Raw genomic sequence first — 121,405 nt, 5'->3', positions numbered from 1 at the left:
CATGTGATGCCACGGCACCCTACCGAGGGCGGTAAAGCGAGACTCTGACTCTACAAAAAAAATAATCTTAGTAAATAGATTACAGCTACACATTAAAAAGATTATACATCACGATTAAGTAGGCTTTATCCCAGGGATGCAAGATTGGTTCAACATGCGTAAATCTATAAATGTAATTTGCCATATAAATAGAAGCAGAACAAAGACCATATGATCCTCTCAATAGATGCAGAAAAAGTATTTGACAAAATTCAGCATCCTTTTCTAACAAGAATACTTAAGAAAATAGGCATAGATGACACATTTCTTTCTTTCTTCTTCTTCTTCTTCTTTTTTTTTGAGACAGTCTCACTTTGTTGCCCGGGGTGGAATGCCATGGTGTCATAGCTCACAGCAACCTCAAACTCTTGGGCTCAAGTGATCCTTTTGCCTCAGCCTCCCAAGTAGTTGGAACTACAGGCTCCTTGCCATAATGCCTGGCTATTTTTAGAGATGGAGTCTTGCTCTTGCTCAGGCTGCTCTCGAACTCCTAATCTCAAGCAATCCTCCCAGAGGACACATTTCTTTTTTTATTAAATTTTTTTTTTTTTTTTTTTTAGTTTTTGGCCAGGGCTGGGTTTGAACCCGCCACCTCCAGCATATGGGGCCGGTGCCCTACTCCTTTGAGCCACATGCGCCACCCAGGGGGAACATTTCTTAAACTGATCGAAGCCATCTATGACAAACGCACAGCCAATATCATACTGAATGGAGTAAAACTAAAAGCTTTTTCCACTTAAAACTAGAACAAGACAAGGATATCCACTATCACTGCTACTTCAGCATAGTTCTGGAAATTCTAGCCACTGCAATGAGGCAAGAAAAGGACATTAAGGGCATTCAAATGGGGGCAGAGGAGGTCAAACTCTCACTCTTTGCCAATGATATGATCTTACACTTAGAAAAACCCTGAGACTCAACCACAAGACTCCTGGAAGTGATCAAGAAATACAGTATTGTCTCAGGGTATAAAATCCATGTCCACGAATCAGTAGCCTTTATATACATCAATAACGGCCAAGTTGAGAAGCAAATAAAGGACAAAATTCCCTTCACAGTAGTTTAAAAGAAAATGAAATACTTAGGAAAATACGTAACAAAAGAGGTGAAGGATCTTTACAAAGATAATTATGAAACCCCAAGAAAATAAATAGCAGAAGATATTAACAAATGGAAGAACATACCATGCTCATGGCTGGGAAGAATCAACATAGTCAAACATCTATACTACCAAAATCAATCTACAGATTCAATGCAATCTCCATTAAAATACCAAAAGCATACTTTAAAGAACTGGAAAAAATAGTTCTTTGTTTTGTATGGAGCCAGAAAAAGAACCCGTATAGCTAAGGCAATTCTTTTTTTTTTGTTGCAGTTTGGCCGTGGCTGGGTTTGAACCCGCCACCCTCGGTATATGGGGCTGGCGCCCTACTCCCTGAGCCACAGGTGCCACCCAGCTAAGGCAATTCTTAGTAATAAAAGCAAACCAGGGCGGCGCCTGTGGCTCAAGGAGTAGGGCACCAGTCCCATATGCCGGAGGTGGCGGGTTCAAATCCAGCCCTGGCCAAAAAAAAAAAGCAAACCATCTCCAAATAGCATGGTATTGTCACAAAAACTAAAGACACAGATACATGGAACAGAATAGAAAACCAAGAGATGAACCAGTCTCTTATCGCCATCTGATCTTCAGTAAACCAAACAACTAGGGAATAGAATCCCTGTTTAATAAATGGTGCTGGGACAACTGGATAACCATATGTAAAAGACTGAAACTAGACCCGTAACTTTCACCACTTACAAAAATTGACTCAAGACGGATAAAAGATTTAAATGTAGGGCGGCACCTGTGGCTCAGTCGGTAAGGCGCCGGCCCCATATACCGAGGGTGGCGGGTTCAAACCCGGCCCCAGCCAAACTGCAACAACAACAAAAAAAATAGCCGGGTGCTGTGGTGGGCACCTGTAGTCCCAGCTACTCGGGAGGCTGAGGCAAGAGAATCGCTTAAGCCCAGGAGTTGGAGGTTGCTGTGAGCTGTGTGAGGCCACGGCACTCTACCAAGGGCCATAAAGTGAGACTCTGTCTCTACAAAAAAAAAAAAAAAAGATTTAAATGTAAAACACGAAATAATGAAAATCCTAGAAGAAAATGTGGGAATAACTCTCAAGGATCTTTGCCAGGGGAAAGGTTTTAGGAAGAAGATTTCAGTGGCAATCACAACAACAAAAATAAACAAATGGGACTTAATTAAGCTGAAAAGCTTCTTCACAGCTAAGGACACAACAATTAAAGCAAATAGACAATGGTCAGAATGGGAAAAGATTTTATTTGCATGTTATGAATCTGACAAAGGGTTGAGGACTAGACTCTACAGAGAACCTAAATTAATCAACAACAAAAAAAGAGTAAACAATCCCATATATCACTGGGCAAGAGACATGAACAGAACTTTCTTTGAAGACAAATGGCTAACAAACATGAAAAAGTACTCATCATCCCTAATAATCAGAACATGCAAATCAAAAGCACCCTGAGATGGCTCGGTGCCAGCCACATACACTGAAGCTGGCAGGCTCAAACCCGGCCTGGGCCAGCTAAACAACAATGACAACTGTAACAAAAAAATAGCTGGGTGTTGTGGCGGGCGCCTATTGTCCCAGCTACTTGGGAGGCTGAGGCAAGAGAATCGCTTAAGCCCAAGAGTTTGAGGTTGCTGTGAGCTGTGATGCCATAGCACTCTATCATGCCCAGGGTGACAGCTTCCGACTCCGTCTCCAAAAGAAAAAAAAAAAATCACCCTGAGATATCACCTAACTCTAGCGAGAACAGCCCACATCACAAAGTCCCAAAGCTGCAGATGCTGGCGCTGACATGGGGAGAAGGGAACACTTTTACGCTGTTGGTGGGACTGCAAACTAATAAAGCCTCTTTGGAAATAAGTATGGAGAACCCTCAAAGAACTCAAATTAGACCTTCTATTTGACCCCACAGTCCCATTACTAGGAATCTACCTAGAAGAAAAAAATTAATAATTTTACCATAAGGACGTTTGTTTATCACAGCTCAATTTACAATCGCCAAGATGTAGAAATAGCACATCAACAGCACGTATTTGTGATGACCTTCTGAAAGCAAGGTAAGTCTCTCCTGATCTGCCCTTAAGTTCAGGGAAATAGCAGTGGTGGCATGTTATTGCTGCTGGCACTTGGTGACACTGGCCAAAACGGAGTCTCACTTCCCTGGCCAGTTGGTGGAGCTGTGTTTGCAAGACACAGTAAAACCAGCCTTGGTGTGTGAAGAAAGAGGAGCTTTGCTGATTGGCACATCCCACATCTGGCTGCCCTGCTACTATCAGGGCCAGTGGCTCCTTGTGATGAGATGTGGCCCTTCCCAGCAGGGCTTAGACTTGAGTTTTGGTTCAACTGGTTTATACTACTGCACTTCTTCTCAGGGAATCAAGAACTTGACGGTTTTATATTCACCTGTTGTGCATGTATCAATTATGGCTGGCTTCCTCATCAAGCCCCATTTGAAATCTTTAGAGAGAGTGTACCTGTTTCTTCAGAAGGCCATCCAAACTCCAGGAACCCAGCCAGCCATCATGCAGTCAGCTGTGCTCTCTGGGATGTGGGACATACAATCTGTTTTCATTCAACTTGAAACTGACACAGAGATTCTGAGCCACCAAAGCCGATACAACTGTCAAGTTATTTAGGCCAGACTGATTACTCAATGTGTTTTTTCCTCCCACTGTCCTTAATGTGAAGGATTGTTTCTATTCTGATTATTGGATCATGCTTTCCTGTAATTTTTCCAAGGTTTAAAAAAGTGCAATTGTCTTTGCCCAATATAACTCCTCTGTGTATTTAATGGCACTAGTTCTTGGTTCCTGCTAATGTTCCTGTTATTTCACTAGTGGTCAGCTCCTTCCTCTTTCCAGTATCTCCTGTATCTTGTTCATAACCTTGGAGAGGGCCCTTGTCCTCTGTTTCAGTGCTCAGCAACTGACCCCTTTACTGTGTTGGGGTCCCCTCCTGTGGCCATCTGGAGAGGCAGAGGCCCAGAGGGGGAAGGTGCCCGTCCTCACACTCCCAAATGGGCCTAGGGTGTGGTGCTGGGGAAGTGGGAAACCCAAACTCTACCAAGAGGTGATTGGTATTCATCCTGGGACTGACCATTGGCAAAGCTGGGACAGTGGCGGTTCTTTTGGAGGTAACTTATCAGCCATGTGGCATCTGCTTACTGGTAATGGTGTGGGATTGTGGGGGAGAGGAACATAGGGGGCTGAGGGAGGGCCCCTGGAGACTCTTCAGTCTTCTGGAAGAGGGTACTCTGACCACCGAGCCTTGGGTGTTGATGATACTCAGGCTTCTCACTGAGATAGGCAGGAGAAAGCTGGGCCTCTGAGCCCTGGAGGGAGAATAGAGGGCTTGCTGCTCTGGACAGTTCCAGGTAGGGGACTTAGAAGTGGGGCCGGCCCTTGAGCCCTGGGACCATTTACCCAGTGCTGTCAAGACTCCTTGCCCTCCTGCCCTTGACCTGTCCGAAGCACTCCACTGCAGAAGCTATACTCAGGTAGTACTTGCTGTCCAGACGATCCCTTGGCCTCCCTTTGCAGATGCCACCCTACCACCCAGGTTCCCTTCCATCCCTTTCCATTCCCCCAATCCCCAGAGACCTTGTTTCGGAGGAGCTGCTAAGCATGGATTGTCCCGCAGCAGCTGTCCCAGCTCCTACCACAGGGGCAGAAGCACCTTAGGGTCCCTAGAGCTCTTAGAGCTCAGCTTGGGACATCTCCTTCCCCTCCCCCTCATGTTCCCTCTAGCAGGGACCTTTTCTGCATGAATCCCTTTGCTACCCCGTGTCCATATGCAGTAGGTCCACCCCTCTTGCTCTGCGTGTCCTCCAGGACCTCCCCGTGGACACTGACTGTTTCAGAGGTCTTTTAAGCAGAGATTTGGCTCAAGGCAGATTTGCAAATTCAGCCTTGACTGAGGCCTTCTCCCCATGGAGAAGATGGGGAATGGTGTGCTGAGGGACAGCAGAGACAAGGGGGCAGAGGTGCTGGACCACTGGGTCCACCAGGGGGAACAGCCCCAAATTATTCCTCCAGGAGACCTCCCTGTGATGTGAACTCGGGACTCCAGACTCTAGCTATATTCCAGTAAATAGGTGGGGGCTGGATTAGGCCCATGGGTCACAGTTGGCCTATCTCTGATCTAGAACAGAGTAAGCCTGCATGGGTCTGGGTTTAGGGCTTATGCCAGAAAAGGGAGGTACCACCTGACCCATCCCAGCTAGGCTCCTCCCAGAGGAAGGGAAAAGGAGTTTCTCAGAGAAGACTAGATTGTCTACTTCTAATTTCTCTGGATCCCAGTTTGGTCTCCACCATAATACTTAGATCTGCTTCTCGCACAACCCCACTCCTCACTCTGTCAGGCACTGCCCTTCACCTGAGCCTGCTGCCTCTCTAAGCCAGGACAGCCTCACTGCGCCTACTCTGGGCAGAGAGCAGAGCTGTCACAGTACAGGGGCGTGGCTGAGGGCAGGAGCTTTCCTCGACCATCACCAGCCTATTCTAGAGCTAAAGTTCTAAAACATTTGGTCTCAGGACCCCTTTCCATTCTAAAAAAGGTGGGCTGGGTGCAGTGGCTCACACCAATAATCCCAGCATTTTGGGAGGCAGAGGAAGGAGGATCACTTGAGGCCGGGAGTTTGAGACCAGCCTGAGCAATATCAAGACCCCATCTCTACAAAAAATACAGGAAAAAAATAGGACCCTGAAGCTATTTTGCTTATGTGCGTTATATCTTTTGGAGGCACCAAAAGAAATTAAAATAGAGAATTAAAAAAAAATTCTAAAATAATCTGAGTTAGCCCCTTCTACATGAACATATATAATGGTTTTATGCAAAATAATTTCCCCAATTGGGAAATATGTAGTGAGAAGGTAGTAGTGCTTTACATTTTTGCAAGTATCTTTAATGTCTGCCACAATATTTGCTTCTACATTCCATCTGTCACAATATCACGTCATTAAGCTTCTGGAAAATTCTACCACATTCTTGAGAGACTAAATGGAAAAACTCAAAGAACTTTCAACATTATGAAAATAGTTTTGGCCACTTAGAGCACTGCAAGGATCTCAGAGACCCCCTACCCAGGGTTCCCAGGCCACACTTTAAATACCTGTAATCTGGAGCAGGGGACAGCAAACTTTGTAAGGGCCCGATAGTAGATATTTTAGGTTTTTCAGTCTTTGTTTCAGCTTTTTAACTCTGCAAGGGTATCAGGAAGGCACCGTAAGTAATACTTAAACAAATGAGTGTGGCTATAATCCAGTAAATAGGTGGGGGGCTGGATTAGGCCCATAGGTCATAGCTGGCCTACCCCTGATCTAGAACAGAGTAAGCCTGCATGGCTCTGGGTTTAGGGCTTATGCCACAAGGGAGGTGCCACCTGACCCATCCCAGCTAGGCTCCTCCCAGAGGAAGGGAAAGGAGTTTCTCAGAGAAGACTAGATTTTCTACTTCTAATTTCTCTGAATCCCAGTTTGGTCTCCACCATAATACTTAGATCTGCTTCTCCCACAGCCCCATCTAAGCCCCTGCCCTTGCTACCCTGGTCACCAGAAAGCACAGACACAGAAGCTCTGTGCAGGGTGGTGGTGGGGAAGACTTCCTCATCATCTGTCTCCAGCCTCACCTTGAGTCTTGGGTAGCTTGGAATGGGGCAGATGGTGCCAGAAAACCAGGGCCAGGCTGGGCATGGTGGCTCATGCCTGTAATCCTAGAACTCTGGGAGGCCGAGGCAGGTGCATTGCTTGAGCTCAGGAGTTCAAGACCAGCCTGAGCAAGAGCGAGACCCTGTCTCTCCTAAAAATGGAAAAACTAGCTGGGTGTTGTGGCAGGTGCCTAAAGTCCCAGGTATTTGGAAGGCTGAGGCAAGAGGATCACTTGAGTTCAAGAGTTTGAGGTTGCTGTGAGCTATGACACCATGGCACTCTACCTGAGGTGACAGAGTAAGACTTAGTCTCAAAAACAAAACAAAACAAAAAAACAAGGCCAGGACACCATCCCTCACTGTCAAGCCAGGATAGGATACCCTAGTGCCATTTGTTGTCCCCATTCTTGTTTCCTTTTGGAGCTTCTTTCCCACAATATCCTTGTTCTGAGGGAATAAAAGCCGATACAGGTTGTGGAACCTGAATCTCAGCTGCTCCCACTGCTCCTGTTTGCCCCATGCTCTCAGCCCTGGAGTAAGAGCCTCCTGGTGAGCAGGTGTTTTTCTTCCTCTGCTTCAGAGACAAAGGGGATTACTCCTGGTTCTGTTTGTTTGTAGATTGGAGTCTCTGATCTGACATGTTTCAAGGGCAGCGTGGTGCTTGCCAGGGAGTGGGGCCCACTCTCTCCTCTGGAGACTCCCATTAGTGGGCCTCCCCTTGGCTACTCCTGACCCCACCAGCCCCTCTTGCTCTCTGGTCTGACTGGCTGGGTGCTGTCCAGCTGGAGGAGATGGCCTCTGGACCCCACAGCAGTGTCCCAGGCACCAAGGAGAACAACTTTGATTGGGAAGAGCCCGAGGCAGCCTGAGAACCTTGTAATGATGGGACCTGCTCTTCCTCGGCTCTCCACCTGCTTCACCCTTCCTGTGCTCTCCTTGTCTTCTCTACCAAGGCGATGCAGTCACCCCAAGAGGTCTGATATCAGCAGGCAAAGGCTTGAGTCTGAGCAGGCAGGGGTAGGGCATGCGGCATACCAGTCATCAGGAGAAGCTCCACACTTTGGGGGATTCCAACACATGCCCAAAGCCGGTTCCCCTTCATCCCCAGAGAAAGACTGTGTACCACCCAGTGGGGAGCAAATTCATCTGCTCTTCTTCCTATCATCCCAGAACACAATCTGGAAGATAGTGCTATTTGGCTTTAAAAATAGAACATTCTAGCTGGACTTTTATGGTGTTGTGAAGAACACTGTGATCGTGCCCTCCCACACCTGGTCTCTGCCCCTGCCTGGCCCTGTCCAGCTGCCCAGAGTAGCTCTGCATAAGCTCACCCCGGTCTCTCAGCAGAGACTTTGTCCCGGGCAGATTTACGAGTTCAGCCTTGGCTGAGGCCTTCACCCTGTGGCTCCCAGCCACAATCCAGCTGTTCTCCCACATGGTGTCAGCTTGGGGCTGGGACGTTCTGTGTCTTCTTTTCTACCTCCACCCCAACACTCCGAGTCACCCCTTTTGCTTTCTTTCCCCTGCTGTCTTGGCTGGCCCTGAATGGGGGTCGTGGGGTCAGAGCCAGAACCCAGCCACACCAGCCAGCCCAGACCTCATTTACATTCCTGATAACAATGGTGGCTTGTGTCTTAGGATAACCCTGTTGTCACTCTAGTCTGCCTCACTCATCTCCTACTCCAAAGCACCAAAATTTAACAAAAAGGTAACTCCTTCCCTGTCTGGACTTCAGGTGCCAGGCTTGAAGTTACACCTGATCTGGAAAGTTACTTTCAGTGAGGGTAGACTCTGTGATTAGTCCCCAAATTATTTCTTTAAGGTCAAAGTTGAATTTAATTAAAGCTGTATCACATTTCTGGCACCCATGGCAGGACTTAGGAAAAGCCTTGGAGGGCGTCCCTCTCTAAAGGGATGAGCTGGCCCTAAGGAGCTAATTTGTGGACAGACTGGAGAAAAATAACTCCAGGGCCAGTGAAGCCTCTGGCAATAAGGAACCCGCTGAATCTAAGGTTTGTTTTTCCTTCAGCTCAGGTCTCTAACATAACGGAAAGAGAAGACAGTGATTATCAGCCTGTGGAAAAGGCTGATACACATTCTTATTTTAAGGTCCTTGGAGGATGTGATGGAGTCTCAGTATCCTTCTTATGTAAGGCCTTGAGTTGCTGCTTGGTTCTCGCAAGGTAGAGCTGCCTTTGGGATAAAATCTCAAACTGGGCAGCTGGGACAATCTGAAAGTTTCTCTGGAAATTGCAGTGTAAGCAATATGAGCTTGATGGCCTAATCTGTAGCTATAACTCATGTGAAGAAAAGAGGGAAGGGTGCAGGAGCTCAGGGAGGGAGAGCATGCAGGGGTGAGGCGCAGCTGAGAAACCCACAGTGCAGAGACAGGAATCCTGAGTTCCTCACTGTCTCTTTGACTTTCAGGTAAATAAAAATAAAAAGAAAGCACATTCCATTCTTCAGTTTCCCCTCTGGCCGTGTGACTCCAGCCACCAAGAGCCTCTCAGGCCTCTGGCCTTCCCATCAGCCCCTGGGACTGGTGCTGTCCTCCCTGCGCGATCTTCTCCACATCTGCAGAGGTTTTGTAGAAACCAGGGGGAGAGAAGCTAAGAGCTGTGTGGTGCTCTAACTCAACTTTGAACCCAATTAACCCCTCCCACTCCCACTTCCTGGTAGCTGCCATAGAAGAACCTGAGGAGACCTGCCCTGGAGGCCAAGAAGGGGATCTCCATCCTGTGTTCTTCTGCACTCTCCACCACAGAAGTGCCCACTGCTTCACTTGGTCTGTGTACTGGACCCTGGAGCAGAGCCTGAGCCAAACCTGATGGCTGAGAGGTAAGACTGAGAAGCAGGTAAGACTGGTAGAAAGTCCAGGTCCCTACGTGTGAGGCGCAGTCTAGGAGAAAAGGGTGAGTGTGATGATCACTTGTCACCAAGAGCTGGCGAGAGTGGCTTGGTGGGAAGGAAAGCATCTGCCTCTCCAGAGACTCGGGGCGCCACCTCTGCATCTCTTGTTCTTTGACCCGATGCAGTGGCTGTGGTGGAGTCAAGGCCAGAACCTCCTAGGCCTCCAGCATAGAGACGAGATCGCATCGGCCATTTCTGCAAGACACAGATGGAATGGGAAGTGAGCGATGCTACTATTGCAGCCCTTATAGCCCAGAATCCTGGACACCCACAGCTTGGCCTTCCCTAGCATCCCTCCCCAGCTGCCAGTGCTCTGATAGCAGGGGTTCGGGGCTCACCAGCACATATGTCCCCATCCAGAGCAGGGCGGAGAGACACAGGAGGAGCCGTGTGAGGAGAGTGAGAGCCTTCAGAGCAGCAGCACTCAGTTAGGAGGGTGAAGGGAAAGGGACAGGAGGTTAGCTGGCCTGGGAAGAGCTGTCAACAGCCAGGAGCTGGGCAGGTGGCCTGGGAAGAGCTGGGAAAACCTTCCTCTAAGCAGGGTCCTGCAAGGCTTGTCCACCCTTTCATCAGAAGCATGGACAGTCCCAGAAATTTCCAAAGTGACTCTGCCCTTCTCTCTGGCAGCCCCCCCAGCTGGGGGCTGAGGGTGGTGGTCTCTAGCTAACTACCTCCCCTCTCCCATCAATCTGCCTGAGTTCTGAGTTCTCATTCATTCATTCCTCAGAGTATTTATGGTCACCTACTGCATGCAAGGGCCTTACCTTTGTTGTCAGTTTACACCTAAGGAAATTACTATTCTAGCCTGGGACTCTGCATTTGGTGTCACCATTAACATTTCAGCATTGCCCCATTTAGTCCCATATTCTTGCATTTTAGGTATATTTGCATGAATGAAGAAAATCTCAAGTTTCAAGATCTATCTTTCTTTCCCTTTTTCTCTGTTTCTTTTCTTTCTTTCTTTTTTTTTTTCCTTCTTTTTTCTCCTGGCATTTTCTTAGTTATTGTGTTAAGACATTTATATTCTACGTTTACTAAGTTTCATATGTACCCTTGTAAGATGCACCGCAGGTGTAATCCCACCAATCACCCTCCCTCCATCAATCCTCCCCCCTCCCTCCCCTCCCTCTTCCCCATAATCTTAGGTTATAACTGGGTTATAGCTTTCATATGAAAGCCATAAATTAGTTTTATAGTAGGGCTGAGTGGGCGGCGCCTGTGGCTCAAGGAGTAGGGCGCTGGTCCCGTATGCCGGAGGTGGCGGGTTCAAACCCAGCCCCGACCAAAAAAAAATAAAAAAAAAAAGTAGGGCTGAGTACATTGGATACTTTTTCTTCCATTCTTGAGATACTTTACTAAGAAGAATATGTTCCAGCTCCATCCATGTAAACATGAAAGAGGTAAAGTCTCTATCTTTCTTTAAGGCTGCATAATATTCCATGGTGTACATATACCACAATTTATTAATCCATTCGTGGGTCGACGGGCACTTGGGCTTTTTCCATGACTTAGCAATTATGAATTGGGCTGCAATAAACATTCTGGTACAAATATCTTTGTTATATTGTGATTTTTGGTCTTCTGGGTATATACCTAGTAGAGGAATTATAGGATTGAATGGCAGATCTATTTTTAGATCTCTAAGTGTTCTCCAAACATCTTTCCAAAAGGAATGTATTAATTTGCATTCCCACCAACAGTGTAGAAGTGTTCCCTTTTCTTCACAGCTTTCTCTGTTTCTTTTACTCTTTCTTTCTTTCTTGATATGTCTAACTATGACATTTAGGGGAAAGAGATGGTGAAAAATATCCTCCATAAAAATAAATTTGACCCCACTACAATGTTATTGTCAGAGTGCACAAGTAAGCCTTTCTTTATAACATAGCACATTCTGCCACCAGTTTCTGGAGGTGCCACCTCTGCAGTCTGCTCAGTGGCCGTGAACATGGGATCTAAAGTCAGACATCCATGGGCTCAAACTTTGTTCAGCCTCTTAACCTCCCTAAGCCTTGGTTTCCTCATCTGTGAAGTAATCTGCTTTTGGTTCTCCCACAGATTAAAAGATAAAAATACTCTACGGCTCTTAAACCCAGCTCCTGGCATATCTTTAGCACACAAATAATGTTAGCTGATAATGCAGTGCTGATTAATGCTAATTATACCTTCCATTTATCATCTCATTTTGTACTCTGGAAGAGAAGTAAAGCTCCTGTTGGCTCCCATTTGATGCATAATAAAACTGAGGTTCAGGAAAGTTGGGGTGCAGTCTGGCAGTGGTGCATGCAGGGACCTCTCAACCTGTCTCCATAGTGCTACCCCTCTGCCCACTGTCTCCAGCCTGGTTGCCTCTAGAGTGATGCTCTCTTAAACCAGTGTCCTACTGGAGGGCAGCTCTCACCTGCAATAGAAGCTCAGAGAACTCTGAGATCGGTGTTGTACAGTGAGGTGAAGCCACACAGAGATCTAGGACTCTCCTAGCTGTGATTGCTTTCCCAGCCCCCAACCCTGGAACCTGCTCCTTTTTATCCCCCTGACGCTAAGAATCCCATGAAGCCATTTCCAGCCACCACCCCATGAGAACCAGGGTCAGCCCAGCCCCAAGAGCCTTTTTCCTTCTGTGATAGCAGAAGCTGGCCCCAATGTCAACTCCCCACCAGGACTGGGGGCCCAAGTCCAGTGTCCACCCATCCTACCCCCTTCCCCAAGGTCCTGGGCATAAGATCCTCACACCCAAGTCCCAGAGTTGTGGCCTACCTTGAGAGGGTGCAAGTAGCGGAGTCCATGCAGGATGGGTGGCCAGGCGGGGCCGGGCAACTCGTGGCCAAGTGTGCGAGTGAGGTGTGCTATGTAGCTGGTGGCCAGCACCAGCACATCCAACTTGGAGAGCTTGGTGTCAGGTGGCACGGCAGGCAGAGTGGCCTGCAAGGCCAGGAAGGCCTGCTGCAGTGTCCTTACCCGGCTCCGCTCACGGGCAGCATTCTCAGGGCTGGACTCGCTCTGAACAGAGGGCCCTGGTGAGTGGATCTGGCCAGGACCCCCACCTGCTCCTGACTTCTATGAACATTCTAGCACAAGATCTCTTGCCAGAGTATACGGTACGAAGAGCAGCCACCAAAAGGCCTCAGTCCACCTTTGCCGTTCTTACTCCTCCCCTTTTTACAGCTGAGGAGGTTGAGGGAAGACCTGCCCTGGAGGCAGATGGCCGCATTACGGCAGAGCTCTGCCTGTGTTCTCTCTGCTACTCCACTAAGGCTGCTCTAAAGTTCTGGCTCTATCCTACACCCAATCCAGACCTGGGCCACCAGAAACTCAAAGCCACACCCTGTTTGGCAGGGCCAGTGACCTTTGACCCAGCTAGGTCCCAGGAGGAAGAGGCTGTTGTGGTAAAGAGGAAAGGACACCAAACCAGGGTCAAAACATGTAGGCCGAAGTCCTGGCCCTGCCCCTGACTACTGCTCCAGGACCTTGGGAAACTCACATCCCTCTTCTGGGCCTCCGTTTCATCAATAGAAGGGAGTTGGGTCTACTCTCTGAGCTGCACTCTCGTTAAGACCAGCTCTGATTTAGCCCATCCACCCCGAGCTCGGTGCCCTGGGATCTAGGGGGCCAGTGTCCCCTCCGTAGGTCAGGCACAGTAATACTGAGTGGGACTCTGCCCTCAGAGGTGGCATCTCGCTGCCCTCCACCCCTACTTTCCCCCTGCACGTCCAGGATTTCCTTACCCTGCCAAGAGTCAGGCCCCTTGCCCTGGCCCCCTGAGGGCCGGGGGCAGCTCGGCTCCATCTTTGGTTGCTCCAGCTTGTCTCTCCCCACAGGTCCCGCCTTGTCCTGCTGAGACGGCTCCTCTTTCTGTCCAGGCCTGGCAGCAACCGTGCTTTGGCCTTAGACCGAATATGCCCCACTGCTGCCATTGCTGATGCCCTTCTGACCTCCCTCTGTGACATGCCACCCCAGGGTACAGACCTGCACCCCACAAGGCAAGAGTACAGTGCCTGAGGGGGCCCGTGGGCTCAGGCTAGCTGAGCAGGCTGGTCATCCAGCCAGCGTGTCTAGGTCTGAGGAGGCTGGCGCCAACTCAGTTCTACTTCACTCCTTGCTCTGGGAAAACCGCCCACCAGGCACAGCCCCCGCGAAAAGCCTCCACCCGCCTCTGAACCCAGTAGGGGGAAGGAGGGTGCTGGATGCTGGGAGTGGCCAAGCTGGGGGAGGAGGCCCATACTGAAGAAGGCTGGAGGACTGAGGGAAAGGAGCTCCTCCTGGGCCACCCCAACCCCGACCATGGTCCTGTGGTGGACCTGAGACTTCAGCATTAGGGCTTGAGCCCAGGGCCAGGTCCTGAACCTCCTTCCTCTGTGCCAAAGGCTACTTGCATACATCCCTGCAAGACCTTTTCTCTCCCTGCTAGTGAGGATAACCTTCCAGCCACAAGGTGCTACTCCCAACCCAAAACACGCCTCCCATTTCCAACCCTCTGCTTTTACACTTCCCTTCCATGCCCCAGAACGCCCTCCTCCAGCTCTGCCAGGGAGGGCCGCTTAGCCTTCAGGGCTACGCCCTTCACTTGTGAGGACTTCCTCAAACCCCACAGAGCCCAGGGCCTGTGTGTCCCTGTTTGACTGGTGCAACCTCAGCCTGGCCAGTTTCCTTCTAGGTCTTTCTTTTTTTGTTTTTTTTTTGGATTTTGGCCGGGGCTAGGTTTGAACCCCCCACCTCTGGCATATGGGACCGGCGCCCTACTCCTTGAGCCACAGGCGCCGCCCGCCTGGCCAGTTTCCTAACCGCTCAGCTTCACAGATCACTGAGTGCCACACACTCTGCTAAGTACTTTATGTATGCTATCTTAGTTGTTTCTCAGAGCAACCTTATAAGAAAAAAGAGACTCATTTTAGACATGGGGAAACTGAGACAGCAAGAGATGAAATAACTTGTCCACTGTCAAACATCTAGTTAGTGGTGAGATGGGATGAAAACCCAGGCTGGACTTGGAAGGCCACGCCTCACCCTATGCTATTCTGCCTCCCGGGAGTCACTCATATGTCTGTCCTCATGCTAGATGAGAGGTCTTTGAAGTCGAGGTCCATGACATCTGTTGAGTTGTATCATATCCTCCAGTAGGTAGTTACAAGACGGGTTGAAGGAACAGTGAATCTGCCACAGTAGTCCCTGATGTCCTCAAGTTGCAGGATTCTGCCTGCAGCAGAATCCAGCATGCACATCCATTGTCCCCCAAGCTTGAACTCCGGTGGAGACAAAATCAGCAAAGAGAAAGCACAAAGGCAGATGTATAGTGAGCAATGTCCAGCCAACAAGAGAAAGGAGAAAAGAAAGGGGTATGTCCATCAGTAGGAAAATAAATACATTTTGGTATATTTATACCATAGAATGATGTGCAGTAACAAAAAGAAAAAGCCAGACTTCCATAGAGTGACATGAAAAAAAGTCTTCAAGATATAGTTAAGTGAAAAAACTTGGTTGTAGATCAATATGTATATTAAGATCTCAGCCAGATAAAAAACGCCAAACAATAAAAGATATTAAGTGCAAAGGTTTATGTGCATATGTGAGTGTATGGAAAGGAAATGGAAAAGATGGACGCCAAGAAATGTTCTACTCAATTACAGAGAATGAAAACATACATCTCAATTAATAGCATATTGGCACCTTTGGTATATGCAGGGCCTCTTGTATACACCTGACAGACTTCCTTCCCTCCCTCCCTCCCTCCCTCCCTCCTCTCCCTCCTTTTTCCTTCCTTTCTCTTTTATCCCTTTCCCATTATTCTCCCCTACCACAGGCAAACATTCCAATAGTATGTGTGCTGGTTTTAAAATATATATATACACACACACAAATAAAATATATACACAAATTCTTTGACACTCTTCTCTTCAAAAGGTGGAAGCTAATCCCCCTCCCTTTGAATGTGGTTCAGATTTAGAGACTTTCTTCTAACACAGAGAATGTGGCAGAAATGTGAGCATGTAACATCTGAAACTAAGTTATAAAGGACATTGGAGCTTCCTCCTGGCTCTCTCTTGGATCATTCACTCTGGGGGAACCCTTGAATCCCTTACCTTATAGTTGTAAGGTATGGCCTCTTTCCTCTGCAGGAACTTACCTATGAAGGTAGGAGGGAGCTCAGGTTTCAATTTTTCTTTTCTTCCTTTCTTTCTTTTGAGACAGAGTTGGCTTTGTTGCTTGGGCTAAAGTGCAATGGTGTCATCATAGCTCATTGCAACCTCAAACTCTTGGGCTCAAGCGATCCTCCTGCCTCAGCCTCCTGCATAGATATACACCACACATCTGGCTAATTTTTTTTAATTATAAGTTTTGTAGAGACAGAGTCTTGCTATGTTGCTCAAGTTGGTGTTGAACTCCTGGCTTCAAGCTATCCTTTTGCGTTAGTCTTCCAAAGTGCTAGGATTACAGGTGTGAGCCATTGCACCTCGCCTCAGCCTTCAACTTTTCTGAGACCAGTAGGAACCACTGCCTCAGCAAGACACTGCATGGGAAGGAATAAAGTATTAAGGGCACACCTGTAGCTACAAAGAATAGAATATCATAGAATAATGTGCAGTAATAAAAAGAAAGAGGGCTCAGAACCTGTAGCTCAGTGGCTAGGGCGCCAGCCATATACACTAGGACTGGTGGGTTGGAACCCCCCTCCAGGCCTGCCAAACAATGACAACTACAACAACAACAAAAATATCCAGGCATTGTGGCGGGCGCCTGTAGTCCCAGCTACTTGGGAGGCTGAGGGAAGCAAGAGAATCGCTTAAGCCCAAGAGTTTGAAGTTGCTGTGAGCTGTGACACCATAGCACTCTATTGAGGGCCAGATAGTGGGACTGTGTCTCAAATTAAATAAATAAATAAATAAGTAAGTAAAATAAAAAGAAAGAGCTTTTCTTATGCACTCCTAAAGTTAGGTGATGTGGACAACCTCAGTGAGCTCCTCTACCATGAGGTCTCAGTCCTTGGAAGGACTGCAGAGTCATAGGTAAACTTGAGACTTCTCAGCCTTTTACATCTCTGTTTGTGGCAGAGATGCCTGAGTAGAAGGAAGGAGGATGGACAAAGAAATTCGAGGCTGCAGATCAAACCACTGCACTCCAGCCTAGGCAACAGAGCAAGATTCTATCTCAAATACACACACACACACACACATACATATATACATATATATGTATATATATAAATAAGAAAGCTCTAAATCAATAACTTAACTTCCTTAGGAAACCAGAAGGAAAAGGAAAAAAACTAAACTCAAAGCAAGTAGGAGGAAGGAAATAATAAAGATTAGAATGGAAAACTTACACAGTGAAAAACAGTGTCTATAGAGCCCCAAATTAAACAAGAGAGGGTGGGACTGATGTATGGGGTGGTTCTTCCCATGCCAAGAGGTACAGGGGCAATTTCTAATGTTCCAACATCTTGTATGAGTTCCCTACAGGAAGCAGAGAAGGCAGACTGGGACTCAGCAAGGTTATCTTGAAGGCTGCTAGGGATCCTCTTCAGGTCATCACACAGGTCCTTGCTGTGACTGCCTCTGCAGGTACAGAACCACCTGGATGCATGAGGGTGGGCAGCTCTGTGAAGTGCTCTTTGAGAAAGTTCTGCCTATAAGAATTTGTCCTGAGCATCATCTCCAGTACCTGGGCTGTGGATTCAGCAGAGCAGGTTCTGTCATGCTGGTCCTGAGTGGGCTTCACAGAGAACACAGGCAGCAGGTCAATGAAGGCACAGCTTCTCTATCACACATCCTCTTCTGAAGCTGGTCAGGATTATCCATCTCATGAGATCATGACACAGGTAGGGTCCCAGGTACAGGTACTTGTCCAGCTCATGGAAGTTGGACCTCATGGCTTCCCCTGTGGCCTCTAGAACTTATGGCAGGATCTCCTCTTCTGGGTTCTTTTTAAGCACGACGACATTGGCTCCCAGTATTGCAAGATAAGGAAGGAGCTTGTATAACTGTCCCATCTGGGTAAGATCAGATGTCCTCAGAGGTGTGAAGACGAAATGATACCACGGATTATTGCAGCATTATTCACAATAGCCAAGATTTGGAATCACCCTAAGTGTTCATCAATGAACAAAGATATAAAGAAATTGTAGTACCTGTACACAATGTAATATTATATAGTCACAAAAAAGAACGAAACCCTGCCATTTGCAATAACATGGATAGAGCTGGAGAACATTTATGTTAAGTGAAATAAGCCAAGCACAGAAAGATAAATCTTGCATGTTTTCTTTCACATGTGGTAGATAAATATTACAAACAATTGATTTCATAGAAAGAAAGTTTGGAAAGATGGTTACCACAGGATGGGAAGGGTAACAGAGAGTAGAGGACAAAGTAGAGATTTTTAATGGGTACAAAAATATAGTTACAGAGTTAAATACAATGAATAATATTTGATAGCACAGAAAAGTGACTATAATCAACAATAAGTTTAAGTATACTTAAAAATAACTAAAAGAGTGGAATTGAAAAGTTCCTAACACAAAGAAATGATAAATGCCTGAGGTGACAGATACCTCAATTACCCTGATTTGATTAACCTACACAGTATGCTGGTATCAAAACATCACAAGTACCCTATAAAAATTTACAACTATTATGTATCCATAATAATTAAAAATAAAAAGAATACTTGAACAACAATATATAAATCAAGTAAACTTAAGAGACATTAAGAACATTTTACTCAACAACATAATACTATATATACTTACAACATATACGTAGAATATTCTTCAGAATAGACCATATGTTAGGCCACAAAAAAAGCTTCAGAAGGTTTAAAAGGATTTCAGTCATACAAAGTATGTTCTCTCACCACACTATAATTAAATTAGAAATGAATAACAGAACTAAATTTGGAAAATTCACAAATATATAGAAATTAAACAATATGCCCTTAAATAAATAAGTCAAAGAAGATATTGCGAGAGAAATTAGAAAATACTTTAAGATGAATGAAAACAAAACCACAATATATGAAAACATGGTATGAATCTAAAGCAATAAAAATGAGGGAAGATGTATAGCTGTAAATGCCTACATTCAAAGAAAGAGGAGGCTGGTCATCATGGCTCATATCTATCGCCCCAGCACTTTGGTGGGGGCTGAGGCAGGAGGATCACTGGCCAGGAGTTCAAGACCAGCCTTGACTACATAGTGAGACCCGACTTCTGCAGAAAACTTAAAAATTAGCTGGGCATAGTGGCAGACACACATAGTCCCAGTTGCTCAGGAGGCTGAGGAAGGAGGATCAGTTAGACAAAGGGATTCGAGGCTGCAGATCAAACCATTGCACTCCAGCCTAGGCAACAGAGCAAGATTCTGTCTCAGATACACACACACACGCACACATATACACATATATACATATATATGTATGTATATAAATAAGAAAGCTCTAAATCAATAACCTAACTTCCTTAGGAAACCAGAAGGAAAAGAAAAAAACTAAACTCAAAGCAAGTTGAAGGAAGGAAATAAAGATTAGAACAGAAATACATGTAAATGAAATAAAAAACTTTTTTGAAAGAGAGAAAAACTAAATAAAACACAAATTGGTTCTTTGGAAGATCAACAAAACTGACAAAACTTTAATTAGATTGACCAAAAATAAAGAGGAAAGGATTCAAATTACTAAAATAAGGAATGACAGAGTAGAAATCACTACTGACCACATGTAAATAAAAAGGTTTACAAGAAAATACTACAAATAACTGTAGCCAACAAAAATAGATAATTTAGGGTGGCGCCTGTGGCTCAGAGGAGTAGGGCGCCAGCCCCATATGCCAGAGGTGCTGGGTTCAAACCCAGCCCCGGCCAGAAACTGAAAAAAAAAAAAAACAAAAAAAAACAGATAATTTAGATGAATCAATTTTCTAGAAAGACACAAATTACCAAAACTGACCCAAGAAGATACAGAAAATCTGAAAAGATATAAAACAAAGAAAAGCCTGAACCAGGTAGCTTCCCTGAATTTCCCACCAAATTCAATATTTGGTGAATTCTAACCAAATATTGAAATAAGAATTAATAGCCATCCTTCACAAACTCTTCTAACAAATAGAACAGGAGGGCAAACTTCCAACTCATTCTATGATGTCAGTTTTTCCCTAACCCTAAAACCAGACAAAAACATCACAAGAAAAGAAACTATAGACCAATACCCTTATGAATATATACACAAAAATCCTAAGCAAAATACTATCAAACAAAATCCAGCAACATATAAAAAGAATTCTATACCACATCCAAGTAGGATTTATACCAGGAATGCAGGGTTGGCTTAACACCCAAAGTCAATTAATGCAATGTTGATAGAATAAAGGACAACTACATTATCAACTCAATAGAGGCAGTAAAAGCTTTTGAGAAAATCCAATACCCTTTTATGATTAAAAACATTCAGCAAAATAGAAACAGAAGTGAACTTCCTCAATCTAGTAAGGGGTGTCTATGAAAAATACAGAATATAACTTTCTTAGTGGTACAGCACTAAATGCTTTCTCCATAAGATCAGGACAAGACAAAGGTACCCACTCTTACCGTTTTTTTGTACTGGGGTTCTAGCAAGGCAGGTAAACTAGAAAAAGAAATAATCAACATTCTAACTCAAAAGGAAGGAGTAAAACTATATTTATAGACAACATAATTTCATATACAGAAAACCCTAAGGAACCTTATTAAAAAAAAGTAGAACAGGGCAGCGCCTGTAGCTCAAGGAGTAGGGTGCCGGTCCCATATGCTGGAGGTGGCGGGTTCAAACCTAGCCCCGGCCAAAAACCAAAAAAAAAAAAAAGTAGAACTAATAAACAACTTCAACAAAGTTGCAGAATACAAGATCAATATATAAAAATCAATTGTATACTGATTTTGCTACACACTAACAATAAACAATACAAAAATTAAATTAAAAATGATTACACTTCACAACATTATCAAAAACAATAAAATGCTTAAAAATAAATTTAACAAAAACACTTTGGGTGCTGCCCATAGCTCATTGGATAGGGTGCTGGCCACATACACCCAGGCTGGCAGGTTCAAACCCCGCCCAGCCCAGGCTGGCTAAACAACAATGACAACTGCAACAACAACAACAACAACAACAAAAATAGCCAGGCATTGTGGCAGGTACCTGTAGTCCCAGCTACTTGAGAGGCTGAGGCAAGAGAATTGCTTAAGCACAGGAGTTTGGGGTTGTTGTGAGCTGTGATGCTACCGCACTCTACTGAGGGTGAAATAGTGAGATTCTGTCTCAAGAAAAAAAAAAAAAGACACTTTGGGAGGCTGAGATGAGAGGATCACTTGAGCCCAGGTGTTGAGCACTAGCCTGAGCAAGAGCAAGACCCTGTCTCTACAAAATACAGAAAATTTGCCAGGCCCAGTGTGTGAGCCTGTAGTCCCAACTACTGAGGAGGCTGAGACAGAAGGATCATTTGACTCAGAAGTTTGAGATTTCAGTGAGCTATGACAACAGAGTAAGCCAGGGTGACAGAGCAAGATCCTGTCAAAAAAAAAAAAAAATTAACAAAAGAAGTTCAAGATTTGTGCACTGAAAATCTGAAGAAATGGAAAGACAACAGGGAGGTGTTGCTTGCAGTGGCTTCCCAGTCTGGGGTGGGGAGTGAGAGGAGGCTGGGGATCTGGTTGTTGGAGATGCAAGGGCTGTGCGATCGCTGGGAGGAGGGGAGCTAGGGGCAGCTGTAATGTCACCAATGGAAGGTGTGAGCTGACAGGTGTGCAGTGAATTCTCTGTAAAGGAGGTGAGGGAGGGATAGACCTAGATAAAGTCCAGAGTACCCAGCTATGGGAAAGGTGGAGACGGTCTTTGCAATGTGGAAAAGAAACCAGAAAATCAAAAACAAATTTGTCTTTAAAGGAGTCAGATTCTAAAATGAAAATTGGTGGATACACAATACCTTCTTTTGTACATTTGACCACAAACTCATGTAAATATTTTGCATAATTAAAAAAATTTTTAATGAAATTCCTAAAATTTTTATATCTAACAAACAATTACATGTTATGAACGTTTGAATTGTAACTCAGCTGAACAAATTGGAGAAAAATTTTAAAGCAATTCCAATAATTTGTTACTGAATCTTTAATATTACAGAATTGTAAATGTCTTTCTTTAAAAGACCTTTTAGAGCTTTGTACAGAAATATTTGCAGATGACATCTGATGTCTTGAATCCACTTCAGAATAATCTGAGTGAAAAACAGATGAAACATTATGGGCTACAATTTTGTAATTTTTGAAGCTGGTGATGTGTACATGGAGATTATACTTTTATCTCTACTTTTATATATGTTTGAACTTTTAAAAAATGGAATTATTTCAAAAAGAAAAAGAAAAGTAGTTTTCAGGATCCACTTACTAGAGATAATTACCAAATTATAGGAATTATAGGGAAGAAGATAAATGAAAATGTGGTGACGCAGACTGGGGAAACTCTACAGAGTAGCTCCAAGGAAAAAGACTGAGTCGGCACTTATCAATTAAAGAAAATTTAAGAGCTTTCTGAAGGAGTCAAAATGTATGGGAGATGTTCGGCTCTTGATTCAAACGAACTGGTAAAATATAAGACAATGGGGGGATACTTGAACATTAGAAGCTTATATTTATTTTAGGTGTGAAAGAATTGTGGTTATGGTTTAAAATAAAGGAAATAATTTTGAGAGATAATACTCTGAAATGGATGAAATGGTGTGATGGTTGGGATTTGTTTGGAAATTATCCATCCGCAAGGAGAGTAGGTGGAAATGTAGAGAAAAATTGTCCACTATTGGTGGTTGAGCTGAGTCACTGGCGCACGGGAGTCCATTTTATTATAGTCTCTACTTTTGTATTTGTTTGAAATAGTCCATAATAGGGCGGCGCCTGTGGCTCAGTCGGTAAGGCGCCGGCCCCATATACCGAGGGTGGCGGGTTCAAACCCGGCCTCGGCTGAACTGCAACCAAAAAATAGCTGGGTGCTGTGGCGGGCGCCTGTAGTCTCAGCTACTCGGGAGGCTGAGGCAAGAGAATCGCGTAAGCCCAGGAGTTGGAGGTTGCTGTGAGCTGTGTGAGGCCACGGCACTCTACCAAGGGCCATAAAGTGAGACTCTGTCTCTACAAAAAAAAACAAACAAACAAAAAAAGAAATAGTCCATAATAAAAATACTACTACTAGCTCCCCCTCAAAGAAATGGGAAGACATCCCATCTTCACAGATTAAAAGACTTTTTGTTCTGATAGCAATACTCCCCCAAAGATATGCAGATTCAATATAACCTCTATTGAAATCCCAGTGGGTTTTTATTTTTAGGGGGCAGACTTTGACATGCTGATCCTAAAATTCATGTAGAAATGCAAGGAACCCAAAGCAATCTTGAAAGAGAAGAGCAACGTTGGAGGACTCTCACATCCTAGTTTCAATACTTAAATCTACAAAGCTGCAATAATTAAGAAAATGAGGTACTGGCATAAGGATAGGTAAAAAGATCAGTGGAATCACATTGAAAGCTCAGAAATAAATCCTTTTACTTATGGTTTTGATAGTCAGAATTAACTTTTTCTCCCCACCCTCAACCCCAAAATGTACATGTTCTAATCACTGGAAGCTAAGAATATGTTAAGACACATGGGAAGGACAAGTTAAGGTTGCTAATCAGCTGACTTTAAAATAGTTTATGCTGGATTATCTGTCTGGGCATAGTAGTTGAAGAGAGAAGCATAGTAGTTTAGAGTCAGAGAGAGATGAGACTATACAGGAATGATAACAGGGATACGAAGTGCTGGTTTTCAAGATGTAGGAGGGGGGCCACAGACTGAGAATGTGAGTAACCTCTAGAAGCCAGAAGAGAATATAGATTCTCCCTTACAGTCTCCAGAAAGGAACACAGTCCTGCCGATATCTTGATTTTAGCCCCATAAGACCCAGGTTGAATTTATAACCTACAGAACAGTAAAATAATAAGTTTGTACTGTTATATGAGCAAGCCAATCAGTATGAAGAAATTTGCTATGGGAGCAACAGGAAATTCATACAATAAGCAACCCATTTTTGAGTTCAAAAGAGCAAGACAATTCAACGTGGAAAGAATAGTCTTTTAAACAAATAACATTGAGACACCCAGATATTCACATGCCAAAGAATGAAGTTGATACTCTTGTATCTTGGACTCATAAAGAAAGAAAGAAAAAAAGAAAGAATTAAATTGAACCCCTACCTCTCACCAATACAAAAATTAATTGCAAATGGATCATATCTAAATGTAAGAGATAAAACTATAAAAGTCTTAGAAGAAAACATAGAGCAAATCTTTGTGAATTTGGGTTAGGCAATGGTTTCTTAGATAAGATACCAAAAGAAAGCACCAAAATAGATAAGGTGGACTTTATCAAATTTAAAAACTTTTGTGCATCAAAGGAGACCATAAAGAAAGTAAAAAGATGGCTTGGCGCCTGTGGCTCAAGCGGCTAAGGCGCCAGCCATGTACACCTGAGCTGGGGGGTTCGAATCCAGCCCGGGCCTGCCAAACAACAATGGCGGCTGTAACCCAAAAATAGCCGGGCGTTGTGGCAGGCGGCTGTGGTCCCAGCTACTTGGGAGGCGAGACAGGAGACTCTCTTGAGCCCAGGAGTTTGAGGTTGTTGTGAGCTGTGATGCCACAGCACTCTACCCAGGGCAACAGCTTGAGGCTCTGTCTCAAAAAAAAAAAATAATAAAATAAATAATATTAAAGAAAGTAAAAAGATAACTGCCAGAATCAGAGAAAATGTTTGCAAATTATATATCTGAAAAGGGACCTGTATCAAGAATATATAGGAATTTTTTTTTTTTTTTTTTTTGTAGAGACAGAGTTTCACTTTATGGCCCTCGGTAGAGTGCCATGGCATCACACAGCTCACAGCAACCTCCAACTCCTGGGCTTAAGCGATTCTCTTGCCTCAGCCTCCCGAGTGGCTGGGACTACAGGCGTTCACCACAACGCCCAGCTATTTTTTTTTTGGTTGCAGTTTGGCCGGGGCCGGGTTTGAACCCGCAACCCTCAGCATATGGGGCCAGCGCCTTACCGACTGAGCCACAGGCGCCACCCTATATAGGAATTTTTATAATTCAATAACAAGAAGACAAAAAAAACCTAATTAAAAGACGAGCTAAAGATTTGAATGAACACTTCTCCAAAGAAAATAAACAAATATCCCAAAAGCACATGAAAAGATGCTCAACATTTAGCCGGGCGTTGTGGTGGGCGCCTGTAGTCCCAGCTGCTTGGGAGGCTGAGGCAAGAGAATCGTGTAAGCCCAAGAGTTAGAGGTTGCTGTGAGCTGTGTGACGCCAAGGCACTCTACCCGAGGGTGGTACAGTGAGACTCTGTCTCTACAAAAAAAAAAAGAAAAGATGCTCAACATCATTAGGAAAATGTAAATCAAACCATAATATTATACCATTTCATACCCACTAGGATTGCTAAGGTCAAAAAGACAAGGAAGACATGTTTTGGTGAGGATAAGAAAAAGTTGGAACCCTTCTTGCTGGTGAAATTGAAAACTGGTACAGCCAATTTGGAAGACAATTTGGTAGTTCCTCAAAATGTTAAATATAGGCCAGGCACAGTGGATCACGCCTGTAATCCTAGCACTCTGGGAGGCCGAGGAGGATGGATTGCTTGAGTTCACAAGTTTGAGATCAGCCTGTCTCCAAATAAAGTAGCTGGGCATTGTGGCAGGCACTTGTAGTCCCAGCTACTTGGGAGGTTGAGGCAAGAGAATTGCTTGAGCCCAAGAGTTAGAGGTCGTTGTGAGCTATGAAGCCACAGTACTCTACCAAAGGTGACAAAGTAAGACTATCTCAAAAAAAAAAAAAAAATTAAATATAGATTTCCCATGTAACTCAGCAATTCTACTCCTAGGAATCTACTCAAGAACTGAAAACATATATCCACACCAAGTTTGCATAACAATGTTTATAGAAGCATTATTCATAATTAGCAAAAGGTAGAAAGAAGCAAAATGTCTGTCAATTAATGAACAAACAAAATATGGCATAGCCATACAAAGGAATATCATTCAACAATAAAAAGGAATAAAGTAATGATACACACTACAACATGAATGAACCTTGCAAACATGCTAAGTGAATGAAGTCAGGATACACAGGCCACATATTGCATGATTCCACTTATATGAAATGTCTAGAATGTATAAATGCATAGAAACAGGATTTCTTTTTCCAGGGACAAAAATTAGATTGTAGAGATGGTTGTACACCTCTGAATATACTAGAACACATTAAATTGTATACTTTAAATGACTGGTTTTGTATGTTAACTATATCTCAATAAAGCTAAGAAAATAGTTATTAAAACATAAAATATATTCCCAAGGGGGGAAAGGTGTGAAGCATGAGCTCAGCCCAGATGGGCTCTGCAACTGGAGAGAACAATGGATAGAGGAGGTATTAGGACCTATAAAATATACGGCAGAGAGTAGAGGTAGGGCTAGGGCCTGGAGAGGAAACTGAGTGCACTAAAGAATTTTGCCTGCTTTAGGCTTGGCTCCTGTAGCTCAGAGGCTAGGGTGCCAGCCACATACACCGGAGCTGGCTGGTTCGAATCCAGTCCGGGCCTGCCAAACAATTACAACTACGACCAAAAAATAGCCGGGTGTTGTTGGGGGGGGGGGGGTGTGGCTGTAATCCCAGCTATTCGGGAGGCTGAGGCAAGAGAATCGCTTAAGCCCAAGAGTTTGAGGTTGCTGTGAGCTGTGATGCCACAGCTGTGAGCTGTGATGCCAGTGCGACATAGTGAGACTCTGTCTCAAAAAAAAAAAAAAAGAATTTTGCCTGTTTCAGTTTTGTCACATTCAGTTTTGTCACAGATCAGCCTTTGGGTGGACTCTGAAAGAAGGTCCCAGACCCTTGAGGAGATTCTGTGATGTCAGCACCTGACCTTTGTGACATAGGCACTTGATGCCAGGGAGAAGAGCACTCAGGGAATGGGGCCCCCAGCTCCCACTGGGGGCGGCGCAAGGGTCGCCGCCCCTTAAACAAAGTCCCAGTCTTCCAGAGGCTTTTACCAGCTGGCCCCACTTCTGCTGCTGCTGCTGGGTGTGATAAGCCACCTTGGCCAGGGCCAGGCTGAGCTAGAGGACCATTAGCATTAGGGGTGACAAGGGGTCAGAGGAACCAGAGTAGCAGGAAACCAGGATGCTTGCAGAATCCCCGAGTCAGGATAAGGAGAACAAAAACCTGTGACAGAGAAGATCTCCACCTGGCTGAAGGAGGACTGAGGCCGAGCTCAGACAGAAAGCTGGATCAGAGTGAGTTTAGGGAGACAGACTCTTGGGACAGAGGGAAGTGTGTCCACTATTTAGGGACTTTCCTCTTCTCTCTCCAGGTCCCCTCATCCCTGAAGTGACTGTGAAAACAGCCCAGAGGAATCCTTGTTGGTAAGAGCTTCCAGCACCAGAACACCCTCAATTCTTTTTTTTTTTTTTTTTTTTTGTAGAGATAGAGTCTCACTTTATGGCCCTTGATAGAGTGCCGTGGCCTCACACAGCTCACAGCAACCTCCAACTCCTGGGCTTAAGCGATTCTCTTGCCTCAGCCTCCCGAGTAGCTGGGACTACAGGCGCGCGCCACAACGCCCGGCTATTTTTTGGTTGCGGTTTGGCCGGGGCCGGGTTTGAACCCGCCACCCTCAGTATATGGGGCCGGTGCCTTACCGACTGAGCCACAGGCGCCGCCCCACCCTCAATTCTTATTCCCATCTCACCCCTCATGTGCACCCCCATTCCTCTCCTCCCCCCTTCTTACCATCCTTGGACCATTTTGCCAACTCTTCTGACCCTAAAAGGAGGCATGGATTTCAATTCTTGGTGAGTTCGGCCTGGAACTGGGTACATGAGGCAGAACGAGAAATAGAACAGATGGAACCGTTCTCACAACATCTTGGCCTCTGTCTTTTCTCTACAGGTCTCATGGGCTCTGTCTCCCTGCCCCACCCAGATAATCGCTGCTGCCCCTCAGCTCCCAGGAGGCAGCTCTGATTCTCCACACCCTCATATCCCTCCTCAATGGCTAACTGCAAAGAAGTGAGAAGCCAGGCTTAGACCCAAAGCTCCTGCCTGAGCACCAAGACAGCCTGGGGCTAGAGGGCTGGGTGTCTCCTTGGCCTGCTACCAACACCAGGCTGGAGCTGTGTTGTGCACAGAAGGTGGCCTTGATTTCCCAGGCGCCACTGGCTTCAGAGATACTGGTCCTGACTCTGCTAGGTCTCTGATCTCTGGTCTTGTCGCCCCAGTCCCTTCTGGACTCAAGGCAATGTTGCCTCGAAACAAGGACCAGGTGCTGCTACAAAACACAGTGCCCTCGGGGCGCCCCCCTCAGGGCCTCTCACAACTTGTGGACTCCACCTCCCCCAACCTACAGCCTCTCTTTCCCCAGCAACCACCCCCTCTCTCCCACCTACCTTTCTCCTCTTCTGCTCAAGCCCATTTCCCCTTCTCCCCTACTCCACTCTTCTCTCCTGACTTCCAATTTTACTCATCTGACTCCAATTCTGACTTTGCTACACATCCTTATTTTTCCTCTCCCCCAAGTTCCCCCACTTTCTTTCACCAGAACTTCCTCTCTCATTCCCTTCAACGAGCCTACTCACCCCTCAACCCCAAGGGGCAGCCTTCTCCTCCTGTCACGCTCTCCTCCTCTCCCTCCCAGCCTCAGAACTCCTCCCTCCCCAACTCACCTTGCCAATCCCCTTCCCACCCTGAAGACCTACCTAGCTCCACGCTCACTTCTCCAAGCCCTAGCCCACCTTCTGGTAGGGTCCACTCTAACAAGCAGACGTGGGACTGGCATCAGTACAGGGACACCAGATCCCCTGGGGTCGAGGGGGTATGCGTGGCAAGCGAGAAGGATCCTGCAGAGTTCAGGGACCCAGGGGCCCTGGCCCAGGCTCTGGTGGTCCATCTGGGGCACCGCCGAATCGCACACGACCTGCGGCTACTGCTTCTGCAGCGCCTGTGGCTAGGCACAACCGGCCAGGCCCCGGTCGTGGAGTACCCTGTATGCCTGGTGTGTCTCCGGCCCCGCACCCCCTCTTGCCCCACCCCCAGGTACAGGACTGGACCCCGGCTGATTGCCTTCCCCCAACTACTGCCCTGTGCACAGGGCCAGGAATCTGGGCCACTCCGCATGGGCATCGGCTTCGGCCTCCGCCTGCCTCGGGGCCAGGCCAGGGACTTGCATCTGTTGCCAGAAAGAAGACAGGCGGAAGTAAGGCCTCAGGGAGAGGCTACTCAGGCCCATGGATATCAATCGAGGATGTCTTCAGCTCCAGCAGCTCAAGCCCCAGCTCCGCCCAGGGCAGATCCAGCCCTAGGCACACCGTCCCAGACCGGGAGCCTCAGGTTTGCAGGTCCTCAATCACCAAATTCTACCCAGTGTTCCAGACCTCGACCACAGGCATCAAAACAGGCCACTGCCTTCCTGAAGCCCAGGGCTTCCCCTGCCCCAAAGAGGGCTGCTTCTCCAGAGCTCATTCTCCAAAAGTCGCTATCCTAGTTCCAGAGCCACGGAGGCTCCCTGGAGCACCGCATCCAAACCCCACTCTCTCTACCAAGCCCCAGATCTCAGGGAGCCCCCGGAACATCCTGAAGGGCTGGCTGGCTGGAGGTCAGGCATGCTCTCCTGCCCTGAACCCTGGGAGCCCCTTGTGGAATCTGCTCTCTCCTGGCTGAAGAGGACCAAGGGCACCTGAGGCCTCATTCAGCTTTCAGTGAATCCAATAAAGCCTGACCCTGTGAAACTTGTATTCCTGTCCTGCTGAACTCACAAAATGGGTGGCTGTAACTATGGAGGTGCCAGTCCCCAACAAGACTCTGGATTTGGAGGTGTCAGAGGAAACAGGCCAGGGACAGCTAGTGCCATATATCCAAGGAGGATAAGGCACCCACGAGTTCTGAGCACCTGAGATGCACAGAGGGCTCGGGTAGGCCTTTCATTCACTTAAACCAACTTTGTGGGGGCAGATAACGGTATCCACAAAGATGAAACCAGTGGGCCCTTTCCTCTGGGGGCACCTCAGGTTAAGGATGCTGCTGCAGGGAGTGTGTCCTTACAAGGCAGGGCATCTCTAGTACTCACTTGCAGGGGAGCCCCGAGGTTCTCACACAGAAACCAAAGTCCCCCTCAGGAGGGTGGGGTGAGTTGTCAACCACAGAGGACACCCGTCTAGGAACCACACTGCCTCCTTCTGAGGCCGGCAGAAGGGAGCAGCGTCCACCCACCTACCCTCAGGCAAGGAAGGGAAGGGCTGACTGCCGCCTCTGCCAATTGTGGAGGATAGGTGTTCATTAAGGTTTGTAGTGATTTCCCCACACTAGGAAGTGGTGGATCAGGGATTTTAAGCCAGGTCTATTTTCAAGTTCACGCTGACTGCATTTAGAGGCAAGAGACTTAAGGCGTGTGCCCTTGGACAAATCACTTCCTCTCTGGGGACAGTCCTAATTCGAAGATTTCCTTATTAAAGGCTTATTGACCTTTATTTATTTATTTATTTATTTTTGCAGTTATTGGCCAGGGGCTGGGTTTGAACCCCCCACCTCCGATATATGGGGCCAGAGCCCCACCCCTTGAGCCACAGGCGCCGCCCAGGCTTATTGACCTTTATTAACCTCCGTTAGGTCTACCTCCCATGCCCCGCACAAAGATGGCAGAGCCCTGCGGGTCGGGGCAGAGGACTCTTCCCCGCCCCGGGGTTCCGGGCCCTGCGGCGAGCTAGTGCTGACGCGTGTCGGCGGTTCTGCGCTTGCGCGGAACAGGCAGCGGGACAGGTGCGCGTGCGCACTGCGTGGCTGCGAGATCAACTAGGAGAGACCGGAGCGGTGATACGGAGCTGTACTGGTGTTTAGGGTTTTTGGTAATCCGCGGGTGTGAGAGAAGTCGGGAGAACTCCCGGCGGCGACCGGACTAAGTTCCACAGCGGCTGGGGCAGCAGCGGAAGGCCGGGCGCGGCATGTCCTGGGTGCCGCGGTGCTGGCAGTGAACGCGCGGCCGGCGAGATGGGCCGGCGCCGGGCGCAGGAGCTTTACCGGGCTCCGTTCCCGTTGTACGCGCTTCAGGTCGACCCTAGCGCAGGGCTGCTCATCGCTGCGGGCGGAGGAGGTGCCGCCAAGACAGGCATAAAGAATGGCGTGGTGAGAGTCTAAAGCCACGGAGACTGGGTCACGCCGCGGGCTCAGGGCAATTCCAGGGTGGCCTGGGGTCGCGGAGGCGGGCAGCACCCCAGCTTCGGGCCCTGCCCATTTCCGGTAGGAAACCCTGACATTCCGAAGGCCTAAGCGCGTGTTTCAGCCAAGAACTTAGCAGGTAGTTGAGCGGCTGACTCCTCAGGGATAGTTAAAACTGTATATAGAGCTGCACAGGCGGGAACACTTCAGCTGGACCTCGGAGCAGCTGCAGGGGCCTTATCCTGGCCTTTTTCCGAGGAGGCTACAGTGATGTCTGCTTTTTAGCAGCAGCAAGAGTAGTGCATTTGTTCTTCGAGCTAGGTTGCTTCACTTTTGTGAGCTTCACTGTTCTATAAAATGGAGGTAATCCAGCCCTGCTTGTTGTACAGATTGGTCAGGCCCAAATAAGCGAAAAAAGACTGGAGAAAGCCGTGTGAAGTAGAAAGTGCAGTAAGCAAAGGGGTAAGGCAATAGTCTTAGGATGTAAGTTTTTCCTTGATGTGCTTTCTGGACACCCCTGAACCTTGTTCATCCTGGTTCCCTCTTTCACAGCACTTTCTGCAGCTAGAGCAGATTAATGGGCTCCTGAGCGCCTCCTTGTTGCACTCCCATGACACAGAGACGCGAGCTACCATGAACTTGGCACTGGCTGGTAACATCCTTGCTGCAGGGCAGGATGCCCATTGCCAGCTTCTGCGCTTCCGGGTCCATCAGCAGAAGGGCAACAACAAGGCAGAGAAGGCAGGTGAGGAGTTCGCTGCAGCCCTGGGGTGTACACTCTGATCCAGCCACGTGTTGATTTTGTGAGGACTTTTTTGCTTATCTGTAGTGTTGGATATCCTGAAAATTATGCATGGATTTTTTTTTTGTTCTAATCAGCTTTCATTAGTGTTTGTGTATTTAATGTGTTGCCCAAGGACAACTCTTACTCTTCCAGTGTGTGGAAGAGAAAAATAAAAGTTGGACACCTCTGTAAGTCTAGCCCTTTTAGAAAAGGGTTAAATGAGTAAGGTCTCTTTCATCTTGGTCTGTATATAGAAGTAGGGCAGGAAGTGCAGTTGCAGTAGCAGGCTAAAAGTAGTATGTAGAAGCCTGGAACCTGGCAGGCTGTTTGTCTTACAGGTTCCAAGGAGCAGGGGCCTCGACAAAGGAAAGGGCCTGCCACAGCAGAGAAGTCTGGAGCTGAAACCCAGCGCGAGGGGGTAGAACTCGGGGTAGAGAATTTGCAGGCAGTACAGACAGACTTTGGCTCTGATCCACTGCAGAAAGTTGTGTGCTTCAACTGTGATAATACCCTGCTTGCCACTGGAGGAACAGATGGCTACGTTCGTATCTGGAAGGTATGATTTTGGGGAGCTAAGGAGGATGAATGTCAGTAGCAGCAAGACCAAAATTGTGGGAAACTGAACATGGGTGCTGGGAAACATGTGAGTGAAGCTTGCACCGAGTGGCCATTGGAAGAAAATACAGGTGGGAATCTTAGTCCTCTTGCTGTGGACATGGGCTAACCGTGGTGGTGGTTTCATTGTAGGTGCCCAGTCTGGAGAAAGTTCTGGAGTTTAAAGCCCATGAAGGGGAGATTGCAGACCTGGCCGTGGGGCCTAATGGCAAGGTGAGGAGGTGGAGAAAGTGAGTAGTTATGCTGCTTCCTCAGTAAGTGGATCCCCTAACAGTCCATCCTTGGAATCTTTATTCCTGACCAGTTGGTAACTGTGGGCTGGGACAGGAAGGCCTGCGTGTGGCAGAAGGATCAACTAGTGATGCAGCTGCATTGGCAAGAGAATGGACCCACCTTTCCTAACACTCCTTACCGCTACCAGGCCTGCAGGTGTGAAGACCCTGGAGGGTGACTTAAGAGGCACAGCCCAGCTACAGTGCGGGAGAGCTAAGGAGGGTTGTGGACTTAGGTGTTAACCCCAGGGCTGATGAGAGTGTAATGGGGCTCAAACTTCTGAGGAGGGTTGGGCAGGCCCCAGGAACTGAACAGCCCTCACCTGGTCCCCAGGTTTGGGCAAGTTCCAGACCACCCTGCTGGGCTGCGACTCTTCACAGTACAGATTCCCCACCAACGCCTGCGCCAGCCCCCACCTTGCTACCTCACAGCCTGGGATGGCTCTACCTTCTTACCCCTTCGGACCAAGCCCTGTGGTCATGAAGTCATCTCCTGCCTCAACGTCAGGTGTGGGACAGTGCTGGCTTGGCTGGATGGGGGCTTCTTGGGGCACTTGGAAAGGAGTCTTACCTGAGGACTGATACTGGTGAGTGAAGTGTTATGGCACAAGCCTCTAGGACAATGAGCACTTTATTGTTTGTTGCAGTGAATCGGGCACCTTCCTAGGCCTGGGCACGGTCACTGGCTCTGTTGCCATCTACATAGCTTTCTCTCTCCAGGTAATGGGTGGAGTTTGGCAGAGCCCTGTGGGAAGACTGTAGGCCTGTCTCTAGCCTGAATGCGCAGGAAGGGGAGAGTTAGGGGTGGGAAGCATGTTTTCCAGAAAGAGGGTTCTCAGGCCTTTCTTCACTGGTTTTCCTTTTGCTCTAGTGCCTCTACTATGTGAGGGAGGCCCATGGCATTGTGGTGACAGATGTGGCCTTTCTACCTGAGAAGGGTCGTGGTCCAGAGCTCCTTGGGTCCCATGAAACTGCCCTGTTCTCTGTGGCCGTGGATAGTCGCTGCCAGCTACACCTACTGCCCTCACGGCGTGAGTCACTGTGGGGGGTGTACCACCCCACCTTAAGCTGTAGCGAAAACATTCCCCCTGGAGACTGGGCTGCTTGTTGGTAGCATCTACCGCCTCCTTGGATGGAATAGGTTGACGGTGCTGTCCTGCCTCTTTGCTGACTTCTTCCCTTACCCCTCCCACAGGGAGTGTTCCTGTGTGGCTGCTGCTCCTACTGTGTGTTGGGCTTATTGTTGTGACCATCCTGCTGCTCCAGAGTGCCTTTCCAGGTTTTCTTTAGCCTCCCTGGGAATCAGAGGCCTGGACACTGCCACCCTGTAGAGCAGAGTGGAGGCCTGGACCCCCATTGCTCTCTTCATTTGGAGCTGCCTCTGATGAGACAGATGGGTACTGCCTGCCCTTCCCAGTTAAAGCTTGGCTGTGGCTCTGCGTGATTCTGAGTCTGGGAACTCTGCATTCATCATCTGTGGACCCACCCAGAACAGTGATATCTGAAGTCCCAGCCATACTTCTTGCTTCCTTCCCTCTGCCTACCAGAAGCTCCAGAGTTGAGCTTGTCTTGTCTCCAGAAACCTGGGAAGATTCCCAGAAGCCTGGAGGTTCTGTTGTTCTTCCTGCAGAAACGGTTTCTCTTCCTCCTCTCACAGCCATGTGGCCAGTTTTTCATATGAAGCCCTTGGCATTGGCTGGGTTAGGAAATGACCTGGTACTTGCTATTAGGGCAAGAAGGGGCAAAAGGAAGACTCAAGTAGTAATCTGTGGGGTCAGGAGGGTAGCACCAAGCCAGCAAGGAAAATATGCAATAAGTTTCTGGAGAGCCTACCCCAGCCTTGAAGAAAGGGAAAATTAACCTCGGGCCATTAGGCAAGAAAAGTTGATATTTAATAAACAAGGGAAGACTGAACTGAGACCCCAGATGGTACTCTGGTCAGCCATTTCTGTCCTCAGAAGGTGAGAGCTGTGAGGTCAAGCATCTCCACTGGGTGCTGGAAGATGGCTCTGGCATACTGGTGTAAGAGGCGGCTCATGTAGCAGTGCTGCCATGGGAGCAGCCCTTCGAGGAAGCCAATATGGCCACCCCGTGCTGTGATGAGCAGCGCAACGTGAGGGGAGTGGTGGGCAGCCTGCACAGGAAGGGCTAGAAGAGGGTCAGAAAGGAGGTTAGGTACTTCAACCCTTACTAAGAGCCCAGGCTCTCCCCTTTGGATACCCCATGGCCCAGTTTCCCTGGGGTCAAAGTCCTGATTCAGAGTGCTCACCATGGGCTGGGGAGAAGGGGTCGTCTGCTGCATTGAGGCAGAGCACAGGGATCTGGATGGCATCTACCTTGGTCCTTGGGCTCGCTGCTTGGTAGTAGGCAACACAGTCCTGATATCCAAAGGCCACAGATGTGTAACGCTCATCAAACTGGCGGATTGTGTGGGCCTGCAGGTGGTGGAGGTGGGATAGGCTAAGATAATAGAGTAGGAAAATAGTGGAAGGCTAATTTGGGGAGTACGGGGATGGTTGAAAGCGTGTACCTGTAGTACAAAGTCTACATCCACCACTTTTTCAATCACTTTTCTATTTCTGCAAGAGTACATGGGTTTGGCTTGACTCTGGACCTGAACCAAAGCTCCAGCTTCTGTCTTACTAGCTCATATGTGAGGAAGCCCAGATAGAGAACTAACAGCACTGGGAGAGCCTGGCATGTCTGTCATCTGACCCTGTCTGCTGCCCTCTCCCACCTCCCAAGACCCTACCGTTCCACAAGTTGGCAGAGCCCAGCAGTGAGGGGCTGATTGAACAGCACCAAGTTGAGTGGGGTTTCCAGGGAGTGAGTGGTCTCAAAGGAATCCCAGCATGTAGACAGAGTTAGTGCTGCCACCAGCCCTGCAGCCTTCCCTGTCTGGGCCAGGTAGTTCAGCACCAATATCCTGCAGGAATGGATGAGGGACCATGAAAGAAGGGTTTGCATTAATCTGAGTTAGGTCAGAGGAGGAGATGGAGAAGGCGTGTAGAAGAGAAAGGAAGACTGGCCCTCTGGTTAAGGCCAGGCAACATTTACCCTCCAAAAGAGATGCCCACGGCTAGCAGTGGAGCCTGGGAGTAATGGTGGTTTATATGGTTCACAACTGTCTCCAGATCTTCAGTATTGCTGGCACAAAAAGCCCTGTGGGTCTGAGAGCAAACCAGATCATTGGGTAGGGAGGGAGGTTTTGGCCAGAAGGTAGAACAATGGGAGGCCCAGTAGGTCGAGGGGAAATGGAAGGATAGGTAGCAGGTAGAGCCCCAGGGCCAAAGATCTCTTAAATAATGTGGGTGAAGGGCTGCTCTGAGCAAGGAGGTTACTCACCAGCAGTTCTTCCCCACGGCAGCCCCGGTTATTAAACACGACAGCCCTATGGCACACACAGGTATGTCTTAGCTGAATCCTGCCTAAAAGCCTCGCACCCCTTTTGGTGGTCTTCTGAAAGACCACTGTCCAAAGACTATATAACCCTCTTCATATCTATCCGGGTCTGAGTTGACTTCTTCCTATTACAAGTTTTCAGATACCACCCAACTGCCATGCTCACCTATAACCATCCCTCAAAGCTTGGTTAACAAGGTGCAAGATGTATGACTCCTGGCTACTGCCAGTGATGCCAGGAAGCAGCAACACAATGGGCTGGGTAGCAGGATCAGGATATTGATTGCTGTCAGGCTGTTCAGCCCAGTCTAGCAGGACCTGGCCTCCATCTGGCGTGTGGAGGACTTCGCTGGTTTGGGAGAGGTGGACATACATACACTATTAGGAATTTGACATATCCCCAAAAGATTTACCTCCTGTCCCACCCACAAATAGGTCTTGTAACATCCCATCCGCATCATTGGGAGGCATGCTTCATGTAAAACACTAAGGCTTGCCCAAAGTGGAGGGGGAACATAAAGATTGAATATTACCTCACAGTTGTGCTATTACACAGCCCTTCCATAAATCCACTGTCATCATTGTACCCTCAGCACATGGAGGTAGGGCAAGAATTACCTTCATTTTAAAAGAAGTAGATAGTTTCCCCTAGATACCAGCAACTTTGTGTTCACCCCACTCTTGTCACTTCTTACCTCCAGTAAGGGACTAAGGGCTGGGATTGCAGGAAGACTCGGAAGATGCTTTGTAGCCGACCCTCAAAACACCATATTGTAGGGTAGAAAGTCTCCACAGTAACTGAACAGTGTTCCTTCAGGAAAGCCAGAAACTGGGGCCCAGCTACCAGCTGAGGCCTCTGTAATCACACAACAATCTGCCTCAGTCCCCTGCTTTTTGTACCATGCTAGTGAGGCACCCAGTACCAGAGGGTGAGCAAGCCCATCTAGAGGCTAGCCTAGAGGACACTGCTTTGCAGTGAGAGATCCAGCACAGCCCAGTCTGCAATGGCCAAGTTACCTGTGATAATACAGCTCAGCTGTGTCCTAAAGAACCCCAGCTCTGAAATGCCACCTGTCCAGACTGGATTCTGAACTGGCTTTGCTGCTGGTGACAGGGCTGAGGTTCCCCTGCTCAGCTTCTCTATGCCCCAAACCATTTGGGAGAGAGTGGGTAATATAAACAGCACCCAGTGGAGCCCCTGCAGGAAGTGCACTGATCTGAGCAGGGCCTGAAGAAATGCAGCATCATTTAACATGTGACTTTTGCTTTGCAGTTGAATTAGCCACAGTCATCTTCCTGAGACTGGCAGTGGCCACTCTGGCTCCTCCTAATCTTAGCACATTCCTACTGTTCCTTAACGTGGTTGCTCACTGCTGAAGGGGTTCTTTCTATCAGGGCACCTTGATTTCTCTTATTTGTGGAGCCCCTCCTGTTAGAAGATGCACTAAAGGAGGATTAATCCTGATGGGAACAGATTTTTTTCTTCATGCCATCAGGGGGAAGTAACAAGGATAGAATAACAGGGACAGATGAGGTCAGTGGGCACTAAGCCCTGACTTTCAACTTCTCTGGTTCTTCTGGGTGGACATCAAGTGAATGAGAGGTCCTGGGCTCCTAGCCACGGGGGCCCCATAGAAGGTGTATGAAGGAGGCGCATGCATGCAGGCTCAAAAATAGAAACTGCCAGGCAGCGCCTGTGGTTCAGTGAATAGGGTGCTGGCCTCATATACCAAGGGTGGCAGGTTGAAACCCAGCCCCAGCCAAACTGCAACAAAAAATAGCCAGGCATTGTGGCGGCGCCTGTGGTCCCAGCTACTCGGGAGGCTGAGGCAAGAGGATCACCTAAGCCCAAGAGCTAGAGGTTGCTGTGAGCTGTGACACCACAGCACTCTACTGAGGATGATAAAGTAAGACTCTGTGTCACAAAAAAAAATAAATAAATAATTAGAAATTGCCTATCTGTAGCTGGTTCTGAGGAACCTGAGGACAAGAGTTCTACCTCCTCTACATTCTTGACACTCAAAAGGGGCTGGATGAATGCTAAACTAGAGAAGTGAAGCTGATAGTGTGACTATTTGGGAATGTGACTTGGACCTTGGTCCTATGCCCTGGAATGGCACTTATGAATCATTGTGTGCTATATTCAAGCACTAGGCTAAGCCCAACCTTACATAAGTGAAGAAATTATAATTTATAGAGGTTAAGTGAATTGTTCAAAGCCACACACATAGCAAGCAAAAGGCAAAGCAAAATTAATAATTATATTACCACTAATACTTGTAAAATTTCCTGAGTGCTCATTATATTCCAGGCATTTTAATAAGCATTTTATAAAAAGTACCATTGTCCACCTTTTTTTTTTTTTTTTTTTTTGTTTTTTGTTTTTTGACCGGGGCTAGGTTTGAACCTGCCACCTCTGGCACATGGGACTGGCGCCCTACTCCTTGAGCCACAGGCACTGCCCTATTGTCTACCTTTGTAAACAGGTATGAATGCTGACTAACATGTTAGAGGTCACAAAGCTTGCCAAAGCTAGCTAGTAGCAGTGCTGGAGATTCAAACCCAGGTCTTTCTGATGATAGAACCTGTGCAGTTTAGTCACTGTACTATATTGCTTCGTACTTGACAAATTTTTGAGTTGCTTATATTAAATCCTTGGTAAAACAGCTCAGTAGTATAGACCATGGCTAGTAAATTAGTTCACAGGCTTGATTTATGTAGTGAAGTGTTTCTTGACTCAATCCTGAGAATTATTTAGTAATAAGCCATTGGTTGCTATCAATAAATCAGTATCGATCCATTACACAGGCCAAACTCCATGTCCTCAGAGCCTCCAGAAAGGTACTTTGCTGTGCATGTTAACCACTGTTTGGAAACCAAAAAAGGGTTTAGAGTGTAAAGTGAGAGGGGACCATACTTCTCTGTAGCTTGTTGCCAGCAAGGGAAGATGTTAAGGCCAGTTTTGGTCTGAAAATCTGTACAACGTGAAGCTTGTAAAATATTGTGAGTTTTGGATTTTTAAATTATCTTATTAAAGAAGACCTGTTTTATAAACAATACATGCTAATGTAGAAATTTCTGAAAATATAGAAAAGTATAGGTAGTACTAAAATCTCCTATAGATTTTTTTTTTTTTTGGCCGGGGCTGGGTTTGAACCCACCACCTCCAGCATATGGCACTGGCACCCTACTCCTTGAGCCACAGGTGCTGCCCTCCTATAGATCTTTTTAAAGGAATTACCAGGTTTCTTTTAGACTCAGCTACCCAGAAAAGAGTTTAATGAGGATTAAAAGATTTAGTCATTCCTGGATATGTAAATTATGTATTTTATCTAAATTTCAATGAGAAAATCTCTAAATTCATCAAAATCAACCTCTTTAGACTTCATCATACTAGACTTTCTCATCACACTATACATGGAGAGCCTAGAACTTAAAACAAGGCTGAATGAGCAAGGATAGTTCCGTTATAGGCTGTGAACTTCAGCCAGCCCTTAAGGGAAGCTGATGAAGGTGGTGCTGGGAGTTAGACACAACCCCACAGGCCTCTGGTTCCTTCATTCAGAGTAGCTAATGAGAAACTCAGACCACCTAAAAAGAAAAGGGAAGCAGAGTGTGCACATCTCCCACACATCAAGATGCCTTCCCTGCCTTTCCCCAAATGTGTGTTCACGTCATAGGGAGCAGCACCCCTCTAGAGCCTGAAAGGCCCGGCTGGTGTGGGGGAGCACTCTGGATGCAGAGGATCCAGGGAAGCAAAGAACAGTCTCTCCATTGGGTGATAATAGCAAATTTTACTTGGGGCGGGAGACCTAACCATTCCAGCTCCCACAAAGGGTTCAAGCCCTAGGCTCGAAGCTGCCCCCTACACCTGAGTAGTCCAACCCCGCCGGCCGAGGCACTGGACCCGCACCCACCTGGGGCACACATGTCCAGTAGTAGCCTAAGTAGAGGGCAACGGCAAGAGCCAAGAGCAGAGAGAAGGTCTCTGACCAGGTACCATTCTGGAGGCTCAGGGAGGAGCTCAACATCTTGTGTTGGGGAAGTTCCGACTCCAAGGCTCTCCACTCGCTCTGGTTCGCCGACTCGGACCAGTCGGCCAGCAGGTGCGTGCCGGGCCCCGCCCGTTACACGCCATTGGGCCGCTTCTGCGGGTCCCGTCCCGCTGCCCGCGGCTCGCCCCGCCCCTCCCCCCGCCCGCGGCGCCTGCAGCGGGAGACCAAGGGCTGTGCTGGGACAGCAGCGCGGCCGCCCGCGCGGGTCTGACCTGGCGACCTGCACACGGCCTCCTGCCCTTCCTCTCCTGCTTTCTGTCCGCGGAAACCGGCCTTGCCGCCAGAGGGGACAGCGGCCTTCCCACAGCTGCCATGATGGTGCGGGGCATCTCCTGCTCCTGCTCCTTCAGAGTCCCCCGGCCGCTCGTACTCAGTCACACACAGGACGCCGCCACTCCCGTGGTGACATTCTGCTCTGTCACACAGACCGCAGCCATTCACAGTGACCTTCACACTCAAGTCACAGCAACACTCATGGTGACCCCGTGTTCTCACACAGTGTTCATCCATTCACAGCGACACAACCGCTGTACAGCTGTGACACTCTACACTGTCACATACACAGTTTTCAGCCGCTCAGTGGTGGCATTGCTACACATGCAGATTCCCGCAGTGTTATTCTGTCTCATACAACCCCAGCCACACAGCCATCCTGCAACAGACAATCCACTCATCACCCACTCCATACCAGGCACTTTACTTAGACACCCCTGGGTTACTGACCCTGTCTTCTTTGGGATAGGAGAGTAAGTCATCTATTAGAACAATGGCTTTTAACCTTGACTGCAGATCAGAATCATCTGGGAGTTTTAAAAACTACCAGTGCCGAGTTTTAGTTGATCTGGAGAAAAGCCTAAGTATCAATAGAATGTAAAGCTCTCTAGGAGGTTCAAATGTGTCACTGAAGCCAGAAAAGTGGCCTGCAAGTCTGGGAATTTCCATGACCCTGAAAGGAATGAAGTCATTTTAGAAAATCAGGTCAGATCCCCTCCCCAGACTCTTGGAGTGCCTCAGGGTCAGAGTTCCTGGAACCACCCTACCCATATCTTGGCTGGTATGCCTATAATCCTGACACTAAGCATACTCCATAATCCTGACCCACACTAGAGAAGAGCCCCAGGTGGTACTGCCCCATTCTGGTTATACTGATAAGTCTAATAAAAGCCTTTTGGAACTGTGGGAGCTGAGCCGACATCTGGCCAGTCACCATTCTCCTTTTCCCTTCTAGTAAAGTCTTTCCTTGTACCTAGACTGGCCTCCTTTATTTTTATTTTTAAGAGACAGAGTCTCACTTTGTTGCCCTCAGTTAGAGTCCTATGGCATCACAGCTCACAGCAACCTCCAGCTCCTGGGTTTAGGTGATTCTCTTGCCTCAGCCTCCTGACTAGCTGGGACTATTAGGGGCCCGCCACACTCCTCTCCTTTCTTGCAGATCCTCACCCCATTTCTGTGCTAGAACCTCTCAACAAGATGGAGTCTGAGAAGCTAAGCTGAAGTAGTATAGCTGACCTAGTCTGCTTAGTTCACCTTCTTACCCCACATGCCCACTCCGAGATTATCTACTTAAGATTACACTATGATCGTGAAGGTGTTGACTTTGGGACACTTGAGGAAGTAGTCACACATAGACAAAAGATGTTATGATACTGGTAAAGGTTACTGTGATGATATGATGATTTCTTTAATAATTCTCTTAGATGTTTTGTTAAAGTGAAAATTACCTTTTTGTTGTTTAAACATTTTCTACTGTTAGAATGAAGACTACTTTGATATTACTTCCTATCAGATAAAGTTAAAATTTCTAGGTTTGTTTCCTTGTACTTCATTATAAAAATTATTAGAATTGTAACCGAGACAGACAGGTTTGAGAGTCTACTCTCGCTGTTCTCCAGAACTGCTGGCCTTCTGATAACAAAGTTTGGGGGACCTAATCCCCATCTCTGCATCTGTCTGGTGGTGACAGGTGGCCAGATCCTCTTCCAGTAACATCATCAGGATTGAACTCCTAAAACAGAGGGTGGTGATAGATCAGGGAAGTACTAGCTGCTGGGAACTTGATGGGGGTGGAGTGTTACAGAAGACGGCATAAGTGATAGCCTGGAGGTGAGAGACTTCTTAAAGAGCCAGAAGAAATTTGATGCAGTTGGAGCACAGTTGTGAACAGCTACACAAAGGATGTTAAAAAAGTTTGGAATGTGTTGCTTAGTTTATCCTACGAGCAGCAGAAAGCCATCAAAGGATTTTAAGAAGGGATGGATGACGTGATCAGAGTCATGTTTTAGAAGAATCATTCAAGCTACTTGGAGAATGGGTTGGAAGAGGATGGAAGTGGAAGCAGAGAGGCCAATTGGGAGAGCGTTAGCAGAACCCCAGGCCCCGCAGTGGGCTGTCTGGACTGGCGATAATGGGAGAGGAGTGAAGATCTTCAAGATAAGAGGCAGAATTGACAGGTTAGAGGACACACAGGCACACACCAGCCTCAACATCTGCCTCTGTCTCTATATGTGTCTCTCTGTCTCCCCCTGTCACACACACACCGGCCTCCTCGTCTGTCTCTCTGTGTCTCCCTCTGTCACACACACACCGGCCTCCTCGTCTGTCTCTCTGTGTCTCTCTCTGTCACACACACACCGGCCTCCTCGTTTGTGTCTCTGTGTCTCTCTCTGTCACACACACACCGGCCTCCTCGTCTGTCTCTCTGTGTCTCTCTCTGTCCACACACGCCGGCCTCCTCGTCTGTCTCTCTGTGTCTCCCTCTGTCACACACACACCGGCCTCCTCGTCTGTCTCTCTGTGTCTCTCTCTGTCCACACACACCGGCCTCCTCGTCTGTCTCTCTGTGTCTCTCTCTGTCCACACACGCCGGCCTCCTCGTCTGTCTCTCTGTGTCTCCCTCTGTCACACACACACCGGCCTCCTCGTCTGTCTCTCTGTGTCTCTCTCTGTCACACACACACCGGCCTCCTCGTTTGTGTCTCTGTGTCTCCCTCTGTCACACACACACCGGCCTCCTCGTCTGTGTCTCTCTTTGTCACACACACACTGGCCTCCTCGTCTGTGTCTCTGTGTCTCTTTCTGTCACACACACACCGGCCTCCTCGTCTGTGTCTCTCTCTGTCACACACACACCGGCCTCCTCGTTTGTGTCTCTGTGTCTCCCTCTGTCACACACACACTGGCCTCCTCGTCTGTGTCTCTCTCTGTCACACACACACTGGCCTCCTCGTCTGTGTCTCTGTGTCTCTCTCTGTCACACACACACCGGCCTCCTCGTCTGTCTCTCTGTGTCTTCCTCTGTCACACACACACCGGCCTCCTCGTCTGTGTCCCTGTGTCTCCCTCTGTCACACACACACCGGCCTCCTTGTCTGTCTCTCTGTGTCTCCCTCTGTCACACACACACCGGCCTCCTCGTCTGTGTCTCTTGTGTCTCTCTCTGTCACACACACACACCAGCCTCCTCGTCTGTCTCTCTGTGTGTCCCTGTGTCACACATACACCGTCCTCCTCATCTGTCTCTCTGTGTCTCCCTCTGTCACACACACACCGGCCTCCTCGTCTGTCTCTCTGTGTCTCCCTCTGTCACACACACACCAGCCTCCTCGTCTGTCTTTCTGTGTCTCTCTCTGTCACATGCACAATCCTCCAGCAGGTGTATCTCTGTACACAGAGTCACATACACATACATACATACACACACCAGCCTCATCATCTCTGTGTCCCTGTATCTCTCTCTCTCTGTCACAGATACCACCACTGCCAACCCCCAGCCTCATGAGCTGTCTCTGTGTGTGTCTGTCCCTGTGTGTCTCTCTCTGTCACACACTCAAAACACACACACACACACAGCCAGTTCTCCAGGGTTGCCGAGGACTGGGCGGGGCTGGCGCTGGCTCCAGACTCTGCCCGGGCCAGGGCGGCGGCTGCAGGGAGGGCGACGTGGAGCGGCCACGTGGAGCGGCCCGGGGGAGGGCGGGCAGTGCAGCAGCCTGAACGCCCACGAAGCCGGAACCTGGCTCAGCGTGCCGCCGCAGCAGGTGGGTCGGCCCCCATCGCCGCCAGCTGCCGAGGGTGGTCGGGTTGAGACGGCCTCCTGCCTCCGGTCTGAGTCCCGAGAGAGCGCAGCCCCTTGGCGTCCCCGCGGCTCGGACGCAGCAGGAGCGGTGGCCCTGACCTCTGGGCACCTCTCGGGAGGAGGTTGCTCCGAGGGTAGGTAGAGCAAGGGACTGGAGAGAGCGAGTGCCGGAGCCCTTTGGATTGATGCTGGAGGTTCCCAGGTTCCCAAGCTCATTTCCCTCCACAATGCGGCATTCGTTGCTCTAACAGCCCTGGGGGGAGGGGGAGCTAGCCCGAGGTTTCATCCCCATCTACTGATGAGGACGGGGAGGACTAGGGAGGCTCCAGGTCATAATCTAGCTACAAGTGGCAGCGCAGGGACCAGCTCCTAGGTGTGGGCTCCTCCTCTTTCCGTGGGGGAGGGGGATAAATTAAGGGGGAGGATTCAGAGCAAAATGACTTCCTAAGTTAGACTCAGCCAGAAATGGAATGGATGGCCTGTGAGGTGCTAGGCTGCTGTCCTGGAAAGATTCAAGTAGAGGCAGAATGGCCCTTCGACAGCAATGCTGTGGAAGAAATTTTTCTGCACCGGATGGGAAGTTACAGGAGATAACCTTTTATGGCTCTGCCACATCCTAGAGTCTCTGAAACACTCAAGGAGCATCTGTTTGCTGCCACCACTTAACTTGCATTGTCTAATTCATCCTCCCCAAATCCCTGCCAGACAGAGACTATTATCCTTGTTTAAAAAATGAAGATCTTGGGGCTCAGAGAGGTAAAGACACCTGCCCACATCATGCAGCTGTGTCAGAGGCAGGATTTGATCACACATCTTGCCCCAAGGCCGGGCTCCCTCCTTCAATGCTGTGGTGCACAGGCTTGAAGAAATCTGAGGCTGGAGGGTCATTATGAAAGCATGTGAATGATATGACTAACTTTATTGAATTACATCACAATTGTTAACTAACAGTTATGGTGGCTTTCATGTGTTTATTAGGGTAATTATATTCTTGCACATTTTAGTTATAATAAATAGGGACATTTTTATTTGGCAGGCAATGGTTCAATAACTTTTATTTCTGTTGCTTACAAAAGCTTTTGCAAAGGCTTAGCAATGTGTTAAGTATGAATCAACCACATTACACCAACATCATTACATGAGGTGCTTTAGCCTGACTTTCTTTAAACAATTGTGGTGGGTTACTTGAATATTATATTGAAAGTCCACATGAATTATTTAACTTTTTGAAGTGGACTACAAGTGAATGCTAAGATTGTCAGGAGGACCCAGAATATTCCAGGTTGAGGTTGGATCAGGTAGGGCAAAAGCAGTGAAAAGTAAAAATGACAAGTATCCTCTCTGAAGCAGAGTGTTAGTGCAATGGAGCACTGGAAGATGAGTCAAAGGTAACTTTATATCAGATTGGAGAAGGCCTTGAATGCCTAGGTGAGGACTCTGGACTAAAATAGAAATAGGGAGCCAACTGAAGGTTTGGAGCAATGAGTTTCTAACAAAGGAGGATTTATCTGATGTGTAGGTATTGAGGGTTCTTTAAATGCAGAAGATACCAAAGTCAGAGACAATAGTCAAAGCCTACAATATCAAGATGTACAAGAAGTAATACATTATCCACTGTAACCCTGTAAGGTAAATATTATCTCCGGTGTGCAAATAAAGTGTCAGAAGTTTGGTGAAGGTAATTAACTTAGCCAAGGTCACAGGGACAGTCAATTATGAAGGTGAAACTTGAAAGTAGGTCTGGCAGGTTCCAAAATTCTGTTCTCTGTCTACTAAACATACTGAATAGTTATATAAATGAGGGACCCATAGGACTGAGAGGAGTAGATTGATAATAATACCTGTGGATAGGGCTCAGGACCAGGTATATAATTTGCAGAGCTGAGTATAAACATTTAATGAGAGTTTCAAGATAGCAATAGCAGACTAAGCATAGGGCCTCTCTGAGAGAAGCGCTCTGTGTGACATCTCTGAAGCCAGCCTTTGCAGAATTGGCCTTCCAATTACTATGGCAACTTAACAAAGCACCTCAAAACTTAGTTGTATAAAAGAACAATGTTGACTTTGCTCATAAGTGCAGTCTGGGCAGGGCTGGGGAGAAAAGCACATTTCTGCCCCATTCCATGATGGTTGGTACAGCTTGGAAGCTGGGGTTGGAATCCACTGAAGTTTTGTTCCCTCACTTGTCTGGTCATTGGGTTGGGAGGATTTGAGCAGCTGGAGGCTCCTCAGGCATCTCTGTCTCTATGTGGTTTCTCCACATGGTCTGTCCAGCATGGTGGCTTCAAGGATGTCAGACTTCTTCCATGGTAGCTCAAGGGTCCAGAGCTGCATGTCTGCATGGAGAGAGAGAACACAAACCAGAAGCAGGTATAAGCTACGTCAATTTTATGACCCAGCTTGGAAGTTGTGCAGCATCACTTGACCATTCATTAGAAATGAGTCACTAGCTCTTTCGCGTAGGCCCGTGGTGCCGGCAGGATGGGCAAGTGTCGTGGGCTCTGAACTGCTAGGAAGCTCCATAGTCACAGACGAGACCAGAAGTGGCATGATAAACAGTACAAGAAGGCCCATCTGGGCACAGCCCTGAAGGCCAACCCTTTTGGAGGTGCTTCCCATGCAAAGGGGATTGTCTTGGAAAAAGTAGGAGTTGAAGCCAAACAGCCAAATTCTGCCATCAGGAAGTGTGTCAGGGTCCAGTTGACCAAGAATGGCAAGAAAATCACGGTGTTTGTACCCAACGATGGTTGCTTGAACTTTATTGAGGAAAACGATGAAGTTTTGGTTGCTGGATTTGGTCGAAAAGGTCATGCTGTTGGTGATATTCCTGGAGTCCGCTTTAAGGTTGTCAAAGTAGCTAATGTCTCTCTTTTGGCCCTTTACAAAGGCAAGAAAGAACGACCAAGATCATAAATTTTGATGAAAACACAGTTAATAAATTTTCATATGCCAAAAAAAAAAAAAAAGAAATGAGTCACTAAATCCAGATCATATATGAGGGGAGGTGGATTAGACTCCAGGTTTTGTGGGAAGGAATGTCAAAGAATTTGTAGACAGGTTTTTTAAACCACCCACAATTGGCCTAATGGTGAGTAAATAGACGAGTAAGACCTAAGGGGTGCTTGCCCTTTATGCCAGAACTGCTTCCACCAGATACTCCTTTTTTTAAAAAAATTTTTTTCTTTTCTTTTTGGGATAGAGCATGACCCTATCACAAAGATTGCAGTGCAGTGGCCTGATCATAGCTCACTGCAGCCTTGACCTCCTGGGGGCAAGTCTCCCAAGTAGCTAGGAATACAGATGTATGCCACTGTGCCTGGCTAATTTTTTAAATTGTTTGTAGAGATAGGATCTTGCTATGTTTCCTGGGCTGGTCTTAAACTCCTGGCCTCAAGCAGTCCTCTACTTCAGCCTCCCAATATGCCAGGATTGTCAGCCTGAGACACCCACCACACCCGGCTTCATTCTTTGGAGTTCACAAATGTCCTTGTTTTAAAGGCAGCTGCTCATGGATGATAACACATTAATCCTGGATGATATGTTTTGACAGCTCTGAGGGATCTGAATTACTCCTGTGTCTCCTGTTCGCCTGGGTCCTGCCAGTAAGCAGATGGGGAGGAGAAAGCAATTTGAGGGGAATCTAGGTGGGAAGACTAGGGGGGTGGGTCTGTGTGAAGGCACTGCACAGGAGTCCAGGACAAAGGCCTGATCGTATACCAGGCACTGCACTTCACATGTCTTGTCTCACTAAGCCCTCACCACAGCCCTGTGACAGGTGCCCTGCATCATGCTAGAGAACTTAAAGCAGGGAAGTCACACAGCTAGTGAGTTACAGAGCCCGCCTTTAACCTTAGGCCTGAGGTTAGAGCCCATACCCTTAAACTTTGGGCTTTACCACCTATTCTTTAGCAGTTCTGTGCTGTTCTATTTTTCTTTTAATTGTTTTAACTTTGAATCTTTCTCTACTTATGTATTTGCAGGCTTTAGGGGGAACAAGAATAAGTAATTGTACCTTAAACTATCAGCTTACTGATATGATAGTGCCTCACATATAACAGGTACTCAGCAAATATTAAGGAAATGAATAATGTGTATCCCTATTCTACAAACTATGTTTACACTTACCTTCCCTGCGGACTCTCGCTCTCCTGGTTTTTGTCATGCGGCATCTGCCAATGCCTCCCATGCTGTCCTCTGGTATCCAGCCCAAGGTTCATCTTCTGGCATTCTCCTTCTGGCCAACTGGCCCTCTCAGCATTATGCACCTCTCCTTCCATCATAGAGACAGGAACCCTCAGCGGATCCCCAAGCCCCTTCTTTAAACAGCAGCACTCTGGATACAAAGAGCTGGGTGAGACAGCCCTCCAGCCCATTCACCTAGCCACTCCTTCAGCCATTGCTTCCTGACTGCTCAGGCACACAGTTTGGCTAGGGGTGGGAGTGGGCGATATATATAGAGAGCTTCTTGCTAACCTTCCTGGAAACCATGCCCACATCTCTGCTGCCCTTGGATCTCCATTCAGTATCCATGGGGTTTCTAATGAGATTTCCATCTTCCCCCCTTGCAGAGGTCCAGGTGGTGGCGAGCCCTTTGCTTCTAAGGACCCAGCTCGCCTCCAGCGCTAACTGTATTTCCTCTAGTCTAATATCACTTGCTTCCTCAAACTTGATTTATGGTGTCTTTCATGATAAGTTTAAACTTTTGATATACTCCAGTCTGCCCATTTTTTTCCTTGAAAGTTTCTTAATTTAGAGTATTTATCATGTTTGATGGCTCTATCATATGATGGGCTTAGTCATTGCCTAAATGGTAGATATTTGAGTTGTTTACATTTCTTTCACTAATACTAATAGCATAGCTACAAATACCTTTATAATTTCTTTTCCATTTGTGCTCTTCCTTGTGTAATCCCCAAGATGATATCATTGGAGCAGAGTTTTATGGCCCATTAATTAATATACATTTACAGGTTACTCTAAAAGTATTTCAGGTTCATACTTCCACAAGCAATTTAGGTTAATACTCATTGATTTAATTTCCTTCATGATTATAGAGCTATTGAAATTTGCTATTTCTTTTTGTACCAATTTTACTATTGAATTTTTCTAAGAAATTGACCATATCCTCTAAATTTTCAAATCCTTGCTTTCTGTAGTTATGTCCCATTGTCATTCCTAATGTTTATTTGTGCCTCCTGTCTTTGTTATTAACAAAAATTATAAAAAGTTTGTCTACTTTATTAGTTGTTTATTTATTTATTTATTTTATATTAGTTGTTTTTGTTTTGAGACAAGGTCTTGCTCTGTTGCCTGGGCTAGAATGTAGTGTGAACCTCAAAGACCTGGGTTCAACTGATCTTCCCACCTTACCCTCCTGAGTAGCTGGGACTACAGGCATGCATCAGCACTGTCAGCTAGGTTTTCATTTAAAAAATTGGGGGGGTGGACAGGTGCAGTGGCTCACATCTGTAATCCTAGCACTCTGGAAGGCCAACGCAGGAAGACTGCTTGAGCTCAGGAATTGGAGACCAGCCCGAGCAAGAGTGAGACCCATCTCTACCAAAAATAGAAATATTAGCTAGGTGTTGTGGCAGGTGCCGGTAGTCCCAGGTTAGAGATAGGAGGATTGCTTGAAGGTAGGAGTTAGAGCAGTGGTGCTCAACTTGTGAGTCGCAACCCCTTTGTAACAATGAAAATACATCCTGCATATCAGATATTTATGATTTATAACAGTAGCAAAATTACAGTTACAATGTAGCATCAAAAATAATGTTATGGTTGGGGGTCACCCCAACCTGAGGAACTATATTAAAGGGTCACTGTGGCTCAGTGAGTAGGGCGCTGGCCCCATATGCCGAGGGTGGCGGGTTCAAACCCGGCCCCGGCCAAACTGCAACAAAAAAATAGCTGGGCGTTGTGGCGGGCGCCTGTAGTCCCAGCTGCTCGGGAGGCTGAGGCAAGAGAATCGCGTAAGCCCAAGAGTTAGAGGTTGCTGTGAGCCGTGTGACGCCACGGCACTCTACCCGAGGGTGGTACAGTGAGACTCTGTCTCTACCAAAAAAAAAAAAGGGTCACAGCATTCGGAAGGTTGAGAACCACTGAGTTAGAGGTTTCTGTGAGCTAGGCTGATGCCATGGCACTCTAGATTAGGGCAACAGAGTAAGACTCTGTATTACCAAAAAGAAATGGTTTTTTTTGAGACAGAATCTCACTCTGTTGCCCTGGGTAGAGTACCCTCATGCCACAGCTCACAGCAACCTCAAACTTCTGGCCCTGAGCAATCCCTCTGCCTCAGCCTCCTGAGTAGCTGGGACTAGAGGCAAGCACCATTGTGCTGGGCTAGATTGATTGATTGATTGATTTTAGTAGAGATGGGATCCTGTTATGACTTAGGACAGTCTCAAACTCCTGAGCTCAAGCAATCCAACCGCCTCAGCCTCCCAGAGTGCTAGGATTACAGGTGTGAGCCATTTCCCAGCCAAAAAAGGTTTTTTTTGTATAGACAGGTTCTCACTCTGTTGCCCAGGCTGGTCTTGAACTCCTGGCCTCAAATTATCCTCCTACCTCAGCCTCCCAAACTGCTAGGATTATGAGCCACCATACCTGGATGCTATTAGTCTTTTTATTTATTTATTTATTTTTTATTGAGACAGAGTTTCACTTTATTGCCCTCGGTAGAGTGCAGTGGCATCACGGCTCACAGCAACCTGAAATTCTTGAGCTCAAGCGATTCTCTTACCCCAGCTTCCAAAGTACCTGGGACTACAGGCACCCACCACAAAAGCTGGCGGGTTTTAGAGACGAGGTCTCACTCTTGCTCAGGCTGGTCTTGAACTCGTGAGAAGCAATCCACCTGCCTTGGTCTCCCAGAGTGCTAGGTTTACTGGTGTAAGCCACCGCGCCTGGCCTAACAATTTCTATTATAGTTTTGTTTCTTGATCCACATGTAAGTATGCCTTTTATTTTTTATTTATTTATTTATTTTTTGAGACAGAGCCTCAAGCTGTCGCCCTGGGTAGAGGGCCGTAGTATCACAGCTCACAGCAACCTCCAACTTCTGGGCTCAAGCGAGTCTCCTACCTCTGCCTCCCAAGTAGCTGGGACAGGCGCCCGCCACAACGCCCGGCTATTTTTTTGGTTGCAGCCGTCATTGTTGTTTGGCAGGCCTGGGCTGGATTCGAATCTGCCAGCTCAGGTGTATGTGGCTGGTGCCTTAGCCGCTTGAGCCACAGGCACCGAGCCGTAAGTATGCTTTTTAAGTTACCAAATGTATGCATTGTTTTCACCATTTTTGTATTGATTTCTAGTCTTATTTCATTTTGGTCATACAACATAGCATGACACTGATTCTTTGACAGGCACTGAACAACACTTGCTGGTGTATTACTTACAAGTTTTTACAGATATTCTTTTTTTTTTTTTTTCATGGAAAATACTGTCTTTAGGTACATAGGAAAGACTGCAAGCCCCTCATAGGAGGAAACTCTACCCTAAAGAAAAATCTTAGCAGCAAATTCTATCTCCCTCAGTCCATTATCAGTCCAGCCCAGGTTGGAAGTTTGGGCTTCTTGTCTCTGGGTACCCATCCCTACCTTCCCACCACAGAATTTCAAATAAGGCAGGAAAAACAATGGGGTCCAAGGGGAGCTGGGTTGCCTGGTCAATAGAGAACAGGCATTGTCTCTCTGATGAGGGTTAGAACAAGAGTGATGCTGGGATTCTTCCTTGGGTTCTATGGCTTGCTGTGTTGAGAACTGGCAGCAGGGTGGGGACTCAGTAGAGCAATCTGGAAGAAAGTCATGGTTCTTGGATGCACACTCACATCCATGTAACAGGACACAGGTTGTGCGTTTTCCTTGTGTTTGATGCCTCCATCTGCCATCGTCTCCCTGACAGCAGCCTAATACATTACACCTACATTTCTTTCCCTGGCTATGGATCCAGAAACCAAGTGTTTCTCCAAACTGAACTGCTGTGGTTCGGGAATATGGCAAAGGTAACAGCTGTCCCAAGGAGGTAAGACAGATGATCAGAAGAGTGGTTTGCTCCAATCAGATATCCTTGATTTTTTTCTTTTTAAAAATAAGAGGCTGGTGAGTTATGGTGGCTCAAGAGTGGCATGGTTCCAAGTCTGTTATTACCCTTAAAGAGGTCATTTTCCTGACCTCCCAGATATCAAGGCTTCAGAAAACAGAGGCCATTCTTAGAGCTGTCATCCTGACTGCTACCTGCCTTCTTGACAGGGTCTCACTGTCTTTCCCACACCAACAGAGAACTTCACATTTCCAGGGTTCCTCTCAGACATGGGCTGGACCTCATCTGAAGAGTCTGAGCAACCCAAGGGCCCAAGTGCCAGCAGAGTATCCAAAGGGCTCAATTCTAGACATTGGATTTAGGGGCTGAGTTGAGGGGGATCTCCTTGAGCTCCGTCCGCATGCACAGGTACTCCCCGATGACAGCCATGAGTGCAATGCACACAGCTTGGACCAGCCACCAGGTCAGCACTGAGGGGAAACGGGAGCTGTAGAACCAGCAGCCCAGGAGGTGAAAGAAATGGACAGTGACAGTGAAATCCAGACACTGCTTCCCTCGCCGGAGGAAGTACAGCAAGCCCAGGGCACAGGTAAGGGCATTGAGGACGAAGGACATCATGGAGAGCCGGCCTGGAGGGGTGGAAAAGCCCAGAATCTCCGCATCGAACATCTGGTCCAGCGAGGGACTGCTTCGCACTAGCCCGTCCACTAGCGCCAGCCACAGGCCTAGCGAGCCGTAATAGACGGCTTGCATGAGGACGATCTGCGACAGGATCAGCAACGGATCCCACACGTGGCTGCGGAATTGGCCCACCATCCCCAGTGACAGACTAGAGGCTCGAAGAGTCCGAGCGTGGCCCGGCCTCACCTCCTGGTTCCCGAAACAGTGCTGACAGGACCATGGAGGAGAGGCCCTGCTGGCCTAGGTTTTTACAGATATTCTATGTGTGCTTGAGAAGAACACAGCTTGTATTTGCTGCCAGGCTCAGTGGCATATGCCTATAGTCCTAGCTACTCTGGAGGCTGAGGCTGGAGGATCACTTGAGCCCAGGAGTTCAAGTCTGCAGTGAGCTATGATCATGTAGCTTGGGCAGGTCTGTCTCTTAAAAAAGAAAAAAGAAAAGAAGTATAGGTATAAACTTGCTAAGTGATTGAAGTAAGTTTCTTTGCAGATTCATTAGCTCCAGATTATAGCTTGAGCTTATTAAATGTTTATTCAAACTTTCTAAATTGTTCATTCTTACAAAGTTTTGGTCTACTTAAGCTTTCAAATATTGAATGAAATGTGTTAAATTCTCTCACCATAAAGGGAAGATTAGGTTTTTCTCCTAGTTACGCTAGTTTTTTCCCCAGGTTTTTTGAGGCCATGTTATTAGGTACACATGAATTCAGAATTATTATATCTTCCTACATTAAACATTTTGCCATTTGTAGTGGCCCTCTTTTAACTAAAATAAAGCTTTTCACCTTAAAGAATATTTTGTCTGACATCAATAAAGCTATATCAGCTTTCTTTTGTTTGGGATTGCCTTCTATATCCTTTTTCCATCCTTTTATTTTCAACCTTTCTGGGTCATTACTTGTTAGTTAATCTCCTAAAAATTGGATATAACTGTATTTTGTTTTATATACCTTTTGATTCTTAACTAACGGATTCATACTATTTACATTTATTATGATTACCGATATACTTGGATTTATTGCTACCATCTTATTTTACACTTTTTGTTGTCTTTTTTTTTGTTTCTTTTTTTTTTCTTTTCTTGCCTTCCTTTGAATTGATTTTTTAAAAATTTCATTCTTTTTTGTTCCTGTCCTTCTTCATGACAAATTTCCTTTTGTTCACCCTAATAGTAAGAGTCTGCTGCTTGGAATCCCAGCATTATGTACGGTGGTCCCAGGCTTTATCTCTGGTCTCCCCCACTGCACAAGCACTGTAACTGACTGATAGCTGAAGTTCATCTGGGTTTTGTGTGGCAGATACTCTTAAGGCAAAAACTGATGACAAGCACACTTTTCCCCCAGATGACTGTAATCACCATGCTTTTGTACAGTGGAGAATTTCTTGGAAAAATTCAAGAAATTAGAGAATTTCTTGCCAATTCAATGCTTTTGAAAAAACACCATTTTTATCTAGCTCTGTAGTCACTTGCACTGGGACATTTACTACTATACTCCCGTAGAGGGAGGTCTGGATGTTTTTTTAGCCCACTCTTTCACTGGGCTGTGTCCCTTTGAGGGTTGAGATGGAGATCTCAGTTCCAATTGCCTACCCTGAGAGGACCTAAGACATTATCTTCTCTCCTGGGCACAACTAAAGGCCAAGGACAGGCTGGGTGTGGTGGCTCACACCTGTAATCTTAGCTCTCTGGAAGGCTGAGGAGGGTAGATTCCTTGAGCCTAGGAATTCGAGACCAGCCTGAGCAAGAGTAAGACCCCATCTCTACTAAAAATAGAAAAACTAGCTGGGCGTTGTGGCAGGCACCTATAGTCCTACCTACTTGGGAGGCTGAGGCAAGAGGATTGTTCAAGCCCAAGAGGTTTGAGGTTGCTGTGAACATGATGCCATGGAACTCTGCCAAGGTCAAAAAAGTGAGACTCTGGCTCAAGAAATAAGCAAGCAAACAGACAAACAAATAAAATAAAACCGAAGGGCCTATGCTGCCAGCCAATGTAGGTGAACATCTCCAGGTCAGCTCTGGCTTTGTCATCCTTTTGGCCATCGGTACCATAGACGCCAACAAACTATGCATACTCATTATACCTGTTGGGGACAGTTGTATGCACAGAAAAATAAAGACGGGTCAGGCTCTGTGATTCTAGGTAGTTTCCCCTTCTTGTGGACTTCCATGTTCCACTGCTGCTTCTTCCGCAAGGCAGCTCAAAGCAGAGAATTTAGTCAGATGTTTACCTGCTCTACCCCTCACCCCTTAGGAAACTGCCGTCCACCCTGGCAGGGTTCTGAAACTTATTAGGGTCATGGAACTCTCGGACAATCTGCTGAAAGCTACGAACCTTCCTCTAGGAAAGTCCATTGCCAGCCAGAGTGTAGGGGACTACGTTCTCTGCTTAGACCATCATGCATTTGACAATTTTTCTTCTGAAGGATGGGTTTGGGGTCTCAGGCCTCAGCTTTGGTGGGCTTCTGCTTCCTCATGAACTCCCATTATCTGTATATACCCCAGAACAAGACAGAACTTCATGCTCTGTGTTTTTGATTGATTCATTCTATATTTGACTATTATCATATAATTGAGTGAATGTTTTTGGCAGTGGGCCTATGCAATGTAGAGGCCTAAGGGGGAAGTTTCTGGATTTTTTTCTTTATATTGGGATCTGGTTTTCCTAACTGCATTTAGTGAAAAGCAATTCCCTGGGCCACTGTTGCTTTGACCCTGATTTGTTGTGTTTTCAATCTATACCTGAGTTTAGACCTATTTCTTTTTTCTTTCTTTTTTTTTTTTTGAGACAGAGTCTCAAGCTGTCACCCTGGGTAGAGTACTATGGCATCACAGCTCATAGCAACCTCCAACTCCTGGGCTTAAGCAATTCTCTCGCCTCAGCCTCCCAAGTAGCTGGGACTACAGGTGCCTGCCACAACGCCCAGCTATTTTTTGGTTGTAGTTGTCATTGCTATTTGGCAGGCCTAAGCTGGATTTGAACCCACCAGCTCTGGTGTATGTGGCTGGTGCCTTAGCCACTTGAGCTATAGGCGCCGAGCCAGTTTAGACCTATTTCAAGGAATCTAAGCCTCTTTTGATTTATTCTTCAGTGGGTGTTTAATGAATATAGACTAACCATCTGCTTCCCTCTTTGCCTCTCTAAATCTTGGTCTTTTTATGACTCCCTACATTTCTAATCTAGCCATTCTATTCAGCTCACTGAGCTCCTTTCCATCTGTTAAATAAGTGGGTTGAAGAAACTCAGACATCCCCAAGCTGCAATTCTTTGAGCACCTTGCAGGGACAAAGGGAATGAGTGGTGGGGGGAGCCCCACCTCCAGCACTGCTTCCATTAGGACAGGTCTGCTTTCATGTGCTTTATATACTAGAGCTAGAGTAAGATTTATTTTGAGCAAAGTTCCATAGGGGATCACTGTTGTCTGTGTGTGAGTCCTCCCTGAGCAAGAGCCCTGTCACCTGGGCTGCAGGGAGAGGTTGGGAGAGAAGGCATTCCCAACCCATCCCTGCCACTGCAGCAGACATCCCTTCCCCCTTGACCCTCTAATTTTGTCCTAGTTCCAGCTTCAGGAAGGATGTTACCTCTCATGATGGGAGAGTTAATGTTGCTGCTGCTGCTGCCCCTGGGTCAGGCTGCTCCCAAGGATGGAGCCACAAGGTAGGTAACAGGGTTAAACAGGCAGGGGGGATAGGCTGGGAGCAGAGAGCATCTCTAGAGCATATGGTGGGCCACCTGGGAGGCAGGAGATTGGGTGTGGGCTCCCTGATACCTGCATCTCCCCACTTCAACCTCCTGCCTGTGCCTGTCTCAATGTGACAATGTGAGTATTCAGTGCATGCTTGCTGGACCCACTTGGGAGCAGGGAGCTCAGCTCCAGGATGGTGTAAGCACAGGAGAGAGCCATAAGCCAGGGAAGGGGCTGCAGTCTTCCTATCGAGTCCTTATAGTGGAAATGCCAAGAGAAAGAGGTGATTCTCACATCATTTTTATTTGAACACCTTTGTGAAGGTTTTATGTATTAATACTGTGTTGTGGGCATGCTGGGTAGGAGAGGAGACAGACACAGGAATATCCCCAAGGACTGGCTGCCAGCTCTTCAGCATCACAGCTCTAGACTGATTTGGGCAATCGGTAGCCCCATCCAGAGCTGGGAGCACAGTTTGAAATTGAAAGACTGACAAAGTAATCCTTGGTCTAACTGAAACTCCAAAGCCAACATATATGCTCTTTGCTTAAAAAAGTAAGAGTCGATTTTGTCATGGAGTAAACTAAATCTGTTTAAAACTGGGCAATGCCCCGGAGTTCCCAGCACTGAGGAACAGGGGGGCTGTGATCTATGCTGTCCTGACACTCACTGGGCTGCTTTCTTGGGACTCCCAACTTATGACAACTAGGTGTGGCCTCGTCTGGCCTCCATCTAACCAGACATTTTATTTGGATCTTCTCTTAAAGTTTAAGTCAGGTAGCTGCAAAAACGGAGTCTGAGGGGTAAAGTTTTGTTTCCATGGGGGCAAGAAGGGCCTCTTCCCACACAAAGTTTCAGGGAATTTGGGGGAGCAACTTCCTTTGGATCTAGGGAGAGAACTCCACAGGGAGATAGCGGGGTGGAAGGCTGGCAGGAGGGTCTCTGATCCTCCCCTTCATCCTCCAGGCTGGACTCCGAAGTGCAGCATCAGCTCCTGCCCAACCCCTTCCAGCCAGGTGGGGAGCAGCTCCGGTGAGTAAGCTGGGCTGGGCCCTTCAGTGAGCAGACCAGCCTGTGCCTCTCTGGGGCTGATTTCTCACTTTTCTGACAGACTTCTGCAGGGCTACCTAAAGGGACTAGAGAAGATGGAAGAGGAGCCCGAGCCCCTGAGCCGGGAGCAAGGTGAGGGCCTGGGCTAATGGGGCCGGGGCCTGGGCGGCTCAGAGCAGCCAGAGCTGGGACTGACCTCTGGCCACCCCATCTACTCCTGCCTTTCCACCTGCCCCTGGACACCTCTTTTTAAATGTTTTCTTAGACAGAGTTTCATTCTGTTACCCTAGGCTAGAGTACCCTGGTGTCATAGCTCACAGCAACCTCAAACTCCTGGGCTCAAGCGATCCTCTTGCCTCAGCCTCTTGAGTAGCTGGGATTACAGGCGTCTGACACAATGCCCGGCTAGTTTTTTTTAATTTTTAGTAGAGATGGGGGTCTCACTTTTACTCAAGCTGGTCTTGAACTCCTGAAGCTCAGGCGATCCACCCGCCTCGGCCTCCCAGAGTGTGGACACCTCTTCTAATCCAGCTTTTCTTCCCTAGTTCTCCTCTACCTCTTTGCCCTTCATGACTATGACCAGAGTGGACAGCTGGATGGCTTGGAACTTTTGTCCATGTTGACAGCTGCCCTGGCCCCTGGGGCTGCTGACTCTCCTACCAATAACCCGGTGAGCTCTGGTGGGTGGGGACCGCCTTGTGCCAGCAACTTGGGGCCTCAGTCTTTTTCATTGTGACTCTTTTGGCGAATCTCCTGTAAAAGGAGGACTCAGAGCTTGCATGGCAGGGATGCATGTGTGTGTGTGGGGTGGAGTGAGGGGGATGGGACACAGGGCTCCTGGGGTCATCTGTGACCACTGGAGATCCCACAGTGTCTTTGTGTTTCCACAGGTGGTCCTGGTAGTGGACAAGGTGCTGGAGACCCAGGACCTGAATGGAGATGGACTCATGACCCCTGCAGAACTCATCAACTTCCCAAGAGAGGCCCCCAGTCATGCAGAGCCCAGAGAGCCCCTTGCTCCATCTCCTCCAGAGCCACAAGCTGTTGGGAGGCAGTCCGTGTTAGCTAAAAGCCCATTCAGACAAGAAACACAGGAAGCTCAGGATCTCAGAGAAGAAGCTGGAGGCCAGGGAGAGGCCAGAAGGGAGTCCTTGGAGCCTGTCCAGGAGGCCGGGGGCCAAGCAGAGGCTGGAGATGTCCCAGGTCATAGAGGAGAGGCTGGGGGCCAGGCAGAGGCTGAAGGAGATGTCCCAGGTCCTGGAGGTGAGGCCAGGGGACAGGCACAGGCCAGAGAGAATGGGGAGGAAGCCAAAGAGCTTCCAGGGGAAACACCAGAGTCTAAGAACACCCCAAATGATTTTGAAGTTCATAGTATTCAGCTGGAGAATGATGAGATATAAACCTTAGGGATACAGGGTTGCACCCTCGAAGTCTCAGTGCCAGAACATAAGCCTCCTAAGGGAGGCGTGTATGTTGGGACCACCTCTGTGTCCCCTTCTTGGCCCCAGTAGGAGTCAGGTCTTTCTGTGCAGCTCAGGGAGACCCTAAGTTAAGCAGCAGCTTTAGGGCCCAGACGTCCAATAAAGAACTGAATCAATTCACCATCCCCGGGGCCATCTATCTCCCAGATCCAGCCTGCCCAGGCCCCCTCAGGGGCATGGGGGTTGGGGACCGAATAGGCCTCTTGGAGAGACAGGGATTAAGCTTTCCTGGTGTGCCTAGGCCCAGTGTGCTAAGACAGCAGAGTCTACAGCACCAGCCACAGTGAACTGCAGATGACCCTGTGAAGAAAGCTCAGTCTATCCCTGGGACCCAAACACTGTTCTGTTCCCCCTTCACCTGGTGTTCAGATACCCTGTGCCCTCCTGCAGCTCAGGGCAGATGGTCCCCATCACCCTGTATCTTCCCCTTCCCCAGTAATAATAATAACTACCAGTTTTTGAGAGCTTAGTACACACAACAGGCACTAAGCCGGGAATTTTCTGTGATAAGGCAGAATTAGCTCCATTTGACAGATGAGGAAATTGAGAAAACCTGAGCTTAGTACTGTACCCTAAGGTGGACATACAGCTAATTAAATGGCAGATTTGAATCCAGGTCCATCTGACTCTAAAGCCCACGTCTTTTGTCTCATTGTAAGACCTTACTCACCCTTCCCCAACTTCCATATTGGAGTTGGCCCCTAATTCCAATATGCTCTCAAGATCTGATCTCCCTGAGGGGCTGAAACACTCTGCATCCTGGGTCACACTTGTGGCTGAGGCATCACCTTAGCCCAGAGAAGTTCAGACCTCAAGAACAAGGCCTGGGGGTGGAGCATGTGGCTCAAAGGAGTAGGGCACTGACCCCATATGCTGGAGGTGGCATGTTCAAACCCAGCCCCGGCCAAAAACTGCAAAAAAAAAAAAACAGGCCAGAGGAAGCTGGCTCAAGGGAAGATTTATTTGCTCTGAGGCTCTACAGAGAGCGATGGGGCCCGGAGGACTGGACACAGGCAGGGTCCTCCCCACACAACCTGCATCTGCCCAAGGAGAAAGGCAGCCCAGACACCAGGCTGGATGGAGGGGAGATGGCAATAGCAGCGATGATGCCAGACTCCAAGGGGGTGATAATCTGGTACCTCCTGCCACACACCTCTCACACGATGCCATCAAAGCCGTGCAGGCCACACTTCTTGCCCGCCACCTGGCAGCCAAACCTCAGTGCCTCCTGCATGCTCTTCCCTGGAGGAGGAACAAGTATCTGGGTCAGCCAGGAGGTTGGTGCAAAGGTAGTCCTTAACCTTGTCCCCCCCTGCTGGGGTACTCACCCTGGGAGAGGCTGAAAATGACAGAGGCATTGAAGGTGTCTCCAGCCCCCAGAGTATCTACCACACGGGGCGGTGGGAAAGCCTCCGAGTGGAGTAATTTGCCGTCAGGGCCCAGGGCACCAGCACCCTCCTCAGCCCAGGCACAGACAAGTACAGCCCTGCAAGACAACTCCCCTCAGCTGGGTGTTACCCCACCTGCTCCCCCAGACCATACCCTTTAGACCCAGGGAATCCAGGGTTACCCTCCAGCCTCTACAGCCCCTTCCTGGCTTCCCCGGCTCACCCTTTCCTCACACGATTGTACAAGCCCCGCAGGGCTTCGTTTGCTGACTGGAACCCCAAGTGCTTGGCAACATCTTTACTGACAAACACCTGCAGGCAGTGGAAGACAGGTTGAGGGTCCCCTCTAACTCTAGGCACTCACCACCACCAGCCTGGCATTGCCTTCACATTATAACATGACTCCCTCAACATAACATGGCCACATAAACCCCCAACAGAGTATCTCACTGTCCCACAGAAAGATGGTTTTATATGTGCTTATGATATGCTAAATAGGGGCGGCACCTGTGGGTCAAAGGGGTAGGGCGCCGGCCCAATATGCCAGAGGTGGCGGGTTCAAACCCAGCCCCAGCCCAAAACTGCAAAAAAAAAAAAAAAAAAAATATATATATATATATATATATATGCTAGAATACAGCCTTGTATATTTTGATACAAAAGCCTTGATCCATGTGTTCTAGATCAATGAATTAAAAACCCAGAGAAAGCTTTGAGCGCCATCTTGGGGTAGAATCCATCACTGCCAGGTCACACTGTAATGGTTCTCAGGAGCACGCTTTTATCTTTCCTGACACAACTAGGATTTCTTCAAGGATAAACAAAAAGGGGGAGGGGATAGGGATCTAGAGTTCCCTCAACACTAGCTACATAGAATCTCCAGAGATAATTTTAGTGAAAAATACCAAGTAGAGCCCTGGCTCTATGAATCATAAAAAACACAAAGGTGGGGTCCAGGCATCCATACTTTAAAATGTGGAGCCAAGGTTGAGGACCACCAGACTGAATGGTCTCCAGTCAGCTTCAGCTATGATGCTTCAATTGCCTCCCAAATTCTATTTACAAAATTGTCTCCCAAATTTACCGTGTGCAAGTCTTCTTCCCACCCTCCTCTTATCCCTACTAGCTCCCACAATCCACCACCCACCCTAAAGTTGGAAGAAACCCCAGAGAACAGTTCTATACATTTGTTTTGCAGCAGAAAAGACCAAGGAAGACCAGAGAGGAGATGCCCCCATGCAGGCTTGCCTTGTGGCTGTCTTGGTCCTGTCCGTGCCCTCTAGGCACCCTTATACCTATGCACACACACAGGGTGGAGACATTCTATTCCTGGACACTGCTGTGGCCTGCACTAGAGCCCAGAGCTGGGAGTCTGCATCTTTGCTTTGCCCAACACCACGAGCCCAGAACTGCCATTCCAAGTGTGGTACACAGGATAAGGAGACTCCCTAATAGGCCAGGCACAGTGGCTCATACCAGTAATCCTAGCACTTTGAGAGGCTAAGGTGAGAGGACTGCTTTGAGGCCAGGAGTTTAAGTACAGCCTTCAGAACCTATCTCTACAAAGAAAAGAAAAATTACCCAGGTATGATGTTGAGCATGTATAGTTACAGCTACTTGGGACTGAGGTGGAAGGGTTGCTTGAGCCCAGAGTTTGAGGTTGCAGTGAACTATATTGACGCTCGTGCTCTCTAGTCTGGGCAACAGAAACCCTGCCTCAAAAAGAGTCAAAGTAGCTGGATGTGGCAAGGAGAGGGTTCACAGGGTACTCACCACGTCTCCATAGCCAAATAGTTGGAATAGCTCCTCATGGGGCTTTTCCACCTCCACAGATACTCGGATCCTCTGCCCTGGAGGCAGTCTGGCATTGTGCTCATCTATCCGCTGCAGCATCTTCACCTGCTCTGAAGCATTCCGGCCCTGGGACAGGACAGGGCAGCTCAGGACTGCTGGGCACTGCCTAACTGATCTGGCTCATTTTTCCCTCCCTGCTGCAACTCTGGATGAGGAGGGAGAGAGATGGGGGGGGGTGCTGGGCTGGAACCGCATCCCAACTTACAAACTTATAGAGCTGTTATGGACCTTGGAGACCTTATCAACCAGCTCCCTCATTACACAGACAAGGAGACTAAAGAATAAAAAAGACGGGGCGGCTCCTGTGGCTCAGTGAGTAGGGCGCCGGCCCCATATGCCGAGGGTGGCGGGTTCAAACCCAGCCCCGGCCAAACTGCAACCAAAAAATAGCCGGGCGTTGTGGCGGGCGCCTGTAGTCCCAGCTGCCTGGGAGGCTGAGGCAAGAGAATCGCGTAAGCCCAGGAGTTAAGAGGTTGCTGTGAGCTGTGTGATGCCACGGCACTCTACCCGAGGGCGGTACAGTGAGACTCTGTCTCTACAAAAAAAAAAGAATAAAAAAGACTTTCCAAAGGACCTACAATAAGTTAAATGACAAGACTGGGATTAAAACGCAAAACTTCTCGGGGTATCCTCCCATCCAGATCTCAAAACTGCTCCTAGAGTGAAGGTCCTAGTGCCCTTTATTTGGGAACTGAGTCAGGCCCTCTCCTTCCTGTTTCCCCAGAGGAAATGGGTCAGACCCTAATTAGCCAGCCTCCTGCCAGAGGCAGAGTTGGAGGAGGTGGGGCAGCCCATAAAGCTGAAAGGGCTGGGCATTGCCTAGAGCCAGCTGTGTCTTCATCCTGCTGTGTGACCTTGAGTTAGTCACCCAGTCTTAGTTTCCTCACCTGAACACATAAGGAAGAATGGAGAAGGAATGAAGGGGATAGGATTGATTTATCTCTAAGGTACTTGACAGTTCAAAGAAACCAAACAGGCAGAACATATGGGAGGAGGCTGGCAGGTCGAGCCCCTCTAAGCACAGGTAGGGCGGGGCTTGCCTCAATGTGGATCCACTTGAACCGGGTCAGATCAACCTTCTCAAAATCTTTAGCCGACACATCTGGCAGGTTCCTAAGTCACAGGATGGAAAGAACAGAGAAGAGACATGTTTGGATCAGCTAGGGTTAGGATTTCTAACTGGCTGCTGGGGACCCTGTGCCTGGCGCTGCCTGCAGCATGTCTGGAAGCTGGATCCACAGTGCAGGATTCTCAGGCTTAGCTCCAGGGTGGGTCCCGTCCTACTTTGCCAGGGCGCCCCCTTCTTAGTTTGAGGCTGTGATATTACCTAAGCCCCTTCTTAGTTTGAGGCTGTGATGTAACCTAAGGGTAAACTCAACTGCAGCACGGATCAAGGAGTCAGCTCTGAGCATCTTGGAGATCACATCTCCCAGAATGTACCAAGAGCCTGAGACTACACTTCCCAGAATCCCCTGGCCGGTCGCACGCCGCTCCCAGCATGCATTGCGGTGGTAGGCGACGAAGCTGGGTCCCGCCATTCGTGTGGTCCCTCTCTCTTTTAGTGCCCCAGGAGTTTAGGACCATTCCTGTGGTACTTATAGCACTCCTGTTCTGAGTTTGGCAGTTCCCTGTCGCAACCCTGAGGTAAAAAGTAGTTGGCCCTTGAGAAAGAGTTTATGTTTGGTTGGCTTAGGCGTGGTGGCCTGAAAAAGGGTCTGCCTCTGCAGCGGGAGACCCACACACAGCCAGCCTGTGTGTCCTGTGGCCGGATCCTTCGTCTACATAACTAATGTGACCTCGGCCTTTCTGAGGCTGCTTTCCCAAATGTCGCCGAAGCCCCAGCCTCAGGCTTGCTGCAGTTGAAGGTAATTGTGTGAATGTGCCTGGATTGAGGCCAATAGATAATAAACGTTTCTCCTGAGCGCGCCTCTCTCTCCCTTCCTGTAAATACTCGTGTCCTTGATCAGAGTTGCTACAGATTGTTGCTTAATTAGCAGAGGACTAGGATTGCCCATGTGAAGGTTGAGTCTAGCACATTTCCCTGTCCACTCACTGTTTGGCACATACAAAGCCCAGGACTGCCCTACTACCCCAGGTCCAGTGGTCATGCTGGGTAGTAAGGATAGTCTGAACCCAGGGCAGCTGGGCAGGCTCTCCCAGCCCTAACAGTAGGTGGCACATACTATTCACAGTAAACTAAACCTCTGAGATCCTTCAGGAGGGAGTCTGTGAAGGGTGAGAGGGGTCAAGGGCTTCAAACCCTGAAGTCCCTCCAGGTTAGCATCACGTGAGGTGGGCCCTGATCTCCTGAGTGTTCCCTCCCTTTTTCTTCAGCAATGGTTGCAAATGGTTGGCATGTTTGGTTTGGCTTTGTCATGCTGGAACCTTTGGGGGACTCATCTGTTTTGAACACCCAAACCCCAGCTCCTTGCTGTCATGCTGCAGGCTGGCAACTCTAGGCTGATCCTGGAAATCCCAGTGGGCACCCTGCCAGGGGTCCTCAAACTACGGCCTGTGGACCACATGCGGTGGTGTGATTGTATTTGTTCCTGTTTTGTTTTTTTACTTCAAAGTAAGATATGTGCAGTGTGCATAGGAATTTGTTCATAGTTATTTTTTTTTTTTTAACTATAGTCTGGCCCTCCAACGGTCTGAGGAACAGTGAACTGGCCCCCTGTTTTAAAAGTTTGAGGACCCCTGCTAGCCCTTCAGGGCTTAAGAAGGGTTGAATCACATCTCCCTCTGCTCTGTCCTGACAATTTCCCCACACCGGAACCCAAGCTGCTGATTGACTAATTACGGAAGAATCACAACATAAATTATATGTCATAAAGGCCTGCCTGGCCATCCTTGGTGTTGACCAAGGCCAAGTTACCAGGCAGGGTAAAGCCCATTCCTTCCCACCTCACTTCTCCCCAGTTGAAAGCAATTCAGAAATCACTGAACAGTTTGGGGACAATTTCTGATACAGAGGGGGGCATTTGGGATGCCCACAGTGGCAATTGAGGGGACTGATTGGTGGGTTGCATCAGGGTGAGGCCTGGGGGCCTTACGTGTCATGGAGCACAATGGTACGGTTGCCATTGGAGTTGTTGATGATGCAGCAAGAGCTGGGGGTATCCCCCCTGCTCTGCCAGGCCACCTGAGACACGTCCACGCCCCGCCGACTGAAGTCAGCCACCAGGAAGCTTGGGGTGGAGCCCGAACCAGGGAAAGGGCAAGGAGAACAGATTAGAGTCTACAAGTGGCCTAGACCTCCCACAGGAGTGGGTAGGGAGTTCTGGAACACATGGCCTCTGAGAGAAGGGTCCTGTTTTGGGAGTTTGGCAGTGATGATGACAGCTGGCAAGGCGTAGACGATGTACAAACCTGTCAGAGAATAGGATGGTGCGACTACCACTGGCCTCGTTGATGATGACTGTGGCGATGGGAACGGAGCCTATAGTCTGAAAGACTGTGTAGCGTAGGTCCACAGAATAGCGACGGAGGTCATCCAGGACAAAACTGCCAAGGCGGAGTAACCCGCAAGAGGTGCCATTCGACAAAGGTTTTGGGGACTGGAGGGTAGCTGGCAGGTCCACTAGGGACCCTGAGGGCAGGGGTGCAAGCAGAGGGGGCTAAGAAAGAACTGGGAACCACAGTCTTGCCACAGGCTATGCAAGGGGGCAGGAGAAGCAGGGGTGTGGAGCCTGGTGTGCAGGGAGAGAAACACTAAGGGACATCCTTTTGGGTCCTGATTGAAGCATGCTCCAACCCTGACTCTGTGTTTCAGTCCAACTCAAGCTGGAAAGGATTTGTTCCTGCTCATAAGCTAGACAGGGGTAGTTTGGGGACCTAGAACCTGTATGCTGTTTGAACCAGTCAGGTAAGGATACCGTGCCCTGCTTCATGCAATGCCCAGGCAGAATTAATCATTAATCACCAAGGCAATACTTTGTCCCCCAGCTGCCCTCTGTGTGCTCATGCCATGGTGCTCTCCTCTCTGGAGTCCCTTCCAGTCTTAAAGCTGTGATTCCTCTCACTCTTCACCTGCCTCAAGGATGCCCAGCCAGGAGGTGGGTGCCTTGGCTGGCCTGCTTCCTGCCCTGTCCTCTCATAGCCAGGTGAACCCTTCCAGCAGTAAGCTGGCTCCCAGTGCCTAATGCCACTCCATATGAGCCTGGTCTAGGACTCTTGCCCAGAATGCTCTCCAATACAGTGAGCCCAGAGGTGTCTTCTTAGGAAGACCACACTGGCAGGAGGCCAGCCTTACCCTTCCCAGCCCTTTCTGGAAGTGTATTGTTCTGTGCCCAAGAGCTGACAATTATGCCCAGCAGTCTAACCACCACCTGGCTTTTCTCACTATGCCCAGACACCACTATCAGCAACACCAAAGCTGGACAATACAAATTTGTATAAAGGTAGCAAGTCAGGGTACCATCCTTTGACTTACAACTCAAGGATCCTTTAAATAGTAGCTTTCCCAAAGCACTGGAAATATGGTTTGATTTGCCAGATAACTTTGTGTGTCCATAATATCTAGCACATGGTAGGTGCTCATTCAACTTGTTGGCCCACCCATCAGTATAATTGCCACATAAAGAAGAGTCTACCACCCTAAGCAAGAGCCACAGAATTGCCTCCAATTTGGACGAAAGGAGCTGCTGAAGGGGTTAAGTACACCCTTGGCTCTGAGTCTCTCTGTCCCATCTCACAGGGCAGATTCTATTTGCTTCATGCCAATTCATCAAGGCAGGGAATTTGGCTATGGCTCAAGTGTTTGGGCTTTGGCAACAAATCCCCTCAAAGCAGGGTTCAAAGGGCTGCTCTTCATAAGCCAGCAACCTGGCAGCCTGCCCCAGTGCCCATAGTGGGCAAAGTGTGGGCCTCACCTCCCGATAAGTGCTTGCTGAGTCGGTAGTGCCAGGGTCAAAGGGCTCTTGGGTCCCTGCAGCAGCCAACATGGAGATGGCACATGGGCCACTTAGGGGACACAGCCTTGACAGCCAGTGGGGGAGTCCTGGGTTCCGGGCGCAGCATTAGCACGTGGCTCGGTGTCCTTGGGCAGGGTACTCTTGCTGCTTCAGTGAATATCAGGGACATGAGCCCTGCCCCTCAACTCAGAAATAAACTTGTGGGCCTGGACCTGGGGACCATGAAAGCTGGAGGACAGGTACAGAGTGTCCCTAACTGCCTTCTGCCAGGATAAAGGACTTCAGAAGGGCAAAGGCAAATTCACCGCAGAGAGTCTGTAAGAATCCAGGAAGGAGAAGGTGGGGAATCTTAAGCGACTCCATAGAGTAACCAGGAAACAAGCTGTGGAAATGAAACCTTCACCAGAGCAGCATTAACAGCTGAACAACCATAAGCCACACCAGGGAGGACCTGGGAGCCTGCACTCCACTGCACCCCCTCCCACCCATATCTGGTGGCCCCAGACCATTCCTTATACCCCACCCCTCCAGGGTTGAGACATCCTTCTCCTTTCCCCACCCTGCAGGCAAACCTCCCCCCGTGAGTGTTCCCTCTTAGACTCACTCAGCAACATGGCCAGGGGCCAGCGAGCCCATGAAGGCACAGGGAGCTCCAAGCAGGGAGAGAACAGTGCAGGAGTTGGACGCGTTGCCTCCACGCTGCCATCTCTGGGATATGCACCTGTGAAGCACAAAAGAGTCCCTGCAGCCCTGGCAGGCTGGTTCCAGGATAAATGTCACCAACCATAGCCCCCTGAGTAGGGGCCACAGAATGTAAGGGCTGAGGGATCCCCTCAGAGAGCATCTAGTCCGCTGTCTCATTTTCTATCTGAAGCAGCCGAGGTTCAGGCCAGGGAAGGAGCTTGGCCAGGGAGCGCCAGGTCTGTCTCCCCAGCCCAGGCTAAATTCAAGCTCACAGTGGTTACCTTTGATGCTTCCACCTGTTCTCAGGGCATCAGGAAACCATTCACTTGGGTCCACCACAAGTTGAAGGCCACGCTAATTCTGGATCATCTCCTCCCCAGTGTTACCAACCCAGATTTCCCCCATCAGAGCTGCATCAATTCCCAGAACCTCCGAGACAAGTCTCCTCTCAAAGGTACCACATTTACACCTGCTTCTAGCAGGAGTGCCTATTTCAATGATAACTGCGAAGTCATTAAATAAAATGAGACAGGAGCGCAAACTCAAACACGGATCCCCCCCAGTTAAGAAGTTAAAAAGATAATATTGAGTATGGACTGGTCTTTCTCCATCGTTACTGAAAATCTATCAGAAGGCAACTAACAAAACTAACAAGATAAACCTGAAGGGCTTCATTGTCATCAGCAACAAAAAACAATAACTTATGCACACAGAGTCAAAGCACTTAAATGGATTCTTGTTTGTGCTCCGGTAATCTGAGAAGTGAACAGTGTTACTACCTGCAAGGTAAAAACAGTTATGTTATATCTACTGTGTCACTTCCCCCAAATAAAGATAATTATAATTGCAGTGGCTCCCAAAAAAAGGAACAAATACCAAAGAACCACCAATTCAGAGAAATAACTGCATCAGAATTTTTAGGCTAAGGCCTAGTTATACACAAAATTTAATCTGGAAGTTCCCATGAGCTTTGGGAAAAGGGGAGCATGATCTCATTAGAAAAAGACTCTAATTGGTAAAGATCAAAGATTTTTCAAGGTGTGTGCTTTAGAGAAGTTTTCATGCAAAGAAAGGAGTCTTGAAGGTTCTGACTTGCTGAAGATCACACCAACAGTTAATGACAAAGCTGATATCAGAACCCAGTTTTCCTGACCCCAAAGCCATTATTATTTACCCTACATTTTTTAATGAAAAGTAGTTAGGTCGGCTCGGCGCCTGTAGCTCAAGCAGCTAGGGCACCAGCCACATATACTAGAGCTCACAGGTTCAAATCCAGCCTGGGCCTGCCAAACAACAATGACAACTACAACCAAAAAATAGCCAGGCATTGTGGCGGGCGCCTGTAGTCCCAGCTACTTGGGAGGTTGAGACAAGGAGTTGGAGGTTGCTGTGAGCTGTGATGCCACAGCACTCTACCCAGGGTGATAGCAGGAAAGAAGGAAGGAAAGCAAAGAAAAGAAAAGAAAAGAAAGGAAGGAAAGAAAGAAAGATCCAAGGTATTTTACTCTGTGGAAATCCTTCAAGGTCACACTGATTGTTCCTGTGCAGAAATGCTCAGCTGAGCATGAAGATGCTATCTGGAAGGCTCTCCTTGGCTTGGTCTCTGGAAGGCAGGGGCCACTCCTCAGGGGTCTGGGTGAGGTCCAGATGGCAGCTCCTGAGAGTGCCCAACTACCTGTCCAGCACAGAGACCCTGAGACAGGTAGGACTGAGACAGCCTGAAAGGATAGGGTCCCTATTCATATGTGCTCATTTGGGAGGCATACCAGAGTCCAGGAGCAGGGCTGCAGAGAAGCAAAGCCACGGGCCTGGGAGCATGGCAGACACGGGAAGAGGCTCTTTAGAGATGTACCTTACTTAGTACACACCTTCAAAACCTGCCTGGCAGCATGGGAGCTAGTAGGACCTCCTTCTCCTAGTCTCCTAATATAATTAAACTCAAAGAAAATGGGACTTTAGTAGTAGTAGAAAGAGGCACTCCAGGTACTCCACAGGCCTTGAATTTGCCCTGCTTTCCTGAGAGTAAGCCCAGCTCCTCACCTTCCCACCAAGTCCTGGGAAGCCAGTTAGTGCACGCTGTGTGCATCTCTTCCACTGTCCCTGAAACAGGCTCTAATCTCTGGCAAATTAAAGCAAAGGGTCAATCCATGAGATGGGAAACAGCAAAAGGACAGGATGCAAAGATGACAGAGGGCTGGAGCAATAAACTTGAAGTTAGGAAACTTGAGTTACAGTTGCTGCTCTGCACTAATTAACTATGCAGGCTTATGAAACTTGTTTGATTTCTCCAATTCTTCAGCTTCCTCATCTATGAAAAGGATTTGACTGATCCTTATACAGTTCCCATGGGCCGCTGGGAAGAGAGTATGGATAATGCTTAGATTGTGCTTTGAGGACTCAAAGCCTGGGGAATGCCTGAGTATCTCATTTTAATTAGCCTTAGGGCTGTCAGTGCTGCAGTGTCCTTCCCGGGTTTAGTTTTGAACTTCACTTGTCTAGTTCTGCTGAGACAACTGATAAACAAGGAGTGATTCTCAGTGTTCTAAGTGCACAAGTGTGCCAAGAAAAAGCTAGTATTCCGCCCCACAAAAATGCCTTCATGGCATTACAATGTAATGGTGGGGCCCTTATCAAGAGTAAATATAAATCATCAACAAATGACTCTTCAACTTCGACCAGAAAACTGAGAAGACGTTTTCCACTATTGTATGTTGTTCATTGACACTTGTAAAAAGGACTTCTGGTAGATTCCTTTTGGAATTTAGCACCAGGGAAAAGTTTGTCATGGCTTTTGGACCAGCTATCTCCATAATCCATGGCATCTCCATATGCCTCTATTGTCAGCAAGCCCTGAGCTACAGTGAAAGGGCTTATATGTTCCTCAACAGTTTAACTGTACATACCTCTTACTGCATCTACTTCAAATCTTTTGCAGAAATAGGTGAGAGACACAAGTGATAAATAAATTAGAAGTAAATGTTGGTGAGAGGTGAGTGCACAGGCTTGGAGTTTAAAAAAAGGAGAAGAAAACTGGCATCTTACTAGCTGTGTGCCCTTGGATTAATCACTTCATCTGTGAGTCTCTACTTGCTTATCTGTAAAATGGGGGTCTTTATGCCTGACACGGTCCCAGGGTTGAAACGAAATTTGGCCAACACGGTGCCATCCAAATCCTGGGTCGTCTTATTAAGGTCTCAATTCTTTCCTCTCTTCTCTCCAGCTGAGAGCCCTCCAGCCTTCCCAGGCGGGGGCGCTGGACTCTCACAACTCACCGCCCAGTGCCTGTGGCCTTGGATGCAGGCACTAAAGTTGGGCTGCCGGAGCCCCTGGGGTGTCGGAGGGGCCCGGGCGCCCCTACCTTATCTCCATGTCCTCTTCAGGATACTTGTCCACCAGACTGATGACGTCCAGCACCACTAGCCCCACGCACAGGATCTGCTTCTCTTCCATGAGGCTGCTCCCAAAGCTTTCTGTCTGCCGAGCTGACGGGGTTCCTCCCGGGCTCTGCTTCTAATCCCAGAGGATTGCGCCGGGTTCCCAGGGGCTGCCCTAGCTCCTCCTACGTGTGAGGAGCTCCTCCTCTAGGGAGCCTCCTGCTGCGGCGAGGGGGTCGAAGGGGCGGAGGAGCAGGGAACTGAGCAGGGCCCTCGCTCCCGATGCCCACTGATCCAAGCTGGCCTGGGAGAACCGACCACGAGGTCTTGGTTCCCAGCCACCCGGTAGCAGATGCCAGCGCCTCCCACTTCTCGGCCTCAGTTTCCTCACTTATCAGTTGGGCTCGGAACTGATGCAAAGCTCGCCAGAGCGTGGCAAAGCAATCTCGCAAATGCAAAGAGAAAAGTGCACCAAAAACGTGCCACTTGCCCTGCCCTTTCCTGCACCTGCGGCTCTGACGCCCGACCCTAGACCTTCAAAGTAGATACCGCCAAGCCTCTCAGCAGCTGTCGGGTCCTTGCAGCCAAGCAGTGACTGGAGCTTTCACGCCCGCCCCGCCCAGTTCCCAGCTGAGGCCCCGCCTCCACCACGGAGCAGCGGAGCCGCTAAGTGAACGGTGGACGTCACGTGACGGGAGGAGCTGTCGAGCGCCCCCTGGCAGACGCAGGAGGAACGGGCGTAACCTGGAGGGGGAACCGCGGGCCGTGTCTCGGATTAGCGGAGGTTAGAGGTTCCCGGAGCCCACCCGAGCCCCGTGGGCGAGCGCAGTGCGGAACCCGGGGTCCCCTCCGTAGGTCGCCGTCTCTCCCCGCCCCGTCCCCTGTGTACTCCTGCTGCCTACCAGTGACCGCGAACTGGAGCAGAAGTTTTTTTGTTTTTTAGAAAAAAACGTGTGTCTTTATTCCTGAATAGTTTAGTACGGCGGTGTGGGGGCCGGCGCCTGCTTGGGAGAGCCCTGCAGCGCAGGGAATCGGCCGGAGGCCGGTGGAGGGAGCAGAGGGTGTGAGGATTGGCTCTTCCGCAGTCCGGGCCCTGGAGGGGTTCTGGAGGGGACTGCCGTTAGACCCAGTCTAGATGCGGACCTGGGAGTTCCCAAGCCGGCGCTCCGGGCGCCTGCACTGCGGCGGGTCCGGGTGCGGCGGCTCGCCCAGGGCTGGGTGTCCCAGACGGCGCCCCGCCCCTGCTGGCTTTTTGGCCAGTATAGATACTTTGGGCGGGTCGGGCTGGCCCGTGTCTACGCTTGTTCAAGTTCCAGGTCCCCGTAGAGCAGGGCTCCGCTGAAGATGGTGAGTGGCTCCTCCGAGTGCGCGAGCTGTCCCATGACCAGGTCGATGCAGACCGTGTCCCCGGCCTGCAGTGGGAGGATGAGGCTGAAGACCCCCAGGGCGCCCGGGCTGGGCTGGCTCTCGGCCACCGGCTTATTCTCCAGACCCTCGGGCTCATAGCCACCAGAGTCTATGCGGGCCACGCCCAGGTTGGAGCGGGACAACACGGCCTCCACTTTTTCGTGCCGGTGTCCAGTCAGCACCGCGCTAAGCAAGTAGCGTCCAGCCAGTGGAGCTGTGAACACACCTAGGGACAAGGAGGGCAATCAGAAGAGGACACAGTGGCCTGGGCCAGGAAGGCATGGGGAGCCCACCCAGAACTCCTAGATCAGGGAGGGATCTGCTGGATCGCTTCACCTCTGTTCCACTAGAATGTAAGGGGGAGGGAATTTGATGTTTTGTTCACTGCTGCATCTCCAACACTTAAAACAGTGCCTGGGCAAGAGCAGATCCAGTAAAGATCTGTCGAATGAATGACTCCTCACCTTTCCCAGCCCAAGCTGCAGTAAGAGATGATAAGTGAAGGAAAGGGTAGAGGTCTCCCAAAATCAGGGAATGAAAAGGTTCACATTGTCTGAAGAGGCAAGAATGGGAAGCTGTCACTGCACAGCCTCATTTGTTTCCCCAAGTGCTTAACCCAGGCTCCTCCCAGGTTTACCTGTCTCTGGATCATAGTGGCCTCCATCGTTCACCAGGATTCTGTCGAAGGGGACTGTGCCTGGCTCAGATCGGGGCAAACTCAGGGCAGCTGAAAATGCCACACGGGGCACAGAGACTGCTGGTGCCCCTTCCACTCCTGGGTGAGGAGGGTGGGTGTTAGAGGGATGGTCAGAGCAGAGCTGCCAGCCCCCTTCCCCTCCTGGATGTCTACCCTCATATGCCTGAGGGTGCCCGAGACCTCCATCCACCAACCCCTAGTTCAGTTCTCCTCCATCAATTGAGGGAGAATCAAATGAGAGGAACTTACCCTGTTCACCCTGGGGACCTGTGGAAGAAGAAAAGGAGCAGTGAGAAGTAGGGCAGTTGTCACTAAGTCACTTAGCAAACATCTGCTGAATCTCTCATGCTGTGCTAAGTGCTATGTGGACTTCAAAGCTGGAATGGTGGAGGGGGTATCAAGAAAAAGAGGAATAGGTGGGGGTCCTTCTGTTGAACTGCTGGGCCCTGAGCCCTAGCCCCAGCTTTTTACACCCAGACCGCCCTTCTAGGCTTAGCTTTAGTGTCAAATATAGCAATAGGGCCAAAATACTCAATTAGGTAAACACAGTGACTGTTCCAGCTCCTAGTAATTTCCCTCTGTCTCATTATAATCCATGTAGGACCCCAATTCTTCATACCTTTCCCCTTCTCTATTAAATACAGAGTGGGATATCAAACTGCTGGGTGGGGGCTGGGAGTGGTGGTGTGGCAATCCTGGCCACAGCAAGGGTCTCAGCCACATACCTGGTGGCCCAATGGGCCCCTCTTGTCCATCCTTGCCTGGAGATCCTGGAGGTCCAGCAGGGCCTGGGGGCCCCTGCACCCCAGGAGGCCCTGGGGGCCCAGCCTTTCCTGCAGGCCCTACAGGATAAAATTGAGTTTAAGGAGACCCATAAAAGGAGCTTCCAACAGACAAGAAAGGTGATAGTTCCATGGGCAGGGTGATGGATAGGACAAGCGGGGCTTTGCAGGTTGAGGGGGAAATGGGGTCCTTTGCTGTCCATGCTGGACAACTGGCTAGAAGAGCAACATCCCTCCTCCACCCACAAGTCTATGTGAGCAGGCAGAGGGAAGGCAGGGGGCCAAGATCTTGCATCATCTCTTTTGAACAAACTGTAATTGTAGGGACTGCAACTCATGCTATGCAGAGTAAGGAAAAAGTAGATGAGATCTAGGCTGGACTGTTGTTGAGGGGGGGAAGAAGGGGCTTGAAAGCGGTTTTCCTGTGCCTCCTCTTGCCCCCTTACCAGTGAGGTCTTTCAGGCTGAGCTGTTGCAGACGGTCCTCCAGGAGCAGCAGGGAGCTGTTAAGGGCACCAAGCCGCCTGCCCAGGCCCGCCTGTGTCCCCAGCAACTTCTCCAGCAAGGCTGCCTGTGTCTGGCTAGTGCTGTTGGTTTCCCGTAGCCCAGCCCAGAGCCCAGCCACATGTCTGGAAAGGCCCTCACGCAGGCCCTGCAGTCCCCCAGCCACAGTGTCCAACCGCTCGCAGACTCCCTCAAGACGGCCCAATCGCCCCTCTAGGCTGGGGCACTGGCCAGCCTGTGCCTGTCCCTCTTCCAAACCTCGGAAGCGCTCCTCACTCTCTGTCACATGCTCTGTGGCCTCCTGCTGCAGCCTGTTAATCTCAGAAATGATGCGGTCCTTGGTGGCCCCTAGGTCAGCCAGATCAGCACCCTGGCCCTCCACAGTGGCCTGGAGCTCATGCAGTGAATCATTGAGGGAACTGAAGGTGAGAATAACCTCAGAGAGCTCTCCTTGCAGGGCCTGTAGGGCTGAGCCTGAGCTGCCTCCAAACACGCTGAAGCCATCCAGGGGCCCACGGCTTGGTCCTCCCACACCTGGACCAGCTCCAGGACCCCGTGGAGGTAATAGGGGGCAGGAACAGCGCTCTACACCATCCCGAAGGCGGCCCAGTTCCTCTTGGACACCACCACAGGCCCCACAGCCCTCATCCCCATGGGCCTGCAGTAGACCCTCCAGTTGGCCTAGTCGGACCGCTGTGAGATTTAGCCGCAGCGTGAACTCTGCAGATACCTCATCCTGAGCATCCAAGCGATCCTGAAGCTGGCTCATGACCCCTTGTAGTCCCTCCAGCAAGGCCTGCCGGGCCTCCCCAGCTACTCCCACCTTGTGCAGGCCTGAGCCCACCAGTCTCAGCTGCCCCTCGCTTTCTAGCACCCTGCGCTCTAAGGCACTGAGGATCTCACTGAGCTGAGAGTCCTGCTCTCCAGGGGCCCCAGAGCACAGCTGCCCACATGCCTGCACCGCCCCTGCCACCTGCTCTTCCAGCAGATCCAGCCGCCCCCCCAGTTCCCCGCTCACATTGGCCAGCTGCCCTCCCAGCTGCTCCAGTTGGCCCCGAGCGGCAGGCAGCCAGTGGCTCAGCCCCCCAGGACGCCCAAGCCAGCCCTCCTCCTGCTCCTCCGAGGGTCCCAGGGTAGAGTTGAAGCGGTCCTCCAGTCGAGACAGGCGGGAAGCTAAGCTGGTATATCCTGGGGGGTGGCCCCCCTGTCCAGTGGCTCCTCCCAGCTCCGCGCCTCTCCGTCCACTCAAAACTGTCACCGAGCCAGCCACTACGTCCAGCCTCCGCTCCAGCTCTGCTAGTCGACGGCCCATCTCTGGAGGACAGCATTCCTGAGGGGGCCTGCGGCCCACAGCTGACCCAGCTAGCTGCCGCTGCCGCTCTTCCACAGAGGCCAGTAGCTTCTCTAGTGCTCGCAGCCGTTCCCTGTCCTCCTGCTGCTGTCGGCGGAAGCCATCCAGCCCTGCCAGGCACACAGAGCAGGACTCCTGCAGCCGCCGCTCCAGCTGCCGCAGCAGCTCCTCACTATGACCAGGAGGGGCTGGGACGGGGGCCCTGCTGCCACCTGCAGTGTCGCTGCTACCCCCACCACTGTGATGGTTGTTGAGGTGGCCCAGCTCCTGGTCGTGAGTGGAGACACGGTTGTCCAGGAGCTGCAGCTGGTGCTGGATCTCATTGAGGGTTTCGTGCACTCCAGGGCGGGCAGCTGCATCCGCTGGCTGCTGCCTCCCGTTGAAGGCTGTCTCCACAGCCCTCTGCACATCTTCTGCCAGGCGTCCACTCAGTCCCTGCAAGACCCCGCGAAGGCTTTGCAGCTCCTTCGTCAGGCTCTGTACTTGCTCCTCCAGCTGCTGCACCTTCTCTGACTCCCCAGGACCTGAAGAGGAGGGGAGGCAGAGGGCAGAGAGGTTGGCCCGAGAGTTTAGAGCCTACCTCCTAGACCCTGCCCCCCAGACCTCCCAGGGCCTGCTCTGCTTCTCCTTTGAGTTAGACAAGAAAAGGAGAAAAGACACTGTTCACTTAAAGCTTCTAGGCCAGATTTGAACCATGGGTCTATTTTCCTTACAACAACTGAGCAGATACCACTAACTTTCCATTTTGCAGAGTGGGAAACAGAGGACCTGAGATGTTAGGTCACTGGCCATGGATTACAAATTTAAATAAGTGGCAGTGCCTAGTTTCAAACCCACTGTCTGGCCACCAGGCCCATGTCCTTTCCACCTGTCTGGTGTCTCAACTTCTTGGAAACGGTTTCCTCCTCTGTGAAAGGAGAAGGACACCGTGTGTCTTCTGTCACAGGGCTGTCAAGAGCAGTGAAATGGGAATGTGGGAGAGGCAGAATGGACACCCCGACAGCAGCTAGTACTGGGCGGCACTTCCCTACAATGCCACAGGGACAAACTGGGGTGTGTGGATGGTCAGAGAGTTAGCCAGACATTCCTGTTTCCGTAATTATAGCATGGTTATCTTGCTGGCAGGGAAACACAGCACATCCGGTGTGCCCGGCAGACACGAGGGAAAACAAGTAGCAGGGGACTGCTGCATTCTGGGACCCGCAGGCCCCCTTGCCATGGAGAGGCCTGGGACCTGTAGTCAGGTGCAGTGCATGCTAGGACTTGTAGTCTCTTCCATCTGTCCCCATGGACCACACTTCTCAAAGGAATTCCCCTTCCTCCTGGGGCTGCCCCCAGCTAGGCAGGCTTTCGGCCACACGTGGGCGTGTGTGGTGTGTGAATGCCTCTCGTTCGCTGCCTTCTTTTCCTCTGTCTCTGTCTTTTAGTCTTTCTTTCCCCCTCTCCACTCCTCATACTCAAGGAATCTCTGGGATCTCACCAACTCCCTTCTGTCCCTCTCTTCCCTGGCCCCTGACATGTCTCCCACCCTGCCCTGACAGTTGATGCTTACCTTCTCCCCCCAGTCCGCTGAGGTGGCTGCCCGCACTGGAGCCGGAGAGATTGGGGCGGGCAGGCCGGGGTAAGGGGTGTGGGGTGGAAGGGGTGGGGCCTGGTGCTGGTGCAAGACCCTCGCCACAGTCACTGCCCCCATAACCCTGACAGCACCTCCACTCCATATCTGTCACTGTCTTGTAGGCCACACGGTAGCGAGGGCGGAGGAAGCTGCGGTACCTGGAAGAGGCAGAGGGAGGCCTTGTGATTCCTCCCTGGTCATCAGTGGTCCTGGCCCCTCTCCTTAGAGATGAGCAGCCACTGGTGGGCAAGGACTGTCTTTCAGTCTGGGTCCTCTTACTGTCCAGGACATGGCCTTGCTCAGTTGACAGCTGTCAGCTTTTGGGCCAAGGGCCAAATCCCCATTCTTCCTCCCCTTGCCCTGTGCTAGAATCTTAAGCTCCTTTCCCAGGGGGTGACCCATCCCAGAGAAGGCATCTGGGACTGGCAGGGAAAGTAAGTCTGCCCTCAGTATCTCACCAGCCAAACTTTTGGTGAGCATCTCTTCAAGATGGCTCTGACCGCAGTCCCTGCCCCACCCCTGCTACCTGCTTTGTACAAATTCCCAGAGTTAGCCACACACCTTGAATCTTGGCTTAGCTCCCACCAAGTGTCCATCCCCTGGCCCTGGGGACTCACATGATGCTTCGGGGACATTGGGGCTGGCCCCAGCCACAGGGCTGGTAATCTGGCTTGATGTAGGTCTCCACTCCATCCTCAAGGACACAGCTCACTGTCCGGGTCACCACATAGGCACACCAGTTCCTGTAGGCACAACCCATCTGGGCCCAAGGACCAGAGACACATGCCCCAGAGGAGGGCCCAGTGGCTACCAGAGGGGCTGAGGAAGGGTCAAAAAATGAAGGGCCCTTGGGGATCAATGAGAGGGCTCTGGCAGGGCCACCCCCCCCCCCATGCTTTCCTGTGTAGCAGGAGCAGATAAAGACTTTTCAAGATGGGGAGAGATGCAGAATGGAAAACTGTAGCCACAGAGAAGTCAGTCTTCATGGCTGTGGGGTCCTGAGGAGCCTCTGAATTCATGCAATCATTTGAGTGCCTCTTTGGCCCTGTCTCCATTGCCAGCTTGGCCTGCCATGTGCAGGCTGGCCAGTGGGTTCCTATGGGTAATCTCCTGGATGCTGGCTTCCATCCACCCCTCAAGGAAGGGGACAGGGCAGGCCAAGGTCCAGCTGAGGGTTAAGTAGAGAGTAAGCCATTGATGAGTCCTGACCCCCTGGGGGCTTCCAGTTCTACACTCTTGGCCCCATTGATGCTGGCCTCTGATCTGTGTCCGGCTGGAGAGGTGAAGGGAGCAGAGCAGAGTGGTGTCAGAGTTATGGATTACTGGATGAGGCCAAGGAAGCCCCCGATAGGGACAAAAGGTCTGCCTGGGATCCGGCTGTTACACAGCTGGCAGAAAGGCCTGGCCTATGCCTCTCAGGGCAGATTCCATGTAAAAGCAGGGCCCTCTGGAGACTATGCGAGCGCTGATCCCCTTCAGGTTACTCAGGGCAGTCTCTGTGCAGGGCATCCTGGAAAAGGCCTCACAGAAAGGTGGGCATATGAGGAGCCACTTGATGGCCTGGCTTCCTCACCCCCTTTTCCCTGCAGTAGGGGACATAGTCAGGGGAGGGTAGCCAAGGCAGTGGCCAGCATACCCACCTTCTCACCCACCCCAGCCTTGGGCTGGGACCCAGACTCTTACCTGTGGCGGCTGGCAGGCCGGGGGATGCTCTGGGCCTGGGGCCCCCCAGGACTGAGGGCGCCACCACTCCCAGTGTAGAGGCTATAGCCTCGAGGAGGGTAGCTAGCAGCCTCCACGGCTGTAGCCAGCAGGCAGCAGAGGTAGCAGCTCCAGAGGGTCCTGGGGGCCATGGTGAGGCGCTCAGCAGTAGCCCTCAGAGACACATCCCGGCCTGACCACTGGCGCCTCTGCGGGGCGCTGCGGATGCCGCTGCTCTGCAGGACAGCACAAGCTGATCCAGTCCTGTCCCCAGCTTCCTGCCGGCAGCCCCCAGCCACACGCCTCCTCCTTGGCTGCCTAGTCTGACCCTTCTCTCCCTCCTCTTTCCTCCTCAGGCTCTGGTCTGTCCCTCCCTCGGTTCCTTCCGCTCTCCTCTTTTCCACTTCTGAGGAGAGTTTGTTCTCTGTGCCCCCGGCCTCCTGCGCCTGGTCCCTGCCCCTCTCAGATGCTGCTTCCCGAGCATCCGCCCTCTCACTCCAACTGGCCCTCTTCTGGTGTCCCTGTCCTTTTCCCCTGATGACCGGATCCTGGGGTGACAGGGCTTTGCCCCTGTGGTTGTTCAGAGGCGCAAGAGTGGCTATGGGGCGGGCCAGGCCTTCTCCCTCCCTTGCTCACTCCCCTCCCTTCCCCCCTGTCTGGCTGGCGGTCCAGCCTCCCTCTTCCTCCCCCTACCTCTCCAACCATCGTGCGCCACATCTGCTTCTTGTTAACTCCGGGAAAGAGAGGGAAAAAAAGGAAAAACAGAGAAATGTGGAGTTGCCGCCGGGCTTAGAGCCAGCCTCTCAGACGGGCCACATGGAGCCAGGGCCAAAGCTGGGGAGGAGGCCCAGGGTTGGTCACTTAGGGAACTGGAAGCCAGAGCCACAGCTCTCCCAGGGCCAGACAGGCCTCCCCTGGGAGAGAGCACCTGAACAAGGGAGCCCAGAGTAGAGAGCAGTGGGGAGGTTGGTGCAAGGCAGAGTGAACTCATAGGGCTCAGCAGGACATCACTCCCCACCTAATGCAGCTGCCTCCTTTTAGAGATGTGGAAATTGAGTTACTTTCTCACTCTGGGGAAGTAACTTGACCAAGGTAACACAGCAAGGTCAATGATAAGGCTGAGCTCACATTCTAAATACCCAGGTTGTGACTTGGGAGAAAGGAGGGCTCCTGGGCCAGGGAAAAAAAAAGAAAAAAAGACTCCACTGAGACAGGCAAAAAAATCCAGAGAAGAAAGAAGACAAAAGGAATCTGGAAATGGAGAGCAGTCTTCTGTCAAGCAATGGAGGGACAGAAAGAGAAAGAATTAAAGAAAGAGAAAGAAAGCAGACAAGTGTCTCTTCCTCCTCTTAGCCAGGAGAAGCATCATCCCCCTGTCCTGTCCCCTTGGTACTTGGTCTGTCATGCTTGTGGCAATTCTCTGGGGGCTTGTGTCCAAGTAAATATGGGTCCCAGCCTGGTCTTGGGGAAGGTCAGGCATTAATGGGACAGTGAATGCGGGTTAGTTGAGACCTCTCTGTAGAGCACCAAAGAAAGTCACTCCCTACCTCAAGGGTAAGTCTGCTGGCCTCTCTGTAGCAGGTCTGACCTAAAAGTTCCATGTGAGATGCTTAGACGTGCTAGCTTGGCCCTCTTCACCCTCTGGTCCTCAGCAGTGTTCTGGACTAGTGTCTGCCATGTGGTGAGACAGTTGGGAGAGACAAGCAGAGGAAACAGGGAGATGTTGTGGGCCAGGCACTGTGGAGGTGTCCAGGTAGCAAAGGCACTATCCACTAAGGAGCAGCTGAGGCTGGTGGGGAATGGGACACAAGCCCCCAGAGAACTACCACAGGCATGACAGACCAAGCACTAAGGGGACAGGACAAGGGGACAATGCATGTCCTGGCTAAGAGGAAGAAAAGACAGTTGCCTGCTGTAGTCAGAGCAGAGCTGGCAGAAAAGGTGGAACCTAAACTGTGTTGGCGGGAGGGAAGTGAAGGACAAAGCTAAGGGGAAGGGAGAGACTGCAGGCTCAGGAAAGATGGTCTGCCTCAATTTCCTCAGCCATAATGTAGGAATAACAATAGTTCTCTCTATCCTAGGTTTATGAGGATTAAATAATGCATGTCAAGCATTCTAGAACAGTGCCTAGCAAATGATAAATAATAAATGCTACCTCATTTTCTATCAAGAAGAAGTGGGACAGGGTGGCGCCTGTGGCTCAGTCGGTAAGGTGCCGGCCCCATATACCGAGGGTGGCGGGTTCAAACCCGGGCCCGGCTGAACTGCAACCAAAAAATAGCCGGGCGTTGTGGCGGGTGCCTGTAGTCCCAGCTACTCGGGAGGCTGAGGCAAGAGAATCGCTTAAGCCCAGGAGTTGGAGGTTGCTGTGAGCTGGGTGAGGCCACGGCACTCTACCGAGAACCATAAAGTGAGACTCTGTCTCTACAAAAAAAAAAAAAAAAGAAGTGGGACAGAAAGAAAGGTAGATTGTGAGCAAATTAGGGAGAGGCTCAGATGATTGGTCAGGAAGTTGGATTATAAGTTTTTGAGGAAAAAATATATGCATACACAGAAAGAAAAAGATATCATCAGTGAGAGCAATGGATAGGATGTCTGAGCTGAAGAATCTAGTCCTGCTTCCAATCAGTGTTATAACTGAGGGAATCCCACGACACCATTAAGAGTCTGTGTGTTGTCTAAGGTCCCCTCCAAATTCTACACTGCAAAGTGATACACTTGGGCTCTGGTGGTAACAGTGATCATGGAAAGGAAGGGAAAGTCGTGACTGCTTGGCTACTGCCTGTGTGGCTACTGCCTGCATTGTGAGAGATCAGATGAAAAGAGACATCAGAGAAAATTCCAGGGTTTGAGCCAGGATAGGGAAATTGAGAAGAGAACAGGTTTGGGAGAAAGAAAGGTGACCTCAGTTTGGATATACTGAATTTAAGATGAGAGTAACACATCCCAGCAGACATAAATATCCAGGAAATGGTTAGAAATGTAAGCCTTGATTCTGGAAACCATTTGCAGGGCAATAGTTGGAAGGCATGAGAATGGAGGCCACCACGTCTTCAGTGTGACTCTGAATGCTCTGCCTCTGGTGTTCTCTGGTGCAGAATGTGACCGGGATAGCTGGGAGAAATTTGACTGAAAAGAAAGAATGGTGAAAGCAAATGCTGAAACCAACAAAAATGGAAATTTGTGGCTGTCCCTTAGAAGCTTGGAGTGCAGCACCCAAGGACTCTTGAAGGAAATTTTCACAGGAGATCCTGATTTTGAAGAAGTTGTAGTGGAAGGTTGTAGCTTTGTCCCTGGTCTCTGCATTAGTTCTTGGCCCTAGTCTGGAGCTGGCAGGAAGCCATCCCACTTCCCTCCAGATTGCCCCAGCTGCTGCTCTAGGCTTGGTTTCTCTTCTCTTTCCTCTCTCCTCTCCTTTAAGGGCCTCTGGAAACCTAAAAAGTCATCCCAGCCATTGTGTCACTGCCTAATTGTTATCCATTCCCTGAAGTTTAAAAATGTGTTATACAATTCAAGTGTGTCAAGTAAAAAAATGTTGGCTTTGAAATACACTTACAGTAGGTTGCATTTCATGTAGTCTTATATTAGGAGCCAAAACCTAGCAGCTGACATGTTTATGAGATCACAAAGCAATTAGTGGCTCTCAATTCACCGGGGAGGAAAATTAACATCACTGGCTTCAAAGTGGGTGAGCAGGCTTCAATGGAGACAAAGGTTAAATAGAACATAGTGGTGGTGGTTATGTGGCAGTGGCATGGTGGTGTTGGTGTTGGTGGTATTGGCAGGCAGCCATGAGTATTGAAAGCAATTGGCAAGAGTTCCTGACACCAAAAAAGGCTAATTTCCTGAGATCCCAGGACGAGATTTGTTTCAAACCTCTCCAAGATGGGGGATTTCCAAGGACTGAGTGCCCAATGGGAAATGTTAGCCATACTAGGCAACTAACTCATTCATTCAACCATCACTGGCTGAGCAATGAGCTCATGTTCTCAGGGCCAAGACAGCCCAGGGGCACCAGTAATAAGAAGCATTTTATGTCTAACCTCTCTGTCAGAGGACTGAATATTGGGAGGGATAAAAGAGGGAATAATGTAAATTGGGGCTTGGGTCATCTTGGAAGCATGTGGGGAGTCTTGAGCAAAAGTCCACCTTTCCCCAAATACATACAGTTTTCCTTTTCCTTCCAACCTTTCCTTGAGTTATGATACTTCAGAGGGCAACCTCCCTGGACTCAGTTCCCCCTTTTCCAGGTCTTGTTGCTTTCTCACTTCTGAGCCTAATCCTAGTCTCACGCCCTGTCCTTGAAAATGTCACACTAATTCAGAGCCGCAGCTCCACAAGCATCACTCCTGTCATGTTTGCAAGTCCCCCAGGTTTAGGCTTTGCCCATCTCACTTCCCACACACTATTCTATACAAGCTTTTTCAAGATTTTTCAGTTCTTAGTTGAATCTAGTTCGGTCCTGGAGACCATTTTTTTAGTTCTAGGCACTACGCCAAATGACCCATACCAGGCTGATAAAGACTCGCTGACCTAGGCACAGGAAGTTCTGGGAGGTGAAGGACTTTTCTGGGTGTTTCTAAAACAAATCCTTTTCCTCTTGTCACTGACAGCCTATTGAGTCAACAGTCTTACATGGAATGTGAAGTAAGAGGAAGAGGTGAAACAGTTATGGAAACTTGGTCAAATCAATTGCCTTCTGGGACTCCATTTCCTTCTTCATAAAATGATTTTGAGGTCCCTTTCAGCTCTGACAGTCTAGGACACTATGCAACTGAGACAGTCAGCTTTAGGACAGGCTTGGAAATCTGAAGCACTTCCGAGACCTTCGCTCATGTCACTTGCAGTCTAGAATGCTTAACCTTCGGGGTTAGCTTGATGGTAGAGCTTATTTAAAAATAAAATAAGTCTACTTAAGATTCAATAGTAGACCTGGTTGAACTTGGATCTATTGTAAATTTCCAGGAGACACGAAGCCTAATGATGTGTAATCCTTAAAATTTATATCCTCACTCTCCCACAGCAGAGCTGGGAACAGACTTCTCACTAAGGCAGTGGTTTTCAACCTTCCTATGCCGCAATTTTAATACAGTTCCTCATGTTGTGGTGACCCCCAACCATAAAATTATTTTTGTACAGCACCGAAAGTAATTTTATGGTTGGGGGGCCACCACAACATGAGGAACTGTATTAAAGGGGCAGCATTAGGAAGGTTGAGAACCACTGCACTGAAGGATGCATAAGGGAGTACCTGTCTGGAGTTTCACCAATGTTATATGGAAGGGATATGGGTTTAGGATTCTAAATACGAAACTTTTGGGAAATACTGGGTGGAGGTGGGGGTTAGATGGGGGAGGCCAGGGGAACTAGAGACTAATAAATGCAGGCAATGTGCTTAGGAGCCACTGCACTCTAATAGGAGGACAAACTGCTGATGGTCCCCGGCCAGGCCAGGGGAGCCCGCTTTGCACTAGGGCATCCCCAGCTCAGAGTACGCAGACAGTAAGTCGGTCCCCTGTCCCAGCTCCATGGCAGCTCCCGTAGAGTTTTCTTTGGCTCAGAGAAGCAGAGGCTTCCCCTGAGCCTGGGCCCCCCTCTACCGCAAAGCAACTGGCTTTCATTACCCCTGACAGCTCCAGAGCAACAGCCCAGCACCCCCACCCCCCACCCCGCCACAGCCTGGCTCTGTGCCGTTGCCTTTTATGGTGAAGCTGAGAGAAAGCAATGAGAAGGGGGGAGAAGGTTCTGCCTGGGTAGATGGTTGCAGAGCTCCAGGGTGCCTCCTTCCTCTCCAGAGACCTCTTTCTCTCCTCGTCGACTCACTCTGCCCAGAACCCATGACCCCTCTTGTTTGACCCCGTCTCCACCACCTCCACCTCACACCATCTCTTCTTCTCCTCCCTCACATCCGGGGGGTGATTTCCCACTTGGCTGAAGTCCTACGTTTGCGTTTTAATTCCGGGAGAGTCCGCCCTATTTTCGACGCCCACCTCCAGGGGTGGGTGGAGGGATACCGGGTAAGACAGGCACTGGTCAGATCACAGGCAGGATCGTTCTATTTGGTTGGATATGGGTAAGAAGGCTGGCGCCGGAGAGAGGAACACTCGGCAGTCCCAGGCCTGTCCCTATTCTCCACGGCCTCCCATCTCCCACCCCTGTCCCCGCTGCCCAAGCCAGGGAGGGAACACCAAGGGCAGGACCCAAAGGAAGCACCTGGCTGGGCGGGGCCGGGAAGCGAAGGGTGGGCAGTAGCTCGGGGGGCCGGGGCAGGAAGGAGGGGTTGGAGCTGAGTGTCCCGGCCGGCCCCACCGCCGCACCCTCACCCTATCCCACTCCTGAGCTCTGGGGAAGCGGCCACCGCGGCTTCGCTAACCCGGTCCCAAGCCAAGCCAGCAGCCACCAGCTGCGACCAGCTGTGTGGTGCTGAGCCGCACGCCCGCCTCGCCCCGCCCCTCCTCTCCCCTCCCCAGAGTCTGGCCCTCCCACCGCAGTCCCGCCCCGGACCCCGCCCTTTAGAGGGCTGGCGCGGAGCAGGCGAGACGGAGGGCTAGAGAGGCATCCGACCGCGCCCCCCGGCCGGAAGTGGCTGCTTTGGGACTGAGCTGGCGCTACGAAGTTCCGGCTAGCGTCTCCTGTCTCAGGCTTGTGCGCCCGCGGCGTCAGATCCCAGCAGAGCTGATCAGGTGAGAGGCACGCAGGCGCCGTCCCAAGGCCAGCGCCGCCGTGGCTGGCCGTGGGGGCGAAGACGGGTCCTTGCGAGGCCGAGGAGCGCGCTGGCCCGAGGCACAGTCCCTCCTCTTCTCCACAGGATGATCACGGACGTGCAGCTCGCCATCTTCGCCAACATGCTGGGCGTGTCGCTCTTTTTGCTTGTTGTTCTCTATCACTACGTGGCCGTCAACAATCCCAAGAAGCAGGAATGAAAGTGGCGCTTTCTCCGCCCCAGGTAACGGTCTGGGACTGTAGCGCCCAGGCCCCCCGCCGACATCTGAGTGGCGAGGCCGCGCCAGGGCCTGCAGGGTTCGAAACCACAAATCAGAAAGTGTCGGGCCAAGCACAGTACAGTACAGAACTGGGCCCTTTATCCACTTAGAGAGAGCCTGGCATTGCTTTGCCCTGTCTCCCTAAATTGCTCCCTGCTAGAATGGGAGTGGCTGTCCTAATCCTCCTCAGTAGGGAGATGCCCAAGTTGGGGGTAGGGTTACAAGGAATACTGACACCAGTAGGAAAAAAAGTACAGAGGATACCCTCCAAGTTGAGGGTTTGGGCTCTTTACTTAAATAGCCCTTACTTCCTCAAGGCTGTTTAGGCCTTATTTAGGCAGAATTTTTTGATGAGGGGGTAAAAGATGTAGAATTCTATTTCTGTGTCCTGAGGGCTGGGTTACTGATTGAGAGGCTGACTACTGTAAATTCAGGCCATAGAGAAGGGGAGGAGGGGTCTGGGAACCAACTTTAAGTGTGGGTCAAAAACATAAAGGGGGACAGACTGAATGGGAGTTGACTCCTGAAGCATTCCCCAGAGGAAAGCTGCAGCATTTTCCTTACCTCGGGTCTTTCCCCCTCTTTTCTAGGGTTCCAGGACATAGTCTGAGGCAAGATGGAGGGTGTGAGGGCCTTCACACTTCACTTCATCCCTTCTACCCATCACAACATACAAAGCAACTACACCTGGATTTTTCCAAACAACTTTTATTTCCTCAAAGTCTTCCTTAACCCTATGGAACAAGAAGCTGCCACTGAATAGGGCCCAGTATAGGGGCTGCTTTCTTTTCTACCCCCTCCCCCCAATACAAAAATATAGATATATTTTTTTGTGGTCCCAAAATCTTGTGCTATGGAGGGAGGGAAGGGGTGGCAAGTTCTGTTTTGTCCTGTCTCAAGGTGATGCTCTGCAATGCCTAGGACAGTGTGGCTGGCATTCCAAGGAGTTATGGTTGTCACATGGAATTAGCAGCTGAGGGAGGGGACTGGCATATTTACCTTGTTTCCCCATCTAGGGCTCTATCCTGGGCCTGAATGTAAAGGCATTATCAGACCCGGGGAGAAACAGTGAGTAGGGGAGATTTAGGGACAAAACAAACCCCAGGTTGGCCCAGGGGCCCCCCACTATAACAAATCCGGGACGGGGAGTCAGACAGACTACATGAAATAGGAGAAAAGGCAGGGGCAGAGCGAGGCCGTGGGGGCCCAGCCAGAGGCAGCCTGCAACAAAGAAGAGAGAAGAATCAAGGTAGTGAAAATTCTGCCCCTCTTATGTTCAGTTAGCCAAGGAGTGTGAGGGGAAAGGTAGAGAGAAGTTGATGGGTTGGGATAGCCAGGTTGGTTTCTACACAGTGGTCTGATGCTGAAACCAGCTAGCTCCTAGGCCTTAGGCCCTAACTAGAAGTTATTTTTTTGTCTTTGGGAGTGAAGACTGAAGGCATGGTGGGAAAAAAAATCAGAGACTAAATTCTTAATGAAAATACATTTAGTCTTTAGGGTCAAAGGAACAAGAGAAGGAAGAGAAGTATCCTGAATGACTAAAGTGGGAATGAGGGGCTAGAAGTGAGGGATAGGGTGAGGGACTGGACCTTGATGCTCACCCTGGTATAGCAGAGCAGGGTCCCGGCTCCGGCTCACTGCTCTCCCTGGTCCGGGGGCTAGGGGATATGGGGCCTGAAGAGCCTCTCATCCCTCTGCGAGTCGGCGGTGAGCCCCGGCCCATCCTGGGCCTAGCCTGTGAGGACAGGGGATGGGCTCAGAGGCTGGATTTTTCTTGTCAGCTTTTTTGTTTCTAGGTTTGCTTCTAGATTTTCCATGCATAATAGTAGTATAGGGGCCAGCAGAGGTACTAGGGCCTTGAATTCCTGGTTACTGTCCCTAGCTGAGAGGGGAGGTAGGATAACAGCCAGAGAACTCCTGGATTCAGTCCATGAATATGCACTCCAAATCTTAACTAGGGGTGGAAAAAGGATTCAGTATTTAATCTTCATGGCTAAACCATGGCCCAGATCTGGCTGAGAAGCAATGCATAGAAAGATGGTAGAGGTTAGCCGGGCGTTGTGGCGGGTGCCTGTAGTCCCAGCTACTCGGGAGGCTGAGGCAAGAGAATCGCTTAAGCCCAAGAGTTTGAGGTTGCTATGAGTGTGTGAGGCCACGGCACTCTACCGAGGGCCATAAAGTGAGACTCTGTCTCTATAAAAAAAAAAAAAAAAAAAAAGAAAGATGGTAGAGGGTTGTTAGACCTCCCTCAGAGGCTTCTATGCCTCAGTCCCTGCCAGAGCAGCTTAAGCTTCACCCATCCAGTCAGCTTCTGCCTATACTCAACATTAGCTAACCTAGTATGGGGATTTGGACTGAATCAGAGTTGGTCTCTGCTCCTAGGAGCAGCAACCAGATGTGTTACCTGGGGAATCCGGGACCCCTCCTGGCGGAAACTCTCCTCGGGCATGTCTGGGCAGAAAGAGAGGAGAAGCTAAGGGCAGGGGCAAGGAAAGCCAAAGCTAGCAGGCTGAGGTTGGGATGCATCTGGCAGGGACATGGGTTAGAAGCAAGCAAAAGACCTGACTGGTGGGGATTGTAGGAGGGGGTTACTAAATAGACGGGCACTCAGGCACCAGAGCAGCTCTCTGATATGGCTGGGGGTAGAGGCTGTACAGAAGTGCTGAGCATTGCCCCCCACCACTACCCAGAGGAACAGTGCCTTGCTGGGTTCTGCCAGAGTTGTTAATGCTGGGGACTGGGGAAGACCCAAAAATGTTACCTGCAATCGAGTCCTGATGCAGGGGATTCGAGCTCCAGTCCCTAGCAGACCTTTCCCAATCACCATGACAGCCTCTGGCTTGTCTCCTGAGGACAAGAGTGAGCAGCTACTCCCTATAGAACAGAGGAAACTGATCATGAGGGTAGGGGCCAGGGAAGAGGAGGTAACTTCCTTTAGATGAGGGCTTCTCAATCTTGGCATTTTTGACATTTTGAGTTGGAAAAGTCTGTGTTGTGGGGAGCTATCCTGTGCATTGTAGAATGTTGAGCAGCATCCCTAGCCTTTGACCAACATATGCTGTTTCCTCCTCTGCCTCCTCCCCAATGTAACTACCAAAAATGTCTCCAGATATTGCCATATGTACCCCCGTGGGGCAGGGAGACAAATTGACCCTGGTTGAGGTTCTAGTCTTGGTTCAAGGGGTGGAGTGGTAACTTGGGGCTAGAATTAGAACACACCCAAGCCTAACTATTGTATAAATTTATAGACTTTAGGGCCTACCCCAATCATACAATTAGCATTTAAGGATCAAGTCAGCTCTATGCAAGATTGGTGAATTGAGGACACCCACTGAGGAGAGTCAACAGTCTGGGAACCGCCGGCTCACAGTGAGGTGGAAGATGTTTGACAAGAGTCTTAGAATCATTCCTGTCCAGTCCTTTACATAGCTAGGTCTATAATTTAAAAGAAGAGTAGACAGCTTAAGTTCTGTGTGAATGATTTGGTTACACACAATGTTCGCAGTGATGACAGATGAAAGGCCTATGCTTTTTTCATTCTCCATATTTGTTGCCCAGCTCCTGGAGTCAGGGAACTTGGGTAAGTAGCACTTTGCAGATAGAAAAAGTCCTCAGCTTCCTCAACTGTAAAAATGAGGATCAAATGAGATAAAATACATAGAGCAGTGCCTGGCACATAGTAAACGCTCAATAAATGTTAACTATTACTTTATTATGCAAAGACATTCATTAAATTCCAGCTTCCTGTACAAAAGCACCGGTGTTCAGGGTTTAGGATACCAGGAGAGTAAGTGATGCCCCTGGTCTGGAGTGGCCTGTATTACATCAAGTCAAGAAGGAAGTCCAGGTCAGGTGGCAGCGTGGCTGAGGGAATTTCTTCAAGCCTAGTCAGGAACCTGGGCTAAGCCCTGGGAGGTAGGTAAGGGAGGAAAAAGGGCAACCCAGATTTTAGTGACAGTGGGTACAGACCTGTTAAGCTGAGTGAATTGGGCAGTAGGCAGGAGCCCATGTTGCGTGAGGAGGCTGGGCCAGAACTAGCAGGACCTGGGGATGGGGCCAGGCTGCTAGCAGTAGGGCGATGGTTCACTGGCTGCTGCCGCCGTCTCCTGTCCTGGCTTCGGGGCTCTGAGTGAAAGAGACACAAACATAAAAAGGCAAATAAGTGGGGCACTCAGGCAGCCTTCACTGACCTGTTGGCTCCCCTGGCTCAGAAAGTGCCTGTTTCCAAGCTTGTGATCAGACCAGGATCCCTCTTCTGAAGTAACTGTAAGGTGGGTGGAAAGACCTAATTATCCAGGTCTCAGCCAGTCTTCATCCTACTATTTCAATTCTTTTGGCAAAGAAGTTACTGAACATGGCTTCTAAAACACAGCTTTTCTAGGTTCTCCTCTTAACCCTGTAATTGCTCCTCTTCTAACTGTTCTTCCTGCTCCTTCAATATCAGTGTTCCTCAGCATCCTGTTCTTGGGCCACTCTTTCTCTACTTGCTCTTTTTTTTTTTTTTTTTTGGAGACAGATCTCACTCTGTTGCCCTGGGTAGAGTACAGTAACATCATAAAACCTCAAACTCTTGGGTGCAAGAGTTTGCACCCTTCTGCCTCAGCCTCTTAAGTAGCTGGGACTACAAGCACCTTTCAAACTGCCTGGATAGTTTTTCTATTTTTAGTAGAGACAGGGGTCTCACTTTCTCAGGCTGGTCTTAAACTCCTGAGCTCAAGCAATTCATCTGCCACAGCCTCCCAGAGTGCTAGGATTACAGGAATGAGCCACGATGCTTGGCCACTTTTCTTACTCTTAAACTCCCAAATCTCTTTCAGACCGCTTTATCCTGAAATCCAGCTCTAACTGACCACTGGATTTCTCCCTGGAAGTCCCCCATGATGAAAACAACTCATCCTTTCCCTTCCTTTCTTCCTATTTTGGTGGAAAATCTAGCTGCTAGAAACCTTGTTTCATCTTATTACTCCATTTAGATTGTGTTTAATCAAATCCTGACAATTCTACCTCTGTATTCACCTGAGTTCTTCCTTTCTTTCTTTCTTTTTTTTTTTTGTTTGTTTGTTTTGTTTTTTTGTAGAGGCAGAGTCTCACTTTATCGCCCTCGGTAGAGTGCTGTGGCGTCACACAGCTCACAGCAACCTCCAGCTCCAGGGCTTAGGCGATTCTCTTGCCTCAGCCTCCCGAGTAGCTGTGACTACAGGCGTCTGCCACAACACCCGGCTATTTTTTTGTTGCAGTTTGGCTGGGGCTGGGCTTGAACCCACCACCCTTGGTATATGGGACCAGCGCCCTACCCACTGAGCCACAGGCGCCGCCCTCCTTCCTTTCTTTTTAATAGCTCTGGAATTTTTTTTTTGAGACAGAGTCTCACTCTGTTGCCCCAGGCTTAAGTGCTGTGGTCTCAGCCTAGCTCACAGCAACCTTAAACTCCTGGGCTCAAGCTGGGTGTGGTGGCTCAAGTCTATAATCCCAGCACTCTGGGATGCTGAGGAGGGTGGATTGCCTGAGTTCAGGAGTTTGAGCCAGTTTGAGTAAGAGCGAGACCATGTCTCTAAAAAAATAGCTGGGTGTGGCGGGTGCCTGTAGTCCCAGCTACTTGGGAGGCTGAGACAAAAGAATAGCTTGAGCCCAAGAGTTTGAGGTTGCTGTGAGCTGTGACGCTACAGCACTCTACCAAGGGCAACAAAGTGAGACTATGTCCAAAAAAAAAAAAAAAACAACTCCTGGGCTCAAGTGATCCTCCCAAGTAGCTGGGATTACAGGCACCCACTATCATCCTTAGTTATGAGTTCTTCCTTTATTCTCCCTTGTCTTTGCCAGTGTCCAAATATAGGTATTCAACTTTCATTCAGGCATTTGAAAAAATTTCCCTACTGGTCTCCCTAACTTGAATCTCTTCCCTTTTACCATCTATCTTTCACATAGGTGCCAGAAATTATTCTAAAACAGAAACCTGATCAAAAATCATTGTGGCTCAGGCAAGGGGGTGATACCGAAGATCTTTTAAGGACAAAGTCTAAACATGGCATATTCAAAAACCCTGCCCACTGTGGTTCCAGGCTACACATCCTTTGTAGGATGTTGAGAGAAAGAACAAACAAGAAAGTGAGTGAAAACCTGTGGGACATCTGCAGGTTCTAGTCAGAAACTGAATGATACTTAAGAAAGAAGGTATGAAGTAAAACAGGCAAGTGATGTAAAACTCAATGGAGAAGTAAGGATCATGGAAAAGATACTAAGGGAACAACCCAGAAATCCTGCTCCCAATGAGTTTCAGAGTAAGAGACAAGGTTTGATTTAGGAGAGAGGAAAGTGTAAGTCATTTAAAGATGGCATTTGAATCATTTAAAGGACCATCTTAAAACCTGGCCAGGACTGCTTGGAAATTTGTGAGTATACAGCTTAGTTTCTCATGTTTTGACTTTGGTCTCTTGATAGAATCTAGGCCTTCTCCGTCTGCATTGAAATTAAAAAGTAAAAGGAGGAGCCCCAACTCTGTATTTCTTGATTCTGAGCTATAGAAAACAGTGGTTTGGGTGGGGCCTTGGTGTGTGTCACATTTTATGAGGGCAAGACATGATTGCAAGAGGGACTTTACCTAACAATTGCAATCAGTGTAACTGGCTTATTGTACCCTCAATGAATCCCCAACAATAAAAAAAAAAAAAAAAAAAAAGAAAACAGTGGTTTAAGGCTGATTGCCAGACAGATATGTGATCAGCTTGCTTCCAGAGGTTATAATGTTTTATGTTAATCAGCTATAGGTTTCAGAGGTAGGCAGAATAATATGGGGCAAATATTTCAGAGTTTGAGCCAGACTGACCTCCCCTTGAATGAATAAGAACGAATACTCTAAGGACTCACAATTTAAAGGAGTAGTCATTTGACCTGTGCGTAGGTTTTGTTGTCATCTCCCCTAAACATCTGTGGAACTGTCCCTACATGTAGTACCCCACATCTTTCTGAATCCCTAGAATGACCAAGGACCTATTTATGCCCTTTAAGGGATAGAAAGATGAGACCAAAAAAAAAAAAAAAAAGATGAGACAAATATTCATTTGGATCCCAAGTTCTTGCATCTTCTTCATTCAACACATATTTGCTGATCACTTAGTAAGTGCCATGCATAGTGCAAGATGGTAAAGGACTAAGATGTGTTAGGAGACATTTTTTGAAGCTTTTGTAGGAGAAAAAGTAAAAGTGATGACAGTGATGGAGGCACTCTTTCTGTGTCCCGGTGACTTGTTCTAAAGGAACCTACATTCACCATCAAACATTAGCTGCTCTATCAAAGTTATCTATCAGCTAAGCAAAGGCATTTCAGAGGCCAGGAAAGAATTTTTGTAACCTCAAGTTTAAGCGACAGAGCTGGGAAGGAGGATGGATTGTCTGAGCTCAGGAGTTCAGGCAATCTACCTGAAGCCCTGCTTTTATACCTACATACCTTGTCTTTTTTTTTTTTTAGAGACAGAGTCTCTCTTTGTCTGTGTTTACCTTAGAGTGCTGTTCTATCACAGCTCACAGCAATCTTCAGCTCTTGGGCTTAGGCGATTCTTTTGCCTCAGCCTCCCGAGTAGCTGGGCCTATAGGCGCCCCCAACACCTGGCTATTTTTTGTTGCAGTTTGGCCAGGGCTGGGTTCAAACCCACCACCCTTGGTATATGGGGCTGGTGCCCTACTCACTGAGCCACGGGCACCTCCCATGTATCTTGTCTTTCATACCAGTCCTCTACTGGGTAGGCTGGAGGGCCAGGGAAGAAGTTCCAGTTAAGGACTAGGGTGAAGGAAGTAAGGCCCCTAGGGTGCAAAATTGAGGGAGGCACTTGCATGACTGTCAGTGAGTGCCTTTTTAAGTTGTGTATCCCAGGTGCCTCTCCCAGTCCTTGCTCTGCTTTAATTCATAACTGCAAGGAAACACCCTCTCCCCTGCAGGCCCTTCTATTAGCTCTGTTTTATCTGCTGTTGCAGTATTTGTAGGCATTTGACTTCCCTTACTCCATCAGCTATTATCCAATGCTTTCTTCCTCAGCAGCAATAGCAGCTACTGATAGTATTTACTGTCTTCCCTTTTGAGCTGGGTGGATGGGAACTTGATTATGAGTCTGAGAAGGGGGTATTGAACATGTGCTAGGGAGAACTAGGGGGAACTGGGGAGAACTAAGGTCAGGGGGTGGTGGAGGTTTGGGTTTACTAGGTTTACTATGAGCTCTTCTAATCTCCAGCTGACCTAAAATGCCATTCCCCCAACCTGGGATAGAACCTTGTCTTCAGACTAGTTCCCTGAATCTCTACCTTCAGCTTCTGGCTGGGCTGCCTAGATCTATTTTGAAATTCCTTGGATAACCCAATCTCATGTTTTCTAGCCAATAAAAGAGTCATTAATTAAATGTATAATTAAATATGCTATAATTTTTATATATTAGTGGAAAACTTCCTGTAAATTCACAAGTCAAAAAAAGTCCTTTGGCAAATCATAATCCCTATTTTGGGTATGAAAATTATAGCTGGCTTATAGCTAGATTTCTGATAATGGAGGTCATGTTCTTCCTAGCTATGTCTGTATGTGGCAGAGGCAAAAGAGCCAGATGCACGGAACCAGGAAATGTTACAGCAAAAGCATAGGACAGATGACACTGGACAGATAGTTTTCCCAAGTACTAAAGATGCTAAGTTCAAATGCCACAGTCTGCATTATGGCCCCTATCCCAAACACGGGCCATTCTCCCATCCTGGAGTCCTAACAGGGATTTTAAGAGATGAAGCTGCAAAAATCGGTACCAGCAAATGCCCAGGGGAACATAAGGGTCAAGATTCCTGGATCTCACCTTTCAACTCCTTAAGGTATTCTTGTTTATTATTATTAGTAACCCTCATTTTGATCCCTTGACTTTAGAGGCATAGTTTCCTAATTCTTACAAATATTTATGCAAGTCCCAGGGTGTCTATACTCAAGCCAGCTCTTTTCTGCTTCTAAACTCATTCACCTGAGGAACATACCTTCTTTCAGTATGTTTTACCTGGAACCTGCATGTGGATGATTCCTAGATCTCCATACCTGTCATCTTGCCTTTTCTATAGTTCTGTCCTCTTCTACCTGCAGGGTATCTCCTTATAGAGAGTCCACGACATCCAAGCATGTCTAAAATAGATAACTCATCACCTTTTTTTTCCAATAAATGTCTTAATGTCACCATGACTTTTTCCCTTAGCTTGCAGACTTGAAGTCCTAGTTTCTCTGCCACTTCTATTTCTCATACTTGTATCCTTTCCAGGCCCTGGTATAGGCTGTAGTCATCTCATGTGTAAACTACTGCAAGGCTCCTACCTCCCTTTCCTGTCCAATAAGTACATTTCACAGAAAAGTCTCTTACTTTTGTTTCCATTGTTAGAAGCACACAACTGTTATCACATCTCATTTAATTCTTAATCCTTGCTCTCAAAATATTTCAACAACTTCTCACCTCTCTTCACCTAATTTCCTGGTGAAAGGCTTGGTCTTTTGCACACCAGATATGTAAATATGCTATTTTGTTTTACCAGCTTTGCTCCTGGGCTGTCATTTCTCATTTCTGGAATGTCTTTGTCAAACCGTATACTACCCATTCTTCAAAACTATTTCTTAGCTGACCTCTTTTTAGTGGTAAGAAATGCTAACAAGGATAATTATTCTTGTGTTTATCTACTACAAGAGCTCCCCAAGTCCCCTGGCTGTTTATAGAGTATGTATGCTTTTGTGATATATTTACTGTCTCATTTCCCCTATTAAGTTTCAAGTCAATCAACCAGAAATTACTTAGTACTATGTATATTTTCTACTATTTATCTGTGGAAATAATAGAAACAGAATACATATTCTTCACCTCTAGGAATTCAATGCAGCATTTTTCATTTGTTACTACACTACTAAGAACTACCCCAGTAACAACCTAAAAAAGGGTCTTTACTATTAACCTTTTTAGTCAGAGAGGGAAAATTTGTAGGGCTGATGAAGGAATTCCCAAGACTATGAGGTAAGAGCTGGGAGAAGCTGACCAAAAAAGAAAGAAATAGAAAAACTTCATCTAGATTTTTTTTTAATTGCAGTTTTTGGCCGGGGCTGGGTTTGAACCCACCACCTCCAGTACATGGGGCCGGCGCCCCCCTCCTTGAGACACAGGTGCTGCCCTCATCTAGATTTGATATGAGAAACTAGGTATACTGAAGCATGAAAAGACATAAATTTGAATAACTTAACAGCTGTGCAATCTTGGACAAGCCAATCTTAAACAGCTTCAGTTTCTTTCTTTTCTTTTTTTTTGTAGAGTTTCACTTTGTCAGCATCGGTAGAGTGCCGTGGTGTCACACTGCTCACAGCAACCTCCAACTCCTGTGCTTAGGTGATTCTCTTGCCTCAGCCTCCTGAGTAGCTGGGACTACAGGCATCTGCCACAATGCCCGGCTATTTTTGGTTGTTGTTGCAGTTTGGCCAGGGCCAGGTTTGAACCTGCCACCCTGGGTATATGGGGCTGGCGCCCTACCAACTGAGCCACAGGCACCGCCCCAGCTTCAGTTTCTTAATCAGAAAAATGGAAACAATCTATCCCATAGGGTCTTTGTGAGGATTAAATGAAATTATATAGTGATACTGTTTTTTCTGTTGTAAGAGTGAAACTCTTTTTCACTGTTAAATGCTATTTAAATATGAGGCGTTGTTATTAAATATTCTATTTGAAGACAGAATCTCAAAGATTGGGGCTTGCAATATAAGCACAGATAACCAGCTTGCATAATAGACCACCTCAATGGTCAAAGCTAGTAAGAACCATTGCTTTCTGCTCTATGGCTTTTAGAACTAACACAGTCAGATTTACTGCAAGTTGGGAAATGCTAACAAGGATAAGTACAGCTGGAAGACCAACAATGTTCTCAGCCTCAGATTACAAGCCCCCATACTCTGGTGGGATTTCCGTAACCTAGAAGCCAGTCCAGTATTGATCTGTGGTTTATTTCCAGAAGTGGCACTATAACAAATCTCTCCCCTTCCACAACCCAGGTTACTCCTGTTACTTTCTTGTAGTTTTTTCCCTAAAAGCCCATCTGTTTCTGGTATACAGTTTTGACCCAGAATCTTGTATCAGGTAGGGTCTCATTAAGCAAAACTGAGGGGTTCTAGTGCACATTTGAGCTCTGTGCCCACTACTGGAAAGGCCTACTATTACACTGTATGCCTAGAATACATAGAAGCTGTCTGCAGTTGTTTCATTTTTCTTTAGAAGAGATGGAATCCTTCCAATATCATATTCTGAATAAGCTCTGAAGCCAGGAACAATGGAGACCATGGATAAGATTCCCTATCATTCTACAGTGCTGTAATTTGGATCTGAGAATATTCTCTTACACTGTCCCCACCTTATACTGCCCCCAAGAAGACAGAATGACATTGTCCTTGATGTGGAGGCTCCATGTAGCCGTTTGGCACTGGTTCAGCTAGAGTTTCATCCTTGGAAACTTCCCTGTCTCCTACCAGCGCTGAAGCAGAAGATACCCAGGACTCCCACCTCTGGCCACATACAATACCACTCCAAAGTCGGGCCGCAAGGAACACCAGGTTGCAGGAGAGCTGCAGATTCTGCTACAAACTAATTTTATTGCTTCACCCCTTGGTCCCAGGCCAAGTGTGTATCTTCAAGCTCTCACTTCCCCCAGCAGTGCCCCAAACAACTAAACACATGTTGCAGGGGTTCCCAGACTGGCTTACCTCTGACAGGGCCCAGCACCCGGTGGCTGACCTTTTGGGTGCCAGAACCCAGGCCTGGCAGCCCTGCAGGCCGACTGCCATGAAAAGGAAAGCTGGGGGAGTTCTTCATCTGTGGAGAATTTTGTTGGCTGCTGCTGCTACCACCAGCACTTGTGCCAGTGCTAAAACTTCGTGCCCGGTTCAAGGTGTTTTCAGAGCAGGAAATGGGCAATCCACTGCAAAGAAGCAGATGCCAGTTAACCCTGGGCCAGGAAGGTTGTGTCCCAAGGTTTTCCCCACAGTCTGATGCTCAGTGAATCTTCACTTCTGGGGTAAAAAGGCATAGGGACCCATTCAAGGGAGAAGTGAGGAATTCATGTCCATGGATGAGGTATTTAATCTAGGGGATACCAGTAATTTCAGCAGCTTTATCTCCAATGAATTTCTTCCTTACTGCCTTAGCATGGCCCTTGAACTCCTTTCAGTCAATGAGTTACAACCACTGGAAGCTGAGGCCTGCCTGGCCCAGGGTTAATGGCATCTGCTTCTTTGCAGTGGATTATCCATTTTCTGCTCTGAAAACACCTTGAACTGGTGTTTGTTTTTTTTTTTTTTTGTAGAGACAGAGTCTCACTTTATGGCCCTCGGTAGAGTGCCGTGGCCTCACACAACTCACAGCAACCTCCAACTCCTGGGCTTAAGTGATTCTCTTGCCTCAGCCTCCCGAGTAGCTGGGACTACAGGCGCCCGCCACAACGCCCAGCTATTTTTTGGTTGCAGTTCAGCCGGGGCTGGGTTTGAACCCGCCACCCTCGGTATATGGGGCTGGCGCCTTATGGACTGAGCCACAGGTGCCGCCCTGAACTGGTGTTTTTATATTTGATCTTGTACAGGGGTCTGGAGCAAGGAGTCTGCTAACCCGCTTTTCAGATATATTGGAAGTATGTAACTTCAGGGCAAAGGGAAGAGGATTTCAGTTTCAAAAGTATGAACAAATGTTACTAATTGTAGTTTATCCTGAAAATAATCACCATGTGGTACTTTTAGGAGAGGGAAAGAAGACAAAAATCCCTGGGAACTCCTAGCTCTAGAGCCCTGTTCCACTTTCTTATTCTTTCCCTCCCAACATGTTGGTCTTACTTGTGACTTCTGGGTGGAGTCCGAGAGCCTTTCTTCTTGTTAATACCCACATTTGTAGAGTTGCTTAGACCTCGGCTGTTGCGCACATGTTTTAGCATCCAGGCCCGTAGGTTAGTGAGACTGCTGTGCTCTGACAGCACAATCCGGGGCCAAGGATTACACTCTGCCATGTCCAAAGCTGCGATGGCCATAGCTCGTCCCACCTGTGGAGAAGTCCAGTCTGGTTTAGCATCTTGGTCCTCCAGTCTAGGCTGTATGTGGGAGTGGGGTGCACAGTACAGGGAAGGAGAGGCCAGGGGTAACATTTGTTCCATGGGTACCCTAACCTTTGTGCTCAGGCTGTTTATTTCAAGTAGATTTAGAGCCCTCATCCATTATGAACAGAAAGCAGGTGTGCTTTCTGTCTGGTACATGAAGGAATTCTCCCAGCTGAAGAATGGGTTTGGGTCTCTTCCATAACCTACAGCTCTTTCTACTCCTCTTATATGTATCAGGATAATGGACGTCATCAAGACCACTGCAGTGGGGGTACTTTCGAGCCCAGGACTAAGTAAACCTCATAAAATGAGAAAGACAAGCTTGGGGCAAAGCATCTGACTCAGATGTGCTAGGGGATTTTCTGTGGTATGGGGTCAGAAATAGTACCTATTCATCCTCTCGATACCTTTATAGTCAGAGTCATGCTCACTGAGGGAAGTAATAAGAGTAGTGAGAAAACTATAGTGGTGAGTATCTATTTCTTCATAGGACCTTAGAGTTAGGCAGCAGAAATTAAGACTTTTCTAGACTTGAGGTTTCCCCTTTTCCACTTATTCCACGTGTTCATACCTGCTCAAATAGTTCCACAGTGTATCTGGAGGGGAAAGCTGGCGGGGGAGGAGGGCTGGCACGCCCATTGTCGTGGCAGGCAGCAGGGATGCTGTTTACTGAGCGTCCAGTGTTGTAGTTGCATTCAAGTGTATAGCTGAGACACAGAAACTTTTATTAGTATCTTGCCTGAACAGATAATCGGGACACAACCATATAGCACAACTTAAGATAGTTTAAGAAGGTAATCACTTGGAAAAAATAGAACACAAATAGAAAGTGCTTATAATCCCTGGCAACTTCACAATTGACTTTGGCAATATATTATACACCTGTGAGGTCCCAACAAAGTATAGATTCCTTAACAAAAGACAACCGTGTTAACTGTGAGGCTGTCTTTGGAGAAAATTTAGGCAGTCCCCTGCCCCTCAAACAACCTGGACTGGGTGTTGTTTTCTTTAGGGAAGTCTCAGTTTCCATCCAACCTGTGAATTATCCCTGAGGCTTTGTAGATTGCAACACGGCCGCTTCCCTCTTTAGATTGGCCATCTCTACGGTCTCTGGCATACATGTTCTTCTCTGAGAAATTGCAGCCCTGGAAGTCGAAGTGGGCTGAGTTCAAGGAGATGAGCTTTGGATATAGCATGTTTTCTACCTGTTTGGGGAGGAAAAAGCCAACTCAGAGGGAGCGAAAGAGAAAGAGGAGACAAGGGGCAAGGAAGAGATGGCAAGCATGGGACACAGCAGCGACTGTCACAACCATCCAGCAGTAATCATTTCTTCAATGCTCATTCTTATGTCTAGGTATTGGGAAGCAATACTACCTTCTTTTAAGCTCTTAGCTTCTTTCCTTCAATAATGCAAACTTTTCCTTCTCCCCTGAATTCCTAAACTCTAGCAAAGACTATGATGCAGACAGATTAACCCTTACTAAAAGGTCATGATGTGATAAGTCCCTATGCCATCTCTTCTTGGCCCTTCAAATCTCAGAGGAAGGCTACTGTCCTGCTATTCATGCCCTAACCCTTAACTCCTAACCTGCAACACTTCCCAGACTTACATGAGATTTGTAGAATTCCTACCTGGGTGCTCTCATCACTAAAGCTGTTTCCATACATGAAGCAGCCCCTTTTGGAAGCATGTCCATGCAGGTCCACATAGTAAGCAACCCCACTTTCCTTGGGGGGGATGGTATCAGGGGCTGGACCCTCTAGCTCAGTAGATTGTTGTGGCATAATCCATACACTGTCAGGCTTCTGTTCTGTTGATTCTGTCTGGGTCCAGTCCTCAGGGTTAACCTCATCAGATGAGCACCCAAGGTGAGCTTCATTTTGGAGATTGTTGGCTTTCTCAAGGTCAGAAAGAGGAGAATCACAAGGGAGACGGGGACTGAGCTGCTGCTCAGTAGGACTCTGGGAGTTCAGACGAGAATGCACATGGTGGTAAAGCAGCACAGCTTTAGCCCCATAGATGGCTGGGTGCAGGACGGCATCAGGCTTCAGGTACTGACGGTTCAGATTCACTCCACGTGAGTCTGTGCTATAGGAAAACAAGGACTGAAACAGGGTCTTGAAGACTGGGCAGTGGAGACACCTTAGAGTAGACGAAAGGGAGTTAGAGGGAGACTGACTTATCAAATGAGAAGCTGAAGTTGCCTTAAGAAAGAAAGAACTGATGTCAGGCTCCCTCCTTGATCTGCTGTCACCCCTACATAGAAACCTAAGGATCAGCTCAGCGCCTGTGGCTCAAGCGGCTAAGGTGCCAGCCACATACACCTGAGCTGGCAGGTTCAAATCCAGCCCAGGCCTGTCAAACAACAATGATGGCTGCAACCAAAAAATAGCTGGGCGTTGTGGCGGGTGCCTGTAGTCCCAGCTACTTGGGAGGCAGAGGCAAGAGAATCCCTTGAGCCCAGGAGTTGGAGGTTGCTATGAGCTGTGATGCCACGGCACTCTACCCAGGGCGACAGCTTGAGGCTCTGTGTAAAAAAAAAAAAAAAAGAAACCTAAGGATAGCTTCCTCTACCTAGATGGGCCTACAATCATGGGTGTGATCTGCCTTCTCAGGTCACTTGTTAGGTACAAGAGGATTGGGAACACAGGAGAAGCAAGGCTGACAGTATTTCATTGAGATGCAGTGCACAAGGGGGACTGAGAACAGCCCACACAGGCTGGGAAGGCCACTTACCGGTAGTGGCCCCGAACCACGCCATCAGGGTTCAACATGGGAATCAGCTTAAAGACAAAAAGGCGACGTAGGGTTTGGGCCCGTGGGTCATCAGGTCGAAGGATGAAGTCCAGAAAGCCATTGAAGACAAAGCTAGATGGAGTCTCTCCAGGGTGTACCCTACTGCTTAAGAAGAATATCTGAGGTGGAGAAGAAAACAGACACTAGGTTAGTTACTCTTATCATCCTACTCTGACAGTAGGCGGGGTCGGGCACAGATGAGGTAGGAATAGCCACTGCCTCAGGATTAGTCTGCAGGTGGAGCAAAAGCCATCACCCTTGCCTCAAGTTGCAGGCAAAGGCTTGTGTCAAAGATGCCTAGAGACAACATAGCCTTAAGCTATCAACAGTGCCTAGAGCTAGAGAAAAGCCAAAGAACTACTTATATGCTATTCCCACTCACCCTCTTGCCTGTGAAACGGAATGGTCGTGGGGTGCTGGTATCAGGAAATAGCTGCTCTAGACGGGGCTCTCGATCTTCTCGAAGCCCATGGCAGGAAGTGACTGTTAGTAGATCTACACGAAGTCCATCCAGAGAATAGCAAAGGAGCTCCCGGTGGTAATAGATGGTGTCCAGGGGGCTGCAGGGATAACCATCAATAAGGCAGAAGTCCCTAAAGTCCTAGCAAAGGGTGAGCCTTGTCATCACTTCAGGATTTATAAAATCTGGTCCTTTATGCTAACCTTTGGAGCCTTACAGTCCCTCACTATATTAAGTGAGGCTAAAGACTTGGGTGCGTTCGCACTGCTAGAATGTAGAGGACAGGACAGGGGGAACTTACTGTTTTGTCCTCAGTTTGTGGCTCCCTAGCATACATTACTTGTGTAGACAAAAAGAACTGCCCTCTGTGCAGGCAGATAAAAAAGGTGTGCTGAGCACCAGCATCGCTGACTAAATTCTGTATAACTGATGGGAGCTAGGATAGTAAGGGGCACGAAAAGAGTGGAGTGAAGGTGGACATATGTTGAGAACATGACTACACAGAAATATATTTTTCAAGGGCACCTAAAATCCCATATTCTGTACAGAGAAAAGACAAAGGAAGTTATGGTTCAGAGCTCTTAGGGCAGAATCCAGAGTAGCAGAGGTGCTATATGATCCAGGACTGTCAAGCAGGAGAAAGAAAGGGCATGGCACCTGGTATGAGTAGGGTGGTTCTCTGTAAAGCGCTGGTCTAGCTGGTGTAGCAAATCCTGGCAGTCACTGTAGGAGAAGGGGTAGCAGAAGGCAAAGAAGGTAGTGGCCCCACGGCCCTCCACAAAACGGTGAACAAAGGATAACACAAACTGTGTCTCTGTCATCTAAGGAGAAGAGGAAGAGGCAACGTCACCAGTGTCATAACTGAGGTCCTACTGGGGCAACCAGGAACTGACTTCACACCCTTAACACCTTTGCCAGCTTCCCTCCCTCTGATACTTTCCATGTGACAGCCTCCTAGGCTTCCTGAGGCAGGGGCTCATCTTGGACTCTGGCTAGCAATGGATGGAAAGCTAAAACCAAACCTTGGTGTCCTGTCTGCCCCACACTCTGTATCAAAGGTAAACCCCTCGTTACTTTCCTCTCTACTTTTTGCATCCAAGTCTTTCTTTTCTCCTCAGGAAAAACTTACCTCGAAAGTGGGCCGGTCTCGAATGCGTTCCCAGCGTGGCCGGGTAGGCAATGTGCGCACGAAGGGGGCCATGCCCTGGGAATACAGTTTGCTTTGCTTGTTCATGTTCATAATGTTGATCTTGATGAGTTTTCCTGGAGCTCCTCCCCGGACACTGAAGTAGAACCATGATCTGAGGGCCAGAGTAGAAGAGTGGACCGTTATCTATGGGAGGGTTAGAGATAGGATCTGTGGGAGAGCTGGAGCAAGACAAACTGAGAAAGCACTATTTAGCAAGGAGGGAAGGAGGAAGCAGGGGTCAAAAGAGAAAAAGTAGGTTACTGATATGAAAAAGCAAGTCAAAGGGCTGAGGCATGGGATTGGGGACTTGGATGTTCCCTCTCTTTTCCTCCGCCCACCCTCCATTTCTTTCCTCATACCTGTTCCCATTCTCAAATTCCGTTTCTGCACAGTCTGGTCGGGTCCACACATTGAATTCATAGTCAGGGAAAGAGGCAATGCCACTGACAGGGCCTGATGCCCCACTTCCTACCCCTTCCCCGTCACTAGACACAGATTCCACCTTCTCCACATGGGCTAGGTTCCCCGAATCAAAGCGTGAACTGAACAGCAATCCCCCACAGCGCAGCTCCATGGTGGAGCTGGGAAAGCATCCTCCTGCTCCACTCTGGCCCTGAGAGCTGGGGAAAAATGAGGGTAGGGATAAGGAAGAAAGGGAAGAAAAACAGAAACAAGTGTTTTGGACATTTGGATAATTGCAGGCTATTCTTAGGGAGTGTCCCACAAAGCAGAAGGCTCTCTCCGCCACAGAAAACCAAGTGGCCTTTCCTCCAAGTGCACAGAAATCAGCACTCTGTCACTCATACTAAGGATCATAACTGACTTAGAGACCCCATTTTACTACATCTTGGCTGTTCCCAAATCAAATACTCAGTGGCTTAACTATGTTGAGTAACACTAAACTGAATTTAACTTCTTTGCAGCTCTAAGATGAGAGAATATAATCAGAGAGGTCAGTTTTCCCAAGCCAAGATACACTTACAACACATGGCCATCTTTAGAGATGGGCCATTATGGATCTCTGTTTCCTAGATTGGTTCTGCACTCTCCTGCACCAGGTAAAGAGAAGAACCAACTTTCTAAGTTCAAATGCATAGCTCCCTCTTTGTCCTCACAAGTACTGACTATTCTGTTGCTGCTCCCCCTAAGAGCCCTGGAAGGGCTTATTCTTCAATGTTTTGTTCCTACTCTATGCCTACCAGAAAAGGGTGGCCTTTGCCAGGCCAAAGTAAACTGAGCAGATGCCACCTGTTCACCTAGCAACCGTGGCTTAATTCCAGTTAGGGCATGGACCCCCTCCCAAGCCCTAAAAGCACTGGATCCCTGCAAAAGCTACCCTGGTACTTTTGGGTGAGCAGTGGGTGTTCTCAGCACCCCTAAGAACGGTGGATTAGTAGAGTGCCACTCCGGGCTTCTCGACCCTCGACTCGAGGACCCTCCCACTGACCGGGCTTGCCCTGGGTGGGATGGGGTTGGGCGACAGGGGAGGGTCCACACAGACTCACACTAGAGAGGAGTAAGAAGGCAGGGCCTGGGTCAGAGGTGAGGCCACAAGAGCGGGGGTGGGGCCAGGGAAGCCGCGCTGAGGGGCAGAGCGGGGCAGGGAGGGGCGGGGGGCCTTCGAGAGGGGCTCGGGCCGAAGGGGCTGAGAGAAGGGGGCGGGGCCGGGGCTGGCGGGGCCCGCAATCAAGCAGAGCCCCTCACCTCTCTCCGGGCCGGTGGTCCCGCTCCCTGTCCCGCTAGCGAGGCGGCACCTTGGGCCCCGGCACCCGGGCCCTGCACCCTGGACCCAAACAAAACCCGAGCTCCGCGGTGCCGGGACCCCGCTCTGCCAGGAAACAAGAAGTCTCACGCCTATTGGCCGCGGCTGCAGCTGGCTACCCGTCCAGTAAAGCTCACTGCCATTGGTCAGCACGCTGGGTTCCTCGCACGTTAGTGGGTACCTGGGTGAGTGCCGTTTGGGGTCCCTGGCAGAGAGGCCCAGCCGGAGAGTTCTAGCAGCGGCTTCTCCCAAGACGGTTAACGGCTTCCCTGCCGGGAGGCAGAAAAGACAAAATGATCGAGCTAGAACACTGGATAAGACTCACCTGCCAAATAAACGACCATAATGTGATGCTAATCATCGCTAAACGCGTTTCTACGTATATGATGACACACTCGCCGTGGTTCGGAGGAATCTTCTTACCACAATTAAAAATCCTCTGTGAGAGGACAAAAGTTTCAAGTGGAGGATGCGGGCATCGATCCCGCTACCTCTCGCATGCTAAGCGAGCGCTCTACCATTTGAGCTAATCCCCCAGCTGGTGTTAGTTTTCTTCCCTTTGCCTTACAGGTTGTTCTGCGATGTCCGGGGACCAGGAGGTCAACAGTAATTTAGAATATTTATTTAGCAGAGAATACTGAGGAAGATGTAAAAATTAAGACATAATAATACAACCAAGCAATAGCAATAAAAGCTAATTTTGAAACACGTTACTATACTTTTGCACCTAACGCACGAGAGCTTTAACGTGCACATACTACTCCGTTTGTGTCTTACTAAATAGCAGTAGTAAGCAAAGCCACAGGCAGACTCTACACAATTTCCCCACGGGATAATTGGATTAAACGAAGACTAAAAATGTACGAAGTCCTTCGAGCCGGAATCGAACCAGCGACCTAAGGATTACTACAGCTCATCCACTACAGTCCTCCGCTCTACCAACTGAGCTATCGAAGGCTCCGCTAGTCCTAGTCCTTGCCTATTGCTCTCTAATACGTACTGGGGCCGCATTGTCCCCAGCTGAGGGGCTTTTGGTAAATTTGACTCCACTTTTCATAAGTAAAGGAGTGGTCACGAAGCAGGAGCGGAGCAGAGGAAGCTGGACACAGATAAACGAGGAAAGGACGCTGCCAAAAGACGAGTTACTGGCCTAGAACGTAGGAAACAAGGGACCTGCGCTTCCTAGATATTTCCCTGGGTTCAACAAAACGGCGCCAGCCGGAGCGGTTTCCTTGAGTGGCAAAGGCCCAGGGAGCCGCCCACGCAGCGTTCCCCAGTTGCGCCGCGAACACACCGCCTTTCCAGCCGCAATGCGCGAACCCTGTTGCAAAGGGGATGGGTCACTTTCGCTGTTTCTGCTCCAAATTTCCCTTCGGTTTCTCCAGGGGTGCCAGTAAAATGCATAATTTCCTGACGTGAAGGACATTCTAATCTTCCCGATTAGTGCAAGGCAGACACAGACCACGCAGCGCTCGAGGCATCAGGGCAGAGCAGGATCCGGCAGGTGTCCGGTGATTCAGGGACCCGCCGACTTGGCCCCGAGGCTGGGGAGGTGAGACGGCCGCTACGCGCCGGGCGTGGGGGCGCGGAGCACAGGCTTTCCTGCCCCCGGGAGAAGTGCTTACAGCCCGCGGGGGTTCCTCCGTAGCAGGCCTAGGGATGGCGCGCGGCCCCAGGGACCCACGCAGGGTCGGGGTCTGGGCGGCCCTACAGTGCCCGGCGCAGGGCACAGGTCTCCCTTGCGAGTTTTTGCACAGCTCCATTTACCCTCAGGGAGTCGTGGGTTCTCTAGGGCCAGAGGAGGGTCGTCTGCCTCGTCTGGGGCCCCTTCCCTGTCACTGAGGATATGTGGATGTCTAGATGGACTGACCCGGTGTCTTCCCCCACCTAGGTCCCCATCCCGCTCACAGCTTCACGTCTTTGTTCCTGGGCCTGCACTGTCAGTCCAAAATCCTTTGCTCACCGCAGGCTACCGGGTTTTGAAACAAAGAAGCAAACCTAAACTTCAGTCTTTTGGGAAGCCTTGCTTCGTAGTCTGGTCGGGCGGGAGTGCAGAAAGATCTGGCCTTGGTCTCCAGCTCTTGGCCAACTGGCCGTGCTACCTCGAGCCACCCTTGCCTGGGCAAATCCAGGTCGGATGACGGTTTCAGCCTTTGCAGCTCCAACATTTTATGGATTCTCTTGGGCTGAGCTTTAAATCTACACCTATTTGCTAACTCAGAGCGCAACGCGGCTTTCTCCCTTGTAACCATCCTCAAAGCAAGAGGTTAACATCTTCCTGTTGATTTCTTGGTACAACTTCACGCTGCTGGATCAAGTGCTGTCTATAGTTTTCTTGGCACTGTATTTAGTATTGTAAGACATATTGTGTTCTCTCTCTCTGAAACAGAACATATTGTTTTGTCTTTTAAAAATTGAGGTGAAATTCATGTAACACAACCATTTTAAGGTGAACAATTCAATGATATTTAGTACAATGACAATGTACAAATATCAAGTCTCTCTAGTTTAAAAACTTTTTCTATCACCACACAAGAAGACCCTGGACCCCATAAGTAATCACTCTCCATCATCACTTTGCCTTATCCCCTGGCAACCACTAATCTGCTTTTTGTCTCTATGGATTTGCCTATTCTGAGATTTCTTATAAATGAAATCATAAAATATGTGACCTTTTGTGTCTGCTTTCTTTCATTTAGCATAATGTTTTTGAGATTTATCCAAGTGGTAGCATGTATTAATACTTTGTTCCTTTATATGGCTTAATAATATGCATGTCAGTCCATGGTCCCACAAAAGACACCTAGACATCCACAGTATGTACAATATTCCATTGTAGTGTGGATATATTACAATTGTTTATTCATTCATCTATTGGTGAACATTTGAGCTGTTTCCACCGTTTGGCTACTACTAATAAAGGTGCTGTAAACATTCATGTACAAGTTTCTGCGTGAACATGTTTCATTTCTCTTCATTATATACCTAGGAGTGGAATTGCTGGGGTCAAATGGTAGTTATATACTTATTGAGGAAACACTAAAGTATTTTGTAAAGTAGCTGCACCATTTTAAAACTGAGCAAGGTATGAGAATTCCAATTTCTCCACATCCTTGCCAATACTTATTTTCCATTAAAAAAATTATAGCCACTATTTCAATGAACTGAACTCAATTATAAGTATTTTTATGTAATTTAAAATACTTTGAAATCACCATTTTTCTTTGTATGGACATCATTTATTAAAAATTAATCATTGATACATTCTTATCAAAATAGCTAAAACATTTTTCCTTATAATGCAAGTATAAATTCTTTTTATGTTGACGGGTTCATTTAACAAACTCTAATTTGAATAGCCATTTTCCATCTTTTGGTTTCACCATAATTTATTGGAATAATCACTTTCTTTTGAAAATTTAGTTTATATCCAAATTTTCACCATAAATATCAGTATGATAAGTTTTCTTTATATGTAAATCTTTGTCTATATTTCCATTTCCCTAGAATATATTTTTGGAAATGGAATTACTTTGTCAAATAGTATGAACCTCTTAAAACTTTTGATAAATATTGTTAAATTACTTCCCAGAAACAATATACTAATTTCTATCATAGCACTCACTGAGCATATTATCATTAAACTATTTTTTTGTTAATATGAATGGGCAAAAGTAAGTGGTATCTTATTTATCAATGAAGACCTTTTTCTAGGTTTATTGTTCATTTGCAATTCCTTTTGTGAATTGTGTCTTTTATTTATATTTTTATTGCTGTGTTTAATGCTTTTCTTTCTGATTTATAATATTTCTTTAACATTAAGGATGTTTTTCTTACAGATTTGCTGGCAAATATTTTTCTCTAGTTTTTTGTATTTTTATTTTATTTTATGGTGCTTTTTGATATTTATGCATTTAAAAATGTTATGTAGTGACAGTTATTGTTCACTTCCTTTAACATCTTTGCCCACTGCTATAAAATTTAGAAAACTCACCCCCACATGAAGATTAAATATTCACTTTTATTTTCTCCTTTCAAAAAATACTTTTTTTTTTTTTCAGTTTGGCCAGGGCCAGGTTCGAACCCACCACCCTTGGCATATGGGGCTGGTGGCCCTGCCCACTGAGCCACAAGTGCTGCCCTACACTTTTTTTTTTTGAGACAGAGTTTCAGTATGTCACCCTTGGTAGAGTGCTGTAGCGTTACAGCTCACAGCAACCTCAAATTCTGGGATTAAGCGATTCTCTTGCCTCAGTCTTCCAAGCAGCTGGGACTACAGGCACCCGCCACACCGCCCAGCGATTTTTTTTTTTTTGGTTGTAGTTGTCACTGTTGTTTGGCAGGCCTGGACTGGGTTTGAACCTGCCATCCCCCGGTGTATGTGGCCAGTGCCCTAGCTGCTGAACTACAGGTGGCGAGCCTCCTTTCAAAATTCTTAACATTTAACTCTAATCTATTGGAAATTTATTTAGGTATACGAAGTGAATTTTAAAAACTGACTCACATGTACTCAATTTTGACTGCACATTGGAATCACTTGGAGAGCTTTATAAAATGCTAACATCTCAGTCCCACTCCAGAGATTTTGATTTAATTTATTGAAATCCAGGAACATAGCATTGCTCTTTATTTATTAAAAAATGTCTGATCTTAGTAGTTCTTAGTGTTTTATTCTTGTAAGTCACACATACCTTTTAAGAGCTATTAAAATTTTGTTGTCGTTGTTGCTTTTGTGAATGGAATCTTCACCTCATTTTATTCTCCAACTGGTTATCACAGAATATGGGAATACTTTTGATTCCTATATCTCATACTCACATATCCCACTAATTTATCACTGGCTTATTAGTTCCAAAAGTTTTTTAAAAGAGTAACTAGGAATAAAACTCTTTTATCTGGCACTTGATTTTGTGTACTATTTTTCATTGCCCCCCCCTTCCTTATTGCTTTGGCTAGAACAGCAATACTCAGAACCCCTTTATACTCTTTTTTTTTTTTTTTTGAGACAGAGTTTCACTTGGTTACCCTCAGTAGAGTGCTGTGGTGTCTTAGCTCACAGCAACCTCAAACTCTTGGGTTCAAATGATCCTCAGCCTCCCAAGTAGCTGGGACTACAGGTGCCCACCACAATGCCCGGCTATTTTTTAGAGATGGAGTCTCGCTCTATACTCTTAAAAATTATTGAGGATCATGAAGAGCTTTGGTTTATGGGGATTATATCTATCAATATTTATATTAGAAATTAAAAGTGAGAACAATTGAAAATATTATTTAATCAATCAATAGCAATGAAAACTCCATGATATTTTATTTGATATTTTAAATAAACAATAAGTACATGTATATTTTCAGAAAAATCTTTGATGAAACTGGTATTATTTTACATTTTTACAAATCTCTTTACTGTCTGGCTTAAAACTACTGTATACTTGTGTCTTCTGTATTAATCTCTTATTATTTATTGCTTTGGTTGAGGTATAAAAAGAAAATACTTTTAGCTAGGAATGGTGATGCACACCTGTAGTCCCAGCTATTTGGGAGGCTGAGGCAAGAGGATCACTTGAGCTCAGGAGTTTGGGGTTGCAGTGAGCTATGATGGCATCACTGCACTCTAGCTTAAGCAACAGAGTGAGATCCTGTCAAAAAAGAAAGAAATAGAAAGGGAGGGAGGGAGGAGGAAGGAAGAAGGAGGGAAGAGAAGGGAAGGGAGGGGAGGGGAAGAGAAAGGGGAAGGGAAGGGGAAAAGGAAAGAAAAAGAAAATCTTGTTTGGCAGGTACATAGTTGGAAAAGGAAAGAGTATTTTAGTAGACTTTCGAGATAATTGTGGACATTCCTTTGTTACCACATCAAAATCTCAATTTTCAACATCTTTTACATTAGAATACATTGGTCCATTCTGTACTTTAAATAGATCTTTTACTCTTTATTTTGCAACATCATGCATTGGTCATTTGGAAAATATTGTTTGAGCTTTGCAGATCTTCTAAATGTTGACACATTTTATTATTTAGTATCAAAAAATCACATTAATGAATATTATCACCCATCTCATTAGAAAAGGCTTTAGTGTTAGGAAGCTTCCAAGCTATTAAAGGAAGGTACGATTTTCCAAAATTCTAATTTTATTTGAAAGTTTAAATTATATTATTGTCAACAAATGCTATCAATTGTTTTCTTAGTGAAAGACTCACTATGCTCATTAAAAGAAAAATCTGTTAAATACACCCTAAATAATCATAAATAATGATAAATGATATATAAATGATAAATGATAAATAATCATAGTTTGTCAGTTCTTTTTTCAATGAAAAATAGTGTTCCAGGACATTATATATTGATAAAAGGGTCAATTTATCAAGAAAATATAACAATTATAAACATATATGTGTGAAACAACAGAGCCACAAAACAAATGAACTGAACGTTGACAGAATTAAAAAGATAGTTCTACAATAACAGTAAGGGCCTTCAACATCCCACTTCGTAAAAGATAGAACGTTTAGATAGAAGTTCAATAAGGAAATGGAGGACTTGATCAGCACTGTGAACCAACTATACCTATCAGACATACCTAGGACACTTAGCCTAACAATAGCAGAATATACATTCTACTCAAGTGTGCATGGAACATTCTCCAAGATAGATTACAAGTTAGGCAACGAACCAGGTCTCAATACATTTAAAAAGATTGAAATCATACAAAGCATCTTCTCTGACCACAATGGAATGAAGGTAGAAATTAGTAACAAGGAAAATGTCACAATTCTCAAGTACATGGAAATTAAACACACACTGTTAAGCAACCAATGGGTTAAAGAAAAAAAAACTCAAGGGAAATTAAAAAATATTTAGGGATTTATAAATGAAAATGAAAATATAACACATCAAAATTTATGGTATGCAGTGTAAACCATGCTCAGAGGGAAATATAAAGCAGTATATGCCTACATGAAAAAAAGAAGACAAGGTCTCAAATCAGTAACTTACAGAAACTTCTTTATAACTCACAGAAACTAGAAAAAGAAAAGCAAACTAAATCCAAAGCTAGCAGAAGGAAGGAAATAATGTTAGAGTGCAGTTAAGTAAAATAGAGAACAGAAAAACAATACAGAAATTTGATGAAACCAAAAGTTGGTTTTTTGAAAGGATCAATCAACAAAACTGACAAACCTTTAGCTAGAATGACCAAGAAAAATAGAGATAAGACACAAATAACTAAAATCAGAAAGAGCCTTACAGAAATAAAAAAGATTAAAAGAGAATACTATGAACAATCATATGCCATCAAATTAGAAAACTTAGATAAAATGGACAAATTCTTAGAATACACAAATTACCTAGATTTACACAGGAAGATAAAGAAAATCTGAAAAGAAATATGCCAAGAGATGAAATCAATAATCATAAGCTCCCAACAGAAAGAAGTCTAGGACCAGGAAGCTTCTACCATTTTAAAGAATTAACATCAATTGTTTCAAACGCTTCCAAAAAGTAGAAGAGAAGGGAATACTTCCTAATTCATTCTATGAGGCCAGCATCATCCTGTTAGCAAAGCCAGACAAAAGCATTACAAGAAAACTGCAGATCCATATCCCTTATGAATATAAATGCAAAAATCCTCAACAAAATATTAGCAAACCAAATCCAACATCATGTTAAAAGGATTACACCATGACCAAGTGAAATTTATTGAAAGAATGCAGAGTGTTCAACATAAGAAATCAATCAGTATAATATACCACTTTAATAAAGTGAAGGAAAAAATATATTATCATCTGAACTGATGCAGAAAAGGCACTTGAGAAAATCCATCATCCTTTCATTATATAAACATTTGGAAAACTAGAAATAGAAGGGAACTTCCTCAACATGATATAAGGCATTTTTGAGAGACCCACAGTAATATAATCAGAAAAGACTGAACATTTTTTCTCCTAATCTTGAGAAAAAGACAAGGATGCCCAGTTTTACCACTGCTATTCAACATTCTACTGGAAGTTCTAGCTAGCACAACTAAGCCAGAAAACGAAATAAAAGGCATTGAGATTGGAAAGGAAGAAGTAAAACTATTCCTATTTGCAGATGATATGATCCTGCATATAGAAAATTCCAAAGAATCTACCAAAAAATGATCAGTTCAAATGCAACAAAGCTGCAGAATATAAGATCAACACACACACACACACACACACACACACACACACACACACCCAGCAAAGCAAAACAAAAAACCAATTGTGTTACTCCAAAAATGCACAAAACACCAACAATGGGCAATGTGGAAAGAAATAGAAAAATAACTTCATTCACAATAGCATCCAAAATGACAAAAACATCTGGCAATAAATTTAACTAAGAAGTTAGTCGAGGGCCGGGCGCAGTGGCTCACGCTTGTAATCCTAGCACTATGAGAGGCTGAGGGGAATGGATTGCTTCAGCTCAAGAGTTCAGGACCAGCCTGAGCAAGAGTGAGACTCCCATCTCTACTAAAAATAGCTGGGTGTTGTGGTGGGCACCTGTAGTCCCAGCTACTCAGGAGGCTGAGGCAGATGGATCACTTTAGGCCAAGAGATTGAGATCAGCCAGGGCAACATAGCCAGCCCACCTCTACAAAAAACTTAAAATTTTTGGCACATGCCTGCAGGCCCAGCTACTTGAGAGGCTGAAGGGGGAGGATTGCTTGAGCCCAGGAATTTGAGGTTACAGTGAGCAGTAATCATGCTAATGCACTCCAGCCTGGGTGACAGAGCAAGACCCTATCTCTCTCTCTCTCAAAAAAAAAAAAAAAAAATTAAGAACTACTGTGTGTTGAAGGACATTATGAAGAAAGTGAAAAGAAAACCTACATATGTGGTTTGGGACACATATGGGAGAAAATATTTGCAAACATGTATCTGATAAAGGTCAAGTATCTCGATCATATAAAGAACTCTAAAACTGAACAACAAAAAGAAAAATGAATAGCTAATTTAAAAATGGGCAAAAGATCTGAATGGACATTCCTCCAAAGAAGATATACAAATGGTCAAGAAGTGCCCAGGAAGTGCCTGAAAAGATGTTTGGCGTTACTGGTCAGAAATGAAAGGCAAATCAAATCCACGAGATACTTCACACCCACTAGAACTGCTGTATCAAAAAATGGCAGACTCTTTTAAGGCAGCATTCTGTCTCTGGGTCAATAGCCATAATGCCAGGTTCCTCAGCAGCGTGAAGAGAAGGAGCCAAACCACCAAGAAGAAAATAACAAGTGTTGGGGACAATGTGCAGAAAGTGAAACCCTTCACATTGCTGATGGGAATGTAAAAATGGTTTGGTCACTATGGAAACAGTTTGGTGATCCCTCAAAAAGTTAAACACAGAATTACGGTATGACAGAGCAATACTACTCCTAGGTATATTCCCCAAATAATTAAAAACACGTACTCTAACAAATCTATGTATACTTGTGTTTATTGCAGCACTATTCACAATAGCCGAAAGGTGGAAATAGCCTGAATGTTCATCGAAGGATGAATGGTTAAACAAATTGTGATATATACACATGATGAATATTTTTCAGCCATAAAAAATAATGAAACACTGAATATTTTAAGTGAAAGAAGTTGGAAATGAAAGGTCACATATTATATGATTCTATTTATATGAAGTATCCAGAATAGACAAATCCATAGAGACAGAAAGTATATGAATGGTTCCTAGGGGCTGACAGAAGAGGGGAATGAGGCTTGACTGCTGATAGGTGTAGTTTCTCTTTGGAGGGACAAAAGTATTTTGAAACTATCATAACTTGGCAATTATGAATAGAGCTGCAATAAACATTCTAGTGCAAATGTCTTTGTGGTAAAATGATTTTTTTTCTTCTGGGTAGATGCCTATTAATAGAATTGTAGGATCAAATGGAAGGTTGACGTATAGAATGGAGAAGAATTCTCTAAGAGTTCTCCATACTTCTTTCCAAAAAGATTGTATTACCATTCCACCAGCAGAATAAAAGTGTTCCCTTCTCTCCACGTCCATGCCGGCATCTGCAGTTTTGGGACTTGTGATGATAGGTTAATCTTACTGGAGATAGGCAATATATCAGAATGGTTTTGATTTGCATTTCTTTGATGATTAATGATGGATGAGCATTTTTTCACTTGTTTGTTGGCCATTCGTCTGTCATCTTCAGAGAAGTTTCTATTCAAGTCTCTTGCCCACTTATAAATAGGACTATTTGCTCTTTTCTTATTGATTAATTTGAGTTCTCTGTAGATTCTAGTTATCAGACCTTTGTCAGATTCATAACATGCAAATTGTGGTTGTGGTACTCTTGGCTGTGCAGAAGCTTTTTAATAAATAATAAATAAATAAATAAATAAATCCCAGTTATTTATTTCTGGTGTTGCTGCAATTGCCAGGGGGAGGTCTTCCTCATAAAATCTTTGCCCAGGTCAATATCTTCAAGCGTTTTCCCACATTTCTTCTAGGTTTTTTATTGTTCCATGTCTTAAATCCAGTGAGACTCATCCCTTGAATGGATCAACAAACTCTGGCATATGTATACCATGGGGTACTATACAGCCATAAGAAAATTTGAAGACTTTTACATCTCTATGTTTACCTGGATGGAGTTGAAACACATTCTTCTTAATAAAGTATCTCAAGAATGGAAAAAAAAATCCAATGTACTCAATACTAATATGAAACTAATATAAACACCTGCACGTCCACACAAATGATAAAACACAAATATAGTCTAGCAAGGGGGAGGGAAGAGGATAGGGAGGGTGGGAGTGGGAGAGGGTGATTGGAGGGAAGAGGAAGGGCAATTGCCTGGATCTCACCTAGTGTACACAATGTGAGGGTGTGTAGCATGCCCCCTGGATGAAGGGCTCAACTACAACTTGAACTTTACCTTGGAAGTGACAACAATGTAACCTAAATATCTGTACACTCATATTAATTAAAAAAAATAGGTATCTAAATAACAGAAAAAATAATGCACTAGGGAAAATAAAGATGATCATAAATTGCAAGAAAATAAAAGGTTTATTTAAAAAAAGCAAGTGTTTTGAAACTAGACAGAGGAGGTTATTATACAACATTGTGAATGTACTAAATGCAGCTGGATTTTTCACTTTAAAATGATTAATTTTATGTTATGTCACTTCAGTTAAAAAAGTACAAGGAAGATGTTCCATGAAAAAAGTGACTAGTTCAGCTTAGAACTCAAACAATTGCACACCTGTACTTCAGCATGCAGAAATGCTTTATGCTTTCTTCCTATTTCTTCTCAAAGAAATTCGAAGAGATATGATTGAATAAAATTAAAAATGTACGGTTTCATCAAGGACCTTTTTAAGTAAAATTGGCTTTTTTAAATAATGTGAATGTGTGATGGTGAAGAATATGACTATTAGTATTCTTAGTATTAGTATTACTTTGATTCAAGCTAATGTACTAAGCAGTGCTACTTGCTTGTGCAGGCAATCAACCCAGTAACAAAGGCAAAAGACATCTTAATATTACTATGAAAATAATTATGACTTCTTAGAATCCTAGAAAGGACCTCAAGGATCCCCAGAGTCCACTGACCACCCTTTGAGAACTGGTAGTTTATAATGTTCACATGATGTTTAATGAATGATAGTGATAGCAGGCCCACCCATGTTCATTACTTATTAGAGTCTCAATAACTTCATAGTTGTCAACCTCAGTGAGGAATTCTCCAGTAGCATTCCTGTTGGCCCTGGCTTCTAGGGCATCTCAATGTCCTTCTATTATTTAGGTGAACCACATAGAGACGTTTTAAATTACCTCCCACTGACTTCAGGAACTCCCCTGCTATCATCACACTGGAATCTTATTAACCCTACTCTTTCTTTCACCCTGGAAGATAATATCATTTTCTTCTAATAATCCTTGATTTAAACAGGTGACATTCTATAAATGATATCTGACCACATGTGAAGACTAAACAGCTCTTTCTTCATAGCTTTAACACTACAGACATGCAGGTCCAAGAGTAGATAGTATTGCTTTCCCTGTAAGGCCTCAAGAAAACATTTTGAAGACATTTCAGCCTCATTCTCTTAGTCCCTGATGAATTAAACAGATTCCTCCAAGGCAGCATTCTGTCCTGGATAAATAGCCGTAATGCCATTCCCATTAGTAGTATGCAGAGAAGGAGCCAAACCGAGAGAAGTGACTGTGAGCCTGGGAAATTATGGACTATGTGGCCATATGAGAATACAGTAAATATTATCAAATCCTCATTTCAATGAAGCAACTTTCAGTTGAGTTTTCCTTTTTCAGCAAGGCTTTCTAACCTTGTTAGTTCTCTACGACTATTTAAAAGCAAGAGTTTCCCTGCCAGGCTCCGGTGATGCGTGGCCTGTGGCCTGCGACTCCTGCCCAGTTCCTGCGACCCTGAGGCCCCACTAGGCTGGTGACTCTGCCCTCTGGCTTCCTGCCCAGCTCCTGTGGCTGGAGGCCGGGCAGCAGCTTCATCCTCCAGTTCCCCACCTGGCTCCTGTGCACGAGGCTGGGGGTCAGCGACTCTGCCCTCCAGCTCCTGGTGGGCTCCTGCAACCTGCACACAGCAGTACCCCAGACCCAACAGTGGCAGCACTGCCCCTGACAGTGGTGGTGGCTCCAGGGTCTCTCCCACTGGGGTCAAATTGAGTTGCAAGTGGATCCCCAATACCTAGATACTGAAGACCTTTTGAACTCTCTCACCTGATCTGTGTTTGTGTTGACCAGGGCAATTGGTTTGGAACACTTGACCTGGGATGATCACTTGGGGACCCACCATGGTTGTACCCTGGTTGTGTTGTTTTGGGAGTGTGAGATTCTCCCCTTCCAGTTGTTGCCTGTGTGTGTCGGGGAGTGGGGTATCATAGTTTATATATCTCCACTGCTGAGATTTCAGCCCAAAGCCACTGATTCACTAGAATTGGACAGAGACTAGCTGAATACTGGTCAGTGCCATCTAGCCCTGTCACACCAAGCAGGTCCCCAGAGTCTCAGGCTGTAGTTCTGAATGGGACCTTTGTAAAGCTCTAAGGGAAAAGCTCCAATCTCCAGTCCCAGTTCTTTGGTAAAGGGCTGGGTAATTACAACTCCAGGAGTCCTCAATTCAATTTCACCTTGCCCGCTTCTCTAGCCAAATGGTGAAAAATAATAATGGGGTGGAATCAGTGGAAAAACTCTGGCAACATGAGTAATCAGAGTAGATCAACTCCCCCAAGGAATGACAAAAGAGACACAAAAGAAGATCCCATTCATAAACAAATGGCTAAGATGTCAGAAATCGAATTCAGAATTTGGATAGCAAATAAGATTAACAGAATGGAGGTAAAGATGGAATTAGAAATTCAAGGAGCAATTCAAAAGTTGTCTCAAGAATTCAATGAATTCAGGAGTTTGAGGAAGATGGTGGCCAAGTAACAGCTTCCCTGCAACTGGGCATGGTGAGTCTGGGGAGATAAGACTCCAGGCATCTCTGGCTGGTGGAATCTGCCTATAATCATCCCTTTGAGGATACAGGGAGTCAGCAAGGGACTTCTGGACCCCAAGAGGAGGACAAAAACAGTGGAAAATTGGCAAGTGGTTGTGTGTGTCCGATCAACCTAATCCCACCAGCAGTCGTAAGTACAAGCAGCAGTGAGACTGCAAACCAGAAAGGCCTTACCTGTGAACTGTTTTGGTGTTTTTGGACTTGGCACTCAGTTGAACTGCCTTGGGGAGAGCTTGAGCAGGAGTGTGGAGAACTTTGGGCATTGTCTAGGGCCCCAGACTGAGCTGCTGAGCCGGACGGAGCTAATAGTGTTCAGCTGTGGGCTGCAGGAAGCCATTGTGAGAGAACTGCCCTGGCAAGCTCTGTCCTCAGGGTCGCAGAGCAAGGATGGGGCAGGAGCTAGTAACCTATTGACTGAGCAGCCTAAAGGCAGGGACTGAGCTGCCTTACAGCCTTAACCCTCAGGGGCAGAATGAGACCAGTTTTGGCACACTGGAGCCTCGGTCTGTTGCCCCGGGTAGAGTGCTGTGGTGTCACAGCTCATAGCAACCTCAAACTCCTGAGCTTGGCTCCACTTGGACCTCCATAAGAGCTGTGCTGTGACACACAGCCCACGACACAAGCCCGCTGGGCCTCCACATGCCCTGACCAGGAATTGTGGGAGCTGCATAATGCTGCGTCCTCCCTCATGTACTCTCCCTGCCTCCACACTGCCGCTCATCTGGCCAAGAACTCTGGTAGCTGCGTGCCCTCCAGAGCCCTCCCTGCCTCTGCACAGAGCTCTTCTCCTGGCCAGAGACTGCTGGAGCCTTGGGCTCTCTGTGCCAAAGTCACTGGGTGCCAGGCACTCCCAGAACTGTGTGCACCACCTCCCACCCTGTTGCTGGATCTGGGTGTGTCACACTCCGGAGCTGCTTCCACAACCAGAACTCCGTGGCTGGGGCAGCCCCGCAGGAACTACACAGGGTCACTCCCTACAAAGATCCAGCAACAATAGAGTGATCCTGCTGGGGTCTAATCTTGGAGAGACACCTCCCCAACTCTGAAGACGGCCAGAGGCAATGGTGAAAAACAATCATGAAGTGAAATCAACAGAAAAACTGGCAATATGAATAATCAGAGTAGATCAACTCCCCCAAGGATCAATGGGGCAGACACAGCACAAGATCCCATGCACAAACAAATAGCTGAGATGTCAGAAATCGAATTCAGAATCTGGATAGCAAATAAGATCGAATTAGAATTCCAAGCAGTAACCCAAAAGATATCTCAAGAATTCAACAAATTGAAAGACCAAATGACCAAAGATTTTGACACATTGAGACAAGAAGTTGCAGCCCTCAAAGATCTGAGAAACACAGTCGAATCCCTCAGTAACAGAATGGAGCAAGCAGAAGAAAGGATTTCTGACATTGAAGACAAAGCTTTCAAACACTCTCAAACTCTCAAAGAGGAAAAGAAATGGAGGGCAAAACTAGATCACTCTCTCAGAGAGCTCTGGGATAATTTGAAGAAAACTAATATTTGTCTTATAGGGATCCCTGAAAGCAATGAAGTGGCTTCACAAGGCATGGAGTCTCTTCTCCATGAGATTATGAAGGAGAACTTTCCAGACATGCCAAGAGATTCTGAAATTGATAGCAGACAGTTTCAGAACTCTAGCACGACTCAACCCAAATAAGACATCCCCCAGACACATCATAACCAATTTCACTAACGTTAATATGAAGGAGAAAATTCTGAAAGTAGCCAGATGAAACAAAACCATTACCTACAAGGGCAAGAGTATTAGAATAACTGCAGATCTCTCTGCTGAAAACTTTCAAGCTAGAAGAGGATGGTCATCGACTTTTAATCTCCTAAAACAAAATAACTTTCAACCCGGGATCCTGTACCCAGCTAAACCGAGTTTCATTTATGATGGAGAAATTACATACTTCAATGACATTCACATGTTGAAGAAATTTGCCATTACTAAACCAGCTCTCCAGGATATTCTCAGACCTATCCTCCATAAAGACCAGCATAATCCTCCACCACAAAAGTAAACCCACCTGGAAAATTTTGATCAATTCCAACTTCCACAGTCGCAAAAGGATTAAAAATGTCCACCGGACTCTCGAAAGGCTTATCAATATTCTCAATTAATGTGAATGGTTTAAATTGTCCTCTAAAGAGGCACAGGTTGGCTGACTGGATACAAAAGCTCAAGCCAGATATCTGCCCCCATACAAGAATCGCATCTTACATTAAAAGACAAATATAGACTCAAGGTGAAGG

General features: G+C 47.7%; 10 protein-coding genes, 2 non-coding genes and 1 pseudogene across 25 annotated transcripts; 5 read left to right on the top strand and 8 right to left on the bottom strand.

Annotated features, from left to right (window-relative positions):
* Positions 1–8,605: 8,605 nt before the first annotated feature.
* TCF23 (transcription factor 23) lies at positions 8,606–13,613 on the bottom strand. Its single transcript, XM_053589084.1, has 3 exons — positions 13,392–13,613; positions 12,424–12,666; positions 8,606–9,864 (listed from the first exon to the last, which is right to left on the bottom strand). The coding sequence occupies exons 1-3, from the start codon at positions 13,611–13,613 to the stop codon at positions 9,685–9,687; spliced, it is 645 nt and encodes a 214-aa protein (XP_053445059.1). The 3' UTR covers positions 8,606–9,684.
* A 14,395-nt stretch (positions 13,614–28,008) lies between these two features.
* Positions 28,009–29,250, top strand: PRR30 (proline rich 30). Its single transcript, XM_053589319.1, has one exon. The coding sequence runs from the start codon at positions 28,009–28,011 to the stop codon at positions 29,248–29,250; it is 1,242 nt and encodes a 413-aa protein (XP_053445294.1).
* Positions 29,251–30,526: 1,276 nt separating this feature from the next.
* PREB (prolactin regulatory element binding) lies at positions 30,527–34,508 on the top strand. 3 transcript variants are annotated; one of them, XM_053589675.1, is made up of 9 exons: positions 30,528–30,884; positions 31,470–31,662; positions 32,040–32,257; positions 32,449–32,529; positions 32,621–32,745; positions 32,923–33,096; positions 33,236–33,308; positions 33,460–33,619; positions 33,784–34,508. In XM_053589675.1, exons 1-9 carry the CDS (start codon positions 30,750–30,752, stop codon positions 33,876–33,878), a joined length of 1,254 nt encoding a protein of 417 aa, XP_053445650.1. In that variant the 5' UTR covers positions 30,528–30,749; the 3' UTR covers positions 33,879–34,508. The 3 variants fall into 3 exon arrangements, with proteins under 3 accessions (XP_053445652.1, XP_053445650.1, XP_053445651.1); XM_053589676.1 differs by having other exon boundaries at positions 30,859–30,998; XM_053589677.1 differs by lacking the exon at positions 33,460–33,619 and having other exon boundaries at positions 30,527–30,884; positions 33,784–33,837.
* On the bottom strand, positions 34,459–40,196 carry ABHD1 (abhydrolase domain containing 1). 2 transcript variants are annotated; one of them, XM_053589679.1, is made up of 9 exons: positions 39,908–40,196; positions 36,686–36,846; positions 36,157–36,339; positions 35,934–35,979; positions 35,646–35,758; positions 35,341–35,514; positions 35,119–35,167; positions 34,858–35,023; positions 34,459–34,736 (listed from the first exon to the last, which is right to left on the bottom strand). In XM_053589679.1, exons 1-9 carry the CDS (start codon positions 40,019–40,021, stop codon positions 34,543–34,545), a joined length of 1,200 nt encoding a protein of 399 aa, XP_053445654.1. In that variant the 5' UTR covers positions 40,022–40,196; the 3' UTR covers positions 34,459–34,542. The 2 variants fall into 2 exon arrangements, with proteins under 2 accessions (XP_053445654.1, XP_053445655.1); XM_053589680.1 differs by having other exon boundaries at positions 39,991–40,047.
* A 3,765-nt stretch (positions 40,197–43,961) lies between these two features.
* CGREF1 (cell growth regulator with EF-hand domain 1) lies at positions 43,962–59,167 on the top strand. Of its 5 annotated transcripts, XM_053589672.1 has the most exons (7): positions 44,005–44,082; positions 56,392–56,491; positions 57,486–57,551; positions 57,631–57,701; positions 58,115–58,239; positions 58,460–58,756; positions 58,805–59,167. In XM_053589672.1, the coding sequence occupies exons 2-7, from the start codon at positions 56,409–56,411 to the stop codon at positions 58,967–58,969; spliced, it is 807 nt and encodes a 268-aa protein (XP_053445647.1). In that variant the 5' UTR covers positions 44,005–44,082; positions 56,392–56,408; the 3' UTR covers positions 58,970–59,167. The 5 variants fall into 5 exon arrangements, with proteins under 5 accessions (XP_053445643.1, XP_053445645.1, XP_053445647.1 ...); XM_053589668.1 differs by having other exon boundaries at positions 43,962–44,082; positions 58,460–59,167; XM_053589670.1 differs by having other exon boundaries at positions 43,981–44,082; positions 56,398–56,491; positions 58,460–59,167.
* Positions 46,587–47,086, top strand: LOC128584616 (40S ribosomal protein S23-like; annotated as a pseudogene). The gene has a single exon (XR_008379698.1). The product of XR_008379698.1 is annotated as a 40S ribosomal protein S23-like (transcript).
* Positions 50,224–56,371, bottom strand: LOC128584615 (protein SYS1 homolog). The gene has a single exon (XM_053589673.1). It carries the CDS (start codon positions 52,968–52,970, stop codon positions 52,500–52,502), a length of 471 nt encoding a protein of 156 aa, XP_053445648.1. The 5' UTR covers positions 52,971–56,371; the 3' UTR covers positions 50,224–52,499.
* Positions 59,168–60,055: 888 nt separating the features above from the next.
* Positions 60,056–71,843, bottom strand: KHK (ketohexokinase). 3 transcript variants are annotated; one of them, XM_053589665.1, is made up of 9 exons: positions 71,248–71,837; positions 67,810–67,926; positions 65,662–65,796; positions 65,346–65,480; positions 63,333–63,405; positions 62,212–62,358; positions 60,662–60,750; positions 60,379–60,536; positions 60,056–60,292 (listed from the first exon to the last, which is right to left on the bottom strand). In XM_053589665.1, exons 1-9 carry the CDS (start codon positions 71,337–71,339, stop codon positions 60,207–60,209), a joined length of 1,032 nt encoding a protein of 343 aa, XP_053445640.1. In that variant the 5' UTR covers positions 71,340–71,837; the 3' UTR covers positions 60,056–60,206. The 3 variants fall into 3 exon arrangements, with proteins under 3 accessions (XP_053445640.1, XP_053445641.1, XP_053445642.1); XM_053589666.1 differs by lacking the exon at positions 65,662–65,796 and having other exon boundaries at positions 71,248–71,831; XM_053589667.1 differs by lacking the exon at positions 60,379–60,536 and having other exon boundaries at positions 60,074–60,292; positions 71,248–71,843.
* Positions 71,844–72,185: 342 nt separating this feature from the next.
* Positions 72,186–79,919, bottom strand: EMILIN1 (elastin microfibril interfacer 1). Its single transcript, XM_053589660.1, has 8 exons — positions 79,302–79,919; positions 78,236–78,361; positions 77,556–77,776; positions 74,596–76,527; positions 74,093–74,209; positions 73,617–73,634; positions 73,308–73,445; positions 72,186–72,896 (listed from the first exon to the last, which is right to left on the bottom strand). Exons 1-8 carry the CDS (start codon positions 79,469–79,471, stop codon positions 72,559–72,561), a joined length of 3,060 nt encoding a protein of 1,019 aa, XP_053445635.1. The 5' UTR covers positions 79,472–79,919; the 3' UTR covers positions 72,186–72,558.
* A 5,924-nt stretch (positions 79,920–85,843) lies between these two features.
* Positions 85,844–87,146, top strand: OST4 (oligosaccharyltransferase complex subunit 4, non-catalytic). The gene is made up of 3 exons (XM_053589674.1): positions 85,844–86,002; positions 86,128–86,265; positions 86,893–87,146. Exon 2 carries the CDS (start codon positions 86,129–86,131, stop codon positions 86,240–86,242), a length of 114 nt encoding a protein of 37 aa, XP_053445649.1. The 5' UTR covers positions 85,844–86,002; position 86,128; the 3' UTR covers positions 86,243–86,265; positions 86,893–87,146.
* AGBL5 (AGBL carboxypeptidase 5) lies at positions 86,993–105,720 on the bottom strand. 4 transcript variants are annotated; one of them, XR_008379697.1, is made up of 16 exons: positions 105,566–105,715; positions 104,221–104,481; positions 103,802–103,973; positions 103,330–103,493; positions 102,595–102,772; positions 102,153–102,331; positions 101,048–101,504; positions 100,451–100,620; positions 99,987–100,122; positions 99,159–99,361; positions 98,040–98,254; positions 90,272–90,427; positions 89,064–89,176; positions 88,707–88,753; positions 87,904–88,037; positions 87,385–87,523 (listed from the first exon to the last, which is right to left on the bottom strand). XR_008379697.1 is itself a non-coding variant. In XM_053589661.1 (15 exons), the coding sequence occupies exons 2-15, from the start codon at positions 104,433–104,435 to the stop codon at positions 87,352–87,354; spliced, it is 2,664 nt and encodes an 887-aa protein (XP_053445636.1). In that variant the 5' UTR covers positions 104,436–104,481; positions 105,566–105,720; the 3' UTR covers positions 86,993–87,351. The 4 variants fall into 4 exon arrangements, 3 of the variants coding, with proteins under 3 accessions (XP_053445636.1, XP_053445639.1, XP_053445638.1); XM_053589661.1 differs by lacking the exon at positions 88,707–88,753 and having other exon boundaries at positions 86,993–87,523; positions 105,566–105,720; XM_053589663.1 differs by lacking the exon at positions 87,385–87,523 and having other exon boundaries at positions 87,774–88,037.
* Positions 105,721–106,086: 366 nt separating this feature from the next.
* On the bottom strand, positions 106,087–106,159 carry TRNAA-AGC (transfer RNA alanine (anticodon AGC)). The gene has a single exon. It is a non-coding gene; the product is annotated as a tRNA-Ala (tRNA).
* Positions 106,160–106,491: 332 nt separating this feature from the next.
* TRNAY-GUA (transfer RNA tyrosine (anticodon GUA)) lies at positions 106,492–106,580 on the bottom strand. The gene is given in 2 exon segments: positions 106,492–106,527; positions 106,544–106,580. It is a non-coding gene; the product is annotated as a tRNA-Tyr (tRNA).
* Between the last annotated feature and the right edge of the window lie 14,825 nt (positions 106,581–121,405).

This window comes from Nycticebus coucang, chromosome 4, assembly GCF_027406575.1.
Source record: "Nycticebus coucang isolate mNycCou1 chromosome 4, mNycCou1.pri, whole genome shotgun sequence".
Classification (NCBI taxonomy): domain Eukaryota; kingdom Metazoa; phylum Chordata; class Mammalia; order Primates; family Lorisidae; genus Nycticebus; species Nycticebus coucang.
This window is presented reverse-complemented; position numbering and strand designations above follow the sequence as displayed.

Coding starts and splice junctions, on each gene's coding strand:
- TCF23 (XM_053589084.1), bottom strand. CDS start 13,613: ATGTCACAGAGGGAGGTCAGAAGGGCATCAGCAATGGCAGCAGTGGGG. Junction 12,667..13,391: donor GGGGCCTGACTCTTGGCAGG/GTAAGGAAATCC, acceptor CCCTCTGTTCAG/AGCGAGTCCAGCCCTGAGAA. Junction 9,865..12,423: donor GCTACTTGCACCCTCTCAAG/GTAGGCCACAAC, acceptor TGTGTCTTGCAG/AAATGGCCGATGCGATCTCG.
- PRR30 (XM_053589319.1), top strand. CDS start 28,009: ATGTTGCCTCGAAACAAGGACCAGGTGCTGCTACAAAACACAGTGCCC.
- PREB (XM_053589675.1), top strand. CDS start 30,750: ATGGGCCGGCGCCGGGCGCAGGAGCTTTACCGGGCTCCGTTCCCGTTG. Junction 31,663..32,039: donor CAACAAGGCAGAGAAGGCAG/GTGAGGAGTTCG, acceptor TTTGTCTTACAG/GTTCCAAGGAGCAGGGGCCT. Junction 32,746..32,922: donor TACCGCTACCAGGCCTGCAG/GTGTGAAGACCC, acceptor CCTGGTCCCCAG/GTTTGGGCAAGTTCCAGACC.
- ABHD1 (XM_053589679.1), bottom strand. CDS start 40,021: ATGTTGAGCTCCTCCCTGAGCCTCCAGAATGGTACCTGGTCAGAGACC. Junction 36,847..39,907: donor ACTGGACATGTGTGCCCCAG/GTGGGTGCGGGT, acceptor GTGTGATTACAG/AGGCCTCAGCTGGTAGCTGG. Junction 35,515..35,645: donor GTGGGCATCTCTTTTGGAGG/GTAAATGTTGCC, acceptor CCATTCCTGCAG/GATATTGGTGCTGAACTACC.
- LOC128584615 (XM_053589673.1), bottom strand. CDS start 52,970: ATGGTGGGCCAATTCCGCAGCCACGTGTGGGATCCGTTGCTGATCCTG.
- CGREF1 (XM_053589668.1), top strand. CDS start 56,409: ATGTTACCTCTCATGATGGGAGAGTTAATGTTGCTGCTGCTGCTGCCC. Junction 56,492..57,485: donor CCCAAGGATGGAGCCACAAG/GTAGGTAACAGG, acceptor TTCATCCTCCAG/GCTGGACTCCGAAGTGCAGC. Junction 58,240..58,459: donor ACTCTCCTACCAATAACCCG/GTGAGCTCTGGT, acceptor GTGTTTCCACAG/GTGGTCCTGGTAGTGGACAA.
- KHK (XM_053589665.1), bottom strand. CDS start 71,339: ATGGAAGAGAAGCAGATCCTGTGCGTGGGGCTAGTGGTGCTGGACGTC. Junction 67,927..71,247: donor GAAGAGGACATGGAGATAAG/GTAGGGGCGCCC, acceptor TGTGCTTCACAG/GTGCATATCCCAGAGATGGC. Junction 60,293..60,378: donor CATTTTCAGCCTCTCCCAGG/GTGAGTACCCCA, acceptor TTCCTCCTCCAG/GGAAGAGCATGCAGGAGGCA.
- EMILIN1 (XM_053589660.1), bottom strand. CDS start 79,471: ATGGCCCCCAGGACCCTCTGGAGCTGCTACCTCTGCTGCCTGCTGGCT. Junction 78,362..79,301: donor CGGCCTGCCAGCCGCCACAG/GTAAGAGTCTGG, acceptor TTGTGCCTACAG/GAACTGGTGTGCCTATGTGG. Junction 77,777..78,235: donor CAATGTCCCCGAAGCATCAT/GTGAGTCCCCAG, acceptor TGCCTCTTCCAG/GTACCGCAGCTTCCTCCGCC.
- OST4 (XM_053589674.1), top strand. CDS start 86,129: ATGATCACGGACGTGCAGCTCGCCATCTTCGCCAACATGCTGGGCGTG.
- AGBL5 (XM_053589661.1), bottom strand. CDS start 104,435: ATGGAGCTGCGCTGTGGGGGATTGCTGTTCAGTTCACGCTTTGATTCG. Junction 102,332..102,594: donor TCCGTTTCACAGGCAAGAGG/GTGAGTGGGAAT, acceptor TCTCCACCTCAG/ATATTCTTCTTAAGCAGTAG. Junction 99,362..99,986: donor CTGTGGAACTATTTGAGCAG/GTATGAACACGT, acceptor ACTTCTCCACAG/GTGGGACGAGCTATGGCCAT.